This window comes from Primulina eburnea, chromosome 18 (genome assembly GCF_022965805.1).
Source record: "Primulina eburnea isolate SZY01 chromosome 18, ASM2296580v1, whole genome shotgun sequence".
Taxonomy (NCBI): Eukaryota; Viridiplantae; Streptophyta; class Magnoliopsida; order Lamiales; family Gesneriaceae; genus Primulina; species Primulina eburnea.
Window position 1 is genome coordinate 6,704,334 of NC_133118.1, and position 144,179 is coordinate 6,848,512.

Here is a 144,179-nt window from a genome sequence, read left to right on the forward strand (position 1 = left end):
AGAAGACTTCGGATCATTTTTAGAAGGTCCGAACTGATATCTTCCCCAAAGATGTTGGGGATAACCCAAGGCCTTCCCCCAGAAGGCCCAGCGGAAGAACCGATCATAGGAGGAGACCGGGCGATCTCCTCGACCTCATCCTCTACTATAAATACCAGGTTCTTCATCCACATTTAGTATCTATCCAAACATTAATTGGCATTTAATACTCTCATTTATCACACACCAATCATCCTAGCCATCACTTGGCTACATTGGTTTTCTTGTTTGAGTACCCTTCTGACTTAAGCATCGGAGTGGCCACACCGGATACCCCTCCGACGCCCATTCACGTGGTTCTTTTTCTTGTTCGCAGATCCCTAGTATTCGAGAAGTTACAATCCGAGCCCTGCGTCCAGCTCATATTTCCTTTGATATTCTTGATAGTCTACCCGGTAGAGTTCCCGACCCGACTCGATCATTTTGCCCGGGTTACATCAATAACCAATCAAATTAAATATCTAATAACAAGAACTAATTAACTAGCTTTGAAAATATAATGTCTCGAGTAATTTTCATTTGTTTTTGACAAGATAAGTTGTAACTATTACATTAAGAAATTTATTAGAGTAAGATTGTTTTTTTATCTATATGTTGTGGTCTATGTTAGTGGTTAGGAAAAGGATTAAGGAAAATGCTATATATACAATGAATATTACAAACTGAGTTACGAAGTGTATTTGAAATTATAAAATTATCCCTATACTTTATTTGAAAAAAATATTTCAAAATTTCATTTAAGTTAGTTTTGTAATTTCAAATGCACTTTGTAACACAGTGTATAATCATCGTTGTACATGTAGCATAACCCAAGAATATGTGGTCAGAAATGCTTAATAGAGTCCGACCAGGATTCGCCCCTTGTTCGCTTATCGGGATTGGGTAACTAGATGTATATGTGCAACTATAGAATGCTAATTTTAGCTCCCCATATTGAGCTCTTTTTATGCACAACTGATGTAGAGCACTCGATGTGGTGGTGACAATAGGGATGGCAATGGGCCTGGGGCCGGGCGGGCGGGTTTGCCATTACCATCCCCATCCCCGAATTCCATCCCCACCCCTCATCCCCGCCCCGATCTCCGGTTTTTCGGGTTCGGGGAATCCCCAAACCCGAAACTTCGGGGATCAACTTCACATCCCCGTCCCCATCTCAAAAATATTAATATGACAAGACGATGACGAATTCGGAGATTTTCTCAAACCAAAAGTTATTATTATCTATTATTATTAGAGCTAATATTAATATTAATATCAATATTAATAATCATAAGATTATTAATATTTTAAAAATAATATAATTATTATATTATTAATGTTAATAATACAATTATTTTATTATTGATATTATTTTCGGGATAGGTTCGGGGATTTCGGGGATAGGGATAGTAATCCCATACCCGCCCCGAAATACATCGGGGATTTTTTTAAATCCCCATCCCCGAACCCAAACCCGAAAAAATCGGGGATCCCCATCCCCGTTTCGGGTTTTCTCCGCGGGGCCCCAAACCCGTAGGGAAAGTTGCCATCCCTAGGTGACAACCAATGATCTCTTGGGCACTTATTTGAGGGATAATATAGTCATATTTATTACATGTTCCTTCCTATGTATCGACTCAAACAATAGGAGAATCTATAAGAAAATCCATTTTCTGGTATTTAGTGATAGGAGAGATGAAAATTCTAGTGATGTCGATTGTCCACAAGCAGTTATTATATACCTAATTAGAAAGAATGTGGAAAATACGAAAAGATTTCAATTATATCAAAATCTAGTGAGGGTGTAACTTGTAACGCCTCGAAAAATTGAAGTTCCACGTAAACCACATACATACAAAACAAATGTAATGTACCGTCCAGAAGGCCTGGCGCTCGGGCGGTAAGATCTTATTGTCTTACCGCTCAGGCGCCGCCCAGTTCCAACGAAGCCTGCAACTCGAAAATCCTCAAAAAACACATTTTTATAACAGTATGAGCAGCCACATGAGAAAAATCATAACTCAATTGTTTCTTGTCCGAAAATTACGAATTTAATGTCAAATCAAAGATATAAAAAAGTACTACGTTTGGTGTTTTGAAAGTTTTTCCAGAAAACCGACCGCAAATTCACAAGACTCAAAATGATAGCAGATTCGGTTTTTGAGATCTAAAAAATTGTTTCAACATCATAGCTCAAACTTTTGCACAACATACACGGATTTATACATAAAATACACATCAAAATACTTACTACGACAAGATGGATGCAGAAGTAAAAGAATTTACATGCTTTTGTGTAATGCCTGAATTAAATATCACAAGTTGTTGATTTAGTAATATGAGATTACTAAATAATTAATTATTTTTAAAGAGAGAAATATGACATATCTTGGAAATATGAAGTCCAAATGATTTGAAATTTGGATATAACGTAGAAAACTCAAAGATATAGAAGTTTCATGTTTTGAATTTTGAAACATTTGATCGTTTGACTGGTCTAAATGGATATATCGGCGTTGGAAATTTTAAATATTATACATTATATTATATTATATTATATTAATATAAAATTAAAAAAAGTTTGAGACGGTGGAGGCATTGCATCGAGAGTGAGGCAGAGATAAAGAAATAATACAGTTTTGAATTTTCTTTTCGATCTTGCGACTTATCGGTTTATTTAATCGACGAACCGAATTCAGTTATGAAATCGTTGACACGAGTTCTTCGATTAGAGGTATAAATTATATATTTTTGGTGATGTTTGAAATTCGTTGATTTCTGGAATAAATCTGATAATTTTTTAAATCATACAGAAATTGAAGATTGTTGAATAGTGTAGTATTTTAACGAAGTAGAGAAGATTATTGTGGTGTTATTTTGAATTATTCTCAATTTATTATAATTGGTGATTTTTAATCGTTGGATTGAGATTGGAGAGTTGTTTGTCAGTTTTTATTAATTCTGATTATATATTCGGAGTCTACGAAGTATAGGCTATACGTTGATATAAATTTTTCGTAATTTGACGAATGTTGTAAAATAGCCTATTACTTGAAGTTAATTTATTAGGGTGTATTTGATGTTAGTATTGTGAATTAAATACACTGAAAATAGTAATTGTTGAACGATAAGAATTTATAATCGATATATTTTGTTGAATTAATTGTTGTTGGGCTATTTGATGTTATATCTTGAGGTTGTTATATTGGAACTTTTCAAGTTCACAATCTTGATTTTGATGTTAACAAAACTTGTTATTGTGTTTCTAACATATTTACTCAAATGTGAAGTTGTCAACACAAGAAGCAAACCGAAACCGAATTCTGCACAAACTGAATTTCTGGCGAGCTTTGGTGTTTTGATGATATCTCCCATCTGGATGATTCAAATGATAATCCGCCAACTATACTGATCTGAAAACTCAATTTGGAACAAGTCGTATTCACGTCAGTTAGAGAAAATCGGATGTTATCATGGTGTAACTGATCGATGAATTACGGAACTGATCGCACAATACAGCAATCCGTTGGGTTTGAGCAGCTGCAGTATTTTGGTCATATCTCTCAGCTCAGTTATCGAAATGAAGTGATTCAGTATGCGTTGGAACGATAAGACGATGATCTACAAATAATCTTCAGAAGTCAAAGTCTGAATCAAAGCTTAAGATGCTGACAAATGATGATGAAGTTAGTGGTTCTGCACAAACTGAAATCAGCAAGGCTGATTTCATCACACCAACTGAAACTGAACTGAACTGAACTAGATCAGCTGAAGACCAGTTGAACCAGATCAGTTGAACTGAACCAACTGAACTGAACTGAACTGAACTGAACCAGCTGCTGATCAATTGAACTGAACGACCAGTTGAGTTGACCAGAGTTGACCAGTCGGGAAAATGCCCAACAAGACGAATTTGACCGTTGCAATTTCATAAACAGTACATAAACTTTCCAAACGGCCATATTCTTGTGTCTAACATATATATCATTGTTGGGACTTATAAATACAACATCTTGGAAATCAAACAAGAGCTTTTGAAGTGGATTCAAAGCATAGGCAGTTAGCATGAAGAAATCAGCTAGTTGAGAGCATAAGCTCTTGTGTGAAGATACATTTGAGATGTACATTGTAACTGATAAATTTCTCACACACAATCACTCACACATATACAAGAGAGTTGAATTTCAAAGTTTAGTTGAGTGAGTCTTGCACAAAGACAATAAACTTGTGTATGTAGTCTTTGCATATGAGACATTAAACAATATGCTGATTGTGAGGTGCTGCCTAAAATCTTGAGTGCTAGGAGTTCAGTTTAGGCAGTGGGTAAGTCCTAGCTGAGTAGGTTTGTACAAAGAGTTGTATAAATCAAAGTCTTCTAATGAATATCCTTCCCAAGGGGAAGAAGGGGTGACGTAGGAGCAATTGAAGTCTTCGAACATCCATAAACAAATTCGTGTCTATTTGTTTATTGCATTTACTTATCATTTTCATAGTTTTAAAGAAGCATTGTTGAAGCATTTTATGTGTTCTTCAAATACAAAAATATTGCATACCAAGTGTTTGATAAAATGTTTCAACTAAAATATTTTTACTCATTCAACTTGCATATATTTTAAATGCTTTACAAAATAAATAATCGGTTTCTACGAAGGATTATTTCGAGCATTTTCTGTTTGGTTTGAACACCAAACTCGATTTAATTCATCGGTGTTCAATATTTCAAGAACCGAGCTATTGTAGTTCAACAGTGCTCCACCTAACCGATCCTAACATGTTATGAGTGTGTTGATGACTAATATTGCATTGAACGATAGTAAATCACTGGTATTGAGTGATTTGATATTATATCTATTGTTGTTTATTATTGTTGATGTTGTTGGCTGTCGTTGTTGGGAGACGTCACATTGATGTTGTTCATTCAACGATATTGTTGTCGCCGGAGTTGGGTTCGACATATCGTTGATGTTATTTGTTCGACGATATTGCTGTTGCTGGTATTGGGGTGTGACGTATCGTCGATGTTGTTGTTCATTCGACGATATTGTTGTCGCCGGAGTTGGGATGCGACATATCGTCGATGTTGTCGTTGCAGTAGTATGAGAGTGATGTTGTTGATGTCATGGATGGTTGGTGACTTGATTGTCCAGAGACAACAAATGGAGTATTTATGTATCATTTCAGTTATATTTTATGTTGTTAATATAACTGTTATGTATTACGATGATGATTGTTGTGTATTATCACCTTTTGGGGGATGTTTCTATTGTACAAGTTACAGGATTATGCCGTGAGACAGGATAGTGGTGAAGGACTAGGTGTGTCTAATCAAACAGTCCTATAGTTGACAGTAGATAGAGACATTATAGTTTATTGTTTTATTTGAGTTGTGTGTATGTATTTATTATACTGTTTCTGCTGAACTGATGTAGATATTGTGATGATTGCAATATTTGTCGTATATGCATTATATTATTATGTTGTTGAAAAGAAAATTTTTATGCATATGACGTCACATGTTGTATGATTACGTGGCGAGGTTTGGGGCTCCACATTGGTGGTATTAGAGCATATGTTAGATGTCTGGGATGGTTAGAGTTGGGTTTGTGATGAGGGAGTTGCATGACGATATTAGCTGTGTGTGTCTGTGCATTTGACTTGTTATTGATGATTTCTGGATATGATTGATTGTTTTTTAGTTGCGTGTGCTTTCATGCGAAAGGTGTGATGATGATTACTGGATTATACTTGTCAAATGTTATGATTATCAATTTGATTTCCAGTGATGGCAGCTAAAGAACAGGTACATCCATGCGAGGAAACAGACGAGGTTGAAAGTGGGTTTGGGCAGATGAATCCATTGCCACCTCCTCCTGTGGGACATGCACCTGCAGATCAGCATTTATTGTCGGGTGAGTTGACTTTGGCACAGTTCAACAGTTATCTTCAGCCGAGATTTGATAGTTTTGAGACTGGCGAGCGAGCAGAGGAGTGGATTGAGAGGATAGTGCAGATATTTGTGACTGCTCTATGTGCTAGGTCTGATTGGTTACGGTTGGCTACATTTCAGCTTTCGAGGAACGTACTATAGTGGTGGCAGACGACTGAGGCTGGATCGAGAGCCCAGGACCATACTGTTGATTGGGATATGTTTCGCTCTTGTTTTCTTGATAAGTATTTTTCTATAGCAGCCAGACAGAAGAAAGAGAGAGAATTCGAAGATTTGAGACAGGGAAGTATGTATGTTGTGAGTCTCGGTATTCTTCATTGCTGAAATATGTGCCACATATTTCTCGAAATTTTCATGCTAAGATGAGTCATTTCTTGAAAGGGTTGAAGTTAGAGTTATTTGATCGTGTGCAATCAAATAACCCGGTATCATTTGAAGATGCAGTGACGAGGGCTGAGATGGATGAGTTGGTTATGCAAGAGTATGGGGCTCAGGGACGATTATCAGAGCCGACTAGAGAGTCATTGCGACCGCAAGGACAGCCTTTTAAATATCAGAAGGGTTCATCTTCTTCTTCAGTATCATCTGGGAGGCGTCGATTTGATTCACGACGTATTGAGAGTCGTGGAAGTAGTTCTCAGTCTGTTCAGGGGTAGAGAGAGGAGTCCAGAGCAGTGAGATGTTTTCGTTGTGGGGGACATCATCTGATCAGACAGTGCTCAAAGACCAAGATCACCTGTTTTGAGTGGCGGTGTGGGCCATATAGCTAGACAGTGTCCTAGTCGTGAGGGACAACGAGAGCCCAGGAGTGATATAGGTAGATCCTCAGAGAGATGAGGACGACAGTCTCAGCAGTTTACACCACGACCTTTTGGAGGACAGCCACGTATGCAGGGAGCTAGTCCGCCTCAGGCACAGGTGTATGCTTTGACACGAGAGCATGCAGAGGAGGCACGAGAGGATATGATAGCGGGTAAGTGTTATTTAAGTTCTTATCCTGCTTATATCCTTGTTGATACAGTTGTCTCACATACATTTATCTCGAAGAGGTTTGTGGTTGAGCATCATATGCGCTCGTCTCCATTGTCTATGCCTCTTTCTGTTTCGACACCCTCTAGAGTTGATATATCAGTTGTATCGATGATATCATATGGTATTATTTCTTATGAGGGCTATGAGATGAGTCTGATATGATTATTCTAGAGATGACTTATTTTGATTGTATTGTGAGAATTAATGTGTTGAGGAGATACCGTGCGACTGTTGATTGTTATCAGTGGGTAGTATATTTTTACACCGATGAAAAAGAGCATTGGACAATTTATGTGAAGGGTTCTCGTCCTTGTCTTCCGTTGGTATCTGCTATCCGGATGTCTCAGTTATTGGAGCATGGACATGAGGGTTAACTTATTTATGATGTAGATGTGACAGAGAAGAAGAAGGAGGTGGGAATAGGGGAGATACATGTAGTTGCTGAGTTTGCCGATGTATTTCCTGATGAGATTCCAGGCTTCCCACCAGTCCGTGAGGTGAAGTTTGGGATTGAGTTGATGCCAGGTACTTCCCATATTTCTCGTATGCCTTACAGAATGGCACCAGAAGAGTTGAGAGAGTTGAAAGCCCAGTTGCAGGGCTTGCTGGACAAGGGATACATTCGCCCTAGTGTATTGCCTTGGGGTGCACCAGTCTTATTTGTGAGAAAGAAGATGGAACGATGCGGCTTTGTATTGACTATCGACAACTGAATAAGGTAACGATTAAGAATAAATATCCCCTCCCTCGTATTGATGATTTTTTTGATCAGTTACAGGGAACCTCAGTATATTCGAAGATTGATTTGAGATCAGGATATTATCAGATACGAGTTAGAGAGGAGGATATTCAGAAGAAATCATTCAGGACCAGATATGGGCAATATGAGTTTTTAGTTATGTCGTTTGGGTTGGCGAATGCTCCAGCTGTGTTCATTAGTTTAACGAATAGGGTATTTCAGCCTTATCTCGATCAGTTTGTTATTGTGTTTATTGATGATATATTCCTGGAGTGAGGCTGAGCATGCAGGGTACTTGCGTTCAGTATTACAGGTACTGCGAGATAGACAGTTGTATGCCAAACTCAGTAAGTGCGAGTTTTTGTTGGATCGAGTGGTCTTCTTTGGTCATGTTATATCGAGAGATGAGATTTCTGTAGATCCAACGAAGGTCGAAGCCGTGTTACAGTGGTCTGCACCTATATCTGTACCAGATATCCGTAGTTTCTTGGGTTTAGCAGGTTATTATAGTCGATTTATTTAGGGATTTTCAAAGATTGCTAGACCTTTGACACAGTTGACTCAGAAAGGTGTACGATTTCAGTGGTCTGATGCATGTGAGAGGAGTTTTCAGGAATCGAAGCACCGACTGACGACTGCACCGGTGTTATCAATCCCTACAGAAAACGAGAGGTTTTTTGTTTATACTAATGCATAATTACATGGTTTAGGATGTGTTTTGATGTAGGATCGACATGTTGTAGTATATGCCTCGAGACAGCGGAAACCACACTGAAACAAGGTACCTTGTGCATGACTTGGAGTTGGCAGCCATTATCTTTGCCTTGAAGATATGACGAAACTATTTATATGGTACCTCGTTTACTATTTATACGGATCATAAGAGTTTGAGATTTTTGTTTACATAGACAGAGTTGAATATGAGACAGAGACGATGGTTAGATTTGTTGAAAGATTATGACTATGAAATTGAATATCATCCTGGTCGAGCTAATCTTACTGCTGATGGATTGAGTCGTAAAGTGAGCTGTACTGCAGAGGATGTGAGTCGTTTATCAGCTATGATGAGGTCTTGTTGTTCCTTGGGATATGATTTTGATATCTCGATGACTCCTATCCAGGTATCTACCTTATTAGCTGAACCTGATATATATGGTTGTATTTGTGATGCACAGATGACATGCGAGAAAGTTCAGCGATGGAAGGAGTTAGTTTCTCAGAAACAAGATACTCGTTTTAAGTGGCTGATGATGGCAGTTTGAGGATGAATGATAGATGGGTAGTGATACATCTGAGTTGCACCAAGGCCTGTTGCGGCGTGCACATTGTAGTCAATATTCTATCCACCCTGGTGGCAAGAAGATGTGTAAGGATCTACGCTCTCAGTTCTGGTGGAAGGGAATGAAACATGATATGATTGATTTTGTACTGTTGATATATCAATTGTCAACAAATCAAAGCTGAGAGAAGAAGGCCAAGAGGTGAATTGAGGAGTTTAGAAGTACCGACTTGGAAATGGGAGCACATATCGATGGATTTTGTAACTCATTTGCCAAGAAGCACTGGAACTATTGATGCTATTTGGGTAATTGTTGATCGATTGACGAAAGTTGCACATTTTATACCCTATAACATGAGTAGTACGTACTTGACGATGGCACAGTTCTATATACGAGAGATTGTATAGTTGCATGGGATTCCAGTGTCTATTATTTCTGATAGAGATCCTCGATTTGCTTCTCATTTTTGGGAAGGATTGCAAACTGCGATGGGGACAAAGTTGAGATTGAGTACGGCTTATCATCCCCAGACAGATGGTCAGATTGAGCGTACTATTCAGACGTTGGAGAATATGTTGCGTGCTTATGTTATGGATTTTAAATTTGTTTGGCAGTCATCTATTCCATTGGTGGAGTTTACGTATAACAATAGTTATCAAAGTAGTATTCAGATGGCTCCATTTGAGGCATTGTATGGGAGACATTGTAGATTTCCGTTATACTGGATGATGTTGATCGAGCTGCAGTTACCGGTCCTGATATGATTCATGAGATGAAACAGAATGTAATGTTGATACAGCAATGATTGAAAGCAGCGCAAGATAGATAAACCGCCTATGCAAATAAAAGATGAAGACCCTCAGAGTTTCAGCAGGGCGATCGAGTATTTTTGAAAGTTTCTCCTTTTCGTGGCACAGTGCGATTTGGTATAAAAAGAAAGTTGGCACCGAGTTATGTTGGTCCGTATGAGATATTGCAGCGGATAGGCACTTTGGCTTACCGATTGGCTCTACCTCCATCTTTATCTGGTATTCATGATGTGTTTCATGTGTCGATGTTGTGGAAGTATGAGCCGGATTCCTTCACATGTGTTGGATATTTCTGAAGTTCAGTTAGATCCTGATGTGTCTTATGTTGAGAGACCGGTTTGTATTTTGGATTGATCTGCACGAAAGCTTCATAGTAAGCCTTATACCGATGGTGAAGGTTCAGTGGGAGCATAGATGTGTCGAAAAGGCTACTTGGGAGACAGAGCGGCATACGAGGGAGCTCTACCCCTACTTATTCTGATGGTATGATATATCTTTATTTATGTATGTTATTACTATTGTTGATTAATTTCGAGGTCGAAATTCATTTAGGGGGTAGAAATGTAATGCCTGAAGTAAACATTACAAGTTGTTAATTTAGTAATATGAGATTACTAAATAATTAATGATTTTTAAAAAGAGAAATATGACATATCTTGGTCATATGAAGTCCAAATGATTTGAAATTTAGATATAACGTAGAAAACTCAAAGATATAGAAGTTCCATGTTTCAAGTTTTGAAAAATTTGATCGTTTGACTGGTCCAAATTGATATATCAGCGTTGGAAATGTTAAATATTATATTATATATTAATATATTAATTTATTAATATTATATAATATAATATTTAAAAAAAAGTTTGAGCCGGTGGAATTGAATTGAAATTCAAATTACACCGCAACAGAGGCATTGTACCGAGAGTGAGGCAGAGAGAGAAAAAAAACATTTTTGAATTTTCTTTACGATCGTGCGACTTATCGGTTTATCCAATCGATGAAACGACTTCAATTCTGGATCGTTGACATGTGGTCTTCGATTTGAGGTATAAATTATATATTTTTGGTGATTTTTGAAATTCGTTGATTTCTGGAATAAATATGATAAATTGTTAAATTAAACAGAAATTGAAGATTTTTGAATAGTGTATGATTTTAACGAAGTAGAGAAGATTATCGTCGCGTTATTTTGAATTATTCTCAATTTATTATAATTGGGGATTTTTAATCGTTGGATTGAGATTGGAGAGTTGTTTGTCAGTTGTTATTAATTCTGAATATATATTCGGAGTCTACGAAGTATAGGATACACGTTGATATATAGTTTTCGTAATTTGACGAACGTTGTAAAATAGCCTATTACATGAAATTAATTTATTATGGTGTATTTGATGTTAGTATTGTGAATTAAATACTTGAAATAGTAATTGTTGAACGATAAGAATTTATAATCGAGTTTTATATTTTGTTGAATTAATTGTTGTTGGGCTATTTGATATTATATATTGAGGCTGTTATGACTATGCTGATACGTTCACAATGATATGATAATTGTTGTTGAATTATTTAGATACATCACACGCTTCGGAATCAAAGAAATAACCATATTTTATATATACTCGAGTATCAGGTACGTGTTGACGAGCATATGTTGTTATTGTTTAGTATTGATGACTACTATTGCGTTGAACGATGATAAATCACTGGTAATGGGTGATTTGATATTATATCTGTTGTTGTTTATTATTGTTGATGTTGTCGGTTGTCGTTGTTGGGAGACGTCACGTTGATATTGTTCGTTCGACGATATTGCTGTCGCCGGAGTTGGGCTGTGACGTATCGTCGATGTTGTTGTTCGTTCGACGATATTGCTGTCATCGGAGTTGGGGTGCGACGTATCGTCGATGTTGTCGTTGCAGTAGTATGAGAGTGATGTTGTTGATGTCGTAAATGGTTGGTGACTTGATTGTCCAGAGACAGCAAAGGGAATATTTTTGTATCATTTCAGTTATATTTTATGTTGTTAATATAATTGTTATGTATTATGATGATGATTGTTGTGTATGCTCACCTTTTGGGGGCTGTTTCTGTAGGACAGGTTACATGATTATGCTGTGAGACAGGATAATGGTGAAGGACTAGGTGTGTCTAGTCAAACAGTCCTGTAGTTGATAGTAGATAGAGACATCATAGTTTATTGTCTTATTTGAGTTGTGTGTATGTATTTATTATACTGTTTCTGCTGCACTGATATAGATAGTGTGATGATTGCACTATTTTTTCGTATATGCATTATATTATTACGTCGTTAAAAAGAAACTTTTTGTGCATATGACGTCACATGTTGTACGATTACATTGCGAGGTTTGGGGCGCCACACTGCGTCTAAACGCTCGAAGATAACGAATACTGACGCGGTGGAATACGTGAGATGACCGGGAGACGCTTGCTACAAGATTTCTTGCCCAAAAATGAGTGTAAATCTTCAGAAATTTGCAAGAGGGAAGGGGTGACTGCTGCTGAATATTAAGAACCCTAGATCTCTTCCTCAAAAAAAGAAAACACAAAGTGTGTGTGCAAGTGTGTGCAGCCGATGTGTGTGTGTGAGGGTGAGTAACGTGTGTGTGTGTTAAAAGATTAATTAGGATAAAATATACTTAGTCAAATAATTAGTGATATCATAATACGATTCTAATTATTTAACCCCATTCAAAGGTTTAATAAAATAATTAAATAATAAATTTTCACGATTCAAATTCTCAAATTCCAAATTAGTATTTGAAAAACTTAAAAATCTTAAAATCACCTAATAAATAAAATTATGCTTTAAAATGCTTAAAATTTCAAAAATAATTTAAAATGACAATTTTCTTAATTTGAAATGAAATACCACCTTTTCATAAATCATCACCGGTCTCTTTTCCCGATCCAACATCAAATATTCGCCTGAAGCATAAAACTCACGAAAATAGTTTTTAACGTACATCATAATAACGTGTAATGATTTAAAATAATGCAAAATCGTAAATCATGCATGGTTAAAAATCATCTTAAAATTAGATAAATAATTTAACAATTAAATAAATGCATTAGTTTAGGTGTAAGGATTTTCAGGGTTCTACAAGAACCAAACTTTATTATAAAATTTCCAAATTACGAACTTAGACTTTTAATAATTATTGAGCTTAAATATAATTTTCCATAATTTTATAAAGTCTAAAACTAGGCTTTTTGATTAATTTTTTAATTATCATTTCGTGCGGCGATAAAATCCCGGATAAATTCAAAACTCGTTATTTTCTTCCCAAATTTTAAACATAGAATTTTTATTATTTATTCTACCCTTCCAAGTAATGAGCCACCCCCTTGGAGCCATGGATTCAATTTAGTCTTTAAAATCTCGTTTTTGACACATCAACAAACAACCCGAGCCATCTCCCGATTTACTCGAGCCACGCCCGAGCCATCTTGTGGGGACCCGGACGCTAATCAATTTCTTAATCTTAATTGGGACTAATTAATCAATTAAAAACAGGGTCTAATTTTTTTTTTAAAATGCGGAACGTAGTGAAATCAAACTCATATACATATCAGTATAAAATACAATACAGGTCCTGTACTGCATACATTCAACTACACTAAGGTTTAACAACTAATGTCAAGTGTTCCGACCCTATTATACATCATAATCAAAGTCCGGAATCTCCACTCTAATCACGATCTTTCTTCATCTCCTCAACCCTGTACATGTCCCACCTGTTGTCATGTACACATACAGACAAGACAACAGCCGGATAATTCCGGTGAGAATATAATCCCAGTATAAATCAACGAAACATGCAATCATATAAACAAATATAAAGCATGTAATCAGATAACAAAGATATGTATCAATATCTGAAACATAATCAATATCAAACTGTCGACAAAGGCTCGTGACTCCACGACTCAGACTAGATTCAATCCTAGCCTAGGGATCCCGGTTTCCAGACATTGGCATTCCATATCGACCAACAGTAATAGAAAAAACTCCAGTTCTATCCACGTCGATATAGTATCGATCACCAGTAATAGAGAAGCTCTGGTTCTATCCACATCAGTATAGTATCGATCACCAGTAATAGAAGAAACTCCAATTCTATCCACATCGATCAACAGTAATAGAAGAAGTTATAATTCTATCCACATCGATACAATACTGATCACCAGTAATAGAATGAGCTATAATTCTATCCACATCGATAGTCAATTATCCAGTAGCAGACTATGGCACTTCCGCCAATACAATATCTCATGACATCGTGCAATGTGCCCGTGGTGATCCCACCACTATCAGGCACTTCTGTCATAAGACTACTCGTCTAATACCTGCTATCTAAAATCAAGAGAACAAGTATATCAATCAAATCAATGCAATATCAATGCAATAAAGTAAAGTATGTGATTTAGGGAAACTCAAGTCTAAATCGACTCAAGTCGATCTCCCAATACACATTGACTTATACCTTTCTTTCGTCGGTTTCTGGCTCAGTCAAATTCTTGAATTCACAGTCTGTCTGGCAATGACAATATCAATAATCTCATGTCAATATACCTTTCAAATCAATAACAATCTGATCAATCTTGATTTAATTCAAAATCAACGGCATAACGGTACAATCACAGTATCCCCGTCAATACCAAATCAACAGACATCAATTACAAATCATAACTCATATCCATTACAATCTGTAATTCAATCACGATTCAAATCTGTCTGGTATAAATTAATATACCCTTAAAAATTCATAACAATTCCATAATCAGTCCGTTTCTTAATCTGACTTTGATTCTACGATGTCTAACATATCAAGAACATCATATCTGAATCATATTCAATTCTGACAATAGCATAATTTCAAAGCATGTCAAAACGTAGTAAACTTACGTCAAGTTGTAGCCTACGTTGATAGGATTACAGTACTGAAGTCAGATTACAATTCGGACGGACGGATTTCTCAGAAAAGGCATAAGGATATTTCACAACTTCACAGAAGCTTTTCTCAATTTCTTTTTCCTTTTGTTTCTGAAGATTTTCGTTACTTGTATATATATGTATATATATATATACTCACATACATGCATCAATACAAATGTCCAATTTTCCTTCTGCATGGCTCGCGCTCGGGCGGTGAAAAATTACCGCTCGAGCGCGGCATCCTCTACCCAAACACTCGGCTTGTCACACACTGGCGCTCGGGCGGTCACAAACTACCGCCCGGGCGCCACTTCTTATGCCCGACGCATGTGCTTATTGAACATTGGTGCTCGGGCGGTTATTTTCTACCGCTCGGGCGCCAATAGTTCTGTCCAAAAATGCACTCTTCATATGATTTGGCCAATTCTGGTCTCGTAATAGCCCGGTTATAATTATATCTATTCATAATCAATAATCATATCAGATTACGATAATTAACTTCTCGGGCATTACACATCTCGAGCCAAACCCTAGCCCACCCAACAATGGACCATTCTGGAACTCGACCCAATTCTGCATGTGATGTGCATGTGCATCCTAGGGACCTTATGACTCCTATCTAGACTAGGACCCTTCCAGCCCTGAACCACTTGACCCAACCTGACCCTAACCAACCTTGTACCACGCATAGACCAGCCCCATCCTAGAACCCAGCAGTGAAGCTCATGAATCAGAAGACCCAAGCTGCGCGCATGCTACCCCCATAGTGCCTCCCTAACGTTTTCTGTGTTTGGCTCGAGTCCCATCGAGCCACCCTGCACCAACTCATGACCAGACCCTCTAGGACCTTCCTGGACCCTTAGAACCCATAGGACTCAACCCCATCTCCTAAAACCGAAGCCACAACACAGCTACAAAAACCAGCCGTGAAACCTACATGAACATGGACCCTACGTTTCTGTCGCTAAGACCTAGCCAACCACACCAGACCTTGAACCAGCTTCGTGTGCTCCTTCTTAGGACCCTAAGGTAACCTAGCCCAGACCGAAGCCCATGTCCGAGCCCTTAAACCCTACGCAAGTCTGTTGTACATGTGCTGCTACCTCGATCACCTCTCGGGTGGAGTCCTAGCAAGCTAGGACTCCTCCCCAGCCCCTGGTCTCGAGTCCTAGCGTGGCTAGGACTCTTCCCTTGACTCAACCACGTCCCTAGCTAAGCCTTGGTCCATCGGTTACGATTGTGTGTTTGGCTGTGAGAAACAGTCCGTAAAACTCGGTGGATATAACCCGACGACACTCCATTCAAAGAGGTAAATTGTTTAATTTATTATACGGAAGCAGCATGAGCCATTTATATATAAAAAAATCGATAATCAGAATATGATATATAGGTTGGCAACCTTGAGTAGCTGCATGTCTTGAGACTATATGCTTTTAAGAACATGTTTGATAGGTAAAACAATGTCACATACCATAATTATGAGAATTAAAGATATTTTTGGAAATTTTGAAAATTTGGGGAGTTAAAACAAAGATTTGAGGAGATATGGAGTAAAGAGAAAGTTAAATATGGATACGGGGAATGAATACCAAGTTGCCTTTATTTCAAACAATTACAAAAATAATAAAAATCATTTTTCAATATTTGAGGAGCGAAGTTTTATATGGGTTTAGAAACCGAGGATGCCTCTAGATAAGGTTTAAGTCGATCCTGGGCTTAAGGGCAGTGCCTGAGCCCTTCAATGACTGACATGTGTCATAATTTATTATTTATTTTGAAATTATTTTATCTTGTAATTTTCCAACCATGGTTTAGACTTTAGATCTCGTCCTCGATCTAGATCTATGTCCATTCAAAATTTTGGAACTCCCACCATTTTTCTTAAAAAATTTCACGATAGCTCTCAAATTCTCTTTCAAACTTCGACCAACAAAATTCGAGTTTCACCTCCCCAACTCAGTACGTCGCCAACAACCCACCACCCACCGAGGGAGGTCACCGTTCATCAGATCTCCGTCATCACAACAGCGAGCATCTCCGTCCTCGCCACCACCGTCCTTCTCCCTCGTCCTCGCCACCACGTCGACGAACCCTCACCAGGGAAAGCCACCGTTGCGGCCATCACATCTCCATCACCACAACAGCGAGCATCTTCGTCCTTGCCACCGCTATCATTCTCCTCCGTCCTCGCCACCACATTGGCAAATGCCCTTGCCTCACCACCACTATCCTCGTCGTTGAACAAAGTTTAACAGGTCTGTGTCTACCTCGCCAACACTCTACTGTAAATTTATTGCATGTCTACGCTACCTCGCCAATAGCCACCAATATTATAAAATCTGAAGGAGATTTCTCTTCTAATGAAATATAAAAATATTTCTAAAAAGACATCTGAAAGCATCAACTATCGGTCTGGTCTCCTGAAGAATAGCGCACGATTTTTTTTTTTTAGAATTGACTAGAAATCACAAATAATACCCTCACCATAATTTTCTGCTTGAAGCAAAGAGAGAACAAATAAAATTCACTCAATATAGTCTATACACAAGAAATGAGAACGTAAGGATTTAAGCAAGTGACAACTTTCAAAAGCTTTCATATATATGATTCAAGAACTTGTCTTATGATTTAATCATTCCATATTATTTTTATATTTCTTAGTATGCAATTGATGTTTTTTTGAAGGCAAGTGATAAATTTCAGAAGCTTTCATATATAGGATACAAGTACTTGTCTTAGCATTTTATCATTCCATATTATTTTTAAGTTTCTTAGTAAGTAAGATAGATATGTATATATTCAAAATATGCTTGAAATATTTAATTGCTTGGAATGTTCCTGCAACCAACTTGATGTTTATTGTTGTAGTTGAATCTATGTTGGTTGTTGTAGGTTTTTTACTTGACAATGGAAGATGACAACCCAACTGAAGAGTTGGGGGGGGGGGGGGGGGGGGGGGGGAATACATTGAAGGAGTAGAACTGGATCATATTTCACAAAAGCAATGTGGAGTTCCTGATTTATCTATGCCAGAAAACGTTGAGGTACTAACTGAAATCTCTGTTGTCGGTGTTTTGGAGAGCGAACTAGCAGTGGGTTCAATTGTGAATAGCGTTGAAGAAGCATATTTGTTGTATTGTCAATACGCGCATGCCAAGGGATTTAGTGTGAGAAAGGGTGATCAACGTTATTTTCCCAAAACTGAAGCATGTGTGCCACAAAATTTAGGTTTTATTAGAAAGGATGCATATGACCATATGAGTCAGCTAAAAAAGCATACCAAAGTTGAGAATGGAGATGCAACTGAACTTATCCAATATTTTACTGAGAAGGCGAACAAAGAGAATTACTTTTACTGGAATGTGCAATTAGATGATGACGATAGAGTGATGAATTTTTTCTTTAGGGACTACAAATGTGCAGTGGATTATGAATATTTTGGTGATGTGCTGTCGATTGACACAACATATAGATCAAACAAATACAATTTGATTTGTGCTCCATTTATTGGTTTAATTTTGAGACAATGGGGATTTTGTGTAAGCATGTTTTGATGGTGTTTAACTCTTTGGACGTCACTGTTTTACCCAACTGTTACATTTTGAAGAGATGAATGAAGAGTATAAAAACTAGAGTTAATAATGACTTCCAAGAAAATGGTGGTGGTGGTGGTCATAAATATGAGATGGTGTTTGTAAACCAAATAATGAGATCGATGTATGATCTATTCATTAACTTAAACATATCTTACACAAATTCTTGACAATATTAGAGAATTTTAAGCTACTACTAACTTAATTATATTTTACATATTACAATATTAAAGAGGACACCATAGCAATACCAAGAAGAACTCTAGTCATCATCATGAAATTGTAGAGATTCCAGCAAGACTTTCAACTCTTCGGATAGCTCCTACATTCTTAATGCATTTCTCTGATGCTCACGTGCTATCTCTACTTGAGCATCAACCAATTGAGCTATTTTCTCGTTTTGTTTTGTTTTTTCAAACTCGAACTTGGAGCGGACGTTGAACTCGAACTTGGCACGGACGTTGAACTAGAACTTGGAGCGAATGTTGCACTCGAAATTAGAGCGGACGTTGAACTCGAACCAGCAGCAACGAAAGGTTTCTTCATGTATTCATCAAATGCTCTCAATGCCTCTTCTTTATTGTGATATCCCTTGTAGCAAGCATCTCTAAAACCATTAACTAATGCTTGAGCCTCTTCCCAGCGCTCATAAACACCGGGTTTTCTCCCATTAAAAACAACATATGTTTTTTCCTACATCAAAATAAAATTTTACAAAAAATTCAATAACTAAGCATGATATAAAAAAACAATAACATAAGTTCTAATTAAAAATAGGTAAATGAATATAGAACACGAAATTAAAAAATTACCATCGCGGAAGATAGCTTTGTCGTGAGAGGATATAATAATTTCGACTCAAACCTACATTGAAGATAGCACAACAAAATCATGAAGAAGCACAATAAGAAATTAGTTAATTATACACAACAAGATCGACGAGGTTGGTAGGATTCTAGATTGGCAAATTTCTCATCTCAAGTGATTTAAAAATTTACGGTCACCCTATAATGTTATTCATTTTCTATCGTATTGTTAAGGATGATTGTGGTATGAGTTTCTCATCCGTTTTCTATTTGGGTTGACACTTCCCTTAAACTGGATATTGCTGCTTCAGGTGTTAACTTCATAGTAAACACATCTTCATATGTACATGCCATGACTGACTTTGGTAGTCATTTGATTATTTTACCAGAAAATATAATGTATAAATGGTTAACAAAACTTCAGAAAACCACCCTCCCAATCAAACAACAATGAAACCCAAATCAATCCATGTAATAGCGGTATATGAAGTTCATTGTAACAATGAACAACGTACCAGTTGAACGTTCCGACGATCTTCAGCAGCGGATGTAGCTTTCGAACACTCCAGCCTCCATATCTAGCTTCGCCGCTTTCCTCTGGCAACTGTGACCGAATCATGGTTTGTGGGGGGTTAATATTTATTACAATTTAAGGAAAAAAATTATTTCTACCCATAATAGCTGTAAAGAAATACCACGTATCGGATGATGTATGGGTTGAGCAGTACCCTCTGCTGATAATCATTATGTAGTGTGTGTATAATTTTGATATATAAATAAATAAAATCAAATGCTGCTGATAATTATTATTTTTGATTTGTTAAATAATGGTAATATTATAGGAGATTAAGAAATAAAGAAGCTTGATTCAAAAAAAAAATAAAGAAATAAAGAAGCTTTTTTTGTTCCCTTTATCGGATTATTACCCACCTTGTCGATTCAGCTTCGCTCCAAACTCCCAACAGAATTTTGTTGACTGCTTTCTATTCAAAGTCCAACGACACCTTTCACGCCTAATAAAGCTTCTCTAGTGCCTGATTCCTATAGGGAACCAACAACAGTAATGGCGGAGATTAACAGTGTTGGAACAGCGAATCAAAATTCTCATCAAGAACTTGAGAATGATGCCCATGAGGCTTATGATCAGGTTGTTCTCTCGTTTGTGCTTCTTGTTTCTGTGTAATTTTCATGGGTTTTTTGTTTTCTTGGTGATGGTGATGAGCATTAGCTTTTCTACAATGATCTGTATATGTGATTCTTTGGTTTTCTTGGAAGTTTTAAGTTAATGGCTATGGAAACTTTAAAATTACCCTTTTGTTTTTTTCTTTGATTTTTGGAAATCTGGGATGGTCTTGGTTAATTCCATGTAATTTACGAGCATTTTTGTCGAGGAATGGATCCTTTTTATTAGGTACCCCCACAAGTTTGTGGCTTTTTTTTAAATTCATTTACTCTCTGATACATGATGAGGGTTTAAGTTTTCTCGGTGAAAGGGGATTTGGGATTTGGTGTTTAAAATAAGTTTCCAAAAAAATATTGGAAAGCAATTTAAAATATCATGAATGTTTAAGGAGAAACTCAACAGTCCAAGGCTCTAAATAGTGCTTCAAAAGGAATGTGATCATCTTAAATTATGAGAAACTGGAAAGATCGGCTGTGGTTTTCATGCTATTTATTGCTATTACAAATGGAGAAAATGAAAATTAATGGATTATCTTGAAATTGCGGTATCAAAAAATGTGATTTTCATGCCATACATTGCTAGTATGAATGGAGGAAATGAGAGTGTAAACTCGGGTGTAAAAAATGTGGAGACGAATCGCTTGTTGAATTCAATAACAATTGAGAAATACATAATTAAATAAAGTGAAAAAGGGAGTTTTCTAGTAGTATTTTCTGTCTCTACAGCAACAATTTCATTGCATTGTTGATAATTAGTGTGCCATTTAGCAACGGTTCCCACTATATCGTCCTTTGCAAAATTACTTGTTGCACCACTTATAAGCAATCACTTTCTTGTCTATTTAGTATTTATCAGGTTGGTTCTCAACTACATCTCCATGATGCTTTGTACAGAGATTATTTAGAAAGTTGAGGGATAAAAGTGAGCTTGGTTTTTCCTTGATTTGCCAGGAACCTTGTCTGAAGTATGAAAAAGAAGACACCTTAATGCAGCAACACCCAAGACGGCCAAACCTTTCGTCATTGGAAATACCTGTGCGTTCTTTGGAAAGTACACTGTCCGATTTTACGAGGATTGATGTTCCAAGCCCAAATTCCATAAGAGCAGGATTGCCACCCAGACCAAATTCGGCAAAATTTATATCATCTGTTAGAAACCTGCTTCCCCAGAAAAGCTTCGCAGGTTGTAAAAATCTATCTCGGGATGATGGTAAAAAAGTTCTGATTACCCCAGATACACCTCTATCAGACAAGCCCTCGACTTCAAGGTCGTTTTCTCTAAACAAAATTTTGTTCTCTTCCTCAACAAAATCGGCACATTCTTTACCCGTCACACCAATTCCTGACGTTGATCCTAAGTCCTCACATGAAAATCACAACAATCGCCAATTTAAAACACCTGTAAGTTACTTTTCTAAGTTCTTATAACTAGAAAAGTTGAATGTATTTTTGTTTCAAATTCTTCCGTTCTAACTTAATTGATGTGTGCAGATACCAGAAGTTAAACAACACATGATGCGGTCATTTTCTGTTCCAGTTAATGTCAAGACAAGAAGCTTGAGGGGGGCAGATTCTTTGGGAGGTTTGATTCGTGTAATATCCAGAAATCAGTCGGCCAGATCAGTTGATACTGCCTCCACAGATATATCCCCTGACAATGAATCTGGTACTGCATCGGTGCATCCATGAATGCTGTTCTCATAGAGTTTAAATTTTTTTTGCACTGGGCTTAAAAATACAAACACAATATTTTTAGTTAATCAACCTACATACATGTCACACACACAGTAATACCGAACTTGATACTCTTATATCGAAAATCAGTTAGCTAGATTAGTTGACACTGCCTCCACGGATATATCGTTGACAATTGAATCTGGCACTACATCCACGAGTGTTGTGCTTAGAGTTCAGAAATTTTTTTATGTTGTGCTTCTACAATCTAACCATAATAATTGCAATCAATGGGCCTCCATATGTCAACCACACCACAAAAACCGAGCTTAGTGCTTTTATATCGAAAATGAGTTGGCTAGATCAGTTGACACCGCCTCCACAGAAAGAGCCCGTGACAGTGAATCTCCTACTGCATCCATGCATATTGTGCTGACAGATTCAAAAACATTTAATGTTGAAAATCCAGACATAAATATTGGTAATCAGTGGATATATATGTGTGTATCTGTGTGTGTGTGTGTGTGAAGCACACCACAAATGCTTAGCTTAATGCTTTTATAAATGAGCTTCAGCATATTATGATCTTGGGAGGCCAATCAGATACTCCATTTCAGTGTGTGGATGGTTCATCAGTGACTCTTCAACTGTTTCCATAAATCATAGTAGTTCAAATTAATTTACATGAACCGATGTGTTTCATAGGGAGTGGTGGTAAAACCTTTCTATTTGTCACCATTTTTTGTGTGTTTCTTTTTTCTGTTACGTTCCTTTGTTAATATGTTTTTCCCTATAGATAATTATTGTAGCATATTTACTTCATATATAGATGATGGTGAAGACATTCCGGAAGAAGAAGCTGTATGCAGAATTTGTTTTGTTGAACTTGGAGAAGGGGGTGAAACGTTGAAGATGGAGTGCAGCTGCAAAGGAGAGCTTGCACTTTGCCACAAGGATTGTGCTGTGAAGTGGTTTAGCATCAAAGGTAATAAAACCTGTGATGTTTGTAAGCAGGATGTCCGTAACCTTCCTGTAACATTGCTTAAAATACAAAATCCTCCGAATGCCTCAAGAAGATCCGCTGGACTGCAGCAAAGGGAAGCTGCTCGCTATAGGTAAGTAAAATAATCTTTTATGAACAGTTTGACACTGCTGGTATCACTAATCAATCTCTCCTTTTTGTTTGTTGTCCTGCTGCTTCTTGACTTTGTGGACCTAATTTGATTACTAGATTATCTTTCCCCATAGTAGTTTTCCATCTATGTTGTTTATGTCTAATCTTCGTATATTTTATGATCTACAATTTAAGATTAGATGAGACTATGCATAAGCCAGACTTCACAATTTTCTTTCAATGCTGAGATGACACACGAACAAGTTACAATGTGAACAAAAGGAGTTCAAACGAGTGGAAAGTGGTTATTGTGGGGGTTGTGAATGTTATTGATGAAATCTTGATTTGTTCTTGCTAAAGATACAAGCCTTTTTGTAATCTGAGATAGCTAAATCTAGTAGGAACAATTCACTTTAAATCTGTAAGATAATCAGGTGAAGTTAATTTTCTCAAATTAATGTTCTAACATCATGTCAAGTCATAAAACATAAACCATAAAATTATAGTATAATAAACTGAATATTTTAGCTTGGCGTCAAAAGCTAACTGTGAAGGTAGGGGAGGTAAATAGCCACACAAATCAGGTACCAAACTCAAACACCTTTTTGATGTGGGACTAATTAAGGGCAAAGCACCATGCCACACTCACAATACTAGTGCCAATATGTGTTAGCATTGCACTTTCTTTACCTTGTCATGATTAAAAGCTTCAATGGTGTTCTCTCCCCAGCCGGGGAATTTAAACTGGGACACATTAGTTGAAATGTGTGCTCATGTTTGGTCATTGTGAGATTCTTGCTCCACAGTGATCGGTCCAGGTGGAAGGGACCAGAAACCATATGAACGTCGCACTATATTCCGTAGCTTCAATAAGTACCCATTTTACCATGTGAGTTATGCTTCGTGATATCGATTAGGCTTGATATATCTAGTTTTGTAGTTTTTGGACATAGTAATGACTTATGAGAGAGATGGAGGAAGCGGCATACAAGGACTCAATATATCTGGTTTCATTGTTTCCGCCAAGTGAAAGGGGCCTCTATTTTTTTGTTATACTTTCTGAAATCCTAACATGGTTGCTTTGGTTGCTTTGACAATACCGTATAAAGGTTGTAACTTGTAAATATGCAAATATATCATCTCAAATGTAAATGTTAAAATACACCATCTCAAATATTTCTTTCATTACGACATAGTAATGAAATAACCTATCTTGGTGCTTTCTACCTGTGGAATGTCATTTCAGTTTCTTCGAACCGTTGAACGTTTTTATTGTTTCTTTTCCTTTTTAGATTTATGTTTAATTTCAACAGTTTTAAAAGCATTTATGGAAATAATTCTTATACTTAACTGCTTTCCGAATTGGATCTTATTGTTGATTTTGTAAACTTGATGTCGATTCTCGACAGGGTCTGGCAGGATGTCCCCGTTCTTGTCATGGTCAGCATGCTTGCATATTTCTGTTTTTTGGAGCAGCTTTTGGTAATTCTTTTTCATTTTTAATTTGCTCATATCCGTGTTTGTCCGCAATTGTGTTATTAGCTGATCAAGTTCTTCGGTATTCAAATTATTCCCCATTCTACTAGCAACTCTTCTTGGTTTCCTTTTTGATTGTATGCGTGATAGTTTGACTCTTCCAGAAGAGAGGTGAGATCTTCATTGGTTTCATGATGCTCTATGAAGGTACTACATGACTTGTAACTATTTTTAGAAATGGTGAACTAGTGATGTTATGAAGCATAACGTCTGATTGCATATTGTTCCTTGTAATAAAAAATTATTAGGGTATTGAAGTTTTTTTTATGTTGTGAAAATCATAGCCATATCTTTAGAATGCTGGGCTTTTAGTATCGCCTTGACGGAATGGAGATTGATGGCTTTATGTTAGTACAGCTGTATACTTCGGGACAGACATGCATCTGTGTTGCGTATGGCCGATATTTGCTAGTTTTTAGGGATGGAAAACAAAGATGCTCATAACCTAAAACAAAGATGCTCATGACCTAACAGTGATCTCTAGATAGTCGTTTGTAGTGATATGATCTCTCTGCAACATTAACTTCCGCAGATTTGATCCCACTTCATCCATTGCATCTATTGAATTGATTCATTTAATAATCTTGTATTTCACTTTTGGGCTAGTGAAACTGACTGTATGCACTAAGCTTCTCATCTTTAAGCAGTGGGCCTTATCATGCTTTGTATATTCTCATGTATGCTATCTCTCATCTTTGATCTCAAATTTCAAGTTTCGTCTCCAATCAACTTTAAGATTTCCACTATTACAGGTATCTGACATGGGAGCTCGAGCTCTTGCCATATCTTTGCCATTTTCTTGTGTTTTAGGACTTCTTTCATCTATGATAGCATCTACTATGGGTAAGATTACTCAGCTAATCACATTTTTGGTTTAATCAACATAATTTTTTTTTATGTGGTAAATTACCATTTCATGTGAGGTACTCGTTTTTCCTTTTCTTATCTCTTCTTTCTTTTTCTTTGAGAGGATAAATGTGAACAATTTATTAATGGGCAGCAAAGGCTTACTCCCACTTACTCCGATTTTTTTTTTTCTGGTTATCTCTGTGTGTGCTTAACATCTCGAAAATCAAGCGAGAATGTTGTTACCAATGGGGACAATTTAAGAAATGATCCTGTTCCAAATTTGTATTTAATTACAGTGTTTTCAGAACAGTACTGGTTCGATCACTAGTTCGGTCATGAAAACATTGCTTAATTATAACATTATTTGACTTATTTTTTGTTACGTCACCTTCGAATTTGCAAAATACAAATTGGACTACGTATTAGACATGCTTAGAAAATACACACATGGTCCAATGCATGGGGCAATGTTTAAAAAATGAGGTCATTTTTTGAAATCGAAATTTATAAGAGGCTGTATACCATATTTTGAAATTGAATTTTGTAAGAGGCTGTATACTAAATTTCCACTATCAGCTAGAGTTGCTCAGTGAAAGGAGAGAAAAATTCTTTCTTTTGGATATACTTTTTTTTCTTTCCAAAGCATTTTTTCTTTCTATGGTAACCAGAAGAGACATATGGGTATTGCATTCTATATTCCATTTTCTTTTGCTCTCTCTTGTGTAATCTTCAAGAATACCAGACCTTTTACTTTGTACATGGATCAATTGTCTAGATATAAACTAGGGGGAACCATATAAGCAGTTGCCACTAACTTGCGTCCTCCCTCTCCCCATTTCTTTATAACTAATGAAAGATAACAAATTTTGGTTCCTTTACTTAGTCCTCAGTTATTTGTGAAGCTTCAGATACAAAGACTGCTATCTTTTTAGATGCCTTTGGTTTACAATCTGCGTCATTGTGAATGACATACATGGATCTGTGTATAAAATGAGTCAATTTGCCATTCAAGTCTGTTTATAAGTGTCTCGCTCCTAAAGTCCTCTTGATATTCACTTGTGACTTATATAGCTTCTTTATCAATTCCATCAGAACAAAGATTCTGTGTGTATATTTTCAAAGTCAGGAATAGGATTTGAAATCTTGGATGTTATGCTCCACTGGAAAAGCTATTTAAAGTGATTTTTTTTTAACCTTCGAACGCCAGCAAGATCTTGTTGTGATCGCTTTTGTCATCGTTCAATACTAAAGCTTTTGACCTGCACAAATGGATTAGAATTCTATTGATTTTTTTTTTCTGGATGCCAAAATTCACTAGAAAATGGCCTGATTTAGCCACAAATCATGGGTAATAGGTTTCTGAAGTCATCAAAATACAAATGTTTTCACTGTATCCAAAAATTTATAGTAAGATACAGAAATCTAAGAGTTCAATTTGTATACAGCTTTATACCAAATCAAATGAGCATTCAAACAACTTAAATAACTTAAATTTGTTCTGTTATCTTTTGTCTCAAAAAGTTACATCTGCAGCTGCTTAGAAAAACCCAACACACTTAGTTTTCAGGACACAATGTTTATCTGGCTTTAGACCCAGATAAACGAAGATGGAGCTCAAAGAGCTATATACTTCGATGCAACTTTCTCATTATCTTCTAATCTCTAGCCTGATAATTTGGAGAATATTAATTATTGTCGAAGTAGTTAGGATCTGATAAGCTCAATTTTGAACTAAGATCTTATATTATCGGTATGATATGTTATTTCCTAGATTTAGCGAGATTTGGTTTTACTCATTTGATCTATACAAAGTGTACTAGTCCATGACTTTAAAGAATAATAAATTAGAGAATTATTTCTCCTTATATTGTCTGCCATATTTTTCTATATGGTATTAGAGCATCTAGGTTAGAATCGGCCATGAATTTCAAAGCAGCCATGGTCGACGCTGGTTCTAGTAGTGAAGGCTTCAGTTCAAGCAGTGACCGTGGAACTCAATCGCATGTCACACCCCCAAATTCTTGTCTTCAAATAACGATCCACAAATTGAATGGGAAGAATTATTTGGAGTGGACACAATCAGTTCGGCTTGTGATTGATGGAAAAGGAAAGCTAGGATTCGTGAACGGAGAAGTGAAAGTCCCGGGTTCGGCTGACCCAAGATTCAAGCAATGGTGTTCGGAGAATTCATTGGTCATGGCGTGGTTGATCAACTCGATGGAGCTAGCAATCGGTAAACCATTCATGTTCTTACTCACGACAAACCGCCTCCGAGAAACCTACTCCGATTTTGAAAAATACTCAACTGTACGAGCTAAATACTAGGGTATGGCAAACGCAACAAGGTAACAAAGATGTCACAACTTAGTATAACATTCTGAAAACACCAATGAGTCTCAAGGTCCGGCCCTTGTAAGTCAAGGGATAGCTTCTGATGGGAGACCATTTTGCGAAAAGTGCAAAAAACCATGCCTCACTATAGAAACTTGCTGGAGAATACATGGGAAACCAGCCCGTCTTAAGAAAAAATTTGGCATCAACAGATCGAATATTTCTGGTCGAGCTCTTCAAGCATGTGGTGAAGATTCTGGAATGCCCTCTCCCTCCTCAGATTCCCTTCCCTTCACCAAGGATCGGTCAGAGCAATTATTCCAATTGTTTGATTCTAGACGTGATAAATACAAGCCCTCATGTTTCTTGGCCCAGACATGTATTTATCTTTGTGCAAATATTGCTAATTCGACCACTAACAGTGTTTGGATTCTAGATTCAGGAGCAACAGATCATACGACATGTTCTTTGCAAGTGTTCTCCTTGTATATCCCATGTGCAGGAAACCAAAAAGTTAAACTTGCTGATGGCTCTGTTGCAGGGAAAAAAACTACTGTTATTTCTCTTCTTTGATTCTTACAAATGTGTTACACGTCCCCTTTCTATCGTATAATCTCGTCAGTCAGCAAACTCACCCTTAGTCTTACATGGCGAGTCATATTTTGTCCTCTAATTGTGAATTTTAGGACCTAGCCTAGGGGACGATGATTGGCAATGGTGGTCTGTACTTTCTTACTGCCAATTCCTTCCTTGACAGACGTGATCCAGACGAGTGTCTCAATTCTGTTTCTACTCAAGTGTCGATGATATTTTCTTATGGCATAGTCGGTTAGGTCATCCGAACTTTATTTATTTGAAAAAAATGTTTCTTAAGTTATTTATCAATAAAAATATTTCCACTTTGCCTGGTGAATATTGTGAGTTAGCCAAACATCATCGAGCTAATTTTTCATCTCAACCTTATAAAAAGTCCACGCATTTTACGATGATTCACAGTACATATGGGCTCATGTAAAGTAAAAACACTTACTGATAAACGGTGGTCTGTGTCTTTCATTGATGACCATTCACGTCTGACTTAGGTTTTTCTTTTGAAAGATAGGTCTGATGCAGGGGTCACATTTCAAAAAAATTTCCAAACGATTCAGACGCAATTCCACACTAGGATCAAAAAGTTTCGGAGTGATAATGGACAAGAATACTTTAACAATATATTTGACAAGTTTTTTCGAGAGCAAGGGATCGTTCACCAAAGCTCCTATCCCCATGCACCTCAACAAAATGGTGGGGCTGAACGAAAAAACAAACATCTCCTTGAAGTTGCTCGAGCAATTAGTTTTGAAACTAAAGTGCCTAAGTATCTTTAGAGAGAAGCAGTTCTAACAGCCACCTATTTGATAAATAGACTACCATCTAAGATTTTGAATTTTCAATCCCCCATATATATTTTCAAATTTTTTTTCCCAAAACACGCCTTCTCATAAAAATCCTTTAAAAAAAATTTGGCAGCCTGGCATTTGTTCACAACTTTGATCCTGATATCTAGAAACTGGATCGAAAGACACGAAAATGTATCTTTGTTGGGTATCCTGCAAACCAACGGGGGTACAAGTATTTTGACCCTGTTACTATTTTTTATTTTTTTTATCTCCATGGATGCAACATTTGTTGAAGGCAAGTCCTTCTACACGCCTCATCTTCAAGGAGAGTCTAGAGATGAAGATGACCACTTACCGAGCCTGATTTTAATATAGAAATAAGAAACTATGATATTTCAAACTTTAATCAATGCAACATAACAGTGGAGACAAGTGAGAAACAGTTTAAAGGGTTGGTTTATACAAGGAACAAAGATGCAAAGAAAGGGGAGCCCTGTCATTCAACAATATCATGAGTCAACTCGTGGACTGAATCTTGAAACTCAGAATGATGCCTCGACCACTCCTGAAAACAACATTGATCTTTCCATTGGCCTGAGAAAAGGTACCCGATCATGCACAAAGCACAATCTCAAACTTTGTATCTTATAAAAAACTGTCATCCTCCTATTGTTCGTTTGTCCCTCAGTTAGATGTCATTAGTATTCCTAAGAATGTACAGGAAGCTCTAGAGATCCCTGAATGGAGATAGGCGATTTATGAGACGAGAGCTCTAAAAAAAGACTACATGGGAGAAGGCTGACCTACCAAGTGGGAAATCTGTTAGAGGCCGTGAGTGGGTATTTCCCCAAAATACAATTATGATGGATCTCTGGAAAGGTATAAAGCACGGTTGGCCACTAAATCAGCTAGACGTGAAGAATGACTTTCTAAATGGTAATCTAGAAGAGGAAGTTTACATGTAACCACCATTTGGATTTATTGATCAGTTTAAACCGAAGGTGTGCAAGCTAAAGAAATCACTTTATGGACTGAAATAGTCTCCCAGAGCATGGTTCGAAAGGTTCAGAAAGTTTGTGAGAAGCCAAGGCTATTGTCAAGGACAATCGGATCATATTCTCTTCACAAAAAGGTCCAATAGTGGAAAGGTTTCAATGTTAATTGTCTATGTTGATGATATAATATTGAGAGGTGATGATATAGAATAGACAAACATATTAAAGAAAAGCTTGGCAAGAGAGTTTGAAATGAAGGATTTCCTTGGAATGGAGGTAGCAAGGTCTAAAACGAGAATCATGGTGTCTCAAAGAAAATACATTCTCGACTTCCTGAAGGAGACATGGATGAGTGGATGCAAACCATCATATACTCCTATAGAAGCCAATAAGAAGCTAGGAGATATCAACATTGGCACTGCAGTGGATACATGAAGATATCAAAGAATGGTCGGGAGATTGATTTATCTGTCGCTCACACGCCCGGACATTGCCTTCGCAGTAAGTATGTTTAGCCAATTTATGCACTTGCCGTGTGAAGAACATTTTGAAGCTGTATATTGAATTCTACGATATCTAAAGGAACTCCAGGGAAGAGATTGCTCTTTGAGAAAACTGAGAATCGAAAAGTTGAAGTATATACAGATGCTGATTGGGCAGGATCAATCACTGATCGAAGATCGACCTCTGGTTCTTGAACATTTGTGTGGTACAACTTGGTAACATGGAGAAACAAAAAACAAGGAGTAGTTGTAAGAAGCGGCCCCGAGGCAGAATTCAAATCTATGGCACAAAGAGTGTGTGAAGTATTGTGGCTTAAACGAGTCACGGAGGATCTAAAAATGAGTGAAGTTTCCCATCAAGTTGTACTGTGACAACAAAGCAGTCATTAATATTGTTCACAATCTAGTTCTTCAGGAGAGAACAAAGCATATCAAAATTGACATGCATTTCTATAAGAGAAGCTTGAAGGAGGAGTTACATGTATTCCATTTGTTCCAATCCTATTACAAGTTGCAGATATCGTAACTAAGGGCTTATCCAAACTTTTGAAAAACAAGTGAGGAAGTTGGGGATGATGAATATCTTCGCACCAACTTGAGGTAGAGTGTTGAAGTAGTTAGGATTTGATAGGCTCTATTTTGAACTAAGATCCTATATTATTGGTATGATAGGATATTTTCCAGATTTAGTGGGATTTGTTTTTACTCCTTTTTATCACTTGTATATATAAGTATACTAATCCATGACTTTAAATAATAAGAAATAATAGAATTATTTCTCTTTATATTGCCTGACATATTGTTCTATAATTATCATAGAACATTGATGGTCTTTTCATAATTTGTTGGAATTCTCTTAATTATACTTTGAAACCATAAATTCTCTCTGTTGCATATTCCTTGGACACAAAATCTTAGTGAGGATATGCTGATATGGTCTGATGATTAAATAAGATATCAATCTTGATACTTCATGAAGCAGTGAGATCCATGTCCTTATGATATCAGCTGCCCATTAAATTTAATGAATCTCCCATTGTATGAACTAAGTTTGTAACGCGAGGAAGATAATAAAGCGAGAAACAATATGGCATAATATTGGTGTTCCTGGTTGTAAACCTGATATTCATTGACAAATGTATACTAGCTTAAACTGGGTATTCTCTCTTAATTTTGAATTGTATTCGCTAATTTGTAAGTGAAAACCATTTTTTATTCATTCGAGTCATTTGCTTACCCTTTAGTGTTTCTTGTTTGAAGTGTTTTTCTCTAAAAGATTAATGTTTTGGGTAAAAACTACAATGACTTATCTTATAATTGACAGTGAGCAAGGGGTACATATGGGCTTATGCTTCATTCCAGTTTGCCATAGTCATCCTATTCGCTCATATATTCTACACAGTGGTATGACACAACTGTTCATCTTCTGCTTAGTCCATTCCCTTTTCTCTCTGTATATTGACTCGAATTCATGTGAACATACCCTTTTCAGCAATAAATTTGTTGGGCTTTGTTTTTTAAAACCATTACATGCTCTAAATCCCGTGCAGCTCAAAGTAAACTCTATCCTGTCTATTCTACTTTCCTCATTCACTGGGTTTGGAATCGCAATCAGCACCAACTCACTTCTTGTCGAGTACTTGAGATGGAGATCAAGCCGTCATCTCCATTCTTCAGCACAGCAAAGAAGCAACATTGTGCAGTCACAAAGTGGGCAGAGGCGTCACCAACACCGGCATCAGCATCAGCACAGAAATCATCAATTTCATCACCAGCATCAGCAACCAGCTGCGCAATTTAACGAGTATAATCAAGTAATTCAAAATACATCGGCACATCATATCCCTGTTGGATCATCACAAAGCACCGTGCAACAGCAGGAAACGGTATTGCAGAACATTTAAGCCTCGTATATTGAGTTATTCCGTAGATTTTTTAGTTGAAGGGTTGGGTCTCAACTTTGGAGTTTTGGGATAGTACATATGTAACGAAGCGATACTATTGAGTTATTTATTTTTGGAGATAATTTAGCTTCTGCTTCAACTTTTCTGAAAAATAATGCCGGTATAGCTGACTTAGCGGACTTATCTTTCAAGAGTTCTAGTTTCACGTGAGTGAAGCATATATACAATCAATAAAGTCGAAATGAATGGTGCAACCAAGAAAATTTGAAGACGCACGACGACTTGGAGGTTTACTGCCATCTCGATTAATTTATATGATCTCATCACAAATAATATTAGGTTTGAGGTTCTCTAGTCAAGTTCAACTAAATATGAGCTGAAGTCTTAAATTTGAAAGAGTAGGTTTCTTGTGAGATGGTTTCATGAATCTTTTTCTGTGAGACGGGTCAACCCTATCGATATTCACAATAAAAAGTAATATTTTTAGCATAAAAGTAATCATTTTTCATAAATGACTCAAATAAGAGACCTGTCTCACAAAATACGACCCGTGAGACCGTCTCACATAAGTTTTTGCCATATTGAAAACGATTCATTTGTAAAAAAAACAGGTGTTCCATGATGTGGAATAAAAGTTATTTTTATTCGATGTTTTGTATATAGATGTTCTTAATAAGTGCTAAAAAAAACATTTTTAAATAATTAGAAAATGTTATTTTTGAGCTTTGCTTCTCCATTAAAGAAATTTTAGTAATTTGGTGATGAACAATTGATTTTTTCTTTAAAAAGTAAAAATTGAAATGGGTTTCAGTATTTGGTTAGGTATTGAATTTTTTGATGCATTTCTAAAGAAAATTAAAATATTTTACATTTTTAAAGAAAATTGAAACATAATGTCATGCCCTGAGCCTAATGTTAGTCCACACCGATGTCAACAATCATATAATCACCAAACAACAAGCCTCATAGTACAGTATAAACCAAAATCGCTATATATCATAGATACCATAAAAATTGCATTGTCTTTACAACATGAATACTTAAAATGATGAAAATCTGCGGAAACGTTTTACAACTTTAAATAAATGAAACTTAAAGGAACATATTCTTAATTAAACTTCTTCATGTGTCAACTACTAGCCCCAAAATTGGTTTTATTCTTGTTCCTGATTTCTACTTCTGACTTATCTGTGGGATGTAGAGTAAGTGATGAGTGATATGACTATTATTCCGTAAGCAGGGGCCGTTTGAGCACATACATATCAAGCATACATGATTTTCGAAAAATTTATTTCATATATAACATATTTTGTACCACATATCATAAACATAACGTAAGCATATCTTGGCATAGGCACTGATATTCCTCTACGAATGATTTACTGATATCAACCCCTAGTTTTTACTTGTGTAAGGGGCAATAACATATAACTGTTACAATTCTGCCGTGTAAGGGCCATAAACATATCTTATTTGAGATTATAATGCATATCCACTTTAATCCTCACAATGCCAAACAAAAGATAATCATATCACAAGAAAAAGTAAATGAAGAATTGCACTCGACCGGAAATTTCAAAAATGAAACAATTCATATGCAGATTATTTTAATACAAGCTCATTTACCTTAGATCTTGATGCTAAAAGGTTGAAGAATGATTTTGTTTCTACGATTTTCGAATTCTCCTTGGATCTGAACTGCAGCAGAACTTCAATACTCGGCAGAACTTGGAGAGCAAAACTCAAAATCTTGAGAGCAATTGAGAGAAACTTTGGAAAATTTGGTGAAATTTTCAGGTGTGATTTTCGAATGGGAGGATAGGGGCTGATTGTTATCATAATCATGTATTGTCTTCGCATTTGAACTTTTGAATTAAATTTTGAATTTAAGATAAGTTATCCTCCCTTATCTATCTCCTTAGATAGATTTTCGAAAATATTTCCTTGCTAAGCCTGTAAATGAGAAAGTCCAGGTATAATTTTTCAGCAGCTGGTAGATCTTTTATTCTACAGTACAATTTAATTTGTGCCCTTATATTTTTGAATTTTCCCCTATGTATTTTTGAAAGTTCGAGTCCAACAATGGCTTTTTCTCCCACGTCATCCTAATACAGAGGTGATCGACACTTTCTTCCATACAAAGCTTCATATGTGGCTATTCGAATGTTGTTGTGGTATATGTTATTGTATGCAAATTCAATTAAGGTAAAATGAGTGCCCCAATTGCTTCTCAACTCTAGGGCGCATGCTTGCAGCACATCCTCTATGATTTTGTATTGTTCTCTCGGTTTGGCTATTTGATTGAGGGTGATAGACCATACTAAGAGTGTAAAGTATGAAAAATCAACCTACGTAAACCACATGCATACAAAATTATTTTAATTGCTTAATTGTTTTATTCAATTGATTTTAAATGTTAGCATGATGTTTATTATATGATTAAATGTATAATTGCATGATTAAATGATTAAATGATTATATGACACGTTTACATGAATTTAAGTATTTTACCCGAATATTTGATAATAGGCAGGGAAAAGGAGACCGGTGACGATCAAGACAAGGATATGTATTTTTATTTAAATAATGTCAAGGCTTCCTAATATGATTTAAAACTGATTTAATTTTCCTAAAAATGATGGAGTTCGAATTATTTTACGAGTCGAGCTCGATTTTTCCCGGGATCAAAAATATTATTTTTGAGAAACTAATTTTATAAACTTTTATGTTTTAATTAATTAAGTGTTATTGGGTCCAATTTAATTATTTAAAGAAGGCCCAATTACCTTTAATCATGAAAGCCCAAAACAAAGCCCATTAGCATGTTAATTTATTTATAAATAAGTCACCTATGCTTTGAAAACACCACAAATTCACACCCTAGGAGCTGTGTAACACACACACACAAACTTCAGATTTTTGAAAAATAGGAGGAAAGATTCTTCGTCGTCCGGTCGTCCAACGTCGCACCCTCGCTGAAGATCGTATATTCGAGTGTTATAAACGCAAATGCACGTTTCCTAAACTCTTTTAACATCATACAAATCATAATATGCTTGATTTAATTGTTTATGCATGAAAAATATGTGCGTTCGATTATTTTACGGTAAGTTGCGTATTTTCAAAGATTTAACGATTTCGCGCTTATTTTGAAAACATTTTTTAGTCCAACGAGTACGCTGTCAATCTATGAAAAATATGAATGAATTGGGGACAAAACATGACAAATATTGTAGGAAATAAAGCTGGAACCGTAGGATTTCAATTGCCAAGAGGGGCCGAGAGTTTCAAAGGTGGGTGTGCTTGTTGGGGATTCAAGGGCTCGGTTATGTTTGCATGGGTTGATGGACCTCGACCAGGGCTCTTCCAGGGTTAGGGGTGGTCTCAGTCTAGGGCTGGGTTGGGTCCTAGGGTGGCTAGGGCTCGCGCTAGGTGGGCTGGAAGAGTCCTAGCGTGAGGGGAGTCTTCACGCGCAGGTCCAAGGGGCTGGCCGAAAGTTCCAGGGGCTTTGGCTCGGTTAGGGGCTGGCTAGGTGGTCCATAAGGGTCCTAGGGAGATGGGTAAGGTCTGGACTAGGGGCTGGTGTGGCTTGGTTGGCAGCTGGCTCGAGAGAAGATGGAAACCGTGAGAGGCGTGAGTTACTCCAAGGAGCGCGGCTGCTGTCAACTGAATTCAGAAGCTTCGTGCGTGGGTTCCAGTGGCTGGGATGGGTCTGGGCGTGGTCCAGGGAAGGTTATGGTCAGGTTGGCTCGGTGGTGGCTCAACTGGAAGTGTCCTAGGGTGGCTAGGAAACTTAAGCGTGAGTTAGCATGCTGGGGCGCAGGTGGTGTATCTTCGGGCAGGGCGTTTTGCTTGGGTTAGGGCCTGGTCCGAGGGCTTGGGCTCGGGTCTGGGACTGGTCTAGGTTCAGTAAAGATCATGGGTGGTCAGTGATTAGATGGCTTGATGAGTCCTAAGGCAACTAGGAGTCCTAGATTTTGCATGAGAGTCACACGCACAGCATGCAGGATTTTGGGTCTCGGTTCCAGGGAGATTGAGTGAGCTAGGGGCTTGTTCTTTGGTCTGGGCTTGGTCATTAGGGTCCCTAGGTTGGTTGGCTAGGATTTGGCTCAAGGTGGCTCGGGCGCGGCTCGAGTAAATTGGGAGATAGCTCGGTGGTTTTGATTAGGTGTCAATATTTCGAATTTAAGAACTAAAATTGAATCCATGGGTCTACGGGTGTGGCTCATGACTTGGAAGGGTAGAATAAATACTAAAAATGTTATGTTTAAAATTTGAGATCAAAATAATGAGTTTTGGAATTTTTCGAGATTTAACCGCCGTACGAAACATTAATTAATGAATTAATTGAAACGCCTATTATAAAATTATGGAAAAATAGGTTTAAGCTTAAATAATTATTAAAAGTCTAAGTTTTTAATTTGGGAATTTTATATTAAAGTTTGGTTTAATTCGGGATTAAAACGCATTAATATGTCTTATTTAAAGATTAATTTAAAAGTCATCGATTTATGTCAAATAAAAATATGAGAAAATTCATGTAAGTTTAAATAATTATTTAGAATAATTTCATGTCATTAAATGTGAGAAAAAGATAAATTCGAGAATTTTACGTCTAGGGGAAAAACGATCTTTTTACATTTAGGAAAATACGAAAACGCTTGGCAGCGTCCCGAAGGATCATAATGCATGTAAAATGATATTTTATGATTTTTTATGATGATTTTGATGATAATAGGTATTTTTACGATTTATGGTAAAGTTGTCAATTTATACTGTCTAAAATGTTATTTTTGGAAAGCTGTCTTAATTTATGATTTTTAAAGAAAAGGAAAAATATTTTGAGGGATGTGAATTAACTGTGACAAAAGAAATGATATATGATTTATGTCGTATCCGTTTATGTTGAGGACGATGAACTTACATTTTTGTGGGGATGTCGTGAGGAGAAATGCCCAGAGGGAGCCCATTTACAGGAAAAGGTCCTAGAGAGAGACCGTCTATGAGAGAAGGCCCCCGAGGGAGCCCCGACGATCGTATTTTCATATTGGAGCCTAGTGCATACCCCCATGAGCCATGTGGAGCTAAGACTGCAGTCGACCAAAGGATAAAAGCTAGTCACTTTCAGGGATCAAACTTCACCCAAAACGATATATGATTAAAAGCTTATGATAAAAATGATTTTTATGATATATGATTTACGATGATGATTAAAGCTATTTTTAAATGATTTTAAAGATTTATTAATGCTTAATGTTATTTTAAAATGGTTTACTATTTATGATTTAATTATGCTTAAATGATTTTTAATGGTTTATTTATGTTCAAAAGATTATTTTAAATAAAAATATGATTTTTAAATGCATGTGAATATATATGTATTATTTGCTATCAATATTTAGAACGTGTTGAGTCGTTAGACTCACTTGGTTTGTATGATGCAGGATTTGATGATTTTTGGAGGTGGTGACGATTGAGTCGATCGAGTGCAGCAGTACATACCCGAGGGCCTTTATGTTTCCGTACTAGCTTATTAGATTTATGTTCATGATTTTTATTAGAGATATTTTTATGTTTTATTTATTGTTAGTTTACCTTTTTAAAAGTCAATTTAGGAAGTTTTTGTTAGGTGATGATTTATGATTTTGTTTTATGCACTTGAGATTTAAATTGTTAAATTAATTTATTTAGTAATTTAGAATTTATGATTTAAGATTAGAAAAAAGAAAAAAAATCGAGGTCGTTTAAAAGAGTAAGCTTTGTTCCCATGGAACGTGAGATAAATCTCGGATCTCTGTTAGACAGAATGCTTACTGGCACCCAATGTAGTTGCACAATGTTGTCCATATCTAGAGTAGCAAACCTATCAAGATTGTAATTCATGCGAACATGTTGAAATTGTGCAAATTTTGGTAGTCTATCTACAATTACCCATTTCTGTCATGACTTTGTCTTGAATTTGATAATCCGACCAAAAGTCCATGAAAATTGTAAGAGCCCAGTTCCCAAGCCCAGCCCATTTGTCTTAAGTAAATAATAATAATTAAAAAAAAAAAAGAAACGTGAAATTCGTTTTCTCTCTCCCCGTAGCCGATTTTCTCCATTCTTCTTCAACATTTCGAAATTTATTTCGTCGATTGTGGCCATTCCGCTTGCCCAAAAATTGAACTAAATACATATTCGAAATCCTCTCGACGAGAGCTATCCATTGATACCAATTTTGCTAAGAAAAATCGTGTCGTCCGAAGACCCATCGGAAACCTGCCGTCTGTTTTCGCCGGAAAAGTTTGAAGAAAGCTTGGGTTATGTTGGTTGAAGCTTAAATTCGAAACTTTGAGCAATTTTAGAAATTTCAGAGGTATAATTATGATTTTAGGGTTTCGAATTTTGGGGATTTTAATTCAATTGAGTTCCGATAATTAATATATATTGGATTATTGATTTTAGGTGCTATATCGGAGCTGACTGGAGATATTAAGCTAATTTTTGAAATTTAATTAGATAATATTTCGAATTTAGCCTATTAATTTGGGATTTGTGATATTTTGAAATGTTAAATCGTTATTGAGATGTGTTTATAGCATTAGAAATAAAAAATGAACATTTTGGAAATTCCTAGTAAATATCGAAAAATTTCAGATTCGGTACGATTGAATTTTCAAATTTTCAAGTTGTCGAGTATTGAGAAATTTAAGTTAAATAAATCACTATATTTGACTTTGCGATGAGTTTTAGAAATATTAAAGCCCAAATTATGGATTTTTGGAATTTAGGCTAAATTAGTGAATATTGGAAAAATAAATGAAACTTGATATGAAATGTATTATTTGCCACAGGATTGGAGTTTTCAGAAAATATTAAGATATTTTGTGGTAAATTAAAAGCAGTTGAGGTACGTATGAACTGTTTTATTATGACGTCTATAGTGATGTGGAATGACGTTAAGTACTTTGTAATGAGTTGTGGCGTGCTTTATGTGCTTCTGTGAATATGTGATTGCATTCATGTATTTATTTGAGTTCATACATAGCATTTCGAGCCTTGACTCCGTTGATTACTATCATTGCTGATCTGTTGAGATGTTGCGTCATCTATGGAGCGAGTGATAGGATAGATCACTCCTGACATCTTATCGATGGAACGAGTGATAGGATTAGCACTCTCCTGATGACTGCTCGAGGACTGATCGGGTCGCTACCGGACCCTCGATGCTACGTGCATGGATGAACGGCGGCATGATATTACGTTGCTGCATTCCTGGCACGGGTGGCCACTGTTCATGTTGCTGATGCGTATTATTGGACTCCGTTTTGGTATCCGTTATTTCATTGTCACCGACACGCATTGCATTTCATTGCATTTTACTTGATTTTATTTAACGTCAGTTATAATTGTCATAATTTTACTGGTTCGTCGTCCTGGGGCCTGACCCCTCTTTTCTGTTTATGCTGTGGTTGTTTTTGATGCCATAACAGATTATCTAGGAGGATTTGACGTGTCTGGTGGAGCGTCAGGTAGCGGTGCCCAGTAGTTGGTTTGTTGTTGCGAGTTCCCAGATATTATATCATTGAGTCATACTTTTGCCAGGGAATGTCCTGTGTAGCTGTACTGTTATTTTATGATGTTTTGGATTGCTAGTTGCGTGATTAAGCCTTGTCGGATATGTATGCATTAGTACTGGCCAGTGCGGCTATAGGTTTGTGAATTGCTGTTATGACTTTATTTCGAGTATATAAATGTTTTTTGTGTTGCTTGGAAATTTTTGGGATGTCCTACTTACGGGGAGGTCATGCCGAAACTTTTATTGGCCCAAAAGGAAAATGTTTAATCGCTTTCGCTGTTTACATTAACGAATCCTGGTTTTTTGGTCATTAAACGTTAATCAGGAGCACGGGCCCCCACAGAAATACGCTCTCATTTCCATTCTGGGATTTTTAAAGGTTACATTGATCCTCCAAGTTGTTGATGCTCTGCAATGACCTGCTCACAGACTTGGCATTTAAATACAAGCTCTGCTATATCTCTCTTCATTCCGTTCCATAAAAAATTCTTCTTAACATCTCTGTACATTTTTTTACTGTCAGGATGATCTGAGAATTTTGACTTGTGTGCTTATGTCATTACCTCTTGGCGAAGGTTATCACTGTCAGGTACGTATAACCGTACTTTTATCCATAGGACTCCTCTGTTGCCGATCTGAAGATCTTGAGACTTTCCTCTTTTGACTTGCTGTTTAAGCTTTTTTAGCACATGTTCTCGATCCTGATTTAATTTGGCTATTTCTTGCAGACATGGCCGAGCAGAGAGTGAAGCTAGGATGACTTTACTCATGTAGAGCCCAATTTCGTACACGTATAACCCATGCATCTATTTAAATTATTAAAGCATTTAATTTATGTTAAAAGAGTTTAGTCATGCATAATTATTTGAATGCATTATTTTTAATTTAATTACGTTTATGTAATGCACGTTAAATGTCTTTCGAGTTTCATGTTTCAGGCGATTATTCGAGGCGAGATTGAGGAAAAGACCCGGGGACGATTTTTGGCAATTTAAAAGAAGGTATTTTATTTTAAGTTGAGAGTGGGGGTATTTTAAATAATTTAGTGAGTTTTAGCATTTTTGAGCCTAAATATTTAATTAGTAATTTTAAGACCTTTAAACTTTCAAAGTCTAGTTTGGTGTGTTATATTTTAATTAAAGAGTTTTATTTAAAAGTTAAGTGTGAGTTAATGTTTTGATTAGTAGACTATTATTTTAATTAAACAAAAGTTAGTCTCCTAATTTATTTAATACACACGCACGCACACAAACCCACTTTTACACACACCTGTAACACGCCTAAACACACACACACTCTAGCATTCAAGTTTTATTATTATTTTTGAGAGAGAAGTTAGGGTTCTTGAGAGCATAGGCAGCCGCCCCCTTCCCCCATCATTTCCAGCAATTTCGTTGCATTTTATTCAAGAAAAACGGTGCCACGTTCGTCCCGGATCAAGCCTCTATCCATCTCCGCTTCGGTGTCGTCTTTCGGTAACGTTATCGTCATAAAGGCACGTATATTCTGTTCTTGCTGTGTCGATCAAGTCATATTATGCGTTGCGTTGATTTTTATGCGTAAAAGTTATGTATCATGTTAGTAGTTTGAGCGGATTATAGATCGGATCAATTTCGAGGGTAAAATTTTAGATCTAAAACTCGTTTTTGCTGTCTTTTCAAATACTGCGATTTTTCTGTTCATATTTTGAGAAAACTTTCAACGGCAAAAACGTAGAACTTTTCGATACCTTCGATTTGATATATGGTTCGAAATTTTTGGACAAATATTGAGTGAGTTATGGCGTTTTTCGTGGGACTGCTCAAACTGCGTTTCAGAAAAGTTTTGATATTGATAATTTTTGAAGTTTCAGTGTTGCAGGCTTCGTTGGAAATCGACGGACGATCGTTGCTGCGTAGGATTATGTTAGTATTGAGGTTCGTTGTATTTTTCAAGGTTTTGTTGGACGTCGTTAGGCGTTTGAATTAGTTTAAAGTCGTAGGAACTCGATTGATGTCAATTGCTAATTAGCGTTGTATTGGGTAGTATGGTGGACGTCGTATCTTGAAGTGTTTATATAAGTTTTATGCAATGTTATGGTGTCCTTAAGGTGTTGAATCATAGTGTTCAAGTGTCAATTTGGGTGTGTAGGCATGTGCATAAGTTTCTCGCAGGTTTCTTCGTACAGTGTTCAGACGGACCCCCACACGGACCCGAGCACGGGGTCCGTGTCCTTGTTTTCCATTTGGTGTTCCAAGACAGTAGCCACACGGACCTCAACCCGGACCCTCACACGGGGTCCGTGTCCTTTCCTTTTCGAGACACTTGACATGCAGTACCTACACGGACCCCCATCCGGACCTAAGCACGAGGTCCGTGCCCCTTCCGTTTTCCGACACATTTTAGGCAGTACGTACACGGACCCTCTCCCGGACCCAAGCACGGGGTCCGTGTACCCTTGTTTTTTGGGAAATATTTGTAAGTTCATTTTAAGTTTGATGTTATGGGTTAGTGCAAGGATTATTAAGGGCATGTCGTGGGAAATTGTAGAAGGTCCTAAGATATGATTGAGCTTGAGAGTAAGCATGAGTTTTCTACGTCTAAGTAATGCAAGTTAAGTATGAAATTCACGTTAGTATGTTGCAGCAACGGCCCCAGTGGAAGTCCAACGAATCCCTCAACACCAAGTAAGTATGTATGACGTGCAAAGGAAATGTTTTAAGTTTTGAGGTATGCTAATTGACTTGTGACCAAAGAAAGTTAAGGATTGGAAAGCGTTAAATCATGAACGGGGACCAATCCGCCCGTTAAATTATGAACGGGTTAGATCGTGGTTGTGAAGCGTTAAATTATGAACGTGGATCAACTGGCCTGTTAAATTATGAATAGGGATCTTATGTATGTGGCAGTGGATACGTCCCTGTCAGCCCAGTACTGTGGTGAGTCTGATCAGGCGTTTATCATGTTAAGGGTCACTTGCTTTGAAACATCCTCTAAGTAAACTTATGCAGTTAAGTATGTTGAAGTATGAAAGCATGTTTAAGAAAAGTTATGTTCATGGCACGTCATAGTATGTATGTTCAAGTTCAAGCTTATTTCAAGTTGAAGTTTATGCAAGTTCAAGTTCCAAGCTATGTATGTCTTATTTTAAAAATGCATGCGATTTTATTATGCAGTACTCGTTATATCCAGTTTATACGTGTTGAGTCTTTAGACTCACTAGACTTGATCGATGCAGGTGAGTACGATGAGCAGGAGACAGGAGGTGGCGACCAAGGGGCAGGCTTGGGCTGAGCGGCAGGCTAAACCCGAGGACCGCAAGTTTATGTTTATGAAAACTTTTAAAATACTCTGATGTTTTGATTTGAATGTGAGACGTTTTGAGACAGCGTTCTTTTAGCAAACTTTTATTTGGTGATGGATTATTTTAAAGATATTTTATGTATGTTGGGTGACGACCGTACGGATGTTTTATTTGAATAAAATTTTAAATTTTCCGCAAATTTCAAGTAGTAAAAGTACGGTACGTTACAACTCAATTCTTCTGACTTAAAGAATCAGTCACTTTGTTTCCTTAACCTGGATGGTAGCTTATGGTCAAGTCACAATCCTTCAAAAGTTCATCCACCATCATTGCCTCATATTTAGTTTCTTTTTATTATTAAATTCCCAAATTTTAAACATAGGATTTTTATAACATAATTTACCCTTGTGAACCATGAACCACCCTCGTGGACCCACGGTTCAACCCTTAGCCATTTGAACCATAAAACCAAACCATCCCTAGTAAACCCTCGAGCCATCTTACATTTTCTTCAAGCCGAGCCTTATCCACCCCGAGCCAGCCCTTGCCCAACCCTTCTAGGAACCCTCATGGACCCCTAGGTCTCAACCCTACACGCTGCAAACCCATGCTGCAAAGCACAGTAGCCACGCAAACCAAGTTGCATAATCCTAGGACTCTTCGTAAATTGGTTAGGACCCTTACCCTCAAGCCACCACCGAGCCCTTACCCTCTGGACCCTCACTAGACCCCTGGCCAAGCTGTGATCCCCTTTGCACTCGCTAATCTTCTTGGTTGGCTTGGGAAGTGTCCTAGCTCGCTTGGAATCTTCTCTAGCCGTAGATCTTGAGTCCTAGCGTGGCTAGGACTCCTCCACACACCCAACCATGTCCAGCTCCAGCCCTGGTTGAGCCCTGGCCAAGCCATGCAATGGTTTTCCCTTATAACTGGACCCTTGTGCCATCAAGCAATAATTTTCGTTCCAACTTTTTCTAGTTCACGTGCTACCTTAACTCCGCATCGTGTGGCCCTAAAAATCGAGTAAAAAGTCTCCCTATGATCCTTTAACATGACAGCCCCTTCACGCAAATATATATCAAGTTTTGGAACAAGAATAATGAATTAATCACATGTCTATGCATAAAAAATAAAATATTAGTAAGGAAATCATGTTTTTCATGCAAACGTAATTAAAAACAATAATATGGTGTGATAGATGAGAAAAAGATAGTTAAGGCGTGCCTTTGTGTAATTTACGCACGAAAACGAATTGACGATGTGAAGAATGACGACGTAAAACCTAGGCTGAATTTTCCCTTGCCAAAACCGATGATTTCCTTGAAAAAATCTCGTTTGTGTGTGTGTGTGTGTGTTTTGAGGGGGGGGGGAGAGGAGTTTTGTGAATATTTAGGGGAAGGGGGCGTGTGATTAAAGGTTTGGGGTAGGGGTTTGTAGACTTATTTATCGATAATAAGACATATGCACAAGCTAAGGCCCATTAGTCTAGTATAATAAGCCTGAGAAGCCCATTAGTGCATATTTAAAATATTTCGTTTAGAAAAATTCGTGAAAATATTAAACGAGTTCTCAAAAATTTCATATTTTAGTCGAAAATCGAATATCGTCGAAAATTACGTCTTGGCGTATAAAATCACCTTAAAACTCCTTAATCTCAATAATATCATAAAGCATCAACCTCATTTTAAATAATTAAAAATAATTATTTAATAAAAAAAATTTCCATTTTTCAGCATTCGGTCTCCGTTCCTCGATCGCATCTCGTTCAACCTTTAAAATACATTTTTATGCATGCAAGCAGAAAACTCCTTCATAACCATATAAACATATCAACATAATTAATTTAAGCGATTAAAATCATTTAATTAGCTATTTTTCATTTTCCCTAGATTCGCATGCAGTTGGATTACGTCGACTTATTTTTGGATCTTACATACTTTAACTGTTAAAGTCTTGTTATCATCAAAAAGGGGGAGATTGTTGGAACATTTTATGTTCGTAATCTTGATTTTGATGTTAACGAAATTGTCATTTTGTTTCTAAAAAGTTTACCTAGAGTGCAAGAAATCTAAAACTGATCAGTTCCCGAGCCAAAACTGAAACTATCGAGACTCCAAATGATTGCAAAAACTGAACCAGTCCAAACTGAGGGTAAATTCTCGGTTTAGTCTCAAATCTTAAGTGTGTTTCTCGGTATAGTCCCAAATCAATTTTTAGACCCATTTTGGTCCCAAATCTTCCCATTATTTTACCCCATTGGTATTTCCGTCAATTTGAGGTTGAAATTAACAGAAAGACTACGATCTTCTTCCTTTCTTTAATTCAGAAGCCCTAATTGAACACATCCTCTTCCCTTTTTTTTTATTATTGTTAAAAAAAACAAATAAAATAAACGAGATTAAAAAAAACGACAAATTTTTTTTTTTTTAATGCAAAACACAGAAGATATATTCGGCTAAGGCGTGATCACGCCTTACCCAAACACCTCTTTTGATATCCCACAATAGAAAAGGGTTTGCAACTCAATAAAAGGGTAACACAAAAGATGTATTCGGCTAAGGCGTGATCACGCCCTACCCAAACACCTCTTCTGATATCCCACAATAGAAAAGGGTTTGCAACTTAATAAAAGGGTAACACAGAAGATGTATTCGGCTAAGGCGTGATCACGCCCTATCCAAACACCTCTTCTGATATACCACAATAGAAAAGGGTTTGCAACTCAATAAAAGGGTCCACCACAGAAGAGCTAGGCACAGCTTTCCCCTTCGCACAGCCACCAATCGCACAGCCGCCCCCGCCCGTGGCACAGCAGCATCGCTCAGTGCAATCAATTCCCTCTGAACACCACAGCCGCTCACCACTCCCGTCTGCAACTTCAACACCTGCCGCTCACCATCTCCCAGAATCCACGTCCCAACGTTAGATCATTCGCAACTACTTGCATCAAATGATGAAGTTTCACTCGGTCACATTAAAACAGAGCTTGGCCTCATCCTAAGGGCTATTGATCTCAAATTTATACTCCTGAATCCTAATAAGCCAGTAGGGGCAAACAAGATTAATAAAAACCAGTACACTGAACAATAAAATAAAGAGCAACCGAAAAAGTAGACTTCAATTTCCATCCATGACTAAATAAAAATTCATTTCACATCCATGACTAATTCAAGTCGAACAAGTTTCTTGAAGCACTGAAACAGTAGAATACAAAGAAACCGGATTCCTAAACAAAATAAAATCTTCTCGACAGAATATCACGTCCAAAAATTCATTTCTTCTTGAAAGATTCCTGAGAAGAGTTAGACTTGACCCCATGAATTCGTGACGAAGATGATGACTGACCAACTCTACCTCGAACACCTGTTGAAGCTCGTAGTCGTGACACTGTTGTGAAGCTGATGCCATCTTTCAGAAAAGCAGGTGTATGAATGTTCACTGATTGGTTAATCTAAAACAATACAAACAAAATAATTATATCACATCAACCATTTCATTGAAGAATATATTGAACTTTTATGAATAACATTAAATCAAAGAGTTTAAAAAAACTTACATTTATCGAAGATATTGAGCATGAACTCCCTTCAATATTAACCCCAACTTGTCTTGCTCTTTTCACCTGCATGTAAGTACATACAACAACATATTTGTTAAAGTAGGAAAAAATGCAATAAAATAAGTTTTCATTTTCAGAACCTGTAGTTTTTCTTTTCTTGTTGCACCCAAATTATTATTGGGTAAAATAGCGCTTTCCTGTGTCATGGGCTCTTTTTGGAATGTTTCTTGATGTTGGACATCTTCAATCTGGTTACAAGTCCTTTTGTTATGTCTTGATCCACCGCATTGTTTGCATTTGGTAAATTTTTTTACACCTCTCAACTTATTTTCAGAAGGGGGTGGTTCATCTGGTTCTCTTCTTCGTAATTTTGCAGGTCTTCCAACTTTTTGTATGTAAACTAGGGGGCAGTGGTGGCACCAAATCACACGGGGGCCACAAGTCTGGCCCATTGACAGGAATTATTCGTGCTGCATAACATCTTCTATATGTCTCCTACCAAGTAATAAGGATTGACATATGCTTCTGGATCATCTTTTTTGCACCAAATGGCGCATACAGCGTGCTTGCAAGGTATGCCTGTCAAGTCATATTTCCTACAACTGCAAGACATGTTGAACAAGTCAACCGAATGCTGATCATGTCTATCATCTGATCTCGTTATCTGGTAGTGCATTTCATCTGACTTCATGGGAGAATACCTAATAGCTTCCACATATGTCTTTGCAAGCACATCTTTGATCTTTGAACAAATTCGACCGTTCCATTTGTTAGCCCTCTCTCTGTTTTTTTGAAATCTGCCAATCAAAAGATTTCGTATCATCTCATACATCTCAATTACTGGCTTCTCCCTGGCATCTATAATGAAGCTGTTAAAACTTTCACACATGTTGTTCAACAAGATGTTTGATTTAGGAGTGGTGCTGAAATACGCCTTAGACCACTGGTTTTCGGATTTTTTCGCCAGCCATTCATATGCCTTTGCATCGATGTCTTTCAACTCAGCCATGTGCACTTGAAACTCTTCAATTCTTGTCGCTTTTGCCGCAGCCCAAAAGGCAATCTTAACCGCTACACTCTTGAATCCATCACGTTTCATATTGCTTTCTAAGTGTCTCACACAAAATCTATGTTCAGCATTAGGAAACAAAGATTCAAGTGCAGGAATCAAACCTTTTTGCTTATCTGACATAAATGTCCAAGTATGCGGATCATTGCCAACACCAATGTCTTCATCTAGGAGCCGAAGAAACCATGTCCAACTATCTTTTGTTTCACGCTCAACCATTGCATAACATATTGGTAAAATGTTATTATTCGGATCTAGCCCCACGGCCGATAACAATTGCCCACCATGTTCTACCTTTAAGAAGCATCCATCAACACCAATGACACGCCGACAAGCATTCTTAAATCCTTGTTTGCAAGCTGAAAAACAAACATACAATCTCTGAAACCTTGGACCTTCGTCATCCTCTGTCAACTTCAAAACTACAGTAGCCCCAGCGTCGGATCTTTTCAATTCAGCACAATACTTCCTTATTTGCCGAAACTGCTCAGCGACAGAACCTTGCACTAATTTCAGCGCCTTTCTCTTAGCCATGTAGGCGGGCTTCCTTGAAAAATCTGACTGAAGAATGGTAGAAATCTCTTCCCTAAACTCCAAGTGTCCCAATTTAGGATTTGTGCTAATTTTTTTGGCAAACGTCTTTCCCAACCACGTTGAGTTGACACACTTGTTTTTAAAATCACGAACACAATTCCTGTGACATCCATCAAAATTTCTGACTTGCCAACAACTATCATTAGTCATCTTCGCAACATGGATCATCCAACAACATTTATCATCATTGCACTTAGCCCACAATCGGATGTTATCATTTTTTACAAACTTTCACCGGTCTTCCTTCTCTAATGCAGTGACTTTCAATTGTGAATTTTGCTTCTTTTTTTGAGCTAAATACTAAACCAAGCTTCAACTCTTGATTTTCAAAATCTTTTTTTGGGTCAAACAACAAATAATTTTTAACTTCATCCTCATCAGAATCATGAAGACTGGTCAAACCGTCACTATCTGCACAAATATCCACTTCACTTTCATAATCATGCATTTTATGAAGGAGATTATCTGTATTTTCTCTTTCAGGGACAACACTTTTTCCTTTCATAGATTCTATATCGTGGACAACAACTGCATAAACTAACTCATTATTTTCTACAAAATCGTACTCATTGTTATCAAAATTATCAACATTTTCATCTCCAACTTCGTCATTCTTATCATCTAAGTGTTCAATATATATTTCAACCTCATAATTAATTGGAATATATTTTCTAATATTCAACACATCCGAATCATTTTCCAAATATCCGCCTTCATTAATTGTAGTTCCAACTTTGTGCCAAAATCTAAAAGAATTTTTATCTTCAAATCCAAGTTCTTCCATAAATCCCCACATTTCAATCATTCCCAGCTTATCAAGATCGACGGAATCAAAATATTCAAAACTCTCACCAATGTATTCATCGTGTTTCTCAAGAGAATTGAATCTTCCATTATAATACATTTTTATTGTAAAGTGATTTGGTTCCTCAATTAATCCTAAATAACAAAAACAAAAATACATTAAATTATCGAGAAATTTCATCAAAAAAATAAAAAACGTGACAGTTACAAAAAATAATGAATTACCATAATTTGGAGTGCTCTTTCTTGAGGAATTACTCCGTCTAGCCATTAGGTATCCACTCAGTCACCTTAATCACATATCGAATAATAGTCAAGAATTTATCAATCGTAGGCAATTAAAAATGAAATGCAAACCACATTAAAAATTGTCCAGAATTCTCCTATGATTAAGAAAAAAACAACCTTGAAAAAACCGAAGGAAAGAACACAAATTCCATTGTATACAATTTAAAATACAAGAACAAACCATGGTCGTGACTGTATCAAACGAGCAGCGGTGCGTGGAATTGCAGTGCATTATAAATTGAATGAGTCTCGAAGAAAAGAACACTTGGTTACCTCGAGAGTGTCGCGGTGTCCGAATCGACGTGGAGGAAGAAGATTTGTTGCAGCAGGCAGGTATGGACTTGCTTGGAAGAGAAAGGATCGATTAGGGCTGGTGAAGTGATTTGGGTTTTTTGTTCAAGGCAGAAACGTTCTCTTCCGTTAATTTAAACTCCGGATTGAAGGGAAGACTGATGGGGTAAAATAATGGGAAGATTTGGGACCAAATTGGGTCTAAAAATTGATTTGGGATAAAACCGAGAAACACACTTAAGATTTAGGACTAAACCGAGAATTTACCCCCAAACTGATTTCACCAGACTAGTTCAGAGCATCAGTTGTAACTGATAAATTCGCATATCACGACAAGACTATCAAATTGAATCCAGCTAAGCACGAATATACAAGCTACAAGCTACTTCACAGACGAAGGTACAATAATGCACGTTGCAGCACATCTAAAAGAGGAAAGCTTCGAGAACAGTTGTTAGAATGAAGAGACATATCATAAGGAAGCACATGCAAATACACGTTGTAGATAACGTTGTTGATCCACTAACAAAGCCTTTGCCAGGACCATTGTTTGAAAAGCATCATGAAGTAAGGGGTTTGAGATATATGGGCAGTTGGCTACAAGAAAAGTAGGATATTGTTAGAGTAGGTACCCAACAAACTAATTTGTGGCTTGTTTTTTATTGACTCTTATGTAAACAAATCTTTATTTTAATGATATTTTTGTTTTATCCAATTATAACATTTAATTTTTATGTATATCCATGCAAGCTGCATTAATAAAGCTCTTGAATATACAATAAGTACAATGAGATCTTCCTTTCCATGTGGATAATGAAATTCATTAGGAAGATTATTGTATTTTCTAAAATATTTTCTAGTTGATTCAGCCGCTTAAAAATAAGGATAAATGTCGCTCGAGCTCGAGACTAGCATATATGTGACATGTTTCATTATTAAGGGCATGTAGATGTCCATTCATACAGATAAGTGATCGTTGGATGAGCCACTGAACAACCCTCTCACGGACTTTTCAAGTGGTTATTACGTATCGAGTGGATCGGTCATCGGTTATGGTTGTACACCATTAGTCCTTTGACCCGAGACAACATAGAGGCTTTGCGTAGTAGCACTGTAGTTTAACTCGTTTTCCGACCCTAAGAGGGTAATCAGGTGACGAGGTTGGGTGTAGCCCGACATATGTAGGAGCATTCCAATGTAGTCGAGAACTCACCCCTCAACTACGGGTGTTGATATCTTAGTGATCTGATGAGTTAATAGTGGAAGGAATAATTAACCAGATTAAGATATGTGCAACTCTTGATATTCCAATGATTGTAGATTCGATCGGGATATATGAGTTGAAGGGACAGTTCTGTATGCTAACCATAACTTACTTGTTCTTGCAGGCACAATCAATGAAACCTAGGAGATTGTGGGTTGTTGCTACTAGATGCTCTTGCCATGATCCGATGGGCACAATCAAACTTGAGTTCGGACGTTCTTGATCAAAATGTTGATGAAAATAATCTTGCTAAATAGGGTAATCCCTAATAGGGACAAATGTTTTCCTAAATCACATGAAGTTGTGATCTCATGGCTAGCTGTATCCCTAAATCATTGAGAGTTACAGAAGTATCGAATTCTCTGTTCCTCTTCTAGTTGAGATAGTCAAGTTCAAATAGTTGATTTGACGACTGTAGTTTGATGGATATCAAATATATTGTTTATAAAAGATTTTATACGTAGTTTTCATATTTTGAAGTTGTGGAAGTTAGTATGACTACTAATTAAGTGAATAGAGCACAAATGTCAAATTTAGTAAAAAAAAGTTCTAAAATATACAGCTGTCAAAAATGAATCAGTGAAAAATTTTGTTTTTTTCTAAATTTTCTTTTTTCATTATAAGAATGAGATTTGTATCATCGTCACGTCGACACTGTCTGATCAACACTCGGGATAATAATGAAACCACAACTAATTAAAAATTTAATAATTAAATAATAATTAATAGTATTTGACTACTGAGTCAAAACTATCAAGGAACATTCTAGATGTTCTATGATACTTGAGTTGATAATTAATTAATTAATTATCATAATCGTGTAGTATTTATTCAGAAGTTGAAAAAATATACATAGAGATTTTGACATGGATAAAATACATGATAAGGACGCTCACTAAATATTTGATTGTCAAATAAAAATTGATTTAAAAATTTTAAAATTTCACTCCGTCTTGGGTGCGAGAAAATTGTAATCAAACATCGATACCCTTTTAACTCTCTGTTCGCGATTTAGGTTCGCCTCGGGTCGGAAACATTAGCATGGGTCTGTTTCAGGTCATGGAAAAGAACACTATAATTTTAGTGAATATCAGTATCCTATTCTTCTTATTTTTGTACGAATTGAGTTAAACCTTTTTACAATTCGAACAAAAATGAGACCAAATATGATCTTAATTTTTTCAGTTATAGAAGTATTTTCCAATCATATGTGCATAATCCTCAACAATGTTTATTAAACACGTTAATTTGAATTTATAATTGAGAATAATGATACATGTAATATGTGTTGTTGACACATATATACGATGAACAAGAATGAACCATTACTAACAATCAAGCAATAGAAATAACCAACAAAACAAACAAAAACAATGAAAACAACATCGTAACAGCTCAATCCACATGCAAGAGTACATTGTCCATTCGATTCAAGGACTCGTAGTGGAGGTGGTAGCCCCAGTCCCAGGATCGATTGGAAGTTCTGGAAGACCAGGCTGCCCAGGCACTGGAAGCTGCCCAGGAACTGGAAGCTGCCCTGGCTGCCCAGGCACTAACTGGCCAACAAGTGGAAGCCCTGACAATAAGCCTACACCTAGTTCTGACAGGGTGCGTGATGCATGATTAGTGTGGAGATTTGTGAAGGACAATGCCAAGATCAGAGACACGAGAAGATGGAATTTGAGGGTTGTCATCGCGACTAATATGCACTATTTTCGTCGAAAATCGATTGAAGCTTTTGATTCTGATTTGTTGTCTGAATGTTTGAGCGGATGGGGTGTATTTATAGCTTTAGATCATGCTAAATTCTATAATAATAATTTTAAAAAAAAAAGATGACAGAATTGGTTGGTCAAAGGTTAATTATGTCACCTTATAAAATTGAAATTCTTAATATATATTTTTTGGTAAAATTTTACAAAATCATCCTATATATAAGTAGCCCTATTTTTTCTTTTGATCTTGTAAATTATCAATTTAAAATTTGATCTTAGTTTGATAAGTTGGTCGTTTGTTAATAAAATCATGGTAAAAACTTGTATAAGACAGTCTCACAAGTCATATTTTGTGAGACATATATCTTATTTGGGTCATCCATGAAAAGTATTACTTTTTATACTAAGAATATTACATTTTATTGAGAATATCAGTAGAGTTGACCCCTCTCACAGATAAAGAATCGTAAGATCGTCTCACAAGAGACCTACTCTAAAATCATCCAATATAGCAATCTAGGCTCTAGAGTAGAAGGGCTAAAATAAATAATAATTAAAAAAAATTATTGCACTGAGATCAAAGTTCGATGATTTACTTGACCAAAAAACACCAAACAGAACAACATACTTTCAAAATAATTTTTGCATTCTTTTCTATTATTGTTACATTCATAATGCGTTGAGTGGTCTGATTATTAATTAATAGCGCATGAAACTTGATTCTAATATTTTAGAATATAGTGCTTTTGCTGATTATTGATTGTTGATATCAAACATGTGCGATGAATCATGAATTAATTGAAAATGACAAAAATAATGTGTATACACACACAACTTTTGTGAGACGATCTTATGAGTCAATTTTGTGAGACATATACTCTATTTGTGTCATCCAAGAAAAAATATTATTTTTTATGCTAAAATTTATTATTTCTATTGTAAATATAGACAGAGTTAAACCGTCGCACAGATAAAGATCTGTGAAACCGTCTCACAGCATATATATATATATATATATATATAGTGCACATGAAACTTGATTATTGATAGTTAATATAAAACATGTGCGATGAATCAGGAATTAATTGAATCCACATGGGATTTTTTTATTCTATTATCATATATTCGTGCGTGTATATCGTTCATTTTAAAAATTCTTTCAATTTTTTAAAAGGCATATCTCCACCTCATTGCAATCACTGATATCAAGTTAAAAAACAAATTTTTGAAACATAAGTTTGTAGATACTTATATGATCTTGATTTATATGTGCAAGACATGGCAAGTTGTTGGGCATGGTTTGATAGTTCATTTTTGCCTTGCTTAATATAATCGATACATTTGTAAAAAAATTATTCGATTTGTATTAGAAAAATATCAAATTCAAGCCAAAATCGAACACCCTCGAATTTTTTCGAGAAGAATTCAAGTCCAAAATATTTTGTTTGATATCCGATAAGCTTTAACTTTTTATTAATTCAATATGATTATATTATATATATTTATATATATAGATATAAAGACCTTCATATAGTTTCATATGATCTCGAACTTGAAATCTAATACAAGCCAAATCCGAGTAAAAATTGTTTAATTTATCGACATTCGAATCAAACTCAAACTTGAATATTATAAATTCAAACTTGAATTTGGGTTTTAAATTTTTATTCTGATGGATCGGTTCGGGAACCTTTGAGGGTGCTTCAAACACAATATTCTCGATGAGCTGCAATAGCTCGTGTTCTAAGAATGTATACACCGATGAATTTAGATCAAGTTTTGTTTAGAACCAAGCGGAAGACACTCGAAATAATCCTTCATTAAGAAAACCTGAAATATTTTAAAAAATCTATGACTTGTGTAAACTGATCGATTGAAATACGGAGAATCAGTTATGGCTTCTATCAGTTCATCTATGGACTTAACTGAACTGATATCAACTGAACTGATCAAATCAGTTTAAACACAGTTAAGTAGTTAATACACAATATATGTTTATGGATGTTCGGAGACTTTAAGTGCTCCTACGTCACCCCTTCTACCACTTGGGTAGGATACACTAGAAGACTTTGATTTATACAACACCTTATACAAACCCACTCAGCTTAGGACTTACTCCACTGCCTAACTGAACTCTTAGCCTAGACTGAATGCATCACCTTCCAGCCAACAATTGTTTAACGTCTGTGTGTCAAAGACTACATACACAAGTTTTACGTCTTTGTGCAAGAATGTATTTGAGTGGTGTGTGTGTGTGTGAGAGAGAGAGAGAACATTTCTCGGAAAACAACCCGAAAGGTGTTCTCACACACTAAGGGAAATAAGCTTCTATACTAAGCTGATATAGCTTGAATTGTTCCCTCGACTGGGCTGATTACTTCTTTCTAAGCTCATATGCAATAAGCGTGCCATTTCTTGTGTTTTTCCACCTATCTTGTTGATGGTCTTGATCTGTATTTATAGCAGCAATGCGATCATACATCAAGACTCACCACATGCGATCGTTGCAGTTTGAATGCGTTCCTTGAAATCTGTGTCTCAACTTTTCCGACACCCATTCTGAAACATTTTGTCTTTAAACTTTGCTGAAACGTCCATTGTGGTTGCTTTTACTTAATGCGCACAACTGAATTCCACCTTTGATAAGCTTGTCGTGTTATGCAAACTGATACTTTCAACTGGTCAGTTGAACTGGTCTTGAACTGGTGAGGTGAAATCAGTTAACTCGTCAGCTGAACTGATTTCACTCATTCATTTGAACTGGTCAGTTGGGCTTTTCATCAGTCGAACACTTCATCAGCTGGCCGTGCTTCTGAAGATCTTCTGCTTAACCACCTATCAACTGGACAATCAGTTGAACTGCTCTTGATACTTCAGTTGTACTGATTCAGTTTGAGCGATCAGTGGACGCTTTCAGTTTGCGACTCGATAGCTTCCATTTTTTTCTATATATAACTGATCAGTTCGAAGCCTGATCAGTTTCAGATTTCTGCGCACTTAGGTAAATCATTAGTAACAAAATAACAAGTTTTGTTAACATCAAAATCAAGATTGTGAACATGAAATGTTCCAATATGTTCATATTCGGCTTGATTCGATTTGTTAAGACTCATAGTCGTCAATTGTGTGATTCAAATTTTCCTCATTAGACTTTGTGGTTTAAACTAGCTTGTTTTTTGGATGCCTTTAAAGCCTACAAAATTTCAACCCAAAGCTCCAAAACCTGATATCAAGTCATTAAAGGTATTAATATTGTTGTAGGCAAAATTAACAAAATTGTTCTGTAAATCGGCCTATTTTTTCTTTTACTTACTTAAATCGAAAAAATTGGAGCTTAGCCCAATAATTTGATCTTTCTTTTAATTTTATTCTTTTTTTTTTAAAGGATGGGGCGAGACATGCCTGACCTGTCCGACATTGTGATCAACGAGTGAAGGAAAATAAAGGTCAACTATGCTCGACAATTGAATATATTCGAGGTACATAAGTTTAATTTTCAAGTGATTAGAATAATAAGAAGTTGAAGGATTATGCTTAAAAGTTTAAAATATTTAATTTATTGTCTTTTTAATTACGTAACTTGGTTGAATGTCTATTTTGTTAATTTATAGCTTTATTTAATATATGTATATTTCGTATTTAAAGCACATTTTGTTGGAGATAATCAATAAATCATAGAATTCATCATGTTAAATAATTAAAAATTTAATTGAAAACTTAAGCGAAAGTATACCTGAAGTCATAATTCTGAATTAATTAATAAGTCTCTTGATCTTCAAGATCATCGCGCTCTTTTTCTTGAGATAATACTTTATTTTTCTCTTATAAACAATTTTCTTAATGGGAGAGAGAATAGGAAACGTGACGCCGCGCGATCCGGGGACCATGACATTTATATAGATAATGTCTATCAAGATAAAGACTCACAACCTATTAGATACATTAAAGCCCAATAGCCAAAAATTTAATTGATCACTTTAATTTTGGGCTTAACTTAATAGACAACGTACGACGCATAATTATTCACATATAAGTATATATAAATAAATTGATCCAACAATCTCTCACTTGAGCTATATGTGTAACCTTGTAATTATGTTTGTGAAAATAACTTTATGAGTTCAAAAATGTTGTTATTCTGAAATGTATCTATAACCAATATGGTTTCTCAATTACATCAACGTAAGATCAAAGTAGTATTTGCTACATTCAAGGTAACTAGACTCATCAATAGTCATATATTTCAACACAACTGAATGACATAGATCATAAAGTAAATGTGTAGCATGAAAATTTCATGTAGTGTGATCATAACATGCCTATTTCCAACTGGTCCTCCTTTAACCTTGAGATCAATCTTTAAACCATAATCATGCAACAACTATATATCTTTGTTAGTGTGCAGAATGTCATCAACATATAAAACTAGAAAAATATGTTTAATCCCACTAAACTTATTGTACACACAATCATCAACCAAATTCATTTCAAAACCAAATGAAATGATCATTTGATGAAATTTGAAATAACATAGTTGAGACGTCTATTTGAGCCTATAAATAGATTCCTTTAATTTGCAAACTCTTGTATATAAATAAATACCAATCTTGTGTAGATTTTGATCCTAATTAAACTCTTGTTTCCTTGTTTATAGGTAAGGAGTATCTATGAAGATCTACGTCAAGAAGTGATATATATGATGATCGAATATTGAAAAGAGAGAACGACATTGCTGCTGAATTTCAGACTTGAAGATTTCCGCGTGAAGAGTTTAATTGATTGACTCACGCAATCACGTGTTGCAGTTCTAGAGTTGACAACACTCGATAACAACACCGATACAGAGTATTGATCGTCTAGTGGTTTCGTTTGTTTTTAAGCATTGCGTGTTTGAGTTTATGCATATCGGTTTTAGTTGTAATTTATTTTGATGATATTTAATTCCTTGATGTGTCAAGGAATTTAGGTTTGATATTTTCACTAGCATTGTTTGGTTTAAATGATTTAGATATTTTCTAGTGTTTGGTTTAAATGATTTAGATATTTTCTAGTGAATTTTTTATTATGAGACATCGCACAAGTATTCGTACTTGTACATGATTTATGTCTGCTCTTTGTTTATTCAATAAAATTATTCATTTGTCTTCATAATTAATTTCTGCTGCAGTGTTGTGTACTGGTGTTGACAACACCTAAGCGCAACATCAAATTCTGATACGTTATTTATTAAATATTTCATGTACGTTTATGAGCGACATCCCTTTTTCAAAATCAATAATGCTGTTGCAGGTCCTCCCCTTTTTTTAAAGCGGAGTGATTGGGGGAGATAAGGCGATTGCTAGGCATGGGATTCAAGGTGTATATTGACTGTTCAACGTGGATATACCCGCGGCTTAACTCATGCTTGCGGAGAATACCATATACTTGACACAAGCAAAGAGTAGTAGCCCTTTCCACGTATCATGTATGATTACATTTGTTTGGAATGTCCCATCGGTACAAGGAAATTATGTAGAAGTTGCACAAATTTAGAAGTCATATTCCTTGATCCCACAAGGAAATGACCCCAAATCGAGTGATCTTGATCAACTCACTGTTTAGACTTGTAGTTGTTGGAATTTTGATGCTTAATGAATGAAAATTAAGCAAATAAATCAATGTGTTTGATTGGGAAAATTCGAAACGAAGAACGAAGCTTAATGAACGAATATTAAGTTCGGTGGTTCTGAATTAAACTCGAATCAAGTTCATCAAATGTTGAAAGAACTTAAAAAGAGTAGTCGGAACATGTAAGGGACGACAAAAAAATGGCGGCATGAAAAGTAGCAGGCGTGCACCTGCGCATGCGGGTGTGTGCGCCTGCCGGCCGAGAGCTGCCAAGCGCTGCTCGACAGCCGCGAGCAGGCGCACGCACAGTCGCGTTCTTTCGATTTTTCTGACTTTTTCTGATAATTTTTCATTCCCTTGGCATTGTTTGATGATTGTGGTCAGTTACAATGGCCAAGGGACATTCCTATAAATGAAAGATCATGTCTTTTCACATGAAAATTGTTATATGTTTGATTTATTGAAAATAAAAAATACATAAAATAAAATTTCAAAGCATTTGCATATTGTCTTCTTCTTTCTTCAATAAGAGAGAGTTTCTTCATTTCTTTGTGATAGAACTTGAATATTTGAGTGCTCATTATTCAAGTGTTGTAGTTGTATCTTGGGAGAAGATTGCCACAAACCTCTAGCACATTGTGAGGGGCAAATTCTTCTTAAGGAGAAAGTGTTCAACACTTGCATCTACAAAACCATTCTTTTGTTTTCTTCTTGCTTATCCTCTCATATTTGAATACCACAAACAACAGTTGTACCATCTTGTAACGCCCCAGATTCGACGACTGTCCTCACTGTATCAAGACGGGTCTTTCCAGCGTGCTTATGTCCTCACTCACACGCACCCTGAGAAACTTCCCAGGAGGTCACTCATCCCAAAATTGCCCCAAGTCAAGCACGCTTAACTTTGGATTTCTTATGTGATAAGCTACCGAAAAGAAAATGCACCATATTAATATGAGTAGTACCAATCAAATCTTTTAAGCCCTCCTCAACTGTACAGTCCATTACATTGAACAGTCTCGAAATCCCTCTCATTCCGGTGTGGGATCAGTTCATTCATGTTCCCTCCACCTAGAAGCATGCCAGGGGCCGCTCATTGTCCGTGCAACCTCATGGTACCGACGATCGACCCCCCGCCCTCTTCAGCCCCGGGCCTCACACATCTACTCTATCCTAGTATCTCAAACAAATTACTTCTGCTACACTAAATGTAGAATTTGAAATATTCTCTTCATATCAAAAGTAAAATAAAAGGAAAGGAACATGTAAACTCTGCACTTATTTCTATATTGGAACTCTCAACTTTTCAATAATGTCTTCTGTATATTACATGGATTTCGACTGTTTCACGCACACTACCTTGGAAAAATAATAAAAAAAAAAAAAATCGAACATGAAGCCAGTAACTAAATCATTTATTTAAAGAACAAAAAAAGTATTTTATCTCTACTGTCAATTAAATGTCACAAAGCCTTCGAGAGCTGCTTCTGGGGCTTGGGCATGTTGTATAGGATAAGTCCCACCACAAGAATCATAGAGCCTAAGTGGAAAAAGGGGCTTATGCTTTCAACTTGAGGAAGGTATGGCAATGGTAGGGAAAGAGCATATATAGCAATTGGCACTGCAACAAAAGGAAAAAACCACAAAAAAGACAAAGAAAATCAACACATTGTAAACATGCTAGTGCCGGACCAACCAGCTCAAGCGTATTGTAGTTTTTGTTTAAACAATGAATTTGCGATGGTGCGAAGAGCGAACCTGATGCCCTGACAGCAAGAGAAGCAACGATAGCGTCGGAGAATTTAAGAAGATTGAGTACTGATATGTTGAAAAGAACACTGGAGATTATGAAAAGCAGGGGTAGCATTGGAGCACCTGCACACCCTGAAGACACAAGAAAATAAATAAAATTATTATACTTCTTCATTACACTAAAAAAAAGAGAAATCCATTGGTTCTTGATGAGAAGACAGTATGTGATCAAGTAGGCTTGCGGGTTTTAAATTCTACCGCGAAGAATTTTTATGGTTACTTGTTTGATATATATCCAGTAGACTGTGGAAGTGTCCAAAGAAACTTTATACTAGATAAATCTTACCTGTCGTATTGCCTCCGATATTCAAGAAACAAGCAGCGCCACTTTTAAAGTACATAGGCAGCTGAGACAAGGTTATGCCCTTCAGGTTGGACAGAATTGGCAGACAGAGGAGTACAAACATAGCCTACAAGTTCAAAGCAATTACCAAAGTATTAATAATAGGAAGTATGATCAAATGTAGTTTTTTCCTGAGATCAACTCACAAAATCTTCAAGAGACACCTGAATCAACTTAAAAATAACAAACACATATCAACAAAAAGTTCCAAAAATGAAAAAAATTCAAAAACATATAACTTAGTTCTGGTGGATCATTGCTAGTTCAGTAGAGGCTGCTAATATTTTTCAGCAAGCTTGCTAAAATACCAAAAATTTAAGCCCCTTGTAAAATATATTATTTTAATTTTGGTACAGAAAAAACTACATTGAACATGAGTTTATGCCAAATGGAAAAACTTTTAGACTAACTCGCCATTACCTGAACTGCAGATCCAAAGCAATTGACAACAAAGACATCAAGCAATTTTCCCTGCAGTGATGGTGTAATTTATAAGCTAACTACTCTTTAAATATCCTTGTAGAAAGAAAAAAAAAGCAACAATTTGAAACCAGATAAGAAGAGCAGAGAAAAATTAGAATGAACAAGAACGACAGTATCGATGCAAAATACTTGGATGATATTTTTAGATGTTGCCAAATTTTTTAATTACCTTTAGACGGGTGGCAGCATCAATGAACACGGATTCCTGCACAATGCCACATCTTCGATTTGTTAGTGTGCCATTGTAGAAGGTTTAAATTTAGTCAAGTACAACTAATCACATCACCTTAACGATAGATGCGCCTGCTTGGAAGGCACTGGACAATACCATTAGCGCCGGCCACAAAATTCCCATTCCGCCAAGCATTGTACCATTGCTTGATCCACTGTGGCCCGAAAATACATTAATATCAGCGATGATTGATTAAATAGAAGGTCATAGACAAAGATACATGCCCATAAATCAAATTATACATCACTTGATTATCGAAGGACAAGGATTACTTTCTACCTCAAGTATGAGACGAAACAAATAACTAGCTTTGTGGTTATCAGCTTCATGGTCATCTTTTTATTGAAACAATTCTATGCTGAGATGCTAAGACCACTGAGAGTATGTTTATATGCAAAAATTTAAGGGCGAAAGCACTCTATAAAGGGAAACAAAACAACTTTTTTTTTTGGGAGTTTGGATGAAACCTGACAAAGAAGTGCTTCAAAAACCAGAAGCTAGGAGTTAGAAGCCTATACAAATGCAAAACTGCTTATGCTTTTCAAAACTTTAAAAACTCATTGTAACGAAACACTTTTCAAGCCAAGTGACTAGTCTCTTATGTGCACAAAGCGATCGTGATCACCACTGATTATCAACATTTTATTATTATGCACCATTCACCAGTCCTAATGCATATGGTAGTATAAATTTAACGTTTTGAACTGCAAATAAATATAGTTTCAAACATATTGAAGGAAAATAAGACCTTGTAAGCGCAACTATGACTCCCGCAGCTACAAGAAAGCACCCAATAATTTGGTTCAATGGATATGTCCTCTTCAAGAGAAATCTGGAAAATATCAGCTGCCATATCAAGAATGTCTGCAAGAACGTGTACAAGAAATAGAGAAGAGATCAATGGGTGAAAAATAAAAAAGATAATAAATATCGACAAATAAAAACAAGCCATATTTCACAATATGACTTCTTGCAACATAGAAAATAACTAAACTATGAAAAAGTCAAGTTTCATAAAAATGGCTTACCTGGTATAATAAAGGTATCACTGGTCCAGGAAGCATTGCTACAAAAAAGAAATATAAATATTTTCAATGGAAAGAACTGAAGACTATCAAGTGTTGACATGCTGCCTTGTTTCTTGAAAGTTTTCGCTATGTTTCCGGCATCTCTAGCAAAAATATTTCCTGGCAACAAATTTTCACAAGTCGAATTTGAGAAAGTCGATAAATGCTTGATCATATTTTATTTCCCGTTGCAGATGCCGGAACATGTAGGATATCATTCTACATGGTTATTTTAAAAATCTTTTAGCTATCAATGTGCTTTGTACCTCCAGCATACATTCCAGAAACAAGTGATACGGATTCAAGAAAGCCCATGGCTATAAAGGGTGCCTTTGGAATGCTCAGCATCTCATCAGTAACTAAGCCACCTTTATATCTCAGGTACAGCAAAGGAAAGTATACAGCCACAAACCTGCATATGTATCATCATAAGATTTAGTCATTGCAAAACAAATCAAATTTTATTGATCTATTTCTAGTTGGGGGTAAATATGGATTTTCCTAAACTGATCAACCATGATCCGAAAAAGATTGAATGCATTAGCTATGATTTCGACTGAGAGTGTGTTTTTAGAAAAAAAAATAATTATGAAATATTGATGGATGATTTTGTATATAGATAAAAATGGAAGAAGATCAGTTTTTCATAGTTAATTGTAATAGAAAGTATTTTCTATTATGTATGTAATCATACTGATTGTTAGAAATGTGAAATCTAATATTTTTCATTATTATAAATCTCAGTTTATGTGTTCGATTAGTAAATGACAAAAATTTGTGTGCGACAATCTCAAAGGTCGTATTTCGTGAGACAGGTCTCTTATTTGGGTCATCTATTAAAAAATATTACTTTTATGCTAAGAGTATTACTTTTTATTGTGAAAATCGGTAGGATTGACCCGTCTCACAGACCAAGATTCGTGAGACCGTCTCACAAGAGACCTACTCTTTCTGAAAAGACAAAAAAAAAAAAACCAACCATTTTTTAATCTAACTACAGTCAAACTACTCAATAAATTAATAAGTCACGTAAAATAATATTTTTTCTCAGTTTTGATTTGGGTCGATTAGCTAAATTGTTAATATCAATAAATTATATAATAACTTTTCGGAAGACCATTATAACTCTATGGTCCTACACCAATATCACACATTAATCGTTTTTTCTAAAATAACCAACATATTTAGTACAATTTTATAGTTAATTGATGTCTTGGTTGATTTATAAATATCTTTTATATAAGAAATCATTATCGGGTATTATTTTAAGAATTTTATATATTATTTATATCCTGTTTCATTCTACCATCATACGTTGAATGTATTTAATTCTAGAACAATTAATTCATATATACAAGTGACCTCTACTCACATTTTACATATTGAATTTATATTTAAATGATTTAATAAATAAATTTATTTGAGTAATTAAATTAAATTACGAACTTAACCAGCCCGTCCATTTCATTTCGGACTGAACCGCGGATTTTTCATGTTATTCAATATACTAACTTATGGCAAGTAATAAAACAAGATAATGATGGAGCGACATAAGTTCGAATAGGTCTCTCATTAGACGGTCTCACGAATCTTTATCTGTGAGACGGGTCAACCATATCGATATTCATAATAAAAAGTAATACTCTTACCATAAAAGTAATATTTTTTATGTATGACCCAAGTAAGAAATACGTCTCACAAAATACGACCCGTGAGACCGTCTCACACAAGTTTTTGCCCAGAGGTTTTGAGAATTCAAGAGAAAGCTCGTGAATTACTTCTCAAACTAAAATTGAAATCTTTGAAAAAGAGATCCCAACATATTTATACTCTATAAATAGCCGTGTTCTTAAACGATTGGACGTAAAACGAGTTAATATGTCTGATTTTTAAAAACACGGGTTTCAAGTTGATTTTTAATGTAGTAATGGGTCGATAAACAGATTAGAAACAAAAAAAAAATATTACAACTTACACGAAAGTGTTGATCTGAGCTAGAAACAGAGGATACTCCTTCATGGGCACAAGTGCAAGCTTGTGAAGCACCCGATTCACCACGGCCAGCATCAGAGTAATAGCCGACCAAACGATCACCCCGGCCTTCTTATCTCCCGCCGACACTTCGTCTCCACCGGAATCCGGACCCGGAACCGCACTGCAGACGGTCCGTGATGGATTCGAATCCGTGCTGACACTGGTTTTTCCATTCCCGAAGGGTAGAACAAATCGTCTGCCGCTGAAAAGAGGAGAAATCGGGAGCTTGACGGGATTGTTATTCAGATTGCTGGAATAACGATCCGCGATCGTGGGATTGCGGGAAAAGGGAAGAGGATGGGATTTTGGGGTCGGGCGGGGGAGCAAATTCAATCTCATCATCATGGTTAGATCGATGGGAGGAAATTGAGAAATGGAGATGTGATGTTTGAAGTAAGATTCAAATTGAAATAGAAACTCCCGAGTCAAACAGCCAAACTATAGTATAGTATGGTGAGTAGTATAATATGGCGGGCGGGTGGCAGGTGTGGGAACGCCCTCCAAATTTGAATCAGATTATATATATATATATATATATATATATATATCCTCCAAATTTGAATCAGATTATATATATATATATATATATATATATATATATATATATATATATATATATAAAAGTAATTAATTTAGAACCGTGGAGCCTTATTTTTTAAAAAGGGAGTTCAATTGAATACATTGAAGAATATGAGTTTGATCAAAATTTGTTTTTCCAGAGGAATGTACAATTGTGTGTGTGTGTGTGTATAGTATTTTTTAAGGGTGTTAATTACGAATCGAGTCGAGTCGAATATAATGAAAATTTGAAGACTTAAGTTCGGCTCGAAATATTCGAACGTGTTCACGAATTATTATTTGAAAATAAGTACTTGAATGGCTCGAAGTTTATTTATTTAATATATAATTATATTATATTAATAAAATACTAAAGGTCGCAAGCGACTCGTCAACTCGCGTGATATCAAATAAAATTATTTGAGCTCGAGAAAAGTTCGAGTTCAGCTCGAAAACTCGCGAAACAGCTCGATTTGCTCACACCCCAAAGTACCTGCGACGAACGTGTTGCGATCTTGTATGTTCAGTTTTTTTTTTAAAACTCGTTAAAATTAATAAATTCCTATTGGAATTTAATTATTTTTAGATAAAATCATGGTTATTCACAAAATAATATTTTAAAAAAATTGATTTTTTTTAAAAATAATATAAGAATTGGAATAAGGATATGATTTTTTGTTATTATTTTTCATATAACTGCTATCAATATTATATATTTATATTAAATATATTTTTAAATCTTAATAAAGAAATTTGGATTATAGAACAAATATATGATAGCCATTTTTCATACTTCGAAATCCTTAATTATATAGTAATACTTTTATTTTTAACTATATATTACACAATTTTATAAAAATATGATGACTGAGAGACTTGTGCAATTTAAAATATTGAACTCGTATTTTTATCACTGATTATAACTTTTGACAAAATGACAAATATTCAATTATATATTATTTAATTTTATAAAAAACAATATTTCATATATTTATGTGTCTATCGTTGAGGTATCACTCATCTAGTAAATGTATAATTTTAATATGTTTCATAATGTTAAATATATTATTATCATCTCAGTGGTGGACACGAAGATTGTGTTATTGTCTTTCATGCAGGCTTTTTGGCGGTTTTACCCCTCATATGTTCCAAATTCTCCACAAGCGGTTTCTCTCAAATGATTTAGCGTTCTCCCACCACAAACATTCCATTTCAATATTTTTCCTTTCCTATCATTTCCCGAATATTTATTTGGATGTATTCAATTCAGATTTTTGATAATTTTTGACTGACTTTTTCAAATGATAGACTTTTATAAATTTGATAGATTTTTATTGACTTTTAGAAAATCTCACAAATTTATAAAAAAAAATTATGTGTATTCATTAGACTTTTTTGTAAGATTTTTATAGACTTTTATGAATTTTTTTAATAGAATTTTATAAATTGTGTACTTAATTATAACATATTATGAACTAATAATTAATTGACATATATAACATATTCAGTTTGAAATATTTTTTCAATATTATATTAATAAATAAATTTATTTATATAAATTAAATTATTTAATCTTTACATGTGTATATATGTCGGTTTGTACGTATGTTTATAAATTTTTAAAAATACATGAATTGATTAGTCTATAATTTTTTTTTGAATTAATAATATACATGTGAAAAAAAAAATTATTTATCATTGTGTGGATATTATTTTGTATAAAAATAGCATAGCTTGCATATTAATTGAAAATGCTAAAAAGAATTTAAAAAATCATGATTGTTGCGATGCTATTCAATTATTAAGAATTAAAAGATATTTTTTTTATCATCTTTTATTATTATTAAATATTATATTAATTTTTATATATCATAAATTAAATCACAAAATCAAATTTAGAATTCAAAATTTCTTATTATTTTTAAATAAAAAAATATTCAATAAAAAATCAGCCAAAAATGAAAAGTTTGAAAAGGAAGATGAAAATATATATAGAGATACATTTCGAAAATTTGATAGGGCGATAGAGATAGATGATAGGTGAGAAGATAAGAAGAGAGGTTGTAAGGCCCGATATTATATCATGTTAATCCGAGATTATTTAATTTACGAATTTTGGAATGATGAATTAAATTCCACGATTTTTGTAATTAATTAGGATTGAAATGGAATTAAAAAGAGTTGTGAGGACCAAATTGCAAATAGTAAAGACTTCAAGGTCTAAAGTGCAATTATGGGAATTGGAGGACACTTGGCACACCATGCATGAGATATATATATATAAATTGTAAATTCCCTTCATTTCCACCAGAGACATGATCGAGAATTCAGAGCAAAGTTTCCTCAATTTATTCGTACCATAAGTTGTGATTTTGGCAAATCCGTTTATCCGATTTTCGATCCGAACATAGTACCGTACTCCTCTCGACACGAGCTACAACTGGACGTAAGTTTTATTGAGTTCTGTTATCATTTGAAATTATGATATTGGAAGAAATATTATTTGATCAATATATGGTGTTCTGGATATGTTAGACATCGTAGAATCGAAGTCAGATCAAAGAATAGATTGATTATGGAATTGTTATGAATTTCTGATTATATTAATTGAAACTGGGACAGATATGGATTATTGACTGATTACAAATTGTATCGGATATGGGTTATGATTTGTAATTGATATCTGTTGATATTGTATTGACGGGAATACTGAGATTGTGTCATTATGCCGTTGATTTGAATTAAATCCAGATAAATCAGATTCAGTATTGATTGAGAATGAAATGTTGATATTATTATTCTCGATATATCGTTTCAGATTTACAGAGACAGTCTTGAGTTCAGAACTGATAATGCTTCAGGCTGAAATTACGAAAGAAAGGTATAAGTCAATGTGGTATTGGGAGATCGACTTGAGTCGGTTTAGACTCGAGTTTCCCTAAATCACATACTTTACTTTATTGCATTGATATTTGCATTGATTTGACTGATGTACTTGTTTTATTGAATTATAGATAGCAGGTATCAGACGAGTAATCTTGTGACAGAAGTGCCTGATAGTGGTGGGATCGCCACGGGCACATTGCACGATGTCACAGGATAGTGTAGACATCTTGGGACGGAAGTGCCTGACAGTGGCGGGATCGCCACGGGCACATTGCACGATGTGTCAAGATAGGATATTAGCGATAGAGCTACAGTCCATGACGGTTAGGTAAGGACACCGGATGTTTGGTTATATCGAGTAAATAGGATTGGAATTCTGCTATTACGGAATTCGATATAAGAACACCATATTTGGTTATATCGAGTAATAGGAACAGAGTTCCTTCTATTACGGAATTTGATATAGGAACACCACATTTGGAAACCGGGATCCCTAGACTAGGATTGAGTCTAGTCTGAGACGTGGAATCACGTATATGTTAGACAGTTTTATGATTGATTATGTTTCAGATTTTGATACATATTACGGTTACCTGATTATATGCTTTATATTTGTTTACATGATTGCATGTTTCGTTGATTTATACTGGGATTTATTCTCACCGGAGTTATCCGGTTGTTGTCTTGTCTGTATGTGTACATGACAACAGGTGGGACAGGATCAGGGTCCAGGAGATGAGAAGAGATCGTGATAGAGTGGAGACTTCGGACTTTGATATATATAGGGTGTGACACTTGATATATAGATGTTGTACCTTAATTTTACTGGTTTGTAGACGGTACATGACATGTACTTTATTTTATACTGAGTCGTGTATTAGTTTGATTTCACTACGTTCCGCAGTTTAAAAAGAAAAAAAAATTTTAGACTCTGTTTTACGATTGACTAATTAGTCCCAATGATGATTAAGAACTTGATTGAGGCTTGTGTATGTTCAAGTTTTAAAAATCCATTCAAATCTTTAGGTTGAACCAAATACAATTTTTAGTTGTACCTTAGGCTTTAATGTATGTATGTTAATGAATTTCATTAAGTTATTAAAAGTCTATTGAAAATTTAAATACATCTAGACTTTCGTAGAGTTTTTAAAAGTCAATGTTGAATACCATTTGTAAGGACCGTGTATCATACATATTATCGTAAATCTTATGTTGATTATCAATAATTCATGAAATTGTTATGTGATAATGTGAAGAATGACACATGTTATGCTTTTTAACATAATTATCTGAGTATAGGTCCAAATGAAATGAAACAGATTTCATTGAAAAGTTAATACATAGTACTACAATTTTTATGTTGACCATTTTTAAGAATTCTGAACTAGGATGTTGGACAGAACAGTTCGCGCTCGAGCGCGATAATTTACCGCCTGAGCGCGGCACAACCAACACTCGTGGGCAGAACGTCTCGCGCTCGGGCACGAGATGTTACCCCCCGAGCGCGAGTTCGGTGGTGATAGGAACGAGATTTCTTATTCTTTTTCTTCATTTCCTGCACTGCAACTTCGAGAAACAAAGAGAGAACTTGATTTCTATCGTCTGAAATCACCTCAAAACACCGTCCAAACTTGAAACAAATTATAGATTTGGAATCCTCACGTCGAGAGCTTTCTTTTGAGGTAGGTTTCTTCTAGTTTCAGCAGCTCTAATTATTGAAATGCCGGAATATCATGTATTTGAAGTCAAGATTCATATATGTGGTGGAATAACCGACAAGAAACAAAGTTTTGAAGTCGGAACTGAATTATGTTATGATTTCGATTTGATATGAATTTTTGAAATTTCAAAAGATATTTGAAACTTATATTGTTGATTTTGAATTATGTTATTGATGTATGTTGTGACCGAGTAACATAAAACAGGTATCTGTATCATATGATATATGTTTGATTGAATTGATTGAGAATACATGTCTATATGCCTTATTTGTTGAGTTGATGTGGCATACATGACATACACGTTGAGCTATGATCCTTGGATACCTATTTGATTGGATTTGATTTTGGGGTTTGTGAACTCGATGCTATGTTTGGCATTATGTGGCCCTTAAAGCATAGTCAGTAGTGGCCCCGATAATTTATTGAGTTTTTGGATTTGATGGCTCTTTTTCGACGCTATTATACGAGTATCCCTGATTGAGGCCGGTGTGTCAGCTCGAGCATTGATTTGATAGTGATTCGTTGATTCTGACATGTGATCAGTGGATGGGCATTTAACCTGATACTTCTACGACATACATGCATTGTATATCATATAGCATTGATTAGATATTTGTAGTATATATTGTGGTTGTTTCAGACTGAGCTTTGCTCACCCAGAGGGGGCTGTTGTTGTCTTTGTATGTTGACAATGACATGTACTCCAGGATATCAGGAGACCGGAGAGGGTGCTTCTGGAAAGATTCATAGTTTGGTTTGAGGTTTAGTGTTTATCCCAGTATATATGTATATGTCTTTATATACCAGGGCATGTTCCGAGGATATGAGTTTGTTTGTATGTATTTGATCTGGATTATGTGCGGGCTTGTTTTATATTGTGACATTTTGAGATAGACTATATTATATACTATTTAGTATTATAATTACAGTTGACATGTTTGGGGCTCATTGTAAAGAAAATTTTAACTCGTTTTCCGCTGTAATTAATTAACCCTAATCAAATTGCATTGTAACGACGATTAGAAGTCAAGGGCCATACACCACTTGACTTTTTAAAACTCTATAAAAGTCTATTTTGAATATCATCGTACTTCTATAGAGTATACATAAATCTTGATTGAATACTTCTAGAAAATTAAAATATAAAAATGTCATTAAAAATCAATAAATCTCCTACATTAAATACAACCTCCTTAACGTCTTCTCCTACTTGAAAGTATCCCTCTTCCCTTTCTCACGCTTACATTTGAGAAAATCAAAACAAATCACGAATGGTAAGTTATTTTAGCAAATCAGACTATATTTTATGTTTTTTATGGTATAATTTACCTTTTTTCAATGATCTTACATAATGATTGTTCTTCCTTGGTTTTTAACTCAAAAATAACAATTCAGGCTGTATGTGTCTTGTGAGATTGTTTAACTTGTATTTATTCGTGACACGGATCAATCTTGTTCATATGTACAATAATAAGTAATATTTTTTTACATAAAAAGTAATATTCTTTCATGAGTGACCCAAATAAAATATTTGTCTCATAAAATTGATCAGTGAAAACGTCCAACATGACTTTTTTGTGTTTTAGGAAATGTTATATGAAGTACCATTCACTGAGTTTACGTTCAACATAGAATGGATGCTTCTCGAAATGTTTTTGCTTCAAGTTTAACGAATCTTGCTTGTTACCCATAAGGAAGATTAAAATGGAGAGAACGAAGAACGGCAACAATGGATTCAAGTTGAAGCGAAAGAAGTTGTGTACAAATTTTCTATCGGTTTCACACGTTTCTCCTCTTCTTCGTGTGCACATTTTCCCCTTTTGTCCATCTCTCCTGTAACATACAAGAATCAAATCTTTGGAAAATCACAATTTCTTGATTTTTTTTGGTGCAAATACTTTTAGTATTAGTGATCTTTTTAAAATATGTAAAGCATGCAAATGTCATATTTTAAATTTGTATGTTCAAGATGGACTAAAAAAATTAGAATCACATATTAAACAAATTATGACCGCGATTCATTACCTATAGACACATCACCAAGTTAAGAAACAATGGGACAGATTTTGCGTAGTCAATGACATGAGGCTTAACCGGTTTGCACGACACGTTCCAGCTCGTTGAAACTTGACATATAGATTGTTATTATTGTCTTTTGAATATAAATGTTTATTATGTATATATTTTTCATCAATGTATTCAAGCTCGTGATATTTATTTGTTTTCGAATCAACTTGAAAATATGAACTAGTGTTTGTGAAATTTTGTAAGTGTTTAATGATGTTAGTGATCAATTATCTGGTATTTATTATCATACTTCTCTTTTAGTTTTAATACATTGTTGCAACATTGCAGGTATTTTTAATGAACATATTAAATCTAGTGATGACGATTTAGTTCAGTGTATTTATGTCATTAAGTCAAAATGAAAAAACAAATTAGATATTCCTGAAATATTTTTATGTGCTTTTATTTTAGATCCCAAAATTAAATTAGATGGTTTAAAATGAAATCTTAACATTATATTATGATTTTTTAGACCCTATTACGGAAACGATTTCATCTATCTCATTGATTTTTTAATATTAAAACTCATTCATATGATATTTATAATGAATATAATATCAAATATGATAGACCAATTGTTCCACATAAAACACAATTCATTACCTCTAATAATATCACTTCTAAACTTACTAAAACAGAACTTTTATTAAAGCAACAAAGAAACATCCACGATGATCCTCAAGTTCCAGTCAAGAACTTGAAAATTATTTTACCACTACTTTTGATTTTAATAATATGATGCCTGAAATAAATATCACATTATGTTGATTTAGTAATGCGAGATTACTAAATAATTAACGATTTTTACAGAATGAAATATGACATATCTTGGTCATAAGACATCTAAATGATTTGAAATTTGGATATAACGTAGAAAAATCAAAGATATAGAAGTTTCATGTTCTGAGTTTTGGAAATTTTGATTATTTGACTGATCCAAAGAGATATATCGTTGTTAAAAATGTTAAATATTATATATATAATATTAAAAAAAGATAAATTTGAAAACATACGTGAATGAATTAATTTACTGAAAGTTTACAGAAGAGAGAAAAAGAAATAAAGCAGGGTTATGAATTTTCTTTTCGATCTTGTGATTTATCGGTTTATCCAATTGACGAAGCGACTTCACTTCTGTAATCATTGACACGAGGTCTTCTATTTAAGGTATAAATTTTATATTCTTGGTGAAATTTGAAATTCATCGATTTCTGGAATAAATCAGATAAATTGAAGATTGTTGAGTAATTTATGATTTTAATGAAGAAGAGTATATTATAGTTATGTTATTTTCAATTATTCCCAACTTATTATAATTATATATTTTAATCGTTGGATTGAAACTGGAAAGTTGTTTGTCAGTTATTATTAATTCTGATTATATATAAAGTTTTCTTAATTTAACGGATGTTGTAAAATAACCTATTATTTGAAGTTAATTGATTAGGGTATATTTGATGTTAGTATTGTGAATTAAATACACCGGAATATTAATTGTTGAACGATAAGAATTTATAATCGAGTTTTTTTTTGTGTTGAATTGATTGTTGTTTGGCTATTTGATGATATATAATGAAAATGTTATGATTGTGTTGATACTGTGACAATAATCTGATAATTGTTGTTGAATTATTTAGATACATAATAAGTCTCAGGATCAAAAAAATAGCCAGATTTTATAACGGGTTGACGTACAAGCTGTGGGGACCCGGACGCTGATCTTTTTCTTAATCTTCTTTTGGGATTTAATTATCAATTAAGATAAAACATGGTCTAAAAATTTTTCTTTTTAAAATATAAATGCGGAAGGTAATGGAATCTAAATAATATACATCTCAGTATAAAATACATTTCAGTATAAAAGTACAATACTGTACAATCTAAGTCTAAGGTTCGGTTACTAAGTTCAAGTAATAAACCAAATCTACAGTAAGTCCGGAATCACCACGCTAAACTCGTCTTCTCTCGTCATCTTCTCGACCCCGATCATGCCCCACCTGTTGTTATGCACACATACAAAACAAGACAACAACCGGATAACTCCGGTGAGAATAAATCCCAGTATAAAACATGGTAAGCATGTATAGAAACAATCTAAATCTTAAAACATGCTATCATGATCATATTCAAAAGTAATAGATTTCATAATCTATGAAATCAAATCAAAATAAGCATGCAACTCCATTCTGATAAACATGCAATTTAAATCAAATCATATAAACATGCTGTCATAACTGAAAGCAATACACATGGGTTTCATAGTCTATGAAACCATATCCATAAACACATGCAGTTCTAGTCAAATCATGTCTAGACTCGACTCAACTATAACTCTAGGGATCCCGGTGTGAATAAGACGTCAATGGCTGTCACCTACCCTCCCAATCGGGGTGACTGTACGTCTTATTCCTAGACTTCGGTCTGAGCTGTATCGAGTAATCTACAATAGGAGGGTGTCTGCTCCTACGTAACGCTACACCGAACGTCTAGAAGTCTGACTATCTGTCAAACTTTCCTATCTCAAATGCAATGTATAACAATCTGTAAACAAAGCATGCTCATTTCCAAAAGATTTGAATATAAAGTCTATAAACAAATCATAATCATATCAGAAGATAAACAATAATCAAGTATGTGATTTTATTGGGAAACTCAAATGAGATCTGATTTGAGTTGTATCTTCCCAGATATCACATGAATTATACCTTTGTCGTCCCGGTCTGACGAAGACGAAGTCTCGAAGTCAAATCTGTCCATATCGAATCTGAAATGACAATATCGAATACGCTGTATCAGTGAATAACTCAATATACAATCTGTTCTGATCAATACTCAATTCAGTATACAATCTGATCAATGTCTGAACAAGATACAATCTGAGTCATATCAATAATATCGCAATCTAATCGAAATCATATCTGAATCTGATCAATCTAATTTAACTGATGTTTCAACGGCATAACGATGCTGTCTCGATAACCCCGTCAGTCTAAACATCACAGATATAATATCAGACTTCGTAATCAATAACAATACCAGTCATAATCTCAATAACAATACAATTCTGATATGAAATCTCAGTCAAATCGACTCCAAAATCATAACAAATACATAAACAATCTGTTCTTCAGTCTGACTTCAATTATACGATATCTACGGTAGTAGAAACATCATATCTGATTCCTATTCAGTTCTGACAATATCATAAATTCAAAACATGTCTAAACGTAACAAAACTTACGTCCAGTTGTAGCTGTCGTTGTTAGAAACACGATACCGAAGTCGGATTCAAAATCAGACGAACGAATCGTTCTCAATTTCCAAATCTTCCCTCGGTTTCCTTTTTCTTTTTCTTTCTCTTCCTTCTTTCTGAAGAAGAAATCGGTTGTATATATATATATATATATATATATATATATATATATATATATACGATGCATGCAAGAAGGCAAGTGTCTCATCTCACCTATTCCACGTCTCGCGCTCGGGCGGTAAGAAAGTACCGCTCGAGCGCGGCACTTTCTGTCCGGATGCTTAGCTTATTATCCATTGGCGCTCGGGCGCCACAAGTTCTGTCCGAATGATGTTCCTATTGAACACTGGCGCTCGGGCGGTCATATTCTACGCTCGGGCGCCAGATGTTCTGTCCAACATCTTCACTTAAAATGTACCGACGCCCGGATTCCTTGCTTCAGCTCCTGAAATCTCAATTCTGTCAATTAATCAACTTCTGATTACAGGAATTAATTCTCGGGCATTACACAAGCATACACCGTTATTGTTTAGTATTGATGAATACTAGTGTGTTGAACGATGATAGATCACCGAAAATGAGTGATTTGATATTATATCTATTATTGTTTATTATTGTTGATGTTTTTGGCTGTCGTTTATTGGGAGACGTATTGTTGAAATTGTTCAATCGACAATATTGTTGTCACCAGAGTAGGGTACGACGTGTCGTTGATGTTGTTCGATCGACGATATTATTGATAGTTTGATTGTCCAGAAACAGCAAAAGAAGTATTTATGTTATGATTTTAGTTATATTTTAAGTTTTTATTAATATAAATGTTATGTATTTCGATGAAGTGAGTTGTGTATGCTCACCCTTTGGTGACTGTTTCTATTGGACATGCTACAAGACTAGTGCTGAGACATGATAGAGGTGAAAGATTATGTGTGTCTAATCAAAGAAGACATGTAGTTGATTGTAGATAGAGACATTATAGCTCATTGTTGTGTTCGAGTCATGTGTGTGTATTTATTATACTGTTTCTGCTACACTAATATAGATAGTGTGATGATTGCATTATTTTGTCGTATATGCATTATATTATTACGTCGTTGAAAAGAAAATGTTTATGCATATGACGTCACATATTGTATAATTATGTGACGATGTTTGGGACGCCACAATAATGACCATCAAAAAACACAAAATATATCCTTTTTCTATAATAGAAAAAGAAATTCTAGCGTGTCTCGTTTGAACGGTTATAGTGGTACAAACTTTTAGTATCAGAGAAAATTTATTGGATGAGAGACGTTCTATCTTAAGGTTGGAAAATTTGAAAGCTCGATGTTTGCTCAATGATTAGTTAAAGGTTGCTAGCTGAACACAACATATTAAAAAGGATGAAGAAGACCACAACGAAACTAATTGAACATTCAAGACGACGACGGGAGGAAATGTTAGTGATTAAGCACGCCACTCCTAAAGTTTAAAGGTAAGCGAACTACTTGGGCTTTGATTCATCTATATCAAAAGAGGAAACGTAAGCAACTTATATAGTTTTCTCAATACGAAATTTCGTCAAGATCTATAGTGCGATTTAAATAATAATTATTTAAAAAAACAAAAAGTTTGAATCATACTCGGACCCGAACTCGAACCACCGCGTCCATAACACGGGCCGTAACTAGGACGGTTATGGTTCAAAATTCTTGGGTAGTAAACATGTTTAAAATGATAATTTAATATAGTGAAAAACAAGTGAAATCGTACTTTTAGATTCTTATTCTCACTAATTTTAAATCTTTTATGCCCTTTCATTAATTTTAGTTCATAATCACCAACAAACATTCTATTAAATTTTCTAAATAAAGTTCGATTATTTTAATTGTGGTAATTAATTTATAATTAGATTGCACTCTATGTGTGATCGATATATGTGCTCTATCGAGTCCTAAAACTTGACACCGTATATTTGCAGTTACCAATTATTTCAACAAAAGAGAACGAAAACATCCAGTAGATTGTTCGTACGGACTTACAAGAAGAGTTATTTCCACTCAAAATCTAAAATAGTTTGGTGTCCAGCATTTAGAACACAATGATAAATAAATCTAAACATCTTATGTTCGGATTTAAATCATACGACGTCCAAATTGTGTTTGGAATGTCCAAGCTAAATTTTTAAACTTTTGTTATATATGCTTTGAGTGATAGAAAATGATAATCTAACACTTATGGCTCGTGCAACTAGCCTACCGGGCATTTACAGCCCATCTTGCGGAAATGATGGTTGTGAAAGAAGGTCTTCAGGCATGTTGATTGTGGAAACGGATGCAAGCAATTTACTCATGAAATAGCTCATATCCTTGTTTCAAGTGGATTTTCGAATAGGAAGCTTTTTGACTTTTGGGAATTAGATATTTAATCCTTTTGTTAAAAAAACTTTGACTCGTATCAGTATAACCAAAAAAAAAAAAAAAAAAAGACAAACAAGATCTATAATTCAGTAATTTATTAGAGAAAAAAGGAAAAGAGATTACTTACAAGTTTAAGATTGTACTATTTTTTAACACACAATATTTGTTTACATTGAATTCTTGTTGAATTTTCCAACTGAAAATATCTAAATATTGCCTACCATTTATTTACATATATTTGCTTTAAAAATTATCGCTTTAAAAATAAAATAACGGAAAAATTAATTAAGAAAATTTTTCTGTATAAAGAATCTTTCTAGTTTTTATTTCCTTAGACAACCATTATAACAGTTTTTATACCGATCGATCCTGTCCGGTTGAGTTAATTTGTGTGATAAAATAAAGCATGCATTCTATTAATTTATGTAACAACTCATTCCACTTTTGATATTATCTGCTTTAGCTGGTGGTCTCACGAGCTTTAAAATAAGTCACAAGAGGTTGCTCCACACCCATTTAAATGCAAGCATCTATCTTGTGGTTTGGTGATATGGAATTTCGTTTAATGACCTTCACCCGCGTGACGCGTTTAAAATCGTGAGACATTTACCAAAGCCGAAAATATCACAAGTAAATTGGGCTTTTATATTTAGTATCAAAGCGACTCCGAGTGGGTTTGAGATGATGGGGTAAACCTCAGCAAGAACGCTGAGTCGCGAAAGGGGGTGAAGGTCTTGGCGAAATCTCACATCACCAAACCACGGGGAAGATGTTGGGAACCTAAATGGGCGTGTATAATACTTTGTGACGTGATTTAAAGTCATGAGATAACTTGTCAAAGATGACAATATCACAAGTGGGTTGGCCTCTTATATTTGGTGTCAGATCGACTTCACATGAGTTTGTGATGGTGGAACAAACATCATCAAGGACGTTGAGTCCCGAAAAAGAGTGATGGTCTTTAGGCGAAATCTCATGTCCTCAAACCATGAGAGAGATACTGAGCATTTAAATAGACGTATACCAGCCTCTTGTGACGCGTTTTAAACTTGTGAGATCACTGACCAAAACAGAAAATATCACAAAGTGATTGAGCCGTTACAATTTATTTGTTAGAAAATATATGACGGCCTGACATAAAAATATGAAAGACAAAAATCTAAATTTTTTAATTTTTTTTTATGAAAATTATGAACAAGTTTGTAAAGAAAATATAAAATTTTCAGGAACATTTTTCGTGGTAAAAAGAATATGTTGTTTTTTTGCATAACAATAAAATAATATTCTACTTGGTTTGTTCAATGCCATTTTATTATTAAAATCCTCTTAGTCAAAAGGTAAAACAATTTCAATTTCTTTTATTCCAAATTGGACGTTTGACTGTGCATCGATCAATAGCAATTAGCACGCCTAACCTCGTTAACATTTATTTTTAATTTTAATTAGTCAATGTTCATACCAAATGGGTAATATGAATGTTTTCTAAATATAATAATAAATAACTGAGAAAATTACCAAAAAAATTTTAATTCATGAAATCTTGGAGAAAACTATTATATAAAAATTCTATCTATTAACTTTTATATTAGAAATCACACATGAATTATTAGGCCGATTTTGGGTCTAGTATTTCATCATGTGAGTCGAGTTTGATTTTGATTTTCATTACTGAGCCGAGTCCGAGTCTGATTTTTCACCAATGAGTCTATCTTTTCACCACTGGGTCGAGTTTGAGTTTGATTTTTTCAAAAAAATTTAATCATTGGTTGAATTTTGGGTGGAGTTTGGTCGAGTTTTTATATTTCGATGGAATTTTCATTTTAAGTTGAATTTTAATATGGGCAAATTGTCTTTTGGATATCAATTCATTTTGTTGAATTATAACACGATTCACTCCCTATTTTCCAACATGATGAATCTATCCCTCACTTGTTCGTTTTGCGTTAGGTTGGCTTATTGTGATTAATAATCTAATATGATCCGGTCGAAAATGTTTTATTGCAAATTTGTACGGAGTATGTCTCTTGTGAGACGGTCTCACGGATCTTTATCTCTGAGACGGGTCAACTCTACCGATATTCATAATAAAAAGTAATACTCTTAGCATAAAATTTAACGATTTTTCATGGATGATCCAAATAAGATATACGTCTCATAAAATACGACTCGTGAGACCGTTTCACACAAGTTTTTGTCATATGTATATTGATAATTTCTCACACATCAATCAAAAAATTAACAAATATAACATAAATTAATTAATACTAATATAACACATACTGAATATTTTAGTAATCGCAATAATTATTTATTTATGTAATTAATCTCTTTAACCTAATTAAACAAATCTTTAATATTTAAGCTACAAATTAAAGATTTTGGTTTCTGGTGGGAAATAAGTCTACGAAGCTTATTTTTAATTTCATCTAAGAAAAAAAAACCAAAGTTCATCGAGAATAGGGGTTTTTTTTAAAAATAATTTAAAAATTAAAAATTATTTCAAAAATAATTTAAAAAAAAAAAGTTTTGCAAAAGTACCTCAAAACGTGCTTGGGAAGCACGGACGCTGCTCACGTGGAGCAGCGTCCGTGCTTTCTAAGCACGGAGCCGCGCCACTTGGAGCGTCCGCGCTTAGCAAGCGCGGACGCTCCTACGTGGACCAGCGTCCGCGCTTTGTAAGCGCGGACGCTGGTCCACTTGTACTGAGGCCGTGCTTACCAAGCACGGCCTCTCAGTAATATATTATTTTTTTTTTCGATTGAGCCTACGTGCGCGTACGCTGGTCCACTTGTACTGTTCCACTTCTATTATCCACTCATTTTCCTCGCTTTCTTATCTTACGAACATTTCAGCTTTATTATCATCATCCAACATTGCATGTGAAAGCTTTAGATCTGAATTTTCACGTGAACTACAATAATTCAAATTTGAAAAATTCTCACTTTTTTCTCCTATATAAATGATGAAAAACTCAATGAATGAGTTATCAGTTTTCTCGTAAATTTCTTCTCACTAGAAATTTGGCAAAATGCCTAACATCGACGTACTCTTATATTTTGGTGGTCATGTTGTTAGCGATAATGGATCGGTTGAATATAGCATTCCATTTGTTAGACCGATACGAGTGTTACGATCTATTAATTTGATGGAGTTAGCCGAAGTTGTGCATAAAATGTTAGCAATTGATCCAGCAAATTTTTCTCTGAAAATGTCAACAAAGTATTCATTCATGGAGAGAGCATCTTGGCATGAAATTCAAGTCAATCTCGTTGATGACGATGCTTTACAGTTTATAATGCAATGTGATAATATGCATATTTTGCATCTGTACGTGGAATCAAATTCGATTGAGCATCATGTTGGATTTGGTGATCCTGAATCATATGTTCCACATGCATCCGATTCAGGTTTCTATAACCAACCCGGTACGTCTACGTATGGTGGTTTCCAGGAGCAAGAAACTTATGTTCCACATGTTACGGAAGGACTCGGCAATATGAGTTTCGATGATGTAAGTGGGCCTTGGGATCAATATATCAATGTCTCGTCGCAACAAAATAATGCTCCATATTGGCCGAATCCAACATTAGATACGAGTGCTTGTTGTCCGGATCAGGCCAATAATGATGATATCTGGATGATTGATTCTGAACCCGATGTTTCGTACATCGAGTCTGAAGAAGAAGAAGAAGAAGTGAATGTTGATGATGAAATGATGACTTTTACAAATCCTGATGAGGGGACATCATCTCGACAACCACCTCGTGACACATTACAGAGGCAGACCGTACCATTTCTTCCAAACACTGATGAAGTGCCATCGTTTTTCAATAAATTTTATGGGGAAGAGCTGTCTGATTCTGTCGATGTACCTTCTGGAGTGCAATCTAGCTATTACAATCCGGATAGAGGTGAAATATGCGTTAATATGTTATTTAAAGATAAGAAAGATCTGATTGCATCTGTGCAAGATTATTCAGTCCGAGTTGCCAGGCGTGAGTACCGAGTCGTGGATAGCACAAGCAGTTTGTGGAAGTTACGTTGCAAAAATAATTCTTCTACGGTAATTTGTCGATGGGGACTTCGTGCTTCTTTCAAGGCGAAGACTGGTTATTGGAAAATAACGAAATATGGCGGGCCGCACACATGTATATCTACGTCGGTTGGTATAGACCATAAGAATTTGAACAGTGATATGGTGGCACATACTCTACTGGGAGTTGTTCGTTGTGATCCTGCGTACGAGATTAAGTATATCATCGAAAATGTGAAAGATAAATATGGATACCAAATCTCGTACACGAAGGCATGGCGAAGTTTGAAACGTGCTATGGAAATTGCTTATGGTACATGGGAGAGCTCAGTTCAATTGCTTCCAAAATATATGTGTGCTTTGTCCAAATATAATCCGGGAACAGCTGTCGAGTGGAAGCATCTCAGATCTAACAATGAAATGAGTAAGACACTGAACTATGTTTTCTGGGCATTCAGGCCGTGTGTTGATGGCTTTCGGCATTGTCGGAAAATAATTAGTGTTGATGGTACACACTTGTATACCAAATACAAACACAAAATGTTGATCGCTGTTACTCTGGATGCGAACAATCAGGTTCTACCTCTTGCTTTTGCTATTGTTGATGAAGAGACAACTGACTCTTGGAAATGGTTCTTGGATAACTTAGGAAGACATGTTGTTCGTGGAGAAAATGGTGTGTGTCTTATCTCTGATAGGCATAAGGGAATCGTTCGAGCAACTGCAGATCTACCATATTTCCAACCTCCTTACGGTGTGCATCGTTTTTGTTTGAGACATGTTTGTTCAAACTTTAATGCTAAATACAAAGACGTGCATTTGAAAGACTTATGTTGGGCGGCAGGCACCCAGAATCAAATTTGTAAGTTTGAAGCAATAATGGAGGCGATAAAACAAAAAAACATTTTGGCACATCGATATTTGGATGGAATTGCGAAAGAGAAATGGAGTTTGGCTCATGACGGTGGTTGGCGTCGTGGGGTGATGACAACCAATATGTCGGAGTGTTTAAACAGTGTGTTGAAGGGTGCTCGTAGACTTCCAATCTCTGCCATAGTGCATTTGACACTTCAGAGGTGCGTACAATATTTTATTGAACGTGTGACAAGAGGTGAGCGTATGGTTCACGATAATCAACTGTGGTCAGATTACGCATGTCGGAAGTATGAGAAATGGGCGAGGAAATCTAGTGAACATCGTGTTGCCAAATACGATGTACGTGAGCAAACTGCTTCGGTCGCAACTGTAGGAAGACCAAGTCGTGGCCAACATATGCAGGTCGTCAAGCTATCAACCAGTGATTGTTCATGTGGTAAATGGACGTTTTTTGGCATCCCATGTTCTCATGCTATTTGCACCGCTAAGTGGCACGCATTGGATCCCACGACACTTGTGCAGTCATGGTATAACATATCTGAGTATTTGGCTACGTACGAGAGCAGATTTCAACCACTTGCAGATGAGCGATACTGGGATTCTCCAAATTTCGAGTTGTACCACAACCCTGTTAGACGTGAGAGAAGAAGAGTTGGTAGAGACAGGACAACTCGAATTAGAAATGAAATGGACACACCGGGTTCAAGAGAAAGACAACAACGCTGAAGCCTTTTTGTCATCTTTATTAACGTCTGATATGTAAACAACTAAGTTGTTATGTAATATTAACTCACAAATGTTTCATCTCATACGGCGTTGGCGTAAGTTAAGTGTTGCATTTTAAATTTTCATGGAAAAAAAAATGGCGCCTCGTCGCGACTGAATATGCGCATCGGCGCTAAATTCTCGTGAATCTGGCGCCGAGGCGCTTAAGAACTAGCGCCTTGGCGCCAGATTTGCGCAAATCTAGCGCCGAGGCGCTAGTTCTTAAGAGCCTCGGCGCCAGATTTGCGCAAATCTGGCATCGAGGCGCTACACATGTAGCGCTTCGGCGCTGCACCAGCGGTGGGCAAGCGCCGAGGCGCTAGTTCTTAAGGGCCTCGGCGCCAGATTTGCGCAAATCTGGCGCCGAGGTGCTACACATCTAGAGCCTCGGCGCTGCACCAGCGGTGTGCAAGAGCCGAGGCGCTAGTTCTTAAGGGCCTCGGCGCCAGATTTGCGCAAATCTGGCGCCGAGGCGCTACACATCTAACGCCTCGGCGCTGCACCAGCGGTGTGCAAGCGCCGAGGCGCTAGTTCATAAGCGCTTCGGCGCCATATTTGCGCAAATCTGGCGCCGAGGCGCTACACATCTAGAGCCGCGGCGCTAGATTACTATTATTTAAAAAAAAAAAACCCTTCCCTTATCCCTCCTCCTTAACATCACCACATCCTCCAACTTTCTCCTCCCTTTAAAATTCAATCGACTCCTCCAACATTTCAGGTCGAAGTGCAATACAATTTCGGTTCTAACATAAGGTAACATTATTCTTGTTCTGAATGTTTCAATAATTTAATGTCAAATTATGAAGTAAGAAGCTTATAGAAGTTGTGCATATAACGTGTTCGATATAATGCTTCAATTGGGATTTTGTTATTAAAAGTTGGACTTTTTGCCTTGTACGTTGTAGGTTATTTGCGCGATTTTAAATATGCCGCCGAAGAAGAGAGGCAAGCAAGTTCAATGTAGGGATAGTCAGTTGTCGCGCACTAGTTTTGATAGACTCCGTTTTTGGGATGCATTAGCAGCTGAAAATTATTCTAAATTGCAAGAGAAAAACATGCAGCGAGAAAGAGGGATGAATCAGAGCTTCCCCATTGCTGATGCTTTAATTCTGGCTCAGCATTTGCATTGGGCTGAGTTTGTGAAGCCACCAACAGATGCTGTGATGTCACTTGTCCGGGAATTCTACGCTAACTTGATGGTTAGGCATGAGGACTATCACGTCAGAATAAGAGGGAAGATGGTTGCCTTTGACAGCAAAACTATTAACTCGTTGTACTCGATGCCGGACTACGAAAACGACGATTACACAAGATTTATGAGAGAACCCTATCCCTATGAGACGATAATGAACACACTTTGTGACCCCGGCACAGTTTGGAAGCTAAATAATCAGCGAGCCCCGGTCACATTTCCTGCGACATGCTTGATTAGGGAGGCATATAACTGGTACCATTTCGTCGCAGCACGGATGATGCCATCTGGCCATGTTTCTGATGTTACAAAGAAGAAAGCAGCATTGGTGTATTGCATCGTCACGGGGAAAAAAGTTGATGCAGGTCGGGTGATTATGAATTCGATTCTACAGGCTGCACAGGGCACATCCACAGTTAGCATGCCCCATTCTTCAACCATCACAGAGCTCTGCCGCCTAGCTGGGGTTATATGGGATGATAGTGAGCCAGTATTGCACAAGAAAGGCGATATTTTAGTTCATGGGAGGCTACATGGAGAAAAAAGACGGAGGCATATTCAGAGTGGTCCGGGCGAGGCTTCAGGGAGTGGAGCACAGACACAACCCGCAAGACATGCACGGCACGCAGGACAGGCACCTGCAGAGACGGGACAGAGCAAAGACCAGCGTCTCGATGACCTAGAGCGCATGATGAGGAGACAGTGGCAGATGACACGCGAGCAGTTTGATTATGTGCATGATTTTAATCGTGTCCTTGCACAGCGCTTCCCTGCAACTAGCGCCTCAGACGAGCCATTTCCTAACCCACCAACATTTTCACATCGACCCGTAGAGGATGATTTTCAGTACGATGAGGATGAGGATGTTGAGCTGTCAGGCGAGGACAGCGAGTCTTGATGCCTCTTTTCAATTGCCAACTTTCCCTTTCGTTCGTTTAATGTTTGTTTTGCAATGTCAACTTCTTTAAACTTTTGTAATTTCAATCATTTGCAATGCCTCTTTTTATGAAACGATGTGTTACGCAAACAATATACAATTTGTACATATAATACAATTTAGGTGATGCATCAATGGTAACGATATAATAATAAAAATGACAAAGTTACATTTACGTTGAAGAATCATCGTCATAATTGTAATGATACAAATGGCTACCGGTCCCACAATCAGGAGGATTGCGTCTTCTCGTCCCTCTACGCAATCGTACCTGTTCAGGAATTTCCTCGTTCGAGTAACCTGGAAAAGTGATTGGTGAAATAACATTCCTCGGTGGTCGAGTGTCATGCACAAGATGATGAGGACCAACATTTAGCATATTCGTAAAACTTTGGGTGTTCGACCAGTACGGAGTCTGAAAATCCGGCTGACCAAACGAACTAAAGTTACGAAATCCTAAATTACTGAGAATACCAGGTTGAGTAGAAGAGGTTCCTGCAACATTCAATTCAATTGATGGATTAATAGTAGAGGTTCCTGCAAACCCACTTTGCTGCCCAACCATGTCACTTCCCCAGCCCAATGCAGACTGATGTGAAAAAGGTGAAGGCGTACTAAAATTTTGTTGCACATTATGTTGTCCAACAAAAGTATTGTACGGATGAGGTTGAAAACCAACTACAGTAACTTCAGGTGATATGGTGCGCACAGTTATTCGATTATACCATTGAAAGTAGTCTTCGTCTGTTTGCATCGAGCGCCCGTGTCGCACCCCTTTAGCAACATATCTCATCCTATTATTCCACAACTCAATCGAATGTCTATGATAATCTCTCCAATCGGTGCCACGATGTCCTATCCTCGTGATAGTATGCATATCATCATTGTCCACGGCAGCCACTGGAATTGATTGACGTCTTCGAAATTGACGCATCACCCGATTAGGCCTATGCATCTCGACGATGTCGAAGCATATAAGGGGACAAACACATCGCCATATTTTGTTTTCGTACGAATCAATAATCGTCTTCACATCTAGATCATTCTTCTTGTAAACGATCCAATTAAACTGTAAAAAAGAAAAAAGATTTAAATCAAATATCCATTTAACGAAAATAAAATATTCTTCATTTAATCACTAGTAAATATTAAAATCGTATAATACCTCGTTATGATTCATACGATCCAAAGAATCCCTTATAATTCTTACAGCATGAGTTGGCGAATGTGTGTAACTAAATCCAACATTCCACCTGCAATTATAACAATCAAAACAAATACATATCAACAAATATACAAGATATGTATTACATTATCACAATAATTTCTATTATTACCTTGCACCATATGGAAAAACTGGAATAATATCATCCGGATCAACGGGAGGTACAACTAAAGTTAACCCATCTCGATCGGGGTTAACACATTTAATCCTGCTCCATGCCCATATCTGCTTATAATAATTAAAATACTTCAACAAATATAACAAAAAAATTGTGTTTTATACTAACATCACATTAATGATACCTGCAGGATATATAGAGGGCCGGCCATTGTAGTCTTCTCTATACGTGATGCGTTACACAACTCACGGTATAGAAATGCTAAAACTGCACTACCCCAACTATACGACTTCACATTGTCAATATCTCGTAGCAGTTGCAAAAATAATAGTCGAGCAGACCCTCCTTGATAGTCAGGGAACATTATCCCTCCAATAATCATTAACGCAATGCAACGGGTAAATTTCACCACATCAACTTCTAAACTATCATCAGTAATAAGGTTAGACATACAATGATCGTATAGTGCAGTCATAGACATATGACCACCTTTCAAATGTTTTGAAGCCGGCAAAAATCCTAACATATCCAAACATATGTGTTGCCATTCCTCAACTTTATGTGATACATCTACTCCTGTGACTGGTTCACCATCAATCGTCAGACCCCAAATTATTGAGACATCTTGTAACGTGACTGTTGCTTCACCACATGTAAAATGAAACGTGTGTGTCTCACGTCGCCAACGTTCAACAAGAGCAGTAATCAAATGATTATCATAAATTTGGGCACCACATAATAACACTCCATAAAAACCCATATGATTTAAGTATACAAGTACACGATTATGTATGTAATTCTCAGTAAATAACTTCCAAATCAGATTATCTGACCTCTTCACTTTGACAATGTCATCTACGGTTAACGAAGAAACTGTTGATGACATATGTGTTGCTTGTAAATAGAGGACACTGAGATCTTCTGGACTTCGATTAGCTGCCATTAGGAACTACGTTGTCGATTTTCTCAATTTCTTCTCACAAAATTTTCACAGAGTAAACAAGAAACTGAAAATGCAAAAATGAAACGACAATGAAAAGAGGAGGAAAGAAGAAGGAATTCAGACGACGAATTGAGCAGAGCCACGTGGATAGTGATAAGGTTGAGGAAGAGATATTTAAATATAAGGATGAGAAAAAAAATAGAAAAAAACGTATAAAAAAAATATATATATATATAATATGCCACATGGACCAGCGTCCGCGCTTACAAAGCGCGGACGCTAGTCCACGTAGGAGCGTCCGCGCTTGCTAAGCGCGGACGCTCCAAGTGGCGCGGCTCCGTGCTTAGAAAGCACGGACGCTGCTCCACGTGAGCAGCGTCCGTGCTTCCCAAGCACGTTTTGAGGTACTTTTGCAAAACTTTTTTTTTTTAAATTATTTTTGAAATAATTTTTAATTTTTAAATTATTTTTAAAAAAAACCCTCGAGAATAGGGATGTCAATGGGTCTGGGTAATACCCAGACCCGCAATGGACCCGCCCCATCTGGACGGGTTTGGGCATATTAAATGGGTCATGGGGAGGGTCTCGGGTCTAATTTTTCAGACCCATCTGGGTATGGGGCGGGTCATGGGTCCTATAATACCCGCCCATACCCACCCCCGTATATGTAGATATAAATATTGTAGGGTTTTAGTTTTATTAATTTTCATTTTTTAGCAACCCATTTCAAGGTCAACCATAGACATATTTGATTCTTTAAGTTAATTGAATTTTTAATTGGGTTGGACTTTAGTTTATTATCCAATAGGTAGATCAATTATAAATAAAACCTTATACCACCATAACTATTAACTATATGCTAATATCTCTTTTTTATGTAATTTTTTATGTCATAAAAATAATTTGTTTTTTATTATTAAGTGTGGTTGAAGATATGAATTAGTTTTCTATTGAATTCTATTTAGAAAATTTTTTGTTTCATAATTAGTTATGTGAGAAAAATATTATTGTTTTCATTTTAAAAAAATTCGGGTCTCACGAGTCTCACGGATCTACCCGGACCCGTTTCGTATTCGGGGTGGAGTGGGTCTGAAGAATATTTAACCGGGGTGGGGTGGGTAATGGGTCTAAGTTTTTTTCATGGGGTGGGTCTTGGGTTTAGCCATACCCGCCCCATACCCGCTCCATTGACATCCCTAATCGAGAAGATGCTGATTTCCAGCTTTGGTTATTGAGTGTGATTATTTTTTTTTTAAAATTTTATTTTTAAGATCTTATGGACTTTGATTTTTTAAAAAAAATTGCTTAGGTGGAATTTTTTATTATTAAAATGTTAAATATTCTATTTTACCACCAAAAACAAAAAAAATCTCAAATTAGTTTTCCTACTCAGCATACCTAGTCGTCAGTTAAATAATTTTCGGTTGCCAATTTCAATTTGAGTATATCTATTGTGAAATGCTCTCACGAATCTTTATCTGTGAGACAGGTCAACCCTACCGATATTCACAATAAAAATAATATTTTTAACATAAAAAGTTTTACTTTTTCATTGATGATCCAAATAAGAGATCCGTCTCACAAAATAAGACTCGTGAGATCGTCTCACATAAGTTTTTGTCTTTCAATTTTGGGCAAAAGAAGATCGAAATCATAGAAAAATGCAAATTAATGTATTAAAACAATAAATTTACTGATAACAAAACAAAAATCACATGACCAAAAATATAATTTTCCATAGTTTGTTGTTGCTGCAACAGAATGACCGTTCCAAAATAAGAATGGTGTCCCGCTCCCGCCCAGCAAAATTAACATTGTTTCATTAATGGAATATAACTAATTTCTCGACTGCCACGTAATGCTTTTTGAATTTCTTTATCTAAATTTTTTTATTGATTTTTTTTTAAATATTTGCCCAAAGTTTCCCATATTTCTTAATATTTTCTAAAAAAATCCTCAATAGTCTCCAAACAAATTGTTTTGCAAAGTATGATGAGAAGCGCAATTGATAAGTATAACTTTTGCACTTAAATTATCCTAAAATTTATAAGAATCATGCTAGTACTGGGCAGAATTACGCGCCTTTTTGGTTGTTTTAGTGTCAGAGCAGTAACCTTGGTAATATGCACATATAATGGCTATGTAGACGCGAAATGGAAGGAGCATACGGAGTTGATGAAGAGTAGAAAATGTGAGAGCAGGAGCTAATGCGCAATTGTGCGATATCTGTGTGCACAATATGAAGCAGCGCAACACAGGAAGAGGCACACCATTAGCGAGTAGCCGCGTGCACACGACGTCGCAAGACAGAAACAGGTGTCCGAACTTTTGCAGATATAAATGGTTGCCGCCTTAGGTTAGAAAAAGACACAAAGTGCTGGAACATTTCATGTTCGCAATCTTGATTTTGATGATAATAAAACTTGTTATTTTGTTATTAATGATACTACCTAAGTGCACAGGAAGCTGGAACTGATCAGGCGTCGAAATGATCAGTTATCGAGGCGAAACTGAAACTATCGAGACGTAAACTGAAAACGCCAACTGATCGCCAAAACTGAATCAGTTCAACTGATGGTCTAGCAGATAGGCAGTTCAGCAGAAGATCTTCAGAAGTCCGACCAGTTAATGAAGAGTTCAACTGATGAAGAGTTCAGCTGACCAGTTCAACTGAAGCAGCGAAATCAGTTCAGCTGACGAGCCAACTGATTTCATCGAACCAGTTCTAGACCAGTTCAAAACATCAGTTAAGATTCAATCAATTTGCAGAACACGACAAGCTTATTCAATTGTATCCAGCTATGTGCACTGAAAAAAGTTATTGTACGATCAAAAGTATAATAATGGTCGTTGCAGCAAAGCTTAAAGACAAAATGTTCCAGCATAGATGTCGGAAAGTCAAGACACGAATCTCAAGGAAAACATTCAAGCCGCAACTGTGGTGACCCGGGCTCTAATTCTTTTTCTTGGGATTAAATGGATCGTTATTATAAAACGTGGGTCAAATTTTCGCTTTTACATTTAATCGAATGTAATTAAACAAGCATCAATCTTTATTTAATTTACACCATACAAACATAATATACATGTCTTATTCAGTATGTCCTCGTCTAACCAGTATTAAAAGACAGTACATAATAAAAGACAACTACTGGTCCATCTGCTACGCCCGAGATCTCCACGCTAATACGATCATCTCTGTCTCGACCCAGATCCTGCCCCACCTGTTGTTATGCACACATACAGACATAACAACAGCCGGAAAACCGGTGAGAACAAATCCCAGTATAAACATGTATACATGCAGTAAAATAATCTAAAACATGAAACATGCTAATATGAATGTCATGCATATATAATCATGCAATGCGAGTCTAATCATGTCTAGACGCGACTCGACTAGAACTCTAGGGATCCCGTTGTGAATAAGACGTCACTGGCTGTCACCTACACTACCAATCGTGGTGCTGCAAGTCTTATTCCTAGATTTCGGCCTGATCTGTATCCACGTCTACAAAGGGGCGGTGATCTTCCCCTAAGCTGAGATATCGCCGAACATCTAGAAGTCTGCCTGATCTCCAGACTGTCCTATCTTAATGCATGAATACACAATCTGTAAACAAGCATAATCATTCTAATGCAATGCCACATAAAGCATAACAAGATTTGTATACAAGTTCTATAAACAATCTATAAACAATCATAATCATATCTAGATATAAACAATAAAACAAGTATGTGATTTTGGTTGGGAAACTCAAATGTGATCTCATTTGAGTCGTAATTCCCCAAACAAAACATGTACTATACCTTTCGTCGCACAGTTGCTGTCACGGTTGACAATACAAATCTGAAATGGAAATGTTGATACAAAATCTATCAATCTTTTATCTAATCAATACATATCCAAGTCACTACGTGATTGCGATACAATTTGACGGCATAACGACGTATATTCTTAACACCGGTCAATCCAAATCTCAACAGATATCAACACTATATCATCCTCAACTCATACTCAAATCCTATACACAAAACCATATTCAAAATCAATATAATGTACTTCTAACTATGCTGAATTTCATAATAATTGCATATGATATCTGTTCTTCGATCTGTTTACAAATATATCATGCTCAATACGTCAAGAACATAATATAACTATCATATTCCAATTCCTCTAACATCTAAATCGTGAAACTTGCTAGAATTAAACAATACTTACATCACTTTGTAGCTTTCCAAGCAAGGAACACAATTCTTAACTCGGAATATGATTTGGATGGCTAAATCGTGCGAAATCTAAATTCGAGCAAGAACTCTCCTTCTTCCCTTTTCTCTCTTTCTCTCGGCTGTGTTATCTGAGCAAGAAGGAAATGAAGCCAGCTCTATATATACTTTGCATGATTTATAACACATGGCTTTGTCTTTTCGTGACACGCAGTACCGCGGGTGCGGTCACACTAGGAGCGCGGGTGCGCTATGCCTTCGGCAGTTCTAATATTTTCCATAATGCATCGACCGCGGGTGCGATAACCCTACGGGACTTACACCGCAGGTGCGGTATGGTTAAGACCGCGGGTGCGGTCTTGCTTCGCACCAAATCTTATTTTCCCTCTTTACACCGCGGGTGCGGTTCTGTCTTATACCGCATGTGCGGTATGGCTTCGAATTACAATTGCATAATTCTACATTTCAAGCCAAACTTCTTCATCTCTTATTTCTTATCTCTATGCACATTATTCATAACATACCTATCAATTTAAAATGATCACTCAGTGTTCTGGGCATTACAGCAACGGATACAGTTATTGAGTCTCACTGTACGATCAATTTACCGTCTATAAATAAAAGATCAGTGAAGCCAATAAAATAGAAGTGTGTGAAGATATAGAGAAAAAGGGCACCCATATTGCATATTCACTTACAAGAAGCAATCAGCCCAGGGGGAATACTTCATCAAGTTATCAGCTTAGATTAGAAGCACAACTCCCTCAGTGTGTGAGAAAACTTTCATGTTGTACTCAGAGAACATTTCTCACACACACACAACACCACTCAAAATAGTTTTGCGAAAAGACAATAAACTTGTGTATGTAGTCTTTGACACACAGACAAGTGTGGACTGGAAGGTACTGCCTTCAGTCTAGTGTAGGAGTTCAGTTAGGCAGTGAGTAAGTCATAAGCTGGGTGGGTTTGTACAGGGTGTTGTACAAATCAAAATTTTCTAGTGGATCATACCTGAGGTGGTAGAAGAGGTGACGTAGGAGCAGTTGAAGTCTCCAAACATCCATAAACTTATCTTGTGTACTCTAACTGTTAACCCCTAGTTTTAAACTGATTTGATTAGTTAGAGCATCCGTCAGTTCAGTTTTCACCATAACTGAACTGATATATGACAAAACTGATTCCCTTATTTTCAGTTATTCAGCTACACAAGATATAAAATTTATCACTGTTTCTTAACAAATAATTATTTCGAGTGTTCTCCGCTTGGTTTAAAACCAAACTTGATCTAATTCATCAGTATATATATTTTTAGAACACGAGCTATTGCAGCTCTCGTAGAATATTGCGTTTGAAGCACCTCAAGGTTCCCAGCACACGATATTTGAATTGGTATCAGAGCTAGCTGTTTTAAGAAGGACATTTGAAAACTAACGAAAATTATTTTACTTTAAAATATTTTGAAAAGCTATTTAAAAATACTTAATATTATTTTCAAAACTATTTGAAAATGTTTATCTAACTCTCATTGTGAAGAGTTGAGAGGATTGACTATGAGGAAAATTTTTCACCAGTTGCTATGTTTAAATCCATTAGAATACGACTAGTCATAGCATCATGGTATGACTATGTGATATAGCAAATGGATGTAAAGATTGCATTCCTCAATGGAGACATCAAAGAAGAAATTTACACGTCTCAACCTGAGGGATACACATCAGTAGGAAGTGAGCGTGATGTATGCAAACTTCATAGATCAATATATGGTCTCAAGCAGGCGTCAAGGAGTTGGAACCTCATATTTGATAGCACTATCAAAGAGTTTGGTTTTGCTAAGAATCCTGAGGAACCGTGCATGTACAAGAAATTTAGTGGGAATGCAGTGACATTCCTAGTACTTTATGTTGATGACATCCTACTCATTGAGAATGATGTAGGATTACTGCAATCGACTAAAGTATGCTTACCAAGTAAATTCTCCATGAAAGACATGGGTGAAGCATCCTATGCATTAGGAATACAAATCTATAAAGATAGATGAAAAAGGATGCTAGGACTCACCCAAGTCACTTATATCGATACCATTCTGAAGCGATTCTCTATGGAAGAGTCCAAGAGAGGATACTTACCAATGTGTCATGGTGTTACTCTATCTAAAGCTATGTGTCCCAAAACCGATGAAGAGATAGAGATGATGACACATATTCCATAATGCGTCAGCTATTGGTAGTATCATGTATGGTATGATATCGACACATCCTGATGTTGCTTACGCTCTGAGTGTTACAAGCAGATATCAAGCGAACCCTGGTCCAATGCATTGGAAGGCCGTGAAAGATATTCTTAAGTATTTGAGACGGACTAAGAACTTGTTCATGGTCTGTGGAGTGGAGAATTGAAATTGGAAGTGTAACGTCCTGAAAATTTGAAAATCCAAGTGAACCACGTGCATGCAAGTTATAAATTTTTTAGGTATTTTATTAAATTATTTTAAAGCATTAAATGCATGTTTATTTCATGAATTTGTGTTTTAATTCATGATTTATTTAAAATTCATGCATTAGGATTTTTAAATCGTATTTTGCGCTCGAACGAGGAACGGAGACGGGGAAATTATCAAGAAAATTATTTTTATTATACGATCTATTTTTATAAATTAAGTTAAAATATTTTAAAGTGTATTTTTCAAAAATGAGAATTTTTGGGTATTTTTACCCGCATGATCTTTAAATTTTACAGTACGCAAATTTTATCAAATCGGGGGACTTTTTAATGGTTCGGCTAATATTTTCAAAATATTTTCAACACAAAATATTTTATGAGAGTGCGTTTGGATGTAATGGGTCCACTTTGAAGCTCATCGGGCTTAAAACCCTTTTAAAAATTTTAAATTGCAAATTGTGGCCCATTATCAATTTATTAACTATATAATTAGGCTTTTAATCACCATTTACCCTTACCTAAACCAAAAACTAAGTGATCAGCCGACACTCTTGCCCCCAGCTGCTTTGTTCTCTCGGGTTCAGCACCATTCCTCAAGAAAATTTCAGTGGTCTCTTGTTCTTGCTTAAGGGAGCCACACTCTCCTCATTTTTGGTCATCAAACTGCATAAGGCACGCTTGTAACACGTTTTTTGCATAACACATGTTTATATTACTGATGTATGTTCATTCATGCAATAAAACCTTCGATCCAATCATGAAAAAGAAGAGTTTTCAGTTTCTACATGCGTTTGTGTGTTCTATGATATTTTACGATAGTCACCTCTAATTAACTGAATGATAAATGATAAATGATAAATGATGAATGATGAATGATGATAAATGATGATCTGTTTTGACATGACGCGATTGAATATGACACGTTTACATTAAGCTTTTAAAGTTCATGAAAGATATGTTGATTATGATATTTTTCACTGTTGTGTGCTACATATAGGTATTTGTTATTTATGGTACAGGTGTGTTGAGTCTTTAGACTCACTAGGCGTGTGTGAAGCATGTGAGTTCGATGTCGATGGGACTGGAGGTGCTGGACTATGAGTCAGCGGACCTGGTGGGCGACACGACCCGAGGACCACATGTTTTCCGCATTAGGTTTTATGAGATTTGAAAGGAGATGAACATTTTATGTACACTGTGGACATTACGATTTTTACTCCGTTACATTTACGTTTGATGTTGGTCATTTTAAACTGTGAGATTTTTATTGTCAAATAAAGACGATTATTTTAAATGTTATTTTGTAATGGCGAGCTTTTAAAAAAAAATTCCAAGCTTTTAAAACGAGTAGACGTTACAGTTGGTATCAGAGCAAGAGTCCTATATAGAGTTGTGCCACCACCAGGTTCTGCCGCTCAGTTTTCAAGCCTCAAGTTTGTAAGTTAAATGTTTTAAATGTTTTTAATGCTATCACCTGCATGTTTACATGATATACGTTTTATGGGACATGTTTATTTGTCGTTACGTTTTGAGATTAGACACCTTAAAATTTTTATACATGTTACGACATGAAATGAGAAATTATATGATTTTCATGCATGCTGGCTTTGTGGTGGAATTGGACATGAATAAGAATTTTGCTATTGGGAATTAGGAGAGGTCGGAAATGATTTGACTTTATTAATTTCGGTTAGTAGTACTGATGTTCTACTTATGGGTCATTATTTAATTTTGAAGATTATGAAAGCTTTTGGGACTTGTATGTTTTCTAAGAAAATGTTGATGGTTCGTGGTTACTAGTTGGGTTAATTTTGAGGTTTTATATAAGCAATAATGATTCGAAAATACGAAAATAATTAGAAGTATAAAAATGAAAGGGGATCGGTTACGGTGACCGGAAGCGCAACGAAAGTTTAAAAATCGAATTTTTACAAGAAAATTTTCGACCACCATGAAGAATGTGTGTAGCAAATACAATAAACACAAAATGTCATTCATAGTGTGTTAAGAAATGTACCTATCAATAACAAGGATTGATGTATGGCTCCAACTAAGGTGTAAACACCTTAGCTCTTCAATGATAGAAACTATCTTCAAGCATCCTTTGAGAACTCCTTGCTCAACTATTAAGCCCACCACCAACTAGGTAGATCCCCTCTTAATTTGCACTAGAAAATTAAGAGGATTTTTCAAAGAGAAGAATATTTATTCCTCAACACTTGAAGAAGAAATTGAGAGAAAAACTTGGAGAGAGTTTCCATCATAATTTCGGCCAAGGTAAGTTGAAAATGGGGGAAGGGAGACTTGTCTTGGACTTGCAAAAAGCTAAAAGCAAAAACATCTTTTTGCATGCCATGCCTTGATAACCCAAAAAGTAGTCTCCAACTCTTCACCTCCCATGCATGCATATATTATATGGTTTTTAACAAATTAAAAACCCATGGACTTAATTTAATTATCTCAAATATTTTTGAGATTAATTAAACATTACTTGAATTTACTCAAGTCCACTAGTTAAATAATTTATTTAAATTGAGCTCTACAAGACTGAATATAATTTAATTAATTCAACACTTGAATTAATTTAATTATTTGGACTCTACTAGGTCCACTAGTGTTTAATTAATTCAACACTTGAATTAATTTAATTTAGTCCATAATAATGTTTATGAAAATCACAATTTTCAAATACATTATTCACTTGGCCAACTTTTAATTTAGGAACACTTCCATAAATTAAAATTTAAATTTCTCTCATAGAAGTCATACTTCTATTTTTCTTTACGCTTATAAACTCATTTGGAAGCCGTTCAACACATTGAACTATTTTCTCCTTTATAGAAGTCATACTTCTAATTTTTCTTTACGCTTATAAACTCCTTTATAAGCCGTTCAACACATTGAACTATTTCTCTTCTCAACGGGATCTAGAAAGCTAGTACTTGTGTGGCCCTCAATGGTTCATTGATACAACTAGCCGTGGGTTCACATCTCCATGTGATTCGAACTAAACATGTCCTTATATGAGCATACCCCAATTGCTCCATTCTTACTTATCAACACCTTGATAACAAGAACGTCAGAACTCAAGTCTGATATTACCCAACCAATCATGTTAAACGCCTAGCAGCATCGCTTACATGATTTCCTAGGAATCAAATGATAGTGCCTGCAAGAACCATTCAATTATGGTTAGCGTACAGTACGGTCCCTTCAACTCATATATCCCGATCGATTCGACAACCATTGGTATATCGAGAGTTGTCAATGAATCGATACTATGTGTCATGTCGTAGTTGCATAGATGGTGTAATCTATGAAACCCCTTTCATAATTACCACCATACTCTGATCAGAGATTTCATACTACATACACATAGGATATCCATACCCGAAGGTAAGCGGTGAATCCCCGACTACAATGCATCGACTCCTATATGTTTCGACAGAACACCCACCTTGCCACCTGATGACCCCTATGAGAGTCGGTAAACAAGTCAAAGTGTAATTCTAGCACATAGAGTCTCAATGTTGTCCCGGGTCATAAGGACTAATAGTGTACAACCATAAACTAGGACTTTTCCACTCGATAAGTGAGAACCACTTGGAAAGTCCTTTAAGGAGGGTTGTTCAGTGCACTCTACCAGGAGCACCTATCTGCATGCTCGGACATCACAATGTCCCCTACCAATTAAACATGGTACTCATATCGCAGATACTAGTCTCGAACTCGTGCGGCCTATATCCTTCTTAGCGGCGGCTGAATTGACTAGGAACTGTTTAGAATATACAATATTCCAAATATGAATTTCATGATACTCATCATATGAGCATCTAATATTCTTTCTACTATTTGTATATTCAAGGGCTTTATCTATGCAACTAGCATGGGTATACAGATAAAGATTTGCCAAAACAATAATTTCAAATATTATTAAAATAAAGATTGCTTATTCATAGAGTTTAATTGTGAACACTCGGCCAACACTTGGCACGACGGGCACCTACTCTAACAATCTCCCACTTGCACTAGAGCCAACTACCCGTATGCTTCAAAACCATTGATTCGTGATGCATCTCGAATAATGGTCCAGGTAAAGGCTTAGCTAGTGGATCAACAACATTATCTGCGGAGCCGACTATGTCAAAAGACACTTCTTCCTCTTTCCACAATCTCTCCGAGGATGTGGTACTTTCTCAATACATGTTTGGACTTCTGATGAGACCTTGGCTCCTTTGCTTGAGCTAAAGCTCCCGTGTTGTCACACAACACCGGGAGAGGAGCAACTCCATTAGGAATGACGTCCAACTCTTAGACGAAATTCCTTATCCAAACAACCTCCCTAGCTGCATCTGATGCAGCAATGTATTCGGCCTCTGTGCTGGAATCCGCAGTATTGTCTTGCTTGGAACTCTTCCAAGAGATAGCAGCACCATTGAGCATGAATACAAACCCAGAGGTTGACTTCGAGTCATCGATATCGCTTTGGAATCTAGAGTCGGTATAGCCTTCCAATTTCAGTTATCCATCCCATAGACCAAGAACAATTTATTGGTCATTGTCAACTACTTGAGGATGTCATTCACAGCTTTCCAGTGTGGAAGACCAGGGTTCGATTGATATCTACTCACTACACTTAGTGATAAAACCACGTCAGGACGTGTATATATCATCTCATACATGATGCTACCAATCGCAGATGCATAAGGAATGCTTGTCATCGCCGCTATCTCTGCATCAGTCTTGGGAGACATAGACTTGGATAGGGACACACCATGACACGTTGGTAGATGTCCTCTCTTGGACTCATCCATCGAGAACCGCTTCACGATTGTATCAATGTATGTGGACTGGGTGAGACCAAGCAATCTTCTTGATCTATCACTATAGATCTGTATTCCCAATACAAAAGATGCTTCACCCAAGTCCTATATCGAGAACTTACTTGCTAACCATATTTTAGTTGATTGCAACATTCCTACATCATTCCCAATGATTAGAATGTCATCAACATAAAACACCAGGAATGTCACAACACTCCCACTGACCTTCTTATACACACAGGGTTCCTCAGGATTCTTATCAAAACCAAACTCTTTGATTGTATTGTCGAATCTGAGGTTCCAACTCCTAGATGCCTGCTTTAGACTATAAATAGATCTTTGAAGTTTGCATTCCATATACTCACTTCCGATAGATGTAAACCCTCCAGGTTTGAGACGTGTAAATCTCTTCCTTAATATCCTCATTAAGAAAAGTTGTCTTGACATCCATCTGCCATATCTCATAGTCATACCATTCAGCTATGGCTAGCAATATCCTTATAGACTTGAACATTGCAACTGGTGAAAAGGTTTCCTCAAAGTCAACTCCTTGCCTTTGAGTATATCCTTTTGCCACCAATCGCGCCTTGAAGGTCAATACATTCCCATCCGCCCCAAGTTTCCTCTTGTAAATCCATTTACACCCTATGGGAACAATTCCCTCAGGTGGATCCACGATATTCCACACTTGGTTCGAATGCATTGAATTCATATCAGATTCCATTGCTTCAAGCCACTTGGATGAATCGGCATCAGATAATGCTTCCTTGAAGGTCCCTTGGATCACATCCATGGATAGGCTCATCATGGCCCTCTTCAAGAAGCAGACCATACCTCATAGGTGGTCTCGAGACTCTCTCGGATCTTCTAAGAGCTTGTATCTCCTCTCTTGGCTCTTCGGGTGTGGTTTCTATAATTGTGGGTGTCTCTCGCACCTCTTCGTGTTCTATCATCTCGCCTTTTCTATCTAATAGAAATTCCTTTTCCAAAAAAGTTGCATTCCTAGAAACAAACACCTTTGTTTCTTGGGGATGATAGAAATAAAATCCAACAGAATTCCTTGGATATCCCACAAAGTAACATAAAATGGATCGACTATCCAATTTATCTCCCACTACCTGCTTCACATAAGCAGGGCTCCCCATATTCTAAGATAAGAATATTTGGGAGGCTTACCCATCCATATCTCATATGGTGTCTGCCTTTGAATGGACATTTAATGGAATATCTTTCAATTTTAAGTTATAGAGATTGTTTTCAAGTTCACCAGTACCAATCAAACATTCATTCATGTAAATGTTGCAAACACCTTTGTAAAATAAACAAGAATATCCATTTTTATCAGCATAGAAATGAAAACAATGTTTTTCACAAAATTAGGTACAAACAAAACATCTCATAAAATTAACTTAAAACTATTGTTCAATAATAAGTAAACATCTTCAACAGTCTTGGCAGCAACTCTTGCCCCATCCTTAAGAAGGTCACACCTTCCATAAGCTTTCTACTTCTTCCCATCACCTGTAATTCATTACAGAGATGTGAACCATAACCGGTATCTAATACCCAAGAAGTAGAGTTAATTGAAATGTTTACTTCAATTTAGAACATACCGTTTCCAGAACTCTTCTGGGCAAGATATTCCCTGCAGTTACGCCTCCAATGTCCAGGCTTCTTGCAGTGATGACATACATCATCAGTCTTGTCAGCCTTAACAGGTCTGGCTGCCTCAACGGGATTCGGAGATTGCCTCATCAAGGGCACGTTCTTCTTGGGACGTTGGAAAGAACGCTTCTTTCCCTTCCCATGTGGATCAATCTTCGTACCAGATGAAGAACCCACATAAAGAACCAACTTCTCTTTCTTGATGTTTGATTCAAACGTAACAAGCATATTCACCAACTCCTCAAGGGTCGGCTCTAGCTTGTTCATGTTGAAATTCACCACAAAAAGATCAAATGAGCTAGGCAGCGATAAGAGCAACACGACGGTGGTCAACTCTGAAGGCAAGATCAGATCCATGCCAACGAGCTTGTCCACGAGCCCAATCAACTTCAGGCCATGCTCATGGACCGAGGCCCCATCTCGCATGCGCAAAGTGATCAGCTCCTTGACGGTAGCATGCCTAAGAGGCCGTGTTTGCTCACCAAAGAGCTCCTTGAGATGCAAATGAATGTCAGCAGCACTCTTTGCATCCTCAAAACGCCTCTGCATCTCATCATTCATAGAAGTTAGCATATAACACCTGGCTATCAAGTCATGGTCACACCATTCCTTGTAAGCTTGCAATTCCTCAATAGTGCAGTCAGTCAGAGCCTCAACAGGGAGCGACTCAGTCAGTGTATATGCTACCCTTTCCGAATTCAAGACGATTTTCAGGTTTCTTAGCCAAGTGAGGTAATTAGGTCCAGTTAATATGTGTTTGTCGAGTATTATGGTTATCGGATTGCGAATCGAAGACATTGTCAATTTGTACTGAAAAGTAAAAACAGATAAATGTTGATGACTATTTTAAAATATTAGTAAGATATAAAGTTTGGACTTTTACTTCCTAAATATTTGCTCCCACTGTTTTGACATCTTTCACTACCCTCTAGTGAAAACGGGAAACTCCTTTCCTCAGTAGGTACGTAAGGTCCAATTAGCGAATTATGATCCCGAATAATATCAGCCAATCACAATTCCTAAAAGTTAGTTTCCAATTGCATCACAATGCAACCCTCTACGTAAACTTTTGTCTCACGTTTGATTAGGACCCAATAATATGACGTCGTTCATCTTCACGTGTCAAGCCTTACCCATCAATGTTGAACCTTAATGGACGGTCGCCATGAGTTCCCCCAATAATATGAGCCGAAATCATGGGAGTTCCACGTAGTTCACATCACCATGTCAATGGATGTCACAGATTTCCGGCACCCAGAGCCCCCCCAATAATATGAGCCGAGCCCCGAGTACGGGTAGCGTTCATCACGCACCCATTGTCGATGGAAGACATGGAAATTATAAACAAATTTATAATTCCCATTTTCGGGCTTGATATTAATTTTGAATCTTATTCAAAATGAGGGTTTTTAATTTTGAAAGGTCTTATCGATAATTTTATTTAAAAGCTTGCCATGTTTGATCGTATGTTTGCCGGATTCATGCAACTTTGTTATTATAATAATAATAACGCACATACTCATTATTTATAACATATCATGCATATATTATAAACATTAAACAAAACAAGGATGATCAATCGCCCCAATACTAATGGCCCGTGTTCCTAGGTCCAATCCTAGGGTAATGCAAGGGATGCAAATGCAACTATTACATTAGCTTCCAATATTTACATGTCTTCGATCTTCATAATCATCATGGCCACCATCTTCAATCTTGATCTTCCACTATACTAATATTTACAAACCAAGCCCACTTTGTAAATTGATAATTATTACAATCATTCAACACAAAATATCCTAGCATACACCTAGCAAATTGTGGGGACCTGGACGCTAATCAAGTTCTTAATCATCATTGGGACTAATTAATCAATTAAAACAGGGTCTAAATTTTTTTTTTTTAAATGCGGAACGTAGTGACATACAACATATATACATATCAGTATATAAAATACAAATCCTGTATTTCAACATTTATTCAAACTAGGGTTTAAAACTAAAGTCAAGTGTTTAACCCTACATCTAGTCCAAGTCCGGTGCCACCACTCTAATCACGATCGAGCTCTTCATCTCTTCGACCCTGGACCTGTCCCACCTGTTGTCAAGTACACATACAGACAAGACAACAGCCGGATATACCGGTGAGAATATAATCCTCAGTATAAATCAATGAAACATGCAATCATATAAACAATATAAAGCATGTAATCAGGTAACATGAATATGTATCAAAATCTGAAACATAAACAATATCAAATCAAACTGTCGACATCAATCATAATTCAGACTAGACTCAATCCTAGTCTAGGGATCCCGGTTTCCAGATGTGGTATTCCTATATCGAATTCCGTAAAGGATGGAACCATAATCTCTATTACTCGATATAACCAGTGCCCTGGTATTCCTATATCGAATTCCGTAATAGAAGAATTCCAATACCCTTTACTCGATATAACCAAATATGGTGTTCCTATATCGAATTCCGTAATAGATTCCATTACTCGATATAACCAAACATCCAGTGTCCTGACCTAACCGTCAAGGACTGTAGTTCTATCGCTAGCATCCTATCTTGTGACATCGTGCAATGTGCCGTGGCGATACCACCACTATCCGGCACTTCTGTCACAAGATAAATCGTCTACTACCTGTCATCTAAAATCAAGAGAACAAGTATATCATCAATTCAATGCAAATATCAATGCAATAAAGTAAAGTATGTGATTTAGGGAAACCCAAGTCCAAACCGACTCAAGTCCATCTCCCAATACCACATTGACTTATACCTTTCTTTCGTCGGTGTCTGGCTCAGTCGAATCCTGAACTCACAGCCTGTCTGGCAATGACAATATCAATAATCTCATATCAATATACCGTCCAAATCAATAACAATCTGATCAATCTGGACTTAATTCAAAATCAACGGTATAACGGTACAATTTCAATATCCCCGTCAATACCAAGTCAACAGATAATAGTTACAATCCATAACTCATATCCAATACAATCCGTAATCCCGTCACAATTCAAATCTGTCCGGTATAAATCACTATACCCCAGAAAATTCATAACAATTTCATAATCAGTCCGTTTCTTAATCTGACTTCGATTCTACGATGTCTAATATGTCAAGAACATCATATATGAATTCCATTCAATTCTGACAATATCATAATTCTAAATCATGTCAAAACGTAGTAAAACTTACATCCAGTTGTAGCCTACGTTGCCAGGAACTCAATACCGAAGTCGGATTCAAAATCAGACGGACGGATTGAAAGATAAAGGCGTAAGGATTTTTCACAAATCTCCCTCGACCCTTTCTCGATTTATGTTCTGATTTTCGAAGTGATAACCATTATATATATAACCGTGCATGCATTCACGAGGTGGCAACATTTTCCGCGCAACACGCAACACCGCGGGTGCGGTCGTTGCTGCGTCGCGGGTGCGGTCCTGCACCGCGGGTGCGGTCTCGTAAGCACCGCGGGTGCGGTCACCCCACGGCAATCCTATCCATTTTTCATCATCTACACCGCGGGTGCTGTGTCGTAGGGACCGCGGGTACGGTCTTGGTTCGCACCAAAAATCCCTACTTTCATTTTAAATACTCTTCTCGGTATCCCGATTGGTCCATTCATAATCACATGACATTATAAATCAATCAATCATCAATTACAGTGATTAATTTCCGGGCATTACACAAATTGGGCTTGGGCTTTTGATCATCCTTCATGCATAATATCAAATATCATACACTATCAATTAATTATCACAATAATTAATTGATCTGCCACGATTACAAACTAAATTAACAAAGTATACAAACACCTTTGTCTACTTTCAAATTAATTTATTTATAACCGAATTTATTGTAAATCACCATTTACTATAAATATTTAAAGTCCAACTTAAAATATTTATTTCATGAGAAAATATTTGCAACTTTTGTAATTTTACACTTAAGGGCCCAAAAACTTATTTTTCACCAAAAACATTTTGGCCCATTCAAAATTCACAAATATATTAGCCATCCAATGGCCCAACAACTCAAGGCCCATGACACTTTGATAATCCAAAACAATTTTGGAAACTCTAGTCGTCATCGCCGTCGCCGGAGCTCCGTCGCCGGATTCTGGCAACAAATTTTTTTTATTTATTAAAACATAGGGGTTTCGGGTAGCCCCTCGGGCAGCCCAAGATGCCCGAAATGGGCAGCAACTTGATGCCCAAAATTCCCCCGAAACCGGCCTTGATTCGATGCAAAATTTTAGTCTCATGCGGTTAGAAATCAATCTCAATATAATATCTTGTAATTGCTACACAAAATCGTAACCATAGCTCGGATACCACTTGAAAGGGGATCGGTTACGGTGACCGGAAGCACAACGGAAGTTTAAAAATCGAATTTTTACAAGAAAATTTTCGACCACCTTGAAGAATGTGTGTAGCAAATACAATAAACACAAAATGACATTCATAGTGTGTTAAGAAATGTAAATATCAATAACAAGGATTGATGTATGGCTCCAACTAAGGTGTAAACACCTTAGCTCTTCAATGGTAGAAACTATCTTCAAGCTTCCTTTGAGCACTCCTTGCTCAATTATTAAGCCCACCACCAACTAGGTAGATACCCTCTTAATTTGCACTAGAAAATTAAGAGGATTTTTCAAAGAGAAGAATATTTCTTCCTCAACACTTGAAGAAGAAATTGAGAGAAAAACTTGGAGAGAGTTTCCATCATAATTTCGGCCAAGGTAAGTTGAAAATGGGGGAAGGGAGACTTGTCTTGGACTTGCAAAAAGCTAAAAGCAAAAACACCTTTTTGCATGCCATGCCTTGATAACCCAAAAAGTAGTCTCCAACCCTTCACCTCCCATGCATGCATATATTATATGATTTTTACAAATTAAAAACCCATGGACTTAATTTAATTATCTCAAATATTTTTGAGATTAATTAAACATTACTTGAATTTACTCAAGTCCACTAGTTAAATAATTTATTTAAATTGAGCTCTACAAGACTCAATATAATTTAATTAATTCAACACTTGAATTAATTTAATTATTTGGACTCTACTAGGTCCACTAGTGTTTAATTAATTCAACACTTGAATTAATTTAATTTAGTCCATAATAATGTTTATGAAAATCACAATTTTCAAATACATTATTCACTTGGCCAACTTTTAATTTAGGAACACTTCCATAAATTAAAATTTAAATTTCTCTCATAGAAGTCATACTTCTATTTTTCTTTACGCTTATAAACTCATTTAGAAGCCGTTCAACACATTGAACTATTTTCTCCTTTATAGAAGTCATACTTCTAATTTTTCTTTACGCTTATAAACTCCTTTATAAGCCGTTCAACACATTGAACTATTTCTCTTCTCAACGGGATCTAGAAAGCTAGTACTTGTGTGGCCCTCAATGGTTCATTGATACAACTAGCCGTGGGTTCACATGTCCATGTGATTCGAACTAAACATGTCCTTATATGAGCATACCCCAATTGCTCCATTCTTACTTATCAACACCTTGATAACAAGAACGTCAGAACTCAAGTCTGATATTACCCAACCAATCATGTTAAACGCCTAGCAGCATCGCTTACATGATTTCCTAGGAATCAAATGATAGTGCCTGCAAGAACCATTCAATTATGGTTAGCGTACAGTACGGTCCCTTCAACTCATATATCCCGACCGATTCGACAACCATTGGTATATCGAGAGTTGTCAATGAATCGATACTATGTGTCATGTCGTAGTTGCATCGATGGTGTAATCTATGAAACCCCTTTCATAATTACCACCATACTCTGATCAGAGATTTCATACTACATACACATAGGATATCCATACCCGAAGGTAAGCGGTGAATCCCCGACTACAATGCATCGACTCCTATATGTTTCGACAGAACACCCACCTTGCCACCTGATGACCCCTATGAGAGTCGGTAAACAAGTCAAAGTGTAATTCTAGCAAATAGAGTCTCAATGTTGTCCCGGGTCATAAGGACTAATGGTGTACAACCATAAACTAGGACTTTTCCACTCGATAAGTGAGAACCACTTGGAAAGTCCTTTAAGGAGGGTTGTTCAGTGCACTCTACCAGGAGCACCTATCTGCATGCTCGGACATCACAATGTCCCCTACCAATGAAACATGGTACTCATATCGCAGATACTAGTCTCGAACTCGAGCGGCCTATATCCTTCTTAGCGGCGGCTGAATCGACTAGGAACTGTTTAGAATATACAGTATTCCAAATATGAATTTCATGATACTAATCATATGAGCATCTCATATTCTTTCTACTATTTGTATATTCAAGGGCTTTATCTATGCAACTAGCATGGGTATACAGATAAAGATTTGCCAAAACAAAAATTTCAAATATTATTAAAATAAAGATTGCTTATACACAAAGTTTAATTTTTTAACACTCGGCCAACACTTGGCACGACGGGCACCTACTCTAACAAAAAATGTATAACTTAGTATTTAATGATTGAATTGCATGAATTGAGAATTTTAAGGGCCTAATTGTAATAACATATAATTTGAGGACCTAAGTGCAAAAAAAAAAATTCTAAGGGACTTTTCGGATTTACCGAATTTTGAAATTTTGAGTTTCGAGAATTTTAAGGTTTAATGAGGCTAAGTCGAAAATCTTATGGGGACAAAAATGCAAATTTTGAAGAGTTGTAAGGACAAAAATGTAATTTTCGAGAACTTTAAGGGCCAAATTGCAAATTTAGAAAATTTTGAGGATTAAATTCGAACTTTTGAGGAACACTTGGGTTAAATCAGGAATTTTTCGAAGTTATGAGAATTAATTTTGGGTTTAATAAGCTTAAAATTATTGAATTTTATGTACGAGAAACCTATAAAATGGAATTAAGAACCCCAAGTATTTATAGGTAATTGTGGAATTTTCGAGATTTAGAACAAATTGGATAAATTTCGAGGAAATTAAGAATTTATTTTGTAATTTTTAAGAAATTTGGGGACTAGTTTAGCAGTAAGTGAGAATCGAATGATTTAAATGACTGGAATTTTTGATGATTTAGATTTGAAGGGATATTTTGAACCTTGAGATATCTGAGTTATAATATTATAAGTAATGGTAATCAAAGACATTGTAAGATGAATCAATCTTGGGCTTGAAAATTTAAGTGTTAGTGAAATAATGTTGTGCCAAATTAAGAATTTAAAGTGATGACAATTTAAGGTGAAGTTGATCAGTTAGTTAAGTTATAATAGTAGACATTGAGCTAACAAAATTATGGGAACTTAAGTTTGATGTATAATAAGTTTTAATTGTGATCTTAAGAGTTAAATTTATATCTTTGTTGGAATTAATATTTCTAGAAAGTTGGGTATGATTGATGGTTAGATCATTTGATAGACGCATGTAAGAGGTGAAGTAGACACCTTGTCTCGAGGAATTTTGAAAGTCATTAAGAAACTTGGGGCTAAGCAGATATGTGTGTTGGAATTATTTTATCCAAAGCTATTTGGATCGGATAAGTTTGAATTTCAAGTTTTTGGGATAAGTGTTTATACGGAATTTTTGGGGTAAAAAAAAAGAAATTAGTAGTGTTTAACATAGGTTACCAATGAACGAATATTAAGATTTTTACCGAGTAAGAAATATAAATCTTGATGTGGAAATTCTAGAACTCAATGGGTTATAAGCGTAGTTGATTTATTAGAGTTAGTTTAAGACTACCATGGGATAACTTATTAAGTTTATATGCTAGAATTATTAAGCATTAAGGATACATAAGAATGCGACATTTGTTCCCATTATGATTAGGAAAGTCCATAGGCTTAGGCCTCCACTATATTGTAATTGGAAAGGAAATAGTTTAAGCATATAATTGAGACTTGTAGGGCTTTAAAATATAGGTAGAATATTGATATTGTATATTTGAGTTTTATGGATTAACGTTACTCGAGGATTAAGATTTTCAACAATTTTATATTGGGGATGTACTTGTAAATAGTTAAGTTACGAAAGTTTGGTGCCATAAGATAAAGATTTGATTCAAGGATCTTAGGCTAATACTATTATGGGGTTGAGATAAAATTTAAATTTTGAGTGTATTATCGAGGACATGAATCGATCAGTAAATTTTGGTGCTAAGGTTTCTTAGGGTGAACTGCATAAATACAAATGTAATAGATCAATGAACATTACGGGTACAATTTAAGAAAAGTAGATGCAATAAAATTCGGACACACTACAAGAAAATATGGATTTATCAACACTGAAAAGACAACGATTTTGGTTAAAACTGTTGTCTTTTTCCTTTTAACAACGGTTTTAACGAAAACCGTTGTCTTTGTGATTTTTTCTTTGTCAAAGACAACAGCTTTTTGAAAACTATTGTCTTTTATGGGTCAACAACATCAGTTTTAGCCAACCGTTGTCTATGGGTGTGTTTTTGGTTGCTAAGACAACGATTTTTAAAACCGTTGTCTTTCTGCTGGTCTTTTATTTAGCTAAGACAACGATTTTTATTAAAACCGTTGTCTTATATAGGTTACGACAACGGTTTTTATACCGTTGTCTATGAGAGTGTTTTTTAATAGCTACAACAACGGTTATTAATACTGTTGTCTATGACGGCGTTTTTATGTAGCAAAGACAACGGTTTTTAATATCGTGGTTTTTTTAGGAGCTACGGCAACGGTTTATAAAATAATTGTTTATGTACATTTTTAGGGCCTAAGACAACAGTTTAAAAAACAACCGTTGTCGTATCACTAAACAAAAATAGCTTTTAAAGCAACACTCTAAATCATTTAACAACAGTGTTTAAAAAACTGTTGTTAAAAAAACCAATATCCCAATACTTATCCCCCACACACTTTAACGTTCATACACTTTTACACTTAATAGAAATCGCGACACACACACACCCCAAATCCTCTCCCGTCGCCCTCCTCTTTCCCAGCCGAATCAAAGCCGCCACCCGTCCGTTTGCCGTCGTCGAGGACCGGCGAAGGTAGCCCAGGTCCGGTCGACCTAATTGCAATGGTAATTGGGAGTTTTGAGCAAGGCAAGGTCGTGAATTTTAGTCCTTTTCTGCGCGAGTTGTCATTCCTTTGGGTAAGAATTTTACTCGATTATTGTCCAATTTTTGTAGGAATTCCGATTAAAAACATAGATGCAAGATTTCGGATCATATTTTATTGCATTTTCTTTCACGTTGAATGACTCAAGTTGTCCTCCTAACCTAAAGTCTGTGCAATCTTACTTTCAATAGCTTCATTTAGACAATTTATTGCATTTTATGCACTGATTATGTGTTTCCGCATAGTTTTCATTGGATCCTCGTTGTCATTGGACCTTACAAGGAGATTATTTATTTGTTGGATTCCCTGTATCATCGTATTCGCGATGAGGACTGGAAATATGTAGTGGAAATGTGAGTTAATATTCTTTTTTTATTAAGAATTTAAATTTAGTCAAAAAAAATCATAATAATTATTGTTATTGTATGGAGGGCCTTGAGATTGTTTAATTCAAACAAGGGAAGGAAAGGCAAGAAAAATGCTTTGTGAGAAGTGGTAAAGGTATGTGTAATTATGTTAAACAGTAACTTTAATGCTTATATTTTTAATTAACCATTTGTTTCTAATTACCATAGGCTCTTCGAACACCAGATGCAAAACAATGTGGTTATTATGTGATGAGATTTATGAGACAAATTATTGAAGAAATTGCAACTATCGAGAGAGATTCACTACGATCAATAGTAAAATTATATTGCTTCTTTGAAAATTTACATTATCGATTTCAAAATTTTCAAAATTCAGTAATTTTTTTTTAGTAACATAATTTGTATGTGTGTTCACAGTTCACAAAATCGGAGTACTCTCGGGAAGAAATCGATGAGGTGCGTTCTGATTTGGCAGAATGTATACAAGATCACATTTATGAGTAGGTATGGAACGCTTCCCTCCATAATTCTATGTTTCTCTTTTCATTTCACAATTGTTTGATCTAAGTGAATGAACATTTGCAAAGTTTGAAAATTATAAATCCTCCATTTCCAAGGAATTGCTATTGTTGTGTTGTTGAGACATTTCGGATATTTTTGTTGGTAAGTACTAAATAACTGCATCTTCAGTCATTTGCCGAGGACATACCCCGTCTATGTGTACATATGGTGTGATACTTGATTGATAGATTTTATTTTGAATGATCGAGCTTGGCCGGCTCTGTATGCGATTTGTTTTATGTTTGAATCGATGGAATTCATTTTCGAGTATACAGTTGTTATGTTGTTTTGAATTTTTTCGGGATGTCCTATTTACAGGGAGGTCATGTCGAAATTTCTAGAAAAGTAAATCAAAATATTTATACCATTATGAAATCCTTCTTTATGTTCCTGAATTAAAACCTAACCAAATATGTTTGATATATCCCTTTTGATAATGATTTGATGCTTTCCCCCGGGGACTTCATTTTCGAGTATATAGTTGTTATGTTTTTTCATTAGCAACCGCGAGATGGTGCATGGAAATATATGTGTTTTTGTTTTTGCATCAGCTGTTTTTGTTTTGTTTTTGAGCTCAGCTAAATATTCGAAAAGATATAACCATGGTTTTTGTTTTTCAAAACAGGATAGGTTCGAAATGATAAACACTTTGCAGCTTCGGTAGACGGAGAAAGAAAGCTTGATAAAAATATGCACCTTTAGTTATATCTAGTGTTTTTGGTGTTGTAGACTTATTTTCGATCAAATATTATGGATTATGGTACGTTGATGTGGGCACAATTTATGTTTTACTTTTGGGCTGAATTGTTTGACAATGATTGTATGCTTTTAGTTTTTATCAGTTCTAATTTCAGGATTTTTTAATTTTTGTTTTTATATAATTATTAATTAATTAGTTCATTGTATATAAAATGTGAAAGACAATAGTTTTTACAAATTTAACGACAACAATTATAAAATGATGCAAAATTGATTTGTAATCAAGGTCAAAGAAATCGATTTTCACCTGTTGTTAAAATAACTTACAACAACGGTTTTTATTTTGTTGCATAAATATTGTTGTAAAACACAAACAACAATGTTTTTTATCCATTGTCAAAATGTTGTTGTAAATTCAGAACAACAACGTTTTTAATTTGTTGCAAAAACGTTGTCGTAGCTCATATAACACAACGGTTTGTAAGCGTTGTAAATCCGTTGTCGTATCTCATATTACACAACATTTAAAAAACAATGCAAAACCGTTGTCTTTGTTATATAAGACAACGGATTTTATCCTTTGTCGTTCCCCTGGTTTTTAACAACACAGCTTACAACATCAGTTTTTCACCCTAAAAGACAACGGATAAAATCCGTTGTCATTTAGCGTTTTTCTACTAGTGACTGTCATTTCTAATATTGGGAAGTTTGAAAAAATTCAGAATTCGAGGTCTGAGTATTATAGAACTAAGTCACCATAAGTTGTTTTAAGTTGCGATTCGCCAACGAGGAATTTGGAAGGCAAATTTAATTAGGATTGAGGAAACGTAAGGACAGTTTAACACTTATTTTATCAGAGTAGCGTAGCGGAAGCGTGGATTATTGAGGTATTAGAATTCAGAGTCTAAACTTTTTGGTTATCTAGGATAAGTGAATTTCGGGGACGAAATTCAATGTAAGGGGGGTAGATTGTAACGTCCCGAAAATTTGAAGGTCCACGTGAACCACGTGCATGAAAGTTATTAAATTTCTTAGGTATTTTATTAAATTATTTTAAAGAATTAAATGTATGTTTATTTCATGAATTTGTGTTTTAATTCATGATTTATTTAAAGTTCATGCATTAGGATTTCTAAGTGTTGGGCGTTATTCCTAATTTATTTAAAATTTGTGTTTTAATTCATGATTTATTTTGTCCAAGTGTTGGGCGTTATTCCTAATTGAGTTGATCCAGTCCCGTCGTACTGCGAAAACACTGGTGCCATTGCGCAAGCAAAGGAACCAAGGTCTCATCAGCGATCCAAACATGTACTGAGGAAGTTCCACATCATACGAGAGATTGTGGGAAGAGGAGACATATCAGTCGAAATAATCCCCTCTGCAGATAATGTTGCTGATCCACTTACATAGCCCTTGCCAGGACCATTGTTTCAGTAGCATCGCTAAACAATGGGATTAAAGTTGTGGGTAGTTGGCTCTAGGGCAAGTGGGAGATTGTTGGAGTAGATGCCCTGCAAGCCAATTGTTGGCTAAGGAATTTATTGACTCAAGTGTAATAAACAATCTTTATTTTAATATAATTTAACTTTTCATGGTTTCGTTATACTTTATCTGTATACCCATGCAATCAGCATAGATAAAGTCCTTGATTATGCTTTAATACAAACAAATCGTAATTCGATGTTGAAACTCATTTGTAAACACTGCATATTCTAAACACATTCCAAGTAATAACTGTACCTCGATGCTCCAAAGCCCTCTTTGTCGTAATCCACAAGTTCTTTGCAACGTCATGCAACTGGTGTCCTATCAGTTTCACTCTTTGCTCATCAGTGTAATCCAAGGATTCGAACATCATTTCAATATCATCCAGCCAACTCTCACAATCTACTGTTGTCTCAGTACCAGTGTAGGTGGATGGAATGACTGAAATATCTTCAACAATGTTTCCATTGGGGTTGCTGTCACATCCATTGGAGGATTCGAAGTGCTACCCTGTTCCGGTATTCTTCGGGGAGGCATATCTGATTATCAAAAAGGTTAGCATTCACAATTAACAATTCTGTCTCAGTCCCTTTCTGATCATCTTACCTCTGATCAAGAATCGGTTCTGATACATTCTCAATAATACACATTACCATATCAAAATCAGATAATCAGGTAAACATGTATTAAAGCAGTAAATCATGCTAGCAATCAAAAGCAGGAAAGAAAACTAAATCTACCCCGCTCACTAGCTCCTATCTCAGTCTAAGGGATCTATCGCTCTGATACCACATGTTGTGGGGACCCAGACACTAATCGTGTTCTTAAACATTATTGGGACAATTTAATCAATTATAATAAACAGGGTCCAATTTTTTTAAAAAAATTCAACATTAAATGCGGAACGTAATGGAATCCATTCTAACATGCATATCAGTATTAAAGTACAAGTTTTGTACTATATACAATCATTCAAAACTAAGGTTTAACAACTAATGTCAAGTGCTGAATCCTATTTACAGCAACGTCAAAGTCCGTGGTCTCCACTCTAATCATGATCTCTCGTCATCTCCTCGACCCTGGTCCTGTCCCACATGTTGTCATGCACAAATACAAACACGACAACAGACGGATAACTCCGGTGAGAAATATAATCCCAGTATAAATCAACGAAACATGCAATCATATAAACAATGTAAAAGCATGTAACAGATATCAATGACATGTATCAAATCTGAAACATAATCAATATAAAATCATTAGTCAGACTCGTGACTCCACGTCTCAGACTAGACTCAATCATAGTCTAGGGATCCCGGTTTCCAGACGTTGGCATTCCTATATCGAATTCAGTAATAGAAGAAACTCCACTTCTATTCAATCGATATAACCAAACATCTAGTTTCTTGACCTATCCGTCATAGACTGTGGCACTATCACCAATTCACTATCTTGTGACAATGTGCAATGTGCAGTGACGATTCCATCACTATCGGCACTTATGTCACAAGATCACTCGTCTAATACTCGTCTAATACATGCTTCTATAAATCAATAGAACAAGCATATCAATTCAAATCAATATAAATAATAACAATAAGTATGTGATTTAGGGAAACTCAAGTATATCCTACTTGAGTCATTCTCCCGGTATCACATTGACTTATACCTTTCGTTCGTAGTCTCGGTCTGAAGAATTGGAAGTTCTGAATTCAAGACTGTCTCTGTCAATGTCCAGTTGAATCCTGCGTCGATAGGAACACGGTATTGAAGTCAGATACAAAATCCAACGGGCGGATTTCTCACAAACTAAATTTTAAAATCAAGAATTTGAGGCTGGCTTCGAATTCTCGATTTCCTCTCTTTTTCCCAACTGAGTGAAGGCTTGTATATATATATATATATACATGTTGCATGCTTCAGCCATGTGGCCTTCTTCTTTAAGCAGCACGTCTCGCGCATATGCGCGACCCTTCTCGGCGCATATGCGTGAGACCTACTGGTCTCCGCATTAGTCTTCCTGGCAGCTCGCGCATATGCGCGCCCAGCTTCCGCGCATATGCGCAAGGTCCACTGGAATTCAGTTTAACTCCTCGCATGACTCGCGCATATGCGCGCACCACTTCCACGCATATGCGCGAGGTTCTCTGGATATGGACTTAGCTCCTCGCACCTCTCGCGCATATGCGCACCCTCATTTCGCGCAGATGCGCGAGGTCTTCTGCCCGCCTCGCGCATGTGCGCGCATCATGTCGCGCATGTGTGCGAGAGGTACTGTCCTCGCACTTTCGATTTCACATACAATCACATTTAAAGCCTCGGGACGATCTTTCATAATTATATCAACTCAAAATCAATAATCACCGATTAGCATGATATAAATTCTCGGGCATTACAATGACAACCCCTCTCAAACTTACGGATATACTCCATAACAGTCATCTGTCCCTGCCTCAGGGTCATGAGCTCCCTGGTCAATCTAGAACACACCTCGTCAGTAAAATATTTAGAGTAGAATAACTCTGTAAAGCGCGTCCAGCTCAGAGTGGCCAAATTCAAGGCTACATATGCTCTTTCCCACCACAAGCGGGCGTCTCCTCCAAACAGATAGGTCGCACAACGAACCCTATCCTCATCTCCAAGCTCCATGAATTCGAAGATAACCTCAAAGGACTTAATCCAGTCTTCGGCAATCATAGGATCTGTCATCCATGAGAACTCTTTCGGTCTCATCTTCATGAACCGCTCATAGGTAGCCTCAGGCCCCGTCTGCCTGGCTAGCCCAGCATTGTTCCCCACAAAATGTGCGAAGAACTGTGTCATTCCGGCTAACATCTGGGCGTTCATGTCCGGTGAAGGGGTGGCGGTAGATCTCTCTCCTGCCTATGATCCTAATCGTCCTCATGACGATGCTCCTCATATCTCGTGCGATCAATAATACGTCTAGGAGGCATACTGTTCCATGCATAACCCACACGTAACCAACATGAATAATTCTATTATTTCTTTGAATTTAAATAAACACTGTATAATCATAATCCGAACATGAAATATTTCATGAAAACATGCCGTTAAAATATTTCATGATTTAAACGAAATGCGTAAACGTAAAACTTACAGACCGAAGACGTGACTTCATGAGCTTCTCGAGGTGAGTAGTAGTACAACCCTTTACAAGAAAATAGGCTCTGATACCAACTGTAGAGTCCCGTATTTCGTATTTGTAATTTGCGGAATTATTTAAAATTTTTCTCTTTAAATAAATAACATGCATAATTCATAAAATAAACTGATAAATGGATTTAACTTTAAAATAACAGCGGAAGTAAATATTGTGTTTCAAAACAACAACTAAAAAAATCATTCATCATATTAAAACTGAGTTCGAACATAAAATAGTGAATAACTGAAGCATGAGGTCCTCGGGTTCCTATTACTGCTGACCCGAGCTAACTCACTGGTCCCCGCCCTCAGTCTCGACCTCATCAGTACCTACAACAATCAAGTCTAGTGAGTCTAAAGACTCAGCATGCATGTATCGTGAATAGCAAGTAAGTATATCATAAAATCGCATGCAACATAAAAATATCGTATCGTAAAGCGTAACGTGAAAATGGTGTCATGAGTAGTTATAAATACGTGCATATCTGAAAATCATACGTAAAACCTTTGCTCGATAGAGCTCTGTCAAGACATATCATATCGTAATTTTTGGTAGAGATAATGTTTCTACTCAAGTGGCCCGTAACATAACATGAACGTCTGATCAGACTAAACCACAGTATACTGGGCGGTATAGATCACCACAGCCCTTGGACTGGATGTCCGTACCCATACATAAACATAAACCTGTCGTAAGTCACCGGGTAGAGATCCTAAAAGCGTGAGGTGGCCACAAGACATATCGCATATATCTCAAAAATAGACATTTTATATTTTTATGCACGTAATATAATTATAACCATGTTTTTATCGAGCGAGTTAGATCGCTCCCAGGCTCGCTGCAACCTAATTCTAACATGAGAAACATGCAAATAATTGCAACTTGGCAAAAAAACTTCGTAACCGAGCCACAAATGCGACAAACGCGACCAACAAACTAATTTTCCAACCATGAATCCGTACCAACCCGAACCAACATCGAACCAACGTTTCGTCATGGTCAAAATACACCTAACATAATGAAGTAATAGTCATAATAACTGAAATACCCGAAAATGGTGAATGGAGGTCAAAATCGTGAAACGCTGTTTCGAGAGTCACTTTGGCACATTTCACCGTAAATTCTTATACGACCTCTAAACTTAACCAAATCACAAACGGCCAAAAACATAACCTTCATAACTCATTGAGGTACTGTCCAGTCCAAGGCCATAGGCTAAAAGCCAACGAAGAAATCAAACAAGCCTCCTGAACTGCCGCAAAGCTGCTGTCAAATGCCTTGACAGCAGCTATGCTTTCCCTTGCGTGGTTTGTTGAACCACCGAACAGAGTCTCTTACCCACGTCCTAAGGTGTGGCTTGAACCATGGCTAAGGGCTAAAATCCAACCACAATCAAAGCGAACACTCGTGCCAATCCAGAGCTTCACCCGAGTACATCACTTTCTGAATAGTGTGATGTGTTGATTCGTTTTACTGTCTTGTGTCATTCCAGTGGCCATATGCTCGACCATGGCTCGATCTAGACTTGATGAAGTATTGTATGAAGCATGGCTAAGGGCTAAAAGCCAACCAAGATCCACCCAACACCCCAAAAGCCGAAGCAACTCTCAAAATCAGCTCTGATTCGGCTTGTACGGTATCGAGTCTCAACTTTATACAATCTGTATCAAATACTGCTCCAGAAAATAACAATTCTCAATCAGATTTAAAACATCAGTCAGATATAATAGCCTACTAAACTCATGCAACTATAAATTTCTGACACTAATATCAATCTCAACCAACAAATCACGGCTTCACTGTGATAGAATCAATAGATATATCATCTTCAGATATAACAAGCCTTGAATACAATCTGTCTTAATCAAGATTCACAACAGATTATGTATACAACTTTCCAGTTCTCAGAATATTCAATACAATACTCAAATATGCAACAAAATCAGTCGTATTCTTCGAATATACCAGAATATCATAGATCAACTAATCAGAGAATCATCAAAATATTCTGAACACGGAGTTTATCAACTCACCAACATTGCTGATACATCCCAAAGAGACACACTCAATCAGATGTAACTCTCAGCTAGTAAATCTTCTACCTGATTTTTCAAATCCTTCAATTCAATCGGTATAATTCGGAACGGTGTTTTAAAATAAAACATTACCTGATATCAAGTCAAGGCTGAATTCAATCTCCCTGGCTGAAATTAAACCCGAAGTCTCATCTGGGGAAAACATCAGTAACTCTCACGTCACTGGCAAATCAGCCAATGATGGACTCAACTTCAGTAAGTCAATTGAATACATAATGAGTCTCTCTGCTCCTTTCTGTAATAATCGAGTCATAAATAGTACGGATATCAAAGGAATTCTCAATCTAGAATCCTTACCATACAATATTCATTCTTAGGCCATTTCAGGTCCGAATCTTACCATCTTCCTGAATCAGTCTATGGTAACTCTGTACTTGATCAGTATATCAATATCAATAATGCAGTCATACTCAGACAACACAAGTACAATACAAGTTAACTCACTCTCATTCTCATCTTACTGTAGTATACGATGTTTTACAGAATTCACTGATATCAAAGCACTCCCCAAAACTGCCACTATATCATCAAGTGCATCCTGGGTCTGTTCCTCGGTCACTGTCACCACTTTGCCTTCCTTCTGGCCCTGATTGTGTATGAATAGGGTCCGGTTGGAAAGAGTGAACAACAGATGATGGTCTATCAATCTGAGTCACTAATCCAGATGATTCTGCTCCCTGGAATCTTCGGGAATTTCGCTATGGACATACTCTCGCAAAATGTCCTGTTCGTTTGCAGATACGGCAAATACCAGTTACTCCATGGCATTGCTCAGTGGGATGTCTCCCTCCGCAAGTGCTACAATAGACCCCGATGTAACTCTGACTAGAACCACTGGAACTAGACGAACCCCTTCCTAACTTCTTGAACTATTTCTTTCGAGCCTTCAGAGAGTCTTTCTTTCCACCACTGCTGTGGGGACCCGGGCTCTAACTCAATTCTTTTGGGATTTATTGGATCTTTGCTCGAAAATGTGGGTCAAAATTTTGCTTTTAACATTAATTCAAATGTATAATTAAAGCATAACATGTTTTTATAATAATTTAACAATATCAGGTACATGCAAGTCTGTTTAGTACATACACTAGTTGTGAGGCCCGGGGTCGAAGAGGGCGGGGGGTGATCGCCGGTGCCATCAGTTGCACGGACAATGAGCAGGCTCTTGGCAGGCTTCTAGGTGGAGGGAACATGAATGAACCGACCCACACGGGAATGAGAGGGATTCCGAGACTGTGCAATGTAATGGACTGAACAGTTGAAGAGGGCTTAAAAGATTTGATTGGTACTACTCATATCACGAAGGTGCATCTTCTTTTCGGTAGCTCATCACATAAGAACTTCAAAGTTAAGCGTGCTTGACTTGGGGAAATTTTGGGATGGGTGACCTCCTGGGAAGTTTCCCAGGGTGCGTGTGAGTGAGGACATAAGCACGCTGGAAAGACTCGTCTTGGTACAGTGAGGACAGTCGTCGAATCTGGGGTGTTACACTAGTGTTCAAATCCCAACTACAAACATAAGTAGTACAAGTGTAATAGTAAAACACTAGAAATCTTCAACGCCCGAGATCTCCACGCTATCATCAATCTCTCATCTAGCTCGAGACCCAGATCCTGCCCCACCTGTTGCCATGCACACATACAGACACGACAACAGCCGGATAACTCCGGTGAGAACAAATCCCAGTATAAAACATGTATACATGCAATGTAATAAATCATACACCAATGCATAGCATATATCAATGCACATGAATATCAAATCTACAACATGTAAATGAATACAAATCTGTATTCAACATCTAGTTCTTGACTCGATTCTCTAATCTAGGGATCCCGGTGTGAATAAGACGGTCTGTCACCTACCCAACCACTCGGGGTGACTGTACGTCTTATTCCTAGACTTCGGTCAACTCTGTATCGAGGGTCTACACATAGAGAAAGTCTACTACTATGCGTCGATACACCGAAACGTCTAGTTTTGGCCGATCTGCCAATATCTCCTATCTCAGGACTTGAATATAAATCAATAAACAAGACATTACATAATAAAATGTAATAACAATCTAGTATGTGATTTAGGGAAACTCGTATCAAATCTGAATCGAGTTGTGAAATCCCGTGACCACATGAATTATACCTTTCTTGTCGAACAATCGGTCGTAGACGAATTCTCGAATTCAATGTAGCCAATATAAATCTGAAATGGCAATGTGTAGACACATTCTATCAAAATACATCTCAATCAACTCAATGTACAAATCTATAATTGATTTCAATACAATTCAACGGCGTAACGGCGTAGTCTTGCGATACCGATAACTCGATCTCAATATAACAATATCATAATCAATCCCAATAACTCATAATCTCATCCAACACAAATATGTATACCGAAATCTGTATAATCTTCACATAATACATGCTGTAATTTCGAAACAGTAACATACGGCGTCTGAAAATTGATCCGTTTACATTTCTACGCTGCTCATAATATCAAGAACACATATTATACATCATATCACAATTTCCCCAACATCTCAATCTCAAAACATGTAGAAATTGTATAAATCTTACATCACCTTGTAGCTAATAACGAGAAGAGCTCAAAACCGAAGTCGGAACTAAATTCGGATGGCTAAATCTTGAAAAGTATAACTTCAAAGTTGAAGAAAGGTTGAAGCTATTCTCCCTGGACTCTCTCGGTTATCAGCTAAAGTGGAAGAGGAAATGAAGACACCTACATCAAATATGCATGGCAAGGACAAGTGTTATTATTTTCCAAGTTACACGCATGACCGCGGGTGCGGCAGCTCAGGAGCGCGGGTGCGCTGTGCCCTCGGCATGACTTTCATTTTCTGAAATTCGACGACCGCGGGTGCGGTCTCTGCAAGACCGCGGGTGCGGTCTTGCTTCGCTCAAATCCACCAACTTTCTGTCAATGCACCGCGGGTGCTGTGTCTCCTAGCACCGCGGGTGCGGTGTAGCTTCGGCCATGCTCGCTCAAAATTTCATAATTCATGCAATAGTTTCTACTTTCATCTTATAACATGCATTCTCCTATCTTCCAAGTCTCTCATGAATGAAAACTAATGAATCTTGAGCCTTACATTTCTCCCCCTCTAAGAAATGATTTCGTCCTCGAAATCACACATCATTCTATTAATGTAAGCATCAAAAGTCATAACATCAAAGTTAGATTAATACTTACATCATTGGAATAACTCGGGATGCCTCTGTCTCATATCAGACTCTGTTTCCCAAGTTGCTTCCTTGATGCCATGACGACTCCACTGAACCTTCACAAGCGGAATGGTCTTGGTTCTAAGCTGTTTCTCTTTCCGATCAAGAATCTGTACCGGTTGTTCAATATAGCTCAAAGTCTGATCTAACTCGGCTTCATCAGGGTGAATGACATGAGACACATCAGGCATGTATCTACGCAGCATCGATACATGAAATACGTCATGTATTCCAGACAAAGAAGGAGGAAGAGCAAGTCTGTAAGCTCGATTGCCAATCTTCTCAAGAATCTCATACGGACCGACGTATCTAGGAGACAACTTTCCCCGCTTGCCAAATCTGACAACGCCTCTGAAAGGTGAAATCTTTAAAAATACTCTGTCTCCCTGCTCAAATATCAACGGTCTACGTCTAACATTGGCGTATTTCGCTTGCCTATCCTGTGCCGTCTTCATTCATTTCTGAATGATCTTCACTTTCTCGGTCATCTCACGAATCATATCAGGCCCCAACTCTGGTACCTCAGAGATATCATCCCAGTACAACGGAGATCTGCACTTCTTTCCGTATAAAGCTTCGAACGGTGCCATCTCAATGCTAGTCTGATAGCTGTTGTTGTATGAAAACTCACACAACGGCAATGAATCTTGCCAACTAGTACCAAAGTCTAGTAATACAGCTCTCAGCATGTCCTCTAAAATCTGGATAGTCCGTTCTGACTGTCCGTCTGTCTGAGGATGATAAGCAGTGCTCAGGTGCAAAGTCGTACCCAAAGCCTGCTGCAGACTGTGCCAAAAGTGAGAAGTAAATCGTGGATTACGATCTGATACGACCGACTTCGGCACACCGTGCAATCTAACGACCTCTCTGACATACAACTCTGCCATCTGATCGTGTCGATAGGTCATTCTGTACGGAATAAAGCACGCTGATTTGGTTAATCTGTCTATCACAACCCAAATCGCGTCATAGCCCCGCGAAGATCGAGGTAACTTCGTTACGAAATCCATGGAAATGTGATCCCATTTCCATTTAGGAATAGACAAACTCTGAAGTAAACCTCCGGGCTTCTTTCTTTCTGCTTTTACCTGCTGGCAATTCAGACATTTAGACACAAATTCTGCAATATCTGTCTTCATCTGTTTCCACCAGAATTGCGTCTTCAAATCATTGTACATCTTTCTGCCACCAGGATGAATGCTGAACCGACTACAGTGTGCCTCTGACATGATCTGTCGTCTCAGATCTGAAACATCTGGCACTACTAAGCGGTTATTCACATACAAAACAGAATCTCTAACCTGATACTCTGATATATGACCAGCTCTGACCATATCAATTGATTTCTGAACGCTCGGATCAGTTCTCTGCGCCTTTTTGACCCTCAAAATCAAATATGGCTCAATCTGAATCGCAGCAAGTCGCAACGGTCTACTCTCTGTATCAAATGTCAACCCAGACAAACAACAATCCTCTACTAAATTTGATACGCCTACTGTCGACAAGGAAAGAGCACATACCCTTCGACTCAAGGCGTCTGCCGCTGCATTCGACTTCCCTGGATAGTACTTGATCTCGCAATCAAAATCTTTCAGCAGATCAAGCCATCGTCGCTGCCTCATGTTCAACTCTGACTGAGAAAAGAGATACTTCAGGCTCTTATGATCAGAATAGATTTCAAATTTCTCGCCATATAGATAATGACGCCAGATCTTGAGTGCAAAGACAATCGCTGCCAATTCAAGATCATGAATCGGATAACGGGTCTCGTGCGTCTTCAGCTGTCTAGAGGCGTATGCTATCACGTGCCCTCGCTGCATAAGAACACATCCTAATCCTCTGTGAGATGCGTCACAGTATACAACAAACTCACCTGTACCTGCAGGAATCGTCAAGACAGGCGCACTAGTCAGCCTCTTCTTCAACTCTAAAACTGGCTTCACAATCTTCGGACCACAAAAATGGCATGTTCTTCTGTGTCAACTGGGTGATAGGCTTCGCTATACTGGAGAAATCTCGAATAAAACGACGATAATATCCGGCTAGACCCATGAAACTGCGTATCTCTGGTACAGAAGTCGGTCTCGGCCAACTGATCACAGCCTCAACTTTACTCGGATCTACCGCAATACCATCTCCAGATATAATATGACCCAAGAAGACAACCTGTCTCAGCCAGAATTCGCACTTGGACAATTTGGCATACAACTGCTCTTTTCTCAAAGTCTGCAATACAATCCTCAGATGATCTGCATGTTCAATCAGACTTTTCGAATACACCAAAATATCATCAATAAACACAATCACAAAATCGTCTAAATATTTCTGAAAGATGCGGTTCATCAAACTCATAAATACCGCGGGTGCATTCGTTAAACCAAAAGGCATAACGATAAACTCGTAGTGCCCATACCTGGTCCGGAATGCAGTCTTCGGAATATCAACGTCTCTAACTCTAAGCTGATGATACCCTGATCTCAAATCAATCTTCGAGTATACAGAAGATCCCTGTAACTGATCAAACAGATCGTCGATGCGAGGCAAATGATACTTGTTCTTCACTGTTTCCTTGTTCAACTGCCTATAATCAATGCATAATCGCATCGAACCATCTTTCTTTCTAACGAAAAGCACCGGAGCACCCCAAGGAGATACACTGGGTCTGATATATCCCTTGGACAGAAGATCTTCCAACTGTGCTTTCAACTCTTTCAGCTCTATCGGTGCCATCCTATACGGAGCTCTCGAAATAGGAACACTACCTGGCACAAGATCTATGCTGAAATCAACCTCTCGAACTGGAGGTAACCCCGGAATCTCATCAGGAAAAACATCTGAAAACTCGCAAACCACTGGCAGATCTGCCAATGCTGGGCTCGACTTCAGTAGATCTACTGAATATACGAGAAAGCCCTCTGCTCCTCTCTGAAGCAATCTACTCATAGTCAGAGCAGATACTAAGGGAATCCGAGATCTGGAACCCTTGTCGTAGAATTTCCACTCATCTGTCATCTCGGGTCTGAATCTGACAATCTTGTGGAAACAATCTACAGTGGCCCTGTACTTGGTTAACATATCTATGCCAATTATACAATCAAAATCAGCTAAACCAAGTACTACACAATCTAAATCAATCTCATGCCCCTCAAACTGAAGCATACAGTGTATAACAGTAGTCACAGATATCAAACCACTTCCCAACGGAGAAGCTATAGACACTACCGTCGACAAAGACTCAACAGGCAATGAATGTCTCAATGCAAAATGTTCAGATATAAATGTATGTGATGCACCTGTGTCTATCAACACATATGCAGGATAACCGCAAAGAAAACAGTTACCTGCAATGACATCATCTGGTGCCTCCTGTGCCTGCTCCTCTGTCAGCGCAAACACCCTAGCCTGCTGTCTGGGAGGTTGACTCACTGTCTGACTACCTCCGGGTCTCTGCTGGGTCTGTGTGGATGGTGGCTGGAAGGAGTGTACAGAGGATGCATGTCTCTCCATCTGTGGCACTGGTGCTGATGACCCTGCACTCTGGAATCGTTGTGCACCTCTCTGGGGACAAACTCTAGCGAAGTGTCCCTGTTGCCTACAGATGTTGCAGCGTCCCATAACTCCTTGACACTGTTCCGTGGCATGTCCCCCTCCGCACGAACTACAGTAAAAGCCACTATAATCTGACCCCTGACCTCTCTGTCGAGATCCACTTGAGCTCGATGAACTGCTCCCGGATTTCTTAAACTGCTTGCCCTTAGCTTTCAAAAATTCCTTCTTGCCACTACTACTAGATCCACTATCGAAACGAGGAGGAGGTGGTGGAAACTGAACGGCAGTAGGCTGTGGCTGTCTCTGCCCCTGAACACCGTAAGAAGCGCCTCGCTGCCTGATCAAGCCAGCCTCTGCTCCCTTAGCTCTGTTCAGTGCCTCTGAAAAAGTATTAGGTCGTCCTGTGTTCACCAAAGTAAAGACATCTGGATTCAACCCATTGATGAACTGATCGGCCACTGCCTCGTCGTTCCCTGCCACATGAGGTGCAAATCGTAGCAATGCAGAAAATTTAGCAACATACTCCTCAATGTTCCATTGTCCCTGTCTCAAATTCGCAAATTCAGCTCCCTTATCTTTTCGGTAGGAGACGGGGAAGAAGCGCTGATAGAACTCATCCTTGAAGACTTTCCACGTAATGTCAATGCCTCGGTGCTCCAAGGCTCTCTTCGCAGTCAACCACCAGCTCTTTGCAACCTCTTGCAGCTGATGCCCTACCAATTTCACACGTCGTTCATCAGTATATGCAAAAGACTCAAACAAAATCTCGATATCATCAAGCCAGCTCTCGCACTCTACTGCACTCTCTGTGCCCTTCAGCGTAGGAGGATGGAAAGACTGAAATCTCTTCAATAAGGTCTCCATCGGCGTAGCGGTGACATCCATCTGTGCATCTGATGTTCTACCCTGCTCTGGCTGTGGTATACGTCTAGGCGGCATAAATCTGATTATCAAACTGATTAGTACACAAGCAATATCATCTGTCTCAGCCCTCCTCTGATCATATACCTCTGATCGAGAATCGGTTCTGATTCAGGCTTGACAAGTATATGCTGTAAATCAATTCAGATAATACAACAACATCTAATAGGGAAAGCAATAAATCATGCTAGCATCTCAAAAGCAAGGAAGATGACTCGATCTACCCCGCTCATTCTATTCTATCTCAGTCTACAGAACCTACTGCTCTGATACCACCTGTTGTGGGGACCCGGGCTCTAACTCAATTCTTTTGGGATTTATTGGATCTTTTCTCGAAAATGTGGGTCAAAATTTTGCTTTTAACATTAATTCAAATGTATAATTAAAGCATAACATGCTTTTATAATAATTTAACAACATCAGGTACATGCAAGTCTGTTTAGTACATACACTAGTGTTCAAATCCCAACTACAAACATAAGTAGTACAAGTGTAATAGTAAAACACTAGAAATCTTCAACGCCCGAGATCTCCACGCTATCATCAATCTCTCATCTAGCTCGAAACCCAGATCATGCCCCATCTGTTGCCATGCACACATACAGACACGACAACAGCCGGATAACTCCGGTGAGAACAAATCCCAGTATAAAACTTGTATACATGCAATGTAATAAATCATACACCAATGCATAACATATATCAATGCACATGAATATAAAATCTACAACATGTAAAGGAATACAAATCTGTATTCAACATCAAGTTCTTGACTCGATTCTCTAATCTAGGGATCCCGGTGTGAATAAGACGGTCTGTCACCTACCCAACCACTCGGGGTGACGGTACGTCTTATTCCTAGACTTTGGTCAACTCTGTATCGAGGGTCTACACATAGAGAAAGTCTACTACTATGCGTCGATACACCGAAACGTCTAGTTTTGGCCGATCTGCCAATATCTCCTATCTCAGGACTTGAATATAAATCAATAAACAAGACATTACATAATAAAATGTAATAACAATCTAGTATGTGATTTAGAGAAACTCGTATCAAATCTGAATCGAGTTGTGCAATCCCGTGACCACATGAATTATACCTTTCTTGTCGAACAATCGGTCGTAGACGAATTCTCGAATTCAATGTAGCCAATATAAATCTGAAATGGCAATGTGTAGACACATTCTATCAAAATACATCTCAATCAACTCAATGTACAAATCTGTAATTGATTTCAATACAATTCAACGGCGTAACGGCGTAGTCTCGCGATACCGATAACTCAATCTCAACATAACAATATCATAATCAATCCCAATAACTCATAATCTCATCCAACACAAATATGTATACCGAAATCTGTATAATCTTCACATAATACATGCTGTAATTTCGAAACAGTAACATACGGCGTCTGAAAATTGATCCGTTTACGTTTCTACGCTGCTCATAATATCAAGAACACATATTATACATCATATCACAATTTCCCCAACATCTCAATCTCAAAACATGCAGAAATTGTATAAATCTTACATCACCTTGTAGCTAATAACGAGAAGAGCTCAAAACCGAAGTCGGAACTAAATTCGGATGGCTAAATCTTGAAAAGTATAACTTCAAAGTTGAAGAAAGGTTGAAGCTATTCTCCTTGGACTCTCTCGGTTATCAGCTAAAGTGGAAGAGGAAATGAAGACACCTACATCAAATATGCATGGCAAGGACAAGTGTTATTATTTTCCAAGTTACACGCATGACCGCGGGTGCGGCAGCTCAGGAGCGCGGGTACGCTGTGCCCTCGGCATGACTTTCATTTTCTGAAATTCGACGACCGCGGGTGCGGTCTTGCTTCGCACAAATCCACCAACTTTCTGTCAATGCACCGCGGGTGCTGTGTCTCCTAGCAACGCGGGTGCGGTGTAGCTTCGGCCATGCTCGCTCAAAATTCCATAATTCATGCAATAGTTTCTACTTTCATCTTATAACATGCATTATCCTATCTTCCAAGTCTCTCATGAATGAAAACTAATGAATCTTGAGCCTTACAACTGCTACTACCAGTCTCAGGTCCGAGAGGTGGTTGTTGTGGTCTCGATGCTGAAGGCACAAACGAAGCTCCTTTCTGTCTTATCATATTGGCTTCGGCTCTCTTGGCTCTACTCAGAGCATCAGCAAAATTATAGGGTCGGCCTGTATTTACTAATGTCAATATCTCAGGATTCAATCCCTTAACAAACTGATCATGTCACAGATTCATCATTCTCAGCCCCGTGAGGAGCAAAACGTAGCAATGTAGAAAATTGTGCAACATATTCTTCAATGTTTAGTTGACCCTGTTTCAAAATTTCAAATTATGCCCTCTTATCTTCTCGGTACGAAACTGGGAAAAACCTTCGATAAAATTCAGCTTTGAAGATCTTCCACGTAATCATTGTACCACGCTGTTCTAAAGCTTCCTTGGTTGCAATCCACCAGCTCTTTGCGACCTCCTTTAACTGATGTCCAATCAGTTTAACTCTACGTTCATCAGGATACTCAAGTGAATCAAACAGTATCTCTATATCATCTATCCAGTTCTCACAATCAACAGTCGTTTCAGTACCCTTCAGGATCGGCGGTGTCAATGACTGAAATCTCTTTAACTGTATTTCCATCGGAGTTTCTGACACATCTATCTGATAAATCAAAATATTATCCCTGTTCTGGGAATCTTTGAAGAGATAAATCTGATGATCACATGAGTTAGAAATCACATGAGACAAATCCTTCTCAGTCCCTTTCTGATTAGCTTTCCTTTGATCAAGAATCGGTTTTGATTCATTCTCAAATAATACACATGACCAAATCAACTCAAATATTCAGGTAACATGTATCTTCAAAAACAGTAACACATATTGCAATATTAGCATATACAATGTAATTTAACATTATAATAAATCACATGCTAGCAGTCATATGCAAGGAAAGAAAACTCATTCTATCCCGCTCACTAGCTTCTATCTCAGTCTAAAGGATATATCGCTCTGATACCATCTGTTGTGGGGACTCGGACGCTAATTCATGTCTTAATCATTATTAATGTAAAATATAACAATTAAGAAAAGTGGGACTAATTTTTTTTTCTTTTTAAATATAAACGCGGAAACGTAATAGTAATCTATCTAATACACATATCAAAATTAAAGTACAAATCATGTACTACATGTCTCTATCTCAACTAGGTTCAACGACTATACATCTAGTGCTGAATCCTATTCTGCTTCTGGGCCTGGATTTCCAAGCTAACTATAATCTCTCATCCTCTTCCCGATCCTGATCCTGTCTCACCTGTTGTCATGCACATATACAAACAAGACAACAGCCGAATAACCACTAAAAGAAAAGTGGGTTTCCGCAGCGTGCAATATGTGCCGCGGAAAGGTATCCGCAGGGTGCATTGCACGCTGCGACGCACGCTGTAAAGTTGAAAGCCGTCTTAAATTTGACACTATTGGCCGCGTGCGATTTACGCTGCGGTTTAGTTTAATAACGGCGTGCAGAGTATGCTGTTGATAGTTAAACTATTGGCAGCGTGCATATGTACTTTGTTAATATAACTTTCTGCAGCGTGCACATATACGCCGTTAATAGTCATAAAATAAAAAAATATTAGCGACGGTTTTCGAAAAAATGGTCGCAAAATGGCGACGGTATAAAACTGTTGCTAATTTAGCAACGGTCTTAAAATGTAGCGACAATGTTATAATTTCGCGACAGTTCCAAAACCGTCGCTAAATTTTGCGTAAATTTAAAAAAAATTTACTTTTATAATTTAAAACATTTTTATAAAAATACAATATAACTATAATAATAATACTCATGATCTTAATTAACAATTAAAAAATACTCATGATCTTAATTAACAATTAAAAAATTAACTAAAAATTGAGACAAAAACACGTATTTAAATCGAAACTTAAATCATGTAAGTAGAGAAAAATTCTAAGTGTCGTGAAGAAAAATGGAACGGAGATCGGGTATAAATAAAGAATTTACGATTTTTTAGCGATGGTTTGTTACTAAACGGATGCCGATGTAAGGCTATTAGCGACGGTTAATCGTCAACCGTCGCCGATTTATTTTAAACCGTCGCTAAATGTGGCCTTAAATCGGCGACAGTTTCTTGTAAACGGTCGCTAAATGTGGCCTTACAATCGTCGCAACTTTAAAATAGCGACGGGTTTACTAAAGCCGTCGCTAATTTAAAATTCGAACTCATTTTCCGAAGCGTGCTTATTATATGCATGTCGTGAATAATACTATTGATGGCGTACGATTAATGTACGCCTCTGAATACGATTTGTTTTTTAAAAAAATGATTTACTTTTTGCAGCACGCATAAACTTGCACGCCGTTAATAGTATTATTAACGGCGTGCCTTTATTGTGCGCTGTCGTTTATATAATTTATTAACATCACACATAAATGCAAACTGCGGATATTACTATTCGCAGCGTGCTTTTAATGCACACCGTACATAATAATATCCGCAGCGTGCTTTTAATGCACGTCGTGAATAGTATCAAGTTACTATCCGCAGCTTGCTTTTAATGCACGCCATCCATAGTAATATCCGCAGCGTGCTTTTAATGCACGCCGTTAATAGTATCAAGTGCAATATTAACGGCGTAAATATGGGTACACGCCGTGAAAAGTAGTATTCGCAGCGTGCGTTTAATGCACGCGGTTGATGACGTGCTGCGGAAAATCATTTTTCTTTTAGTGAACTCCGGTGAGAATTACATTCTCAGTATAAATCATGTATACATGCATTTCATATAAACAAATATAACAGCATGAAACAAATATTCATAACATGTATCAAAATCAGAAGCATGAATCAATACAAACTCTGAATCACACTCCGTGATCCTTAGACTCTGACTTGACTCATCCTAATCTAGGGATCCCGATCTGAATAAGAACATACACCCACCTAATCTCCCGATCTGGGTGGTGGTACGTTATTATTCACAGACTTTGGCTCTTTCCATATCGAATATCAGTAATAGAAGAATCTCCAATTCTCTCCACTTCGAAATAAACAAAGATCTGGTGTCTTGGCGAATTCGGCACAGACTAGGCACATCCGCCCTGGCATACCTGCCAATCATATAGGCATATCAGCCCTGGCATATCCTGCCAAACCTCTGTGACAATGTGCAATGGCCCAATGACGATTCCACCACTATCTGGTACCTCTGTCACGAGATCAATCATCTACGACTAGGCTCATCCGCCTATGACTCAATACACAAACCAATAGACCAAAAATATCAATCACATCGATTGCAAATATCAATGCAATAAGGTAAAGTATGTGATTTTGGGAAAACTCAAGTCGAATCTAACTCGAGTTGTGCAATCCCGCGTCAACATCAATTTATACCTTTCGTTTCGTTCTGTCGATCTGACTCTGTCGAAGTCTCGAACTCACTGCCTGTCAAATCAATCTGGCAATAACAATACCAAATACACTGTATCAATGTATAACTCAATTCAAAACCTGTTCTGATCAATATTCAAATCAAACATAATCTGATCCATATCAATGATATCATGATACAATCTCAATCAATACTGAATCTGATCAAAATCAATCTAATGATGTTCCGACGGCATAATAATACAGTCTTGATAACCCCGTCAATCTCAACATTATAGATATAATACCTTAACTCATAATCGATATCAATACGAATCATAATCTTCAATAATAACAGGTCCAAATATCAAATCTGCACAATCTCTACCATATCGCTTCAGAAAATCATGACAATTGTATAAACAGTCCGTTCTTCGATCTGACTTCATATATAAACTGATCAGTATATTCAGAACACATAATATCAGTCAAATCACAATTCCCCCAATATCATAATTTCAAAGCATGTCAAAACATAACAAAACTTACAGTCCAGTTGTAGCTCTCGTCGATAGAAACTCAGTACTGAAGTCGGATTCAAAATCTGACGGACGGATCGAAATATAAAGGCATAAGGATTTCTCGTAGCTTTTCTCTGAAGCTTTCTACGTTTTTTGCTGAGGAATGAAGGGGAATCAACAATTATATATATCCCTTGCATGTTAAGGAAACGTGCCTCCTTTTCCATGAATTTCAGTTGGCGCTCGGCGGTCAAAAACTACCACCCGGGCACGGAACATTCTGTCCGAGCCTCACTTTGACATACACTGGCGCTCGGGCGGTCATAAACTACCGCTCGGGCGCCACACTTTCTGCCCAAAACATGCTCTTGTGGTGTATTGGCCCTCGGGCGATCCTTTTCTACCGCTCGGGAGTCAACAGTTCAGTACAAAATATTGATCTTGCATTGTACCGACGCCCGGTTCTCCCCTCAAGCTCCTACAACTTCAATTCTTTCAATTAATCAACGTCTGATTACAGTAGTTAAATCTCGGGCATTACAACGCTCATATGTATAGTCAAGTGAATCAAACAACATCTCAATATCATCAAGCCAGCTCTCACAGTCGATAGACGTCTCAGTGCCTTTCAAAGTCGGCAGTTTGAATGACTGAAATCTCTCTAACAGTGTTTCCATGGGTGTCGCTGTAACATCCATCATATTATTTGAAGTACTACCCTGCTCTACGGTTCTTCGAGGATGCATATCTGATTATCAAAATGGTTAGTAATCGAATCTATCAAATCTGTCTCAGTCCTCCTCTGATCATCATACTTCTGATCAAGAATCGGTTCTGATTCATTCTACAATAATACACATTTCCAATCAAATCAGATAATCAGGTAAACATGTACTTTTTAAAGCAATAAAAAATGATGTCATACTAGCATATAAATTATGCAAATAAACATTACAATTAATCACATGCTAGTATCACAGAAGCAAGAAAGAAAACTCCATGTACCCCACTCACTCGCTTCTATTTCAGTCTAAGGAACATACAGCTCTGATACCATATGTTGTGGGGACCCAGACGCTAACTCATTTTCTTGAATCATCATTGAGATTAAATGGATCAATTAAATAAGCTCGGTCAATTTTTTTTAAAGGTCGAGCACCTTATAACCAAGTGTCCAAAATACTACAACAAGTTATTTTCCATCTTATTCAATTTACAAGATCAAGTTCAATATCTACAACATGATCAAAGATACAAAACTTGTTCAAAATAAAGTCATAACAAACTAGTGTTTATCAACCAAATTTCAAGTGTTGAACAACCAGTTCTACATCTAAGCCCGGATCACCAATCTAATCTCGATCTTTCATGCTCTTCTCGACCCTGATCCTATCCCACCCGTTTTCATGCACACATACAAACACAACAACAGCCGGATAACTCCGGTGAGAAATATATTTCCCAGTATAAACATGTATACATGCATTTCATACAAGCATATACAAAAGAATAAAATATTTGTCAAACAATATGTATCGTAGTCTAAGAAAACATAAAATCGATACTAAGTTTTAAATAAAAATCTTTAACTCTTAATCTTTGACTCGACTCTTATCTAGGGATCCCGGTTTTAATAAGAACGTAACAAGTCTCCTACCTACTCTCCCATTCGAGGTGGTGGTATGTCCCTATTGGACTTCGGCACACTATATCGAGTGTCTACAATAGGAGTCGATCTTTCTCCTAAGCGTATCGATATAGACCAAACGTCCAGTGACTTGGTACATCTACCAAAGACTCATCCAAGATGTCTATCTCATAATACATGTTTTTCTATAATTCAATAGACTAAGCATATTAATCTCAAGAATTTCGAACATATCAAAGCAATAACAAATTAGTATGTGGTTTTAGGAACTCAATTTATATCTTACTAGAGTTATCTATCCCGGTTTAACATTGATTTATACCTTTCTTTTTTTGGTTTTTGGTTTGACGCAACTAACCTCAATCTTGCTTTGTTCATTCTTCTACCGGTTTCGAAGTTGAATTCTCGAGTTCGAAGCCTTCAATACCAAATCTGGAATGACATTTTCAAGAGGCACAATATCAACTTACAACTCAAAGCAAGACATGGCACAATCAATCTCAATCTAATTACGTTGACGGCATAACGGCGAAATTTCGAGATACCCGACAACTCAAACATCAATAGATTAATACCAACACTCATAACCATCAACAAATACATACCACAATTCCAAAAATCTGCACAGCCCATTCGAACATAGGCTGAAAAAAATAAAAATTGCATACGTTGTTCGTTCTTTAATCCGGTTTCGACTACATGCTTACCATAATCTCAAGAACACATAATATCAATCAAAATATGATTTCTCCAACACCAAATTTTCGAACCATGCTGGAAAATAAGAAAAATTACATCCCTTTAAAGCTCTTGACGAGAGAAGCACAGAACTATGCTCGGAACGAAAATCGGATGGCCGGATCTTGCACAATCAAATTTATAAGATATGAAGAAGCTTAAGGATTCTAGCCATGGAGAGTCTCGGTTCTTGGCTAAAAATTCCGAATGTAATGGAGATTGTTTACATGTTAATATGCATGGCAATACATGTGTCACATTTTTCATTCAGCATTTCTCGCGCATATGTGCGTCCAATGTAGGCACATATGCGCGAGACTTCCTGTCTCTGCGCTTAGAATTTCACCTACTCGCGCATATGCGCGCCTCATCTCGCACATATGCGCGAGACTTTCTGTCTCGGCGTTTGGCTGTTGTTGCGTGTTTTCTTGATTGCTCGCAAGCGCACGATGTCAAGTTATAGTAAAATGTATTTATGAGTGCAAGTGTCGATCCCACGAGGAGTGTAAATTTAAAAATGTGTCAATGCTCGTAATTAGAATAGTCACGATTTTATTTAGAAGAGTCAAAATAGAATTGGTGTATTTAAAACAGTTCAATTGTGAATAAAATCGAATTACCAAATGGAGAAATATCAATGATAGAAAATATCTAGAGGAATGATTTCACTAAGTTTCCACGATAATTCTTCGTGGTTTGATTTAAATTCATGAATTCCTATTATTTAATAACCAATAACACATACTTGTTTTATTCCCCCTTTCCCAAGTGACGAGTAAATTGTATCAATCAACTTTCGATTCAATTATTCTTATTAAAAATCTAAATTTGATTAATAGATGCAAACCATGTTCTTACCTAAGCTTCGCTAAAGTTATACGCCTTCCGAACGATATAAACATTCAACGATGCGTCTCTAATGATCTATAATACTAGTGTCTCTCCCGAGTTGTAGAATTAATCAGACATCACACAATTTATGGCCAGTAAATTGCAGTGAAATAAACATAGAGAACACAATTAAACCAAAAACAGAATTCAATCAATTAAAGAACCACGTCAAATCATCGTATAGACAAAACTACGTCATCCTCTAGAATGAAAATTTAGTTCATCACGAAATCCAAGCGAAAACAAGACGCATTCGTAGTTCTAGACATCGCTACACAATGAAATAAAGAAGCGAAGGAAAAGATAACAAATCCGAAGTGTCGTCTCTGTCCCCAGATCTGTTGTTCTTTGTATTTGTGACTGTTCTTCGCACTCTGAATCTTCGTCTCGTGTATTCGCTCCGATTTCTCGTGTCTTTGTCTAATGACGGCTGAATCCCCTTCTTCTTACCTAAGAATCGCGCTTTTATAACTTTCTGGAATGCGGTGCGCGCTGCTGCTCGTGATCTTGCGCGGTTGCGCGTGCGTTGCTGCTCATCTGCTTGTGTTTGCGCGCGTGCGGTCGTGCGAGTTTTGGTGCGGCAGCGCGCTCCTCTCGGGTCTTCAAGTTCTTCTGTGCGCGCGTGGTTGCGCGTGAAGTAGCGCGGCCGCGCGCATCTCTCCGTCGATCATCTTGCATGTATGTACGTGCGGTTGCGAGTGAAGTGGCGCGGCTGCACGCACACATCTGTCATGGGTGTGCTCTCGGCTGCGCACTACTCTGTTTTCTTAGTCCACTTGGTTTCGTGCTCCCTATTTTCTCTACTCCTGAAACGACAACAAAAAAAAACCAAAAACACATAATTCTGTTCGAAGCAAGCATAATTCAAAATGGAATTTAATATAAATTAAGTGCAAATCTTGCACTTATCAAACCCCTCAAACTTGAACTTTTGCTAGTCCCGAGCAAAATAAAATAAAATAAAAGCTATTAAATAAGGAAAAAAATTTACGCAAACTACTATAGTAATGGATATGCGAAATGTGATATTGAACTCCGACTTATCTAGTTTAATGTAATTCACGATTTTTCAAGAGTCACGTGTGTGTGATATGTAAATGTTCGTTTACCCAATCGAATGGTCAAATAGAGTTGTCATACCCATTCGCCTTACAAACTCAGGAAATCATCAACTCAGTGTAGCTCACACTTCATTAAATTACAAATTCACATTCATAGATCACATAGGACTTTATCGGTGATTAATTCGCTCAATAATTATTCAACAAAAATATATCACAGATGAAATCATATCATGAGATGCTTGCATGCAAATGATTAAAGTCTATACGCGTTGACAATGTTTTTCAGGTATCCATATGCTTGACTTGAACAACTTTTCTCCACTAGTATATTGGATAAATGTGACCAGGTTAATAGGTCTTGTAGGCTTGTAACATTAGGCCACGGCTCACGGCTTACAATAAAGGGTATGGAAATCAATATTTGAGAGAAATAATCAAATCTTCATCATTTTCACTATCATTTCATTCACCATCACTTTATTGTTTTCTTCCCAATCATATCCTCTATTTTCCAATTTTTCCTTTTTGCCATTTTTGTTTGATTCATTACATTGATTCTTTCTCTTTTCCTTCTTTTTTTTGTCTATTTTCAACTCATTTTTGCACACTTCAATTTTTCTTTTTCTTTTTAAGGAGTGTTTGAATCATTACAACACCCATGAACTTATTTCTCTCAAAATTAGGTAGGACAATATGTGTATAAGCTTCATTAGGTAGTTGTTGTAGGCTTGCAGAATAGATACAAGTAGGGGCTATTGTGTGTCATTGTGGGGACCCGGATGATAATCATGTTCTTAATCATCATTGGGACAATTTAATCAATTATAATAAACAGGGTCTAAATTTTATTTTATTTTTTAAAAATTGCGGAACGTAATGGAATACATGCAATATACATATCAGTATTAAAAGTACAAGTCTGGTACTATATACAATCATTCGAACTAAGGTTTAACAACTACATATCAAGTGTTCCAAACCCTATCTTAAACCAAAGTCCGTAGTCTCCACTCTAATCACGATCGCTCTTCATCTCCTTGACCCCGAACCTGTCCCACCTGTTGTCATGCACACATACAAACACGACAACAGCCGGATAACTCCGGTGAGAATAAAATCCCAGTATAAATCAATGAAATATGCAATCATATAAACAATGTAAAAACATGTAACAAATATCAGAAATATGTATCAAATCAGAAAACATAATCAATGTAAAACTGTCAATCAGACTCGTGACTCCACGTCTCAGACTAGACTCAATCCTAGTCTAGGGATCCCGGTTTCCAGATGTTGGTATTCCTATATCGAACATCAGTAATAGAAGAAAATCCAATTCTATCCACTTCGATATAACCAAACACCCGGTGTCTTGACCTATCCGTCACAGACTGTGGCACTATCGCCAATTCAATTATCTTGTGACAACGTGCAATGTGCCAGTGACAATTCCATCACTATCGGCACTGATGTCACAAGATCACTCGACTAATACCTGCTTTCTATACATTCATAGAACAAGCATATCAAATCTAATCAATGAACATAATAATAATAAGTATGTGATTTAGGGAAACTCAAGTATATCCTACTCGAGTCGATCTCCCAATACCACATTGACTTATACCTTTCTTTTAGTGCAGTTCTGACGACGTTTCTGTCTGGAATTCGAAGTCTTTCAACCCTCAATCTGGAAATGACAATATCAGTAATATCATATCAATATACTGCTCAAATCAATACCAATCTGATCAATCTGGATTCAATTCAAAATCAACGGCATAACGGGAACAATCTGAATATCCCCGTCAATACCACATCAACATATATCAATTACAATCTATAATCCATATCTAATACAATCTGTAATAAATCCCTAATCCAAATCTGTCCAATATCAATCGATATATTCTGAAAAATCATAACAATTCCATATTCAGTCTGTTTCTCAATCTGACTTCGATTCTACGCTGTCTAACATGTCAAGAACATCATATATGAATCATATTCAATTCTGACAGTACCATAATTTCAAGACATATAGAAACGTAGTAAAACTTACGTCCAATTGAAGCCCGTGTTGATAAAAACACAGTACTGAAATCGGATTCAAAATCTACCGGACGAATTCTTCGCAAATCAACTTCTCCGCACACTTTGACTCGGCAGCTCGTGCATATGCGCGCCTATCAGCTCGCGCATATGCGCGTACACCCTCCGCGCATATGCTCGAGGCCCTCTGCCCATCCCGTGCATATGCGCGCATACTGGTCGCTCATATGCGCGAGGTGTACTGTCCTTGCACATTCTAAATCCCACGTTACTTCAAATAGTGTCTCGGTTGGCCCTTTCATAATCACATTAAATTATAAATCCATAATCTTTAATTAACAGCGATTAACTCTCGGGCATTACATTTCTCCCCCTCTAAGATATGATTTCGTCCTCGAAATCACATGCAATCAATCATATCAATAAGGAGGAATGTAATAGTAACCGAATAAAACTTACATTAGTGAAATAATGCTGGAAATTCGTGTCTCATGTCCGATTCAGTCTCTCGGGTAGCTTCTTCAATGACATGACGAGTCCATTGAACTTTCACAAGAGGAATAGTCTTTGTTCTGAGTTGTTTTTCTTTACGATCAATAATCTGGATTTGTTTTTCGACATAACTCAGACTTTCATCTAGTTCTGCCTCGTCTAGCTGAATAATGTGAGAATCATCAGGGAGATACTTTCGCAGCAAAGATGAATGAAAGACATCTTGTATCCCGGATAATGAAGGCGGTAAGGCAAGTCGATAGGCACGATCTCCTATCTTCTCGAGAATGTCATAGGGACCAACGTATCGTGGAGACAACTTTCCTTTCTTGCCAAATCTGACAACTCCTCGGAACGGTGAAATATTCAAAAATACTCGATCTCCAGTCTCAAATACCAACTGTCGTCGTCTAATGTCGGAATATTTGGCCTGTCGGTCCTGAGCTGCCTTCATTTTCTTCTGAATCAGCTTCACAATGTAGTGACCCGTTCCAGAATCACCTACTAATCAAGAACTAAGCATGCAACTTAACTTAATTAATAACAATCAGAGATTATAGCGGAAAAGGTCAACAAATGATAGTTATACAACCCCATCGAAAATCCATAACAACTCAGAATGAAAAGAAAGTATACGGTACAACCATATCGAATCAAAGAGTACTGAATAAATAACTCCACCGGCTACTCAACGTCCTCCTCCTCCTCCTGAGCCATCCAACCTGAGGCCTGCCCCGTGGAAATGGGGTGTCCAAGATAAACAAAACCGAGGACGTGAGCGATAAGAACGCCCAGTACAAAAGCATGAGTATACAAACCTATATGAAATGCACATGCTATGATATGATACCAGGGTAGTCAAGAAACAGGAATCACAAAAGATCTCAAAATGCTCAGTCTAGAGGCGCCAAGTGGATAGTGCCGCGCGGTCCTACCTCTGGGTCACTGCATCCACTGCAAGAACAGACGTGGACCTAAAATGTCCCGGATCACCGAAGCCCTCCCGACCCGTCGGCCACTGTGTACTCTCGGTGTCCATGCGTCCACAAGACAAGACAGGGCTGAGCGGCCCCACAAGATATATAGCTTATCTCGAAAGAGATACAGCTCAACAGTAAAGGCTATCTCGAAGGAGATACGGCTCAACATGAAATGCAACATGCAGTAATAAACGTGACATAATAGCATGCATCATATGACATATATCAATGCACCACATAATCATGCAACACATATAAGAATGTATACTCAACCAGGATATCTCGGATAGTACTTTCGTACCTCTATCACAGCAATCCTAATCCACTGGAATAACCAGACAACAGGTCTAGTCCAAGCCTATTCATCAAGTGAAAACCATCACTAAAACTTATCTACCAGACTTAACTAGATAATCCTGAGATAATACTGATACAATTCCAAACCTTCGTCCGTCGCTAGCCCACTGATGCCGCTAGCTCCCAACTAGAGCACAGCTCCGCTACAAGACCAGCAGCTCCCCGCTAGTGCCCGAACCTCGGAAAAAGACTAGAATCTCACTGAAACGCTTGAAATGCTATGGAACTCTCTGAATTGGCGAGTCACAAATGAAGCCTCGCGCCTCTATTTATAGCTAATGTTCGGACGATCCGAACCATTTCGGAAGCTCCGATCCGGCACACTTCGGACGGTCCGAACTCTGATCGGACGATCCGATCCTTGCATGACTTCCACGAGTACAGCCACCTGTCTCGGACGATCCGAACCCCAATCGGATGATCCGAACCTTACCACGTGTCCAGAACCCTTCCACGTGTTCAGCCACCTGTCTCGGACGGTCCGACACTGGCTCGGACGATCCGAACTCATCGGACGATCCGAACTCATCGGACGATCCGAACTTGTTCGGTCCTTCCGATCCCACCGAAAATATAATTAATCCGATAATTAACTCAAATTAGGAATCGGGTTACTACATTCTCCCCCCCTTAAAAGATTTCGTCCTCGAAATCAAGTTTATAGGATGAACAAAACTGAAATAACAACATTGTTATTACATCTCAATTGTTGCCAAACACAACTGATAATTGGATTACAACGGAAAACATGCTTACATCCATAGTACAACTACAGTACAACTCAAAAGAGCTCTGGATGCTCCGAACGCATACGACTCTCTAGCTCCCAAGTGGCTTCTTCAGTGCCTCTACGCTGCCACTGAACTAAGACAAGAGGAATGATCTTATTCCGCAACACCTTATCTTTGCGATCGAGAATCTGAACTGGTCGCTCCACGTAAGACAAATCCGATTCAAGCTGAACTTCAGATGGATGTAAAATATGTGATTCATCTGCCACATATCGTCGCAAAAGGGATACGTGAAACACATCATGAATCCCAGACAGATACGGAGGTAATGCTAACCTGTAAGCCAAATCTCCCACACATTCCAGAATCTCAAAAGGACCAATAAATCTCGGAGATAGCTTACCCTTGAGACCAAATCTCAAAATCCTGCGAAAAGGCGAAACTCGGAGAAACACTTTCTCACCTGGCTGAAAATAAAGAGATCGCCGCTTAGTGTTCGCATAACTAGCCTGTCGATCCTGAGCGATCTTAATCCGTTTCTTGATTACTGCAACTTTATCAATAGCCTGCTGGACTAACTCCGGTCCCTCAACATGTCGTTCCCCAACTTCGTCCCAGAATAATGGAGTACGACAACGTCGCCCATACAATGCCTCAAATGGTGCCATACCAATACTACGATGATAGCTGTTGTTGTACGCGAACTCAATCAAAGGCAAATGATCCTGCCAAGCGGGTCCGAAATCCATAACACAAGCTCGCAACATATCCTCAAGTGTACGGATAGTCCTCTCTGTTTGACCGTCGGTCTCTGGATGATAAGCCGTACTCAAACTTAGTGAAGTGCCCAATGCTGACTGGAAACTACCCCAAAATCGTGAGGTAAAACGAGGATCCCTGTCACTAACAATACTGACTGGCACTCCATGCAAACGTACAATCTCTTGAATGTACAAGCGAGCCATCCGATCGAAAGTGAAGTCACGGTTATAAGGCAGAAAATGAGCAGACTTGGTGAGTCGATCCACCACTACCCAAATAGCATCACTATTCCTCGAAGACAATGGCAAGTGAGTAATGAAATCCATCGTGATATGCTCCCACTTCCATTCAGGAATAGGTAAGTTCAACAATAATCCTCCCGGTCGACGGTGCTCTGCCTTAACCTGCTGACAAACAAGACACTTGGAAACAAACTGATAAACACTGCGCTTCATCCCTTTCCACCAAAATCGTGTCCTCAAGTCTTTATACATCTTATTGCTTCCTGGATGGACACTCAACTTGCTTCGATGAGCCTGAGACAAGATCTTTTCCCTCAAATTATCATCCTCTGGTACTACAACCCGATTAGACAAACATAGAAGACCATTAGACTGATAATGGAAACCGCTATCTCCACCCGCTAACCGAGCTAATCTCTGAGTCTTCAGATCAGACATCTGAGCATCTCGAATCCGAGCGAACAAAGCTGGCTCAGATAAAATGGTAGCAACACGAATGCTCTCCATACCTTTCCGATGTTTGAAGTTAAATCCCAACGAACAACAATCCTGAATAGTACTAATCATAGCACTGGTCTGAAGTGCAGAGGCTCTCACCTTACGACTAAGAGCATCGGCTGTGAGATTCGCAGAGCCTGGATGGTACTTGATCTCGCAGTCATAATCTTTCAGTAGATCCATCCAACGACGTTGTCTCATGTTCAACTCAGCCTGAGTGAACAGATACTTCAGACTCTTGTGATCAGTAAAGATTTCAAACTTAACCCCGTACAAGTAATGACGCCAGATCTTCAGTGCGAACACTATAGCTGCCAACTCTAGACCATGAATAGGGTACTTTTCCTCGTGAGATTTCAGCTGCCTGGAAGCGTAAGCGATCACATGACCATTCTGTGTCAACACACACCCTAAGCCTTGGAAAGAGGCATCGGTGTAAACACTGAAACCATCAGATCCTGACGGTAACGCCAAAACAGGTGCAGAAGTCAGAAGTCGACGATGCTCTCTGAAACTATCTTCGCACTCAGATGACCACTCAAATGGAACATTCTTCCGAGTAAGTTGCGTCAAAGGTCTAGCTACCTGGGAGAAATTCACGATGAAGCGACGATAATACCCGGCCAGACCTAGAAAACTACGGATCTCGGCCACCGTCGTAGGACGTGACCAATTCAGCACTGCTTCAATCTTGCTGGGATCCACAGAAATTCCTTCCTTGGAAATCACATGACCAAGGAATACTACACGATCAATCCAGAACTCGCACTTACTCAGCTTAGCATACAATTGCTTCTCGCGAAGAATCTGCAACACAATCCTCAAGTGCTGGACATGCTCCTCCACACTGTGAGAATAAATCAAGATATCGTCGATGAAAACCACAACGAACTGATCTAGAAAATCACGAAAGACTCGGTTCATCAGATCCATGAACACCGCTGGCGCATTCGTCAATCCGAATGGCATAACTAGAAACTCGTAATGCCCGTAACGAGTACGAAATGCAGTCTTGGAAATATCATCATCTCTGACTCTCATCTGATGATAACCCGATCGCAAGTCAATCTTGGAGTAAACAGAGGTACCCTGAAGCTGATCGAACAAGTCATCGATACGAGGTAATGGATACTTGTTTTTGATCGTCACACGATTCAGCTGGCGATAATCAATACACAATCGCATCGATCCATCCTTCTTCTTGACAAACAAAACTGGAGCTCCCCAAGGTGAAACACTCGGACGAATATAACCTTTATCAAGAAGATCTTGTAATTGCTGCTTCAATTCTCTCATCTCTGACGGAGCAAGACGATAGGGGGCACGAGAAATCGGTGCAGTCCCTGGCATTAACTCAATGCCAAATTCCACCTCTCTAACCGGAGGAAAACCAGGAATCTCATCTGGAAAAACATCAGGAAATTCACAAACCACTGGAATATCCTCTACACCAACACTACCTGTGGATGTATCAATCGCATAGATGAGGTAGCCTTCCCCGCCCGCCTCTAAAGCACGACAGGCTTTCAGAGCAGATACCACTGGCATCGGAGGTCGCGCTCCCTCACCATAGAAAAACCAACTAGAGCTCTCAGTCGTACGGAACTGAACAAGCTTCTGATAACAATCCACAGTAGCTCGGTAGGTAGTCAAAATGTCTATACCCAAAATACAATCAAAGTCTTCCATCTCCAGAATCATAAGATTCGCAGTCAATTCATTACCCTCAAAATCTAAGGGACAACCCATCACTAGACGCTTGGCTAAAACCGAATGACCCATCGGGGTAGAAACAGAAAGAATAACGTCTAGAGAAACATACGGTAACTTATG

At 37.0% G+C, this 144,179-nt stretch overlaps 3 protein-coding genes and 2 long non-coding RNA genes across 5 annotated transcripts; 2 read left to right on the top strand and 3 right to left on the bottom strand.

Annotated features, from left to right (window-relative positions):
• Positions 1-18,837: 18,837 nt before the first annotated feature.
• LOC140818980 (uncharacterized) lies at positions 18,838-19,468 on the bottom strand. The gene is made up of 2 exons (XR_012115177.1): positions 19,186-19,468; positions 18,838-19,066 (listed from the first exon to the last, which is right to left on the bottom strand). It is a non-coding gene; the product is annotated as an uncharacterized lncRNA (long non-coding RNA).
• A 625-nt stretch (positions 19,469-20,093) lies between these two features.
• On the top strand, positions 20,094-32,752 carry LOC140818975 (uncharacterized). Its single transcript, XM_073178949.1, has 8 exons — positions 20,094-20,326; positions 21,313-21,762; positions 21,853-22,027; positions 22,865-23,150; positions 24,559-24,631; positions 25,438-25,528; positions 32,067-32,146; positions 32,293-32,752. The coding sequence occupies exons 1-8, from the start codon at positions 20,243-20,245 to the stop codon at positions 32,644-32,646; spliced, it is 1,593 nt and encodes a 530-aa protein (XP_073035050.1). The 5' UTR covers positions 20,094-20,242; the 3' UTR covers positions 32,647-32,752.
• A 13,883-nt stretch (positions 32,753-46,635) lies between these two features.
• Positions 46,636-49,618, bottom strand: LOC140819725 (uncharacterized). Its single transcript, XM_073179906.1, has 3 exons — positions 47,187-49,618; positions 47,044-47,109; positions 46,636-46,938 (listed from the first exon to the last, which is right to left on the bottom strand). Exon 1 carries the CDS (start codon positions 48,875-48,877, stop codon positions 47,531-47,533), a length of 1,347 nt encoding a protein of 448 aa, XP_073036007.1. The 5' UTR covers positions 48,878-49,618; the 3' UTR covers positions 46,636-46,938; positions 47,044-47,109; positions 47,187-47,530.
• Positions 49,619-59,889: 10,271 nt separating this feature from the next.
• LOC140820161 (protein CLT2, chloroplastic-like) lies at positions 59,890-65,121 on the bottom strand. Its single transcript, XM_073180485.1, has 10 exons — positions 64,591-65,121; positions 62,882-63,027; positions 62,577-62,614; positions 62,297-62,412; positions 61,603-61,702; positions 61,486-61,521; positions 61,254-61,304; positions 60,777-60,900; positions 60,437-60,562; positions 59,890-60,299 (listed from the first exon to the last, which is right to left on the bottom strand). Exons 1-10 carry the CDS (start codon positions 64,992-64,994, stop codon positions 60,142-60,144), a joined length of 1,299 nt encoding a protein of 432 aa, XP_073036586.1. The 5' UTR covers positions 64,995-65,121; the 3' UTR covers positions 59,890-60,141.
• Positions 65,122-110,134: 45,013 nt separating this feature from the next.
• Positions 110,135-111,669, top strand: LOC140820144 (uncharacterized). The gene is made up of 5 exons (XR_012115354.1): positions 110,135-110,237; positions 110,316-110,385; positions 110,460-110,567; positions 110,670-110,756; positions 111,439-111,669. It is a non-coding gene; the product is annotated as an uncharacterized lncRNA (long non-coding RNA).
• Positions 111,670-144,179: the final 32,510 nt, after the last annotated feature.

What these genes read in the sequence shown, in the direction of transcription:
- LOC140818975 (XM_073178949.1), top strand. Translation starts at nt 20,243, where the DNA reads ATGGCGGAGATTAACAGTGTTGGAACAGCGAATCAAAATTCTCATCAA. An exon ending in ATCCCCTGACAATGAATCTG is followed by an intron (nt 22,028 to 22,864) that starts GTACTGCATCGG and finishes CTTCATATATAG; the next exon opens with ATGATGGTGAAGACATTCCG. An exon ending in GTTTTTTGGAGCAGCTTTTG is followed by an intron (nt 24,632 to 25,437) that starts GTAATTCTTTTT and finishes CCACTATTACAG; the next exon opens with GTATCTGACATGGGAGCTCG.
- LOC140819725 (XM_073179906.1), bottom strand. Translation starts at nt 48,877, where the DNA reads ATGATCCATGTTGCGAAGATGACTAATGATAGTTGTTGGCAAGTCAGA.
- LOC140820161 (XM_073180485.1), bottom strand. Translation starts at nt 64,994, where the DNA reads ATGATGATGAGATTGAATTTGCTCCCCCGCCCGACCCCAAAATCCCAT. An exon ending in CAGGCGCATCTATCGTTAAG is followed by an intron (nt 61,522 to 61,602) that starts GTGATGTGATTA and finishes GGCATTGTGCAG; the next exon opens with GAATCCGTGTTCATTGATGC. An exon ending in TCTTGCTGTCAGGGCATCAG is followed by an intron (nt 60,300 to 60,436) that starts GTTCGCTCTTCG and finishes CTTTTGTTGCAG; the next exon opens with TGCCAATTGCTATATATGCT.